The sequence below is a fragment of the Salmo salar genome, chromosome 03, assembly GCF_965601325.2.
Source record: "Salmo salar chromosome 03, fSalSal1, whole genome shotgun sequence".
Classification (NCBI taxonomy): Eukaryota; Metazoa; Chordata; class Actinopteri; order Salmoniformes; family Salmonidae; genus Salmo; species Salmo salar.
In genome coordinates, this window is record NC_138293.1 from 38,109,895 (window position 1) to 38,227,947 (window position 118,053).

The 118,053-nt window shown below is 44.4% G+C and overlaps 3 protein-coding genes and 1 pseudogene across 4 annotated transcripts; all 4 read left to right on the plus strand.

Moving 5' to 3' along the window:
• The first annotated feature begins 11,051 nt into the window (after positions 1–11,051).
• Positions 11,052–61,262, plus strand: LOC106600234 (capping protein, Arp2/3 and myosin-I linker protein 3). Of its 2 annotated transcripts, none has more exons than XM_045714798.2 (40): positions 11,052–11,237; positions 17,334–17,428; positions 30,889–30,939; positions 31,089–31,148; positions 31,392–31,513; positions 32,011–32,105; positions 32,377–32,447; positions 32,611–32,684; positions 34,407–34,482; positions 34,670–34,758; positions 35,009–35,103; positions 35,944–36,030; positions 37,274–37,383; positions 37,525–37,602; positions 43,601–43,677; positions 47,986–48,090; positions 48,551–48,620; positions 48,724–48,805; positions 48,928–49,024; positions 49,119–49,173; positions 49,607–49,779; positions 50,275–50,343; positions 50,692–50,785; positions 50,980–51,078; positions 51,279–51,398; positions 51,565–51,678; positions 53,494–53,669; positions 53,864–53,951; positions 54,198–54,320; positions 54,415–54,481; positions 55,169–55,341; positions 55,953–56,032; positions 56,143–56,262; positions 56,437–56,617; positions 57,709–58,231; positions 58,460–58,587; positions 58,690–58,927; positions 59,151–59,222; positions 59,583–59,702; positions 60,016–61,262. In XM_045714798.2, exons 1-40 carry the CDS (start codon positions 11,180–11,182, stop codon positions 60,063–60,065), a joined length of 4,455 nt encoding a protein of 1,484 aa, XP_045570754.2. In that variant the 5' UTR covers positions 11,052–11,179; the 3' UTR covers positions 60,066–61,262. The 2 variants fall into 2 exon arrangements, with proteins under 2 accessions (XP_045570754.2, XP_045570755.2); XM_045714799.2 differs by having other exon boundaries at positions 56,440–56,617.
• Positions 61,263–69,139: 7,877 nt separating this feature from the next.
• LOC106599941 (kinetochore protein NDC80 homolog) lies at positions 69,140–83,617 on the plus strand (annotated as a pseudogene).
• si:ch211-119o8.4 (somatostatin receptor type 5) lies at positions 83,608–86,276 on the plus strand. The gene is made up of 2 exons (XM_014191809.3): positions 83,608–84,073; positions 84,156–86,276. The coding sequence occupies exons 1-2, from the start codon at positions 83,667–83,669 to the stop codon at positions 84,808–84,810; spliced, it is 1,062 nt and encodes a 353-aa protein (XP_014047284.1). The 5' UTR covers positions 83,608–83,666; the 3' UTR covers positions 84,811–86,276.
• Positions 86,277–90,928: 4,652 nt separating this feature from the next.
• On the plus strand, positions 90,929–111,045 carry rem2 (RAS (RAD and GEM)-like GTP binding 2). Its single transcript, XM_014191548.3, has 5 exons — positions 90,929–91,490; positions 93,145–93,460; positions 94,166–94,239; positions 104,363–104,540; positions 107,408–111,045. The coding sequence occupies exons 1-5, from the start codon at positions 91,479–91,481 to the stop codon at positions 107,731–107,733; spliced, it is 906 nt and encodes a 301-aa protein (XP_014047023.1). The 5' UTR covers positions 90,929–91,478; the 3' UTR covers positions 107,734–111,045.
• The last annotated feature ends 7,008 nt before the right edge of the window (positions 111,046–118,053 follow it).

The following is a 118,053-nucleotide window of genomic DNA, read 5'->3' on the forward strand; positions in this document are numbered from 1 at the left end:
GCACAGACCGTCCAAGCGGTGAAAAATGCAGAGACATCAGGAACCATGGTAGGCCACCAAAAGCGTTGTCGCACAAAAGCCAGGATCCAACAGGAGCCCGGGTGGCATGTAAGCCTGGAGGTGTGGGCCAAATCCAGGACTGCGGAGCGGACCGAGTCAGGCACGAACATCCGGTTATCTGGGCACCCCCGGCGTAGTAGTCGGGGGGCTATAGTGGCGTGACGGCGCATCCGGCTTGACATTCTTGGATCCCGGCCAGTAGGAGAGGGAGAAGTTGAACCGGGTGAACAGTAGGGCCCACCTAGCCTACCTGGAATTGAAGCGCTTGGCGGTACGGAGATATTCCGGGTTCTTGTGGTCGGTCCACACAACGAATGGATGTTCCGCCCCCTCCAGGCCCTGTCTCAACTCCTCCAACTACATCTTCACCGCGAGAAGCTCATGATTCCCCACATCTTAGTTCCTCTCCGTGGCATTTAGGCGGTGGGAGAAGAAGGTGCAGGAATGCAGCTTGATGTCCAGGACAGACCACTGGGACAGGACAGCCCCCACTCTGACATCTGAAGCATCGGCCTCTTTCACGAACTGGCGGGACGGGTCAGGATGAATCAAGATGGGAGCTGTGGTGAAGCCGTGTTTGAGATCCCGAAACGCCCGGTCAGCAGCTGGGGACCACGTGAACGGAACCCTGGGAGAGGTGAGTACAGACAGGGGGGAAACCAAGGTGCTGTAGCGTCGATAAAAGTTGCCAAAACCCAGGAAACGCTGCAGCTGTGACACTATTCTATGAGTACACTATTCTTTGTTCCCTTGCATAGAGTGTTAAGGCTAGGCTACACATGCATCTAATTCTCTGTGGGCTTGTATGACTGACAGGCTGCATATTCTGCTTTACATCTGTCTGCTCAGTCACAACACAAGCTGTAAAGGTCACCCATGTAGTCCCATCAGCCAGATGAAGAGAGTTTGGACCCTAGCTGCATGCTGCCTTGGGCCAGGGGTGGAGTGCTTATAATAGTGGTATGCCCCCCCACCCCCCACTCCCCCTTAAAAAAGCAAACATAATTACCGTTATATCATTTACTATATGCAGCACTCATTTCATGCCTGCATTAGCCAATGGTCATTCATGTGAAATGGAATAGAGGAGAAATGGGAACAGGATTTTACCCTGTCTCACCAGATGAGGGCAGCACACCATAAGCACTGGTAGGCCCAAGCACTGTTAGTATATATATGAAGCGTAACTGCCTTATCCTACTTGCACACATCCTGGTGTAGACAGTCAGGAAAAGACCAAGACCTAAAATGATGAAGTGGATACAGTCCGTAAATCTTCTTTAGCAAAGCACCACTTTGTATTTGAAAATGCACAGATTCTGAGGTTCTTGTAAAAAAAATGCACAGATCAGAGGTTCTTGTATGATCTATTCCATAGGACCATGCATGATGGTCCAAAGGACAGTCAACTGTAAATGTTTTAGTGGAAATAACATGTCTGAATCATTTTACTGGGAGCGTTCATACATACATCCTTACAGACAGAGAAGTAAGTGAAAGTAGACTGAGGACATCCCTGCTCCGATCTTTGAGATGATGTATTCATTAATAAAGGATGAGATCATACTTTCAAGCATGTCTGTGTGAACAGCTGAAGTCTTTCACCCTGTGAAACCTGGACCCCATGCTGGCTTGTTTATAATCTCACCTTAGCTAACCTCTTAAGCGGAGGTTCAATCTCAATAGACTGCAATGACTGCTGCCTCTTTTCCATCTGCACTAGTGTTGAAGAACTGGACAGGGAAAGCAAATTCAAGGAGAGGAGACCCTAAACCTGCCAGTTTTCACTGTCTTCTCTCCTCCTCCACTCACCCTTCCCTCCCTCCCCTTCTCTCCCTGCTGTTATGCCCCCCACTGGGGTCTTTCACTCCAGTGACATCATTTGAGAGAGACAGACACAAAGGTCTCCTCTCACACACAAACCGACAGAAACATGTTTATGTGGCCATGGGGCCCCTTTAGGGCCAGTGTTAGGGATGACACCAGAGCCAGCTGCTCCTGTGCCTTCTATACCCCCTCACACACACATACACTCACCCCTCACAAATGCAAGCTAACCCTGAACTGTTTGTGTGTGTAGTGCATGGTGCATGCTCACACACATGGGTTCATCCTCCACTTCACTGCAGAGCGAAAGGGAAAAAGGAGGCTGTAAAACAATAGCAGATATTACATTTGTGAAATGACTTAGGGTTGGGTTCGACAAGCAATGGTTCAGATCGGTGAAATAATCACACTAGACTCTTTCTGCTTTCTGCTTGATTTTCTGCTTGATCCAATCAGGCCTCTCAAGCCCTTTGTGCTCTGTACCAATCCTTTCAAGGATACAAAGGGAAATGATTCATTTTGCTAAATCTGTCTGCCATGCCCCTCTCTCGTTTGTCTCATAACTCTACCAGTTTTGTTTCCTGTTGTTTTCGTGTGTGTGTGTGTGTGTGTGTGTGTGTGTGTGTGTGTGTGTGTGTGTGTGTGTGTGTGTGTGTGTGTGTGTGTGTGTGTGTGTGTGTGTGTGTGTGTGTGTGTGTGTGTGTGAGTGTGTGTGTGTGTGTGTGTGTGTGTGTGTGTAATGATGTGTGTAATAGAGTGTTTTTGTGAGAGGGTAATTTACTTGCAATATGAACTTTTCAACACTTGTTATCAAGAATACGAAGGAATAGTGCCTGAAAACTGTACGAATTTGTACTGAATAAAACCTCATGGCTCTCCCGTACTGTGCAGATTGATGGGTTGAAATATGTTATATTTCAACCCACATATTCAAAAATATTGATTCCTATAAAGATAACCAAATGGCAAAACCTGGCTTGCCCTTCAAACAGACTCAACATATTTCCTCCAATAACTAGGTTTACATCCAATTGGCGATACATTTTCATGTGAATACTCTAAAATCTGCATAAAGAAAATATACTCATTTTCCCATCAGTGGCGTTTCCACCAAACGGACAATATAGATAACCAAATGGCCAAACCTGGCTTGCCCTTCAAACCGACCCAACATATTTGCTTCAGTAGCTAGGTATCCATCTAATTGGCGACAGATATTCATGTGAATATTCTAAAATCTGCATCTTCCCACCCGTGGTGTGTTTCCACAAAATGGACATGTTGTGGATATAAGTCAGTCCGTGATGATTTAGTGCACACAAAATGTCCTACGTCAGTGGTCACCAACAGGTCGATCTCCAAGCCTTTCCTAATCAATCACCAAACATTTCTGTAAAAAACCCAAAGATAAAGCCTTGCGTTCCTATTTATTTATTTTTCTGCTGTTGGCGGTAGTTGCACTTGATTCAGTAGCCCTAGCGCCGGGAAGGCAAAGTGTTCCCATTTTGAACCATTTCATGTGTCTGAAGGTAGAACTCCGCCTACCAGGCAGGCTCAGAGAGCAAATCAAGTGCACCTATAGGCCTACCGCTGTCCAATCAGATAGCCCAGATCACCGTGTCTGCACAGAAGCCTTGAACGCACAGCAAAGTTGATAATGTGAGATTTCAATACTTTTAAAACCATGACCAGAGCGATAGCTGCTGTTTTTATGAGTGAGTTCTTGTTTAAGTTGTTATTCAGCACCGTCAACACTTTGTTCAACAGTTTTATAAGCCATACATGTGCGATCTCCCTACTTCCACTCACGCTACAACCAGCACTGCAGCTGCAATGAATGAATATAGCAAAGTGTTTCGATAAGCTTGCGTTGTTATTATTTGCAGCTTGTGTCTTTTTTTTATATCAAGGAATATTTCAGTTTCTCTGGTCATAAGTCACACTGCATTATTTCTGCCTTATTCACCAATTCATGTTGTTACTCCTAAGTTTCGCCATCAGCTGGAAGACTGTAACCCCTTTTCTCAGGGAAGGGAGGGAGAGAGGAGGGACGGTGAGTCAGGTGAGAGGCAGCCTCAAGGCTGCTCCCTCCCTCCCTCCCTCCCTCCCTCCCTCCCTCCCTCCCTCCCTCCCTCCCTCCCTCCCTCCCTCCCCTCAGACTGACCATCAGATGCAGGCCATCAGTCCAGTAAAAGCTATGCATCACAAGTAATACAACAATGCCCTAATCTATTATCAGTGGGATCATGCACCTAAAATGTTGAAATATAATTTCAAAAGGGTCTGAGAAGAACCTCATTGGCAGGGCAATTCAAGTGTAGCCAATATGCGGTGGTAATGTTTTGGGCCTATAGGCTACTTCATAAACCTCATTGCTACATAACTGTTTTTAATTGGTTAATGTTGCATAGGCTTACGTTTTTTAAGCCATGTTTAAAAAAAAAATCTGAGCGGTAGATCTCAGCTTGCATTTTGACTCAGAAAGTGATCTTGACTCAGAAAGTGATCTTGACTCAGAAAAGGTTGGTGACCAGTGGTCTACATGATGAGATTATGATGGATGAGAATATTTGTATTTGTCAAACAGCAGTCAAGCATTAATCATCATGTCTCCAGAATAAGACCCTTGATATTTATTGGAAAGAAGCATCAAGATCACAGTGCGCTTTCACCACCCTGTGAAGTTCATCATAACGTCTTCCATCTGTAGCCTAATAAACAACATGGTTTCCCTAGTCATAGTGGGCTATACCCACACTGTATCTGCGAGCTGTTAGTTAGAGCGCATGTGCCAATACCATAGCGGGCACACTTCCTATATAACGCAAAAAAAATTGTGAGAAAACCATCAGTTGAGTTGAAAATGCGATGGAAACCCATTTAACTTCATTCGGTACATGGCAATTAAACCACAAATGGTATATTTATGTGCCAAGGCACAGCCTTTGATCTGCAACAAGTCAATTTGATGGAAACCCATCTCTGTTGGGGAATAGTGCATATTGTTTTTATGTGGATTTTTGAATATTGTATTTGTCCTCCCTATCCTAAGGGTTAATTACTATTACATATATAATATAGAGCCAAAATATCCATAAACTGGCAGTACATGTGTCAGTGTGTCTCGCTCTCTCTCTTCATCCTACGTCCACTACACTTGACTGCTGCTGCAGCAGCTGATCCGTCTGTGCCGCTAAGCCTAGCATAACTGGGCTGGGCCCAGCAATATCCTTGCCTAGGGTAACACTTCATTATAAGGGTCCATAATAAACCATTTATAAGTAATTTACAAACCGGCTACTCACCATTTATTAATCATTACTCCCACATTTGTAAATGTTAGTAAGCTAGTTATTCACAGTTATTCATGTATATACAGTATATTTCCTGAAACATGCTGTGTTGTGTGCTTGTTCTTTTACCAGGTACTGCAGGAATTCCTACCAATGACACGCCCATCTTTATGTGAGAAATTACACTGGTCACTCAAAACATTTCTAAGGTATTCATAATGTATGAATAGCACTCAATTTAGATTAGGGACTGCAAAAATACTTTACTAATGATTAGTAAATGGTTTATTAACATGGGTTTAATTATTAATATATGGTGAACACACAATTTATAAATGCTTGCCTCCCGAGTGGCGCAGTGGTCTAAGGCTAATTTCTCACATAAAGCTGTGTCACTAGAGATTCTGGGTTCAAGTCCAGGCTCTGTCGCAGCCGGTCGCGACCGGGAGACCCATGAGGCGGCGCACAATTGTCCCAGCGTCGTCCGGGTTAGGGGAGGGTTTGGCCGGCAGGGATGTCCTTGTCCCATCGCGCACTAGCGACTCCTGTGGCGGGCCGGGTGCAGTGCACACTGACATGGTTGCCAGGTGTACAGTGTTTCCTCCAACACGTTGTTGCGGCTGGCTTCCGGATTAAGTGGGCATTGTGTCAAGAAGCAGTGCGGCTTGGTTGGGTTGTGTTTCGGAGGACGACCTTCGCCTCTCCTGAGTCCATATGGGAGTTGCAGCGGTGAGACAAGACTGTAACTACCAATTGGATACCACAAAATTGGGGAGAAAAAGGGGTAAAATGGTTTATTATGGACCCTTAAAATAAAGTGTTACCTATCCGGTAGTGAATGAATAGACACACAGTGCATTCGGAAAGTATTCAGACGCCTTGACTTATTCCACATTTTGTTACGTTACAGCCTTATTCTAAAATGGAGCAAATAAAACATTTTCCTCATCAATCTAAACACAATACCCCATAATGACAAAGCGAAAACAGGTTTTTAGACATTTCTGCAAATGTATTAAAAATAGAGAACAGAAATACCTTATTTACATACGTTTTCAGACCCTTTGCTATGAGACTCGAAATTGAGCTCAGGTTTATCCTGTTTCCATTGATCATCCTTGAGATGTTTCTACAACTTGATTGGATTCCACCTGTGGTAAATTCAATTGATTGGACATGTTTTGGAAAGGCACACACCTGTCTATATAAGGTCCCACAGTTGACAGTGCATGTCAGAGCAAAAAAGCAAGCCATGATGTCGAAGGAACAGTCCATAGAGCTTCGAGACAGAATTGTGTCGAGGCACAGATCTGGGGAGGCACAGATCTGGGAAACATTTTTGCAGCATTGAAGGTCCCCAAGAACACAGTGGCCTCCATCATTCTTAAATGGAAGTCTTGGTGGTTTGATACCACCAAGACTCTTCTTAGAGCTGGTTACCCGGCCTAACTGAGCAATCGGGTAGAAGGGCCTTGGTCAGGGAGGTGACCAAGAATCCAATGGTCACTCTGACAGAGCTCTAGTGTTCCTCTATGGAGATGGGAGAACCTTCCAGAATGACAACCATCTCTGCAGCACTCCACCAATCAGGCCTTTATGGTAGAGTAGCCAGACGGGAGCCACTCCTCAATAAAAGGCACATGACAGCCCGCATGGAGTTTTCCAAAAGGCATCTAAAGACTCTCAGACCATGAAAAACAAGATTGTCTGGTCTGATGAAACCTGAATGTCAGCTTCACGTCTGGAGGAAACCTCGCACCATCCCTAGGGTGAAGCATGGTGGAGGCGGCATCATACTGTGGGAATGTTTTTCAATGGCAGGAACTGGGAGACTAGTCAGGATCGAGGGAAAGAGTATGGAGCAAAGTATAGAGAGATCTTTGATGAAAACCTGCTCCAGAAGGTCCTCAGACTGGGATGAAGGTTCATCTTCCAACAGGATAACGACCCTAAGCACACAGCCAAGACAATGCAGGAGTGGCTTCGGGACGAGTCTCCGAGTCTCCAAGTCTCCGTGTCCTTGAGTTGCCCAGCCAGAGCCCGGACTTGAACCCCATTGAACATCTCTGGAGAGAACTGAAAATAGCTATGCAGCAACGCTCCCCATCCAACCTGACAGAGCTTGAGATTAACTGCAGAGAAGAATGGGAGAAACTCCCCAAATACAGCTGTGCCAAGCTTGTAGCGTCACACCCAAGAAGACTCGAAAGTTAATCGTACCAAGCAGTGATGCAACCAGTCAGGATGCTCTCAATGTTGCAGCTGTAGACCCTTTTCATTATCTGAGGACCCATGCCAAATCTTTTTAGTTTCCTGAGGGGGGAATAGGCTTTGTCGTACCCTCTTTTACGACTGTCTTGATGTGTTTAGACCATTCTAGTTTGTTGGTGATGTGCTCCACTACAGATGAGAATGAGGGCGTGCTGGGTCGTCCTTTTCCTCTAGTCCACAATCATCTCCTTAGTCTTAGTTACGTTGAGGGAAAGGTTATTATTCTGGCACTACCCGGTCAGGTCTCTGACCTCCTCCCTATAGGCTGTCTCGTCGTTGTCAGTGATCAGGCCTACCACTGTTGTGTCGTCGGCAAACTTAATGATGGTGTTGGAGTCATACCTGGCCACGCAGTCATGGGTGAACAGGGGGTACAGGAGGGGATTGAGCACGCACCACTGAGGGGCTCCAGTGTTGAGGATCAGCATGGCAGATGTGTTGCTACCTACCCTCACCACCTGAGAGCGGCCCGCCAGGAAGTCCAGGATCCAGTTGCAGAGGGAGGTGTTTAGTCCCAGGATCCTTAGCTTAGTGATGAGCTTTGAGGGCACTATGGTGTTGAACGCTGAGCTGTAGTTGATAAATAGCATTCTCACACAGGGGTTCCTTTTGGCCAGATGGGAAAGGGCAGTGAGGAGTGCAATAGAGATTGCATCATCTGTGAATCTGTTTGGGCGGTATGCAAATTGGAGTGAGTCTAGGGTTTCTGGGATAATGGTGTCGATGTGAGCCATTACTAGCCTTTCAAGCACTTCATGGCTACAGACGTGAGTGCTACGGGTCTGTAGTCATTTAGGCAGGTTGCCTTAGTGTCCTTGGGCACATGGACTATGGTGGTCTGCTTGAAACATGTTGGTTTTACAGACTCAATCAGGGACATGTTGAAAATGTCAGTGAAGACACATGCCAGTTGGTCAGCACATACCCGGAGCACACGTCTTGGTAATCCATTTGGCCCCGCGACCTTGTGAATGTTGACCTGTAAGGTCTTACTCACGTCGTCCGGAACAGCTCGTGCTCTCATGCATGCCTCAGTGTTGCTTGCCTCGAAGCGAGCATAGAAGTGATTTAGCTCATCTGGTAGGCTCGTGTGCTCATGTCACTGGGCAGCTTGTGGCTGTGCTTCCCTTTGTAGTCTGTAATGGTTTACAAGCCCTGCCACATAAGATGAGCATTGGAGCCGGTGTAATACGATTCGATCTTAGCCCTGTATTGGCACTTTGCCTGTTTGATAGTTCGTCAGAGGGCATTGCAGGATTTCTTATAAGCTTCCGGGTTAGAGTCCCATACCTTGAAAGCGGCAGCTCTACCCTTTAGCTCAGTGCGAATGTTGCCTGTAATCCATGGCTTCTGGTTGGGGTATGTACGTACAGTCACTGTGGGGACGATGTCCTCGATGCAGTCATTGATAAAGCCTGTGACTGATGTGGTGAACTCCTGAATGCAATCAGAAGAATCCCGGACCGTGTTCCAGTCTATGATAGCAAAACAGTCCTGTAGTTTAGCATCTGCTTCATCTGACCACTTTTTTATAGACCGAGTCATTGGTGCTTCCTGCTTTAATTTTTGCTTGTAAGCAGGAATTAGGTGGATAGAATTGTGGTCAGATTTACCAAATGGAGGGCGAGGGAGAGCTTTATACGCATCTCTGTGTGTGGAGTACAGGTGAACTAGAATTTTTTTTCCCTCTGGTTGCACATTTAACATGTTGATAGAAATTAGTTAAAACCGATTTATGTTTCCCTGCATTAAGCAACCCACCACCTGCCAACCCCTCTTTTACGCTACTGCTACTCTCTGTTCACCATATATGCATAGTCACTTTAACCATACCTACATGTACATACTACCTCAATTAGGCTGACTAACCGGTGCCTGTATTTAGCCTCGCTACTGTTATAGCCTCGCTACTGTATATAGCCTCGCTACTGTTATTATTCACTGGCTTTTTACTGTTGTTTTTTATTTTGTTACTTGTTCACCTAATACCTATTTTTTACTTAACAATTGCACTGTTGGTTAGGGCCTGTAAGTAAACATTTCACTGTAAGGTCTACACCTGTTGTATTCGGCGCGCGTGACAAATAAACTTTGATTTGATTTGACTCAAGGCTGTAATCACTGTCAAAGGTGCTTCAACAAAGTACTGAGTAAAGGGTCTGAATACTTATGTAAATGTGATATTTCTGTTTTTTTTTGCTTTGTCATTATGGGGATTGTGTGTAGATTGATCAGGGGGGAAAAAAGCAATGTAATCAATTTTAGAATAGGGCTGTAACTTAACAAAATGTGGAAAAGGTCAAGGAGGCTGAATACTTTCCGAATGCACTGTATACTTTAAAAAAAATGTAGGAATAATTTTATGAGAAAACTAGTGTGTGCAACATGACTGTTTATATAAGTAATAATGGACAGTTGAAACTAGGTTGCTAAATCATGTGGTTGAAGAGCTATTTAAATTGTACATGTTCAAATATTGATATAAAATTGTGTAAGTGCTTACTGGGGAAACCAAAGGGTGTGCTATGTGTGTCCCTACCCTATGAACATTCCAAAGTTGGTTCGAGGCACCTAGGTCACATGGTCAAGAAGCTATTGCATTTTAGTTGATTTTTGTATAAATATGTATATTTAAAAAAACATAGGAATAATTTTACGAGAAAACTAAAGCGTCTGTAACCTGCCTCTCTGTGTAAAGACTCATGTACAGTTGAAATAAGGTTGCTAAGTCACATGGTGTAAGAGCTATTCACATTTTAATATTGTAATCATGCACTTTGTTGGTAGTTCCTAACTAGCTGCATTGACTGTGGCCAGGCTGCCTACACAATTGCCGTGTGATTATGAAACTGTGCTTTGTTGAACATATTTTTTCTTCATAAAACTCAAAATCGATCGCAAGCTATTGATGTTCGAAGGTCCGAATGTTTGGCAAATATCGAATCTCAAAGGAACTTTACCACGGTACCCGAACCGTTCTCTTTCCATTCCATCACAGCTGTTGTGATTTTTTTTTAATACGGTATGACTTTAGTCGCATAATAACAGTGGATGGAAACGTGGATACTGCTTCTCCAGTTTTTACTGCAGCAGTCCATACTGTGGAATAATTGTTGGCAACCACCCAGCTCACAAAAACTGTCTCAATGGCCATATATTGACAATGGGTGGTACTCTAGGCTATTTCTTGATGTGGATGAAATGAGCCAAAAGTTATTGGTCTAATGAAGCAAAATGGAATCATTTATTAATTATGATATTAAAGATAACGATTATCATTAGAATATTTTCATCAACTTAATACGTTTATTAAATGTTCTTTTACACTTATTAGACTTTTAATAAATCGTGTTATTAGAATTAGATTATTTGAGATTCGAGATTATAGTGTTATTATTTTATTTTCCCTCAAATATTAAAAGTAATATCTGAAGCACTTGGGTCTATGCTTCGTGCGTTAACCAATGCATCTCTCTCTGTGTGTCTCTGTGTCTCTCTCTCTCTCTCTCTCTCTCTCGCTCACTTTCGCTCACTCTCTCTCTCTCTCTCTCTCTCTCTCTCTCTCTCTCTCTCCTCTCTCTCTCTCTCTCTCTCTCTGTCTCTCTCCCCGATATGATATGTTGATAGGAACTGGAGTCGCCCGCGCTACTTTCCGATTGCCAGTTGAAACGCATTAGCGGCTCTCTCCCTTGATTATAAGAAGCGCAGACGGGGAGTCAGGGCGCGCTATGGCCTCTAAAGAGAACACCGCTGAAGGTTTCTTTCACGTCAGCAAGGAAAATACAGGTAAGCGCAAAACTGCTCTTTTAAAATCACTGTCATGCTCAACACCTGCTGTAGCCGACATACTATATTTCCTGGGCAGAATGCAGAGCCTATCGCTGTTATGAATTCCAATGGTTATTTTATTGAACATGTCACTCTCTTTGACGTTCCATGTTCTCCCTGCGCAGGCTAAAGGCTGTGTAAGCCCACGTCAGGAATGATAACCTGTTATTCCTATCGATCCGAATCGAAATATTTAGGCTACGTTGAGATTGCTTTGGTTCCCGCTGCCTGCTCTGTATTTACCACAATCATACTGTAAACGGTTATTAAACCACACTTCTGTCAGTAGCGAGTTGGTTATATGTGTGTTATTGCAAATACGTGCCTGCCTGTGCGTGCCTCTGGGTGCTTTGACTTGGCTTTAATAGTTTTCATTTGAGTGTGGTTGTGTGTAGGGGTGTTATGCGCGAACAATCATTTTGTTTGAAGCTTGCAGTCATGAGTTTCTGCATTGAGAGGCCCTCTACACTGAAGAGATGGGCTATAGTGCCCTTAGGGTGTGCAGCGCTCAGCATACCACTGTTTAGTACACACACACACACACACACACACACACACACACACACACACACACACACACACACACACACACACACACACACACACACACACACACACACACACACACACACACACACACACACACACTGAGAGTTATATTTATACATGTGACAAGCACATCACACTCACGTTGGTCACACATGCCAACACAATGGTAGTGTCTGACATATACACACACACACAAACACATTACACACACACACCGACTGACACCATTGGACAGAAGGGTGTTAAAAGGGTGTCTCTCACTGTTAATTATCGTGACGGCAAATTAAACCCTTGTTTGTTTCTGGATTTGGCTGTGGTAATGACCAGTCAGAGCTAAAGGTACAGAGAGTCCAGGAAGGAAGGGATGTGTGGTGGGCACTCATGGAGAAAGAGCAGGTCCATTAGACAATCAAGGCAGGTTTTTAACTTCGCCAGCAGATCCGACCCGCGTGCTTAAAGCTACACTAGGGTCAGACAGGCTTCCTCTGTGTAGATTAAGACACGGCGGAGCCGGCACCAGAAATGTCTCAGAAGACGTCCCTCAATCCAGGGATGAGAAATGCATTGTACTCCGAATTGTCCCCTTATTACAACTGTTACCCTGAGAAGATTGAACGACTGTTACAACAAGCAGTCGTTCAATCTTGTCAGTGTAACATTTGGGAGTACAATGCATTTTTCATTCCTGGATTGAGGTAGGGTGAATTCAGAAAGAGTGGGACATCATATAAACTGGGACAGCTTAATCCTGACACATTTATTTATTGGTCTGATGAGAGAAAGTCAACACTATTGTGACTAAGCCCTTGCAGAGAAACCACATGATCAAAAGTACATAACTTCGTTGGTGTGACATCTTGGTGTGACATCGTAGAGCAAGCGTCAAGGGGGAAGCTCACCCTGCGAAGCACACAGTAAGATAAGTGACAGATTTTTTTCTGTTTTGATGTTAAGGTTATAAAACTGTCATAAATAATGCATTGTGCCAAATTGTGATGTAAATGTGCATACTATTTACATGTACTATTGCATCAATATACATTAAAAAGTTGCCAACATTTTGTTTACCTTTTGTATTTCAATCATTTTTGTTGTTGTCCCGCTTAACTAACTATAGCTAGCTAAAGTAGGACGGCTTGTAGTAATATATCCTGTAAACATGTTTTTTTGTAGTACTGTTATTGCTACTGTTATTTTAGTGAATTCAGAAAAAGTGGGTTTCTAACTGGTTCAGACATCTATCCAATATATTATCCCATCACATGTTTCCTAATCACACATAATTGAATTGAATTGTCATTGGAGTACAATTAGGATTATAATCATCGTGTCTCGGTTCATCTAACCTGCTGTCGTAGTCTACCAAATGCAAACAGAAAATATGGTTTGGATTCAGCGTACACAAATGAGTGTGTCATGCCTCTGTGAATATGATATCAACATTAGTTTTTTTTGTGTGATTAGGAACATCTTGAGGATTTTAGAAATGTGTTGGGCTAATGTGTTGGATAGATGTTGAAAGAGGTTACAGAAGACGGAAATGCAAAATGTGTCCCACTTATTCAAAATTCATGCTACGTTTTGCGAAAAATATCTTGCGCTGGCTCCACTGTGTTTTCATCTACGCAGGAAGCCTGTCCGACCCAAATGAAGCTGTAAGCAAGCGGGTCGGATTTGCTGCCAAGGTTTTAACTCATCCTCTCCTTTCCCATCTCTCTCTCTCATTCCTTACTTCTCTCTCTAATGGTAGTTCAGCATATGCTGTGGCCGGGCCTTCTGTGGGAATGCCCAGTGTTAAGGGCTTTAATTGAGTGGTTTTTAAGCATGAAACACAACGAGAATCTCACTGCCGATAGACTGCCGATAGGTACTTATCATAGTGGCAGGCCGTTCCTTTTCTTGCTAGAACAAAAGCGTTATCTGCTGCTTGCCGACCCGGTAGCGACGAACCTACCAATTCTACTTGTGGAATCGCAATGCTCGTCAGTGGCCAACAACTTGACTTTGAGCCAATCAGAGAGAACGAACCCCGACGTGGGGCTGCCAACAAAAAAAGGGAAAAAGAGGGTATTTTCATCTACAGATGAACCAGTCACACTTCATATGCAATGTAGACTTTGGGATGGTAGAAAAAATACAATACAAAATATTTGTAAAAATGTGGACAACCCTTCAAATTAGTGGATTCGGCTATTTCAGCCATAAAATCGAGCACAAAGCCATGCTATCTCCACAGAACAAATTGGCAGTAGAATGGCCTTACTGAAGAGCTCAGTGACTTTCAACGTGGCACCATCATAGGTTCCAAATTGCCTCTGGAAGCTACGCCAGAACAATAACTATTTGTTGGTAGCTTCATGAAATGGGTTTCCATGGCCGAGCAGCTGCACACAAGCCTAAGATCTCAATGCGCAATGCCAAGAGTCGGCTGGAGTGGTGTAAAGCTTGCTTGCCACTGGACTCTGGAGCAGTGGAAACGCCTTCTCTGGAGTGATGAATCCCGCTTCACCCTCTGGCAGTCCGACGGACTAATCTGGGTTTGACGGATGCTAGGAGAACGCTACCTGCCCCAATGCATAGTGCTAACTGTAAAGTTTGGGGGAGGAGGAATAATGGTCTGGGGCTGTTTTTCATGGTTCGCGCTCCTTAGTTTCAGTGAAGGGAAATCTTAACGCTACAGCATACAATAACATTCTAGACGATTCTGTGCTTCCAATTTTGTGGCAACAGTTTGGGGAAGGCCCTTTCCTGTTTCAGCATGACAATGCCCGCATGCACAAAGCGAGGTCCATACAGAAATGGTTTGTCGAGATCGGTGTGGAAGAACTTGACTGGCCTGCACAGAGCCCTGACCTCAACCCCACAAACATATTTGGGCTGAATTAGAACACCGACTGCGAGCCAGGCCTAATCGCCAAATATCAGTGGCCGACCTCACTAATGCTAAGTCCCCGCAGCAATGTTCCAACATCTAGTGGAAAGCCTTCCCAGAAGAGTGGAGTCTGTCATAGCAGCAAAGGGGGGACCAACTCCATATTAATGCCCATGATTTTGGAATGAGATGTTCAAGGAGCAGGTGTCCACATACTTTGGTCATGTAGTGTAGCTAGCCAAGTGCACAGGCACGATGCACACAACACTAAATACTTCCAACTAGCTAACCACTATAGCTAGTATTGATATTATAATACAATTGCAATGGATTAGCTAGTTTCCATGAATCAGCTGCCTGTGTTAGCTGCTGAATTAGTGCAGTGTCCATAGCAAGCTAGCTATGTTTTGCTAGTTAGCAAATGCGCTAATGTTAGCTAGCTAGCTAAACATTTGGCTATGGGCTGGCACTGGCATAATGGGAATTTTAAATGTTATTTTTTATTTTTTATTTCACCTTTATTTAACCAGGTAGGCCAGTTGAGAATAAGTTCTCATTTACAACTGAGACCTGGCCAAGATAAAGCAAAGCAATGCGACGAAAACAACATAGAGTTACACATGGGATAAAGAAATGTACAGTCAATAACACAATAGAAAAATCTGTATACAGTGTGTGCAAATGAAGTAAGGAGGTAAGGCAATGAATAGGCCAATAGTGGTGAAGTAATTACAATTTAGCAATTTACACTGGAGTGATATATGTGCAGATGAGGATGTGCAAGTAGAAATACTGGTGTGCAAAAGAGCAGAAAAACCAAAACAAATATGGGGATGAGGTAGGTAGTTGGTTGGATGGGCTATTTACAGATGGGCTGTGTACAGCTGCAGTGATTGGTAAGCTGCTCTGACATCTGATGCTTAAAGTTAGTGAGGGAGATATAAGTCTCCAACTTCAGTGATTTTTGCAATTCGTTCCAGTCATTGGCAGCAGAGAACTGGAAGGAAAGGCGTCCAGAGGAGGTGGTGGCTTTGGGGATGACCAGTAAAATATACCTGCTGGACCGTGTGCTACGGGTGGGTGTTGCTATGGTGACCAGTGAGCTTAGATAAGGCGGAGCTTTACCCAGCAAAGACTTATAGATGCCCTGGGTTGGCCAGTGGGTTTGGCGATGAATATGTAGCGAGTACCAGCCAATGAGAGCATACAGGTCGCAGTGGTGGGTAGTATATGGGGCTTGGGTGACAAAACGGATGGCACTGTGATAGACTGCATCCAATTTGCTGTGTAGAGTGTTGGAGGCTATTTTGAGTGAAGGAGGCTTTGTTGCGAAATAGGAAGCTGATTCTAGATTTAACATTGGATTGGAGATGCTTAATGTGAGTCTGGAAGGAGAGTTTACAGTCTAGCCAGACACCTAGGTATTTATAGTTGTCCACATATTCTAAGTCAGAACCGTCCAGAGTAGTGATGCTAGTCGAGCGGGCAGGTGCAGGCAGCGATCGGTTGAAGAGCATGCATTTCGTTTTACTAGAATTTAAGAGTAGTTGGAGGCCATGGAAGGAGAGTTGTATGACGTTGAAGCTTGTTTGGAGGTTTGTTAACACAGTGTCCAAAGAAGGGCCAGATATATAGGTGCCATCTGTTTAGACGTGGATCAAAGAATCACCCGCAGCAAGAGCGACATCATTGATATATACAGAGAAAAGAGTCGGCCCAAGAATTGAACCCTGTGGCAGCCCCATAGAGACTGCCAGAGGTCCGGACAACAGGCCCTCCGATTATGGAGAGTGAATTCTTGCTAGGCAGTTAATGTAGTTGTGGCCATAGTATCAACAAGGGCTTTCTACAAAATAGCAACATTAGCGCAGATAGCTTTGAATCTAGACCATAAGCAATATGCTCGGATATGCATTGCCAAATAACGCTACTGCCACCTTCTGTTTTGGAGAATTTTAACAAGACGTAGTGGCTGACGAGTTCCAAGGTCTTTGCTATTTGAACACAAAAAAGATTGACTGTTCACGGGTGCTAAATACTGTCGGCAGGCAAATGTTTGACAATCCTATCGCTGTGTCTGAGCTTTTACAGAGATTAAAGTTGATTACAGCTGCATTAACTCTCTGTCTTTCTCTGATCCTTCCCTCCTCTGTCCCCATCCCCCTCTTCCGTCTTTTGACCAATCACATCAGCTCTTTTCACATCAGATCTTTTTCAGAGATGATCAGATTAGTCAAGAGACCAATTAGTGAAAAAAAGATCAGAATTGGGCTGCCTGTGTAAACGCAGCCTTAGTATTTGAAAGCTTATGGTGTCTTTTGGATATGGAAGCTTAAGAAATAGTGTGATGTGTATCAACTATTTGGTAAAACTTTGATAAAACTTCCTTTAACATAACATTTTACTAAAGCTGTTTGCCATGCCCCTCTGTCTCTTTTGTCTCATAGTGTGACTGTACCTCCATATCAGTTCCACCTCTGGGGCTAAATATAAAAACAGTTTCATTTCCTCTTGTTTTCTCGTGTATATGTGTCTGTGCCGTGGTGTTTGTAATGTTGCATGTAAGAGAGCGTTTTTGTGAGAGAGGAATTTACTTGCAGTATTGACTTTTGTTTCATGCCTTCTTTCCACAGAGAGCATCAGGAGGCTCATTGATAAACAATCTATCAAGTTTGTGCGAGCTGTAAAGCAGGACACCAAGCACGGCAAATCAGAGGACAGGATACTGGTGAGGCCCCTTCACAATACACTCTACTGTCAGAAATCTGGATTCTATATCTCAAGTCAATGTAGTGTATTTTGAACTTTAAATTAGAGTACAATCCATTTTAATCGGGCATTCAAGCTTGGTGGTCCACACACTCCCCGAGGAGCAAACGGGATACCATGGGGCATTGAGTCCATCCTTTCAACCTTTATTAGAAGTGGCAGTGTGCCTCTAATGCCAGAGGCGTGGGGATGGTGTGTATGTGTGTGCGCGCGTGTGTGCGTGCGTGCGCGTGTGCTCATGCCAGTATGTGTGTGCCTGAGGGTGTGTAAGCGGACTGAGAGGTGTCCTAGCAGCTTGTGCCAGCCATCACACACACTTCCGGACATTGCTGCTTTTGAGACATCCTCAATTAGTCACCCGTATCAGTTACTAATGACACACACACACACACACACACACACACACACACACACACACACACACACACACACACACACACACACACACACACACACACACACACACACACACACACACACACACACACACACACACACACACACACACATGACACAAAGGTCGTAGAGGAGTAAGAGCACAAGCTCATTTCCTCTTCCTGCTGAGTGTAAACTGGTGCTGGGTAGAGAGAAGACTAGCTGTCATTACCACTCACCCCCTCTATTTTTGCCCCTGTCTAGTCTTTGTTTCCTTTTCTTCTCCTCTGTATCTGTCCATCTATATTACTCTCCCATCTCCCTTCCCCCTCCCTGCTCTCTCGCTTTTCTCCCTGCTCATCATCTCTCATCTTGCCCTTCTCTCCTCCCTTCCTCCATCTTTATCTCAACACATAGAGCTGTGTTGAACCACTCTGCTCCCTCCTTTATCCGACAGAACTCAATTAGGCCTCAGGAGAATGTTAGTCTAAATGGGTTTTGCTGATGCAACTTCTCAAAACACTTATGGCGTAACATGGCATGATGACAAGTAAAACATAGCATAGAGGCCTACATGTGTATTGTGCATATGTAAATGTTTGTAAATGGACAGAGCTTTTGGAACAAAGTGTAGGGTATCTAAAACACACACAGGCATGCATGCAGTGAGCTCGCTGTTGAATACGTAGCCTACTACACTTCATCTACTCTTTGTTTGTCCCTCTCTCCCTGTCTCTCTCTCTCTATGTCCTTTCTCCCTCTGGGGTTGTGCTGGTATTCAGCTGTCTATGTGCGTCTACTGTTCCAGCTGTCACGCTGTGCCTCACAGACACATGCACACACACATAGCCACACACATACACACAGACACAGACAGTCTCACCCTCCTAGTGCCTTTCATTCAGACAGACACATAGTATGCTCAGCAAGACATCCACCACCGTGCTGAGGGCAACGTTATGAAGAGTAACAACATACGCCCAGATACACAAACAACCACATAAACACACCCTGTCATGCACACACAAACTGGAACACACACAGAGGGCATGCATTTCGGAGCACTCATTTGAAGATTAGCGCCAACTCCAAAACAAAACATCTTCAAAGACAGCGAGGAGGGAAGGAGGGAGGGGCAGAGGAAAAGGAGGGGTGGTGCGAGTCGAGGGGGGCATCAGGGAAAGGGGTGATGGGAGCTCAGAGCAGCGGAGGAGAGGGGGAAAGGAAGTAAGAAATCTGATGTGTTTTGATGACCCAATTGCTGCCTTTTCTACCCTCGTCCATTATTTATCTCGATCCGTTTCTCGATTTGGCCCGTCATCGGTTCCCAGCTCCCTTTCTCCTCGCTAATAAAGGCCCTATTACTGGGATGGGATCGCTACAGTGTGACACTCCAAACACAGTCGGATGTCTCAAACCTTTTCTCCACTTAGATCTCCACATTCTCTGTTAGTCTCCTGTAACTACAAGGTACAAGGAGGGATCTGTCAACAGGGTAGGCTACTTGTAGAGACGTCCAACGGCAGGAGAGAAGGAGAGCTGTTTATCTTAAACGCAACAGAGTACCTCACTCGGATTTGTATTAGCGCCACATAATGAAGACTGAAAATACTTGAATTGAATCAAGATTGCTTTTTTTGTCATGTGAGTTCTGGTAGTCAACTAAAGAGGTTGACACATGCACATCATCGTTGGATACAACAGAGTACCTGTTGGGGAATGCCGTAATGGTTGGATGTCTGTAGATGGCAAGCTTCTAATGGTGGTTTGATTGATCTGTTGATCTGATGATAGATGTCTTACTACAGGGATATTGCTCTGTCTATAAACAGGGATGTGTTAGTCTCCGTACCCTCCCCCCCTCTCGCCCCACTCTCTCCCTCCCCTCTCCCAGATCCCTTTAATGTTCCACAGGGCTCGGTTGTAAGTCTCTTTGAGTTAGGGTTGTGCAGACTTTTATGTGAGCAAAATCTGCAACAAGATGTGTTTTTAAGCCAGCATTTTCTCCCTCATTTGCCTCCTCCCTCCATCTATCACTCTCTATCCATCTCTCCCTCTTTCTCTCCGTCTCTTTTTAAAGGCTGCTTATAGAGCAGGACCTGGGGCAGCTGTGCTTTCAAACGCGACCTTACTCTCTGCCAGACTGTCTGCCAGGGAAGATGGAAAGGTTGTGTCCTTTTGATGCTGGGTTCACCTGGGTGAAAGCAGACTGTCCCGAGTCTCTTGGGGATTTTGTGTGTTTGCGCACCAGTGTGTGTGCGTGTGTGTGTGTGTATGTGTGTGTGTGTGTGTGCGCATGTGTGTGTGTGTGTGTGTGTGTGTGTGTGTATGTGTGTGCACGTCTCCGTGAGTATGTGTGTGCGCACAAGTGCGTGTGTTTGGGTGGCCGGTATGCGCACACACATACTCAAGGGGACATGCACACACATGCACACACATGCGCGCGCACGCACATACACACGCACACACACTGGTGCGCATACACACAAAATTCCCAAGAGACACTGGGGATTTTGTGTGAATGCAGGCACACACACCCGTTCTTCAAAACTGTCTTAGGCAGAGCCAGAGAGACGGGATCCTAGATTAGAGCGGCCAGGGCCCGGTTTCTCAAAAGCATCTTAAGTCTAAATTGATCGTTAGGACTTCATAGGAGCATAGTTAAATCTCAGAGCTGGTTCACAAAAACCATCTTTACTAGTTCAGGTTTTATTAGTAGTATGTACGGGACACACATGGTATACACTGTCCAACAAAATACTTAATTGCAGGTTCCTGCTCGACAATGCAACAACAATAAGAAAGAATAAAAGAATAGAATATGAACATAAAGTAAATGGTTCAGTAGAATAAAATAAACATTTTTGCATAAGTATAATACAGGAAGGCACATTTTATAGTCCAATATTTACACGTGTTTTAGGAAAGGGGTGGTTTGGGGGCAAGTGTTTAAATTCTGAAGTATTTTTTTCAGTCATAATAAGCATATGGTAGCAGCAGTTGTGATGTGTGTGTAGCATGAATGTATATATGTGTGTCTGTGTCTGTGTGTGTAGATGAGTGTGTGTGTGTGTGTGTGTGTGTGTGTGTGTGTGTGTGTGTGTGTGTGTGTGTGTGTGTGTGTGTGTGTGTGTGGGATGAGTGCCAAGGTGCGGAGAGTCAGTGCAGGTGGTCAGTTTATTTCAAGTGTTCAGTAGTCTGATGGCTTGTAGATAGAAACTGTCTCTGAGTCTGACGGTAAGTAAGTGAACAGCTCGTGGCTGGGGTGTGTGGGGTCCTTGATGATGCGGAGGGCCTTCCTTCACCACCCGCTGGAGGGTCTTGTGGTTGTGTATGGAGAAATTCCTGTGTCTTGAGGGGTACTTACTTGTAATTAATGTGTACTTATATAGTACATTATCCATCCTGACAACTTGGCCCTCGTTTTAAGGCTTCTGGAAGTGACATCCAAGTGGGAGGATAAATACACTAGTACACCACAGAGTACATGTAATATCTGCGTATGTACAATGTAATTACTAGGTGTTACACAGGATTTAGCTAGTTCAAATGAAGTGTGTCTTGAGGGGTTCTTACTTGTAATTATTGTGTACCTACATAGTACGTTACCTAGATATATATAGTTACCTATGAGCAATTACCATATAATGACTTAATACTCATTAGCAAGTGAAAACAAAATATGAGCTTCTACTTTAGTCAACTTTATTGCAAAGTAAAAATACCTTACATTTCTTGCAAAATAATAAGTATTTTTATTGTTGGATTCATAATGGGATTAATTAGAATAAAGAAAGATATAGGCCAATGCAGTAACATAAAATAAATATTTGAATAGTGGTGACTCAAATCAAATCAGAAGCCTATAGTACGTTGAGTAGCCTTTTTAACATTACAAGAAACAATGGAAATCGACAATGTCTGTGTCTTCATCTGTTTTTTGTTTTTTGTAAGCATTTCCCCATCCAGGAGTCTGATACCTTGTGTGAATCTATGGTAGAGAAGAAGAATGTATGACAATTTAGCAAAGACACTCTACAATTAGCCTACTAGCGCTGGCTAGCTATCATCAGAGACAGTATAGAAACCTTCTTCCAATATCTATGCTATCATCATTATCATGATTTCTATAATTTAGGATTTAGGCTTAGCCTAGCTACCTAGCTAGATGGCTATCCAGCTAACATCATACTAATAATAGTGCTTGCTATAACTTATAAGCTAGCTAGTGTTGACATTGAAAAATAACTACGCATACTTGTGTGTTGACACAAGTAGCTAGCTAGCTAACGTTAACATGTTGGGTGTGTCTCGCGTAATACCATTGCATACCGTACAGATACCCTGAGAACAAGGTTCAGGGAAGTTAAGACCATCAAGCCCAGCTAGCTAGCTATTTGCCAGCTTTAGGTAGCTAGCTAGGTAATGTTAGCTGTCAAGGCATGGAAAGTCTATTCTGTAGATATGAACTAAGTTAACTAGCTAGCTAACACAGTTGCAGTGTTGGAGTAGTGAACTACATATAGTTCAACTTGTAATTTAACAAAATTTTGCAATAGCTTGGTTGAACTAAATTCAAATCTAGGTAGTGTTTTCAGTACTTAATTAATTGTTTTGCCATGTAGTGTTGTCAGACCTGCCTAATTCTCACTTGAAACAGTTTTTGTGTTTAAATTACACATTCTGTTAACATATGACCCCAAAGTGATCGATTCTTGCAATGTATAGGCTATGACATTTCAGATTTACATATGATAATTTTTCACAAAGTAGTTTGTTTGTAGTGAACACATTTTTTTGAAGTAACTTTATTTAAGTCAACTATGTTTTTTGAAGGGGTAGCTTTAGTGTAGCATAATCAACATTTTACTGCAGTCTCAGCACAAATTGTTGGCACATTCGAGGTCGTCGTTATTTTGAGTGCATTGCGTAGATCTTGACGTGATGCCAAAATTCCTGGGATAAATAAATAAGAGCACCAATGCATCCCATCCAAAAGTGAGAATGTTCTTCAACGGTGAAACCCTTGCAAAGTTACAAGGTGAAATAAGAAGTTATCTTATGACAATTTTAAGTTAATTTATAAACCATTATTCAACCAAGCTTAATAGGCTCACAATTTGGTAAACACTGAATTAATATCTCACAATTATGCCATAGGCTAACTATTTATGAATGTGTAAAAAATGTTGATTGATGGTTAGTAAAGTAATTCCCCCATTGTCAAGCCCTGCCCTGCTTTTATTTTTTTATGGGTTAGATCAACTTTAATATTGAAGATAGATTGTGGCTTCTGTCAATGTAATTGGCTGCATCATTTCCAATTCCCCATATCTTTTGGTAAATATACTGTACCAGTCAAAAGTTTGGACACCTACTCATTCCAGGGTTTTTCTTATTTTTACTATTTTCTACATTGTAGAATAATAGTGAAGACATCAAAACTATGAAATAACACATATTGAATCATGTAGTAACCAAAAAAGTGTTAAACAAATCAAATGATATGTTATATCTGAGATTCTTTAAAATAGCCAGCCTTTGCCTTGATGACAGCTTTGCACACTCTTTTGTTTTGCTAACAGTATTCATTATATTATTGATCAATTGACTATGACTTTTCAAATAACCCAGCAGTGCTATTTGCAGAGTTATCTCCAGGTAAATGGTGTAATTCTTCAGCCATTCTTGAACCTGAGACCAAAAACCAGCTACATACAGTGCATTTGGAAAGTATTCAGACCCCTTGACTTTTTCCAAATGTATTTTTTATTTTTTTTATAATAACAGTTTATTTTTTCATATGTATTAAAAATAAAAAAGAGAAAGACCTTATTTACATAAGTATTCAGACCCTTTGCTTTGATACTCTAAATTGAGCTCAGGTGCATCCTATTTCCATTGATCATCCTTGAGATGTTTCTACAACTTGATTGGAGTCCACCTGTGGTAAATTCAATTGATTGGAAATGGCGTAGCCAAGATTGGGTAGCAGTCGGACGTCTGTTTTGTCTTGTCCTGTCCCGTCTCGTGTATATATCGTTTTCTTCGTATATATTTCATTGATATTTTTGATATTTTTAATCTCAATTTCCATCTCCTGCAACCCGCCTCTCCCAATGTGGTAAGGATCCGCTATTTTTTATACTTTAGAACCGGAACCCCCCTCAGAAGCTAGCCAGTTAACTAGTTACTAGCTAGTCGTCAGTTAGCCACTGCTAGCAGTCATCACCGTTAACTCGGACATGAGCCAGCCTGAGCCCGGTCAATTCCTGCCAGTCTGCACAGAGCTATATCAACCCAGAGCATATCGGACTGCTTTTTCTCTACCACAACTCCGGATTCCTACCGCAAGCTCTGAACCTTTACACCGGATCATCGCAGCTTGCTAGCTGCTATCCGAGTGGCTACTGCTGGCTAACGTCTCTGTCCCGAAGCAGGCACCAGTTAGCCTGGAGCTAGCCTCGAGCTAGGCTCATCTCCCGGCTAGCTGCAGAGGTCCATCATGGATGGATCGGCGGGGCTACAATACCTCTTTTGCCAATTGGCCTGGAGCCGTTACTGCCGACATGGAGCCCTGCCGATCCATCAGACTGGTCTGCCGACGTAACCGTACGAGGTGGTTTCAACAGGCTCTGTTGGTGTACTAGTGGTGTACTAGTGGGTTTATCCTCCCACATGGATGGCAAGGAGGTAGAGCTTGTCATAATGGGCAAAAATCACTGAAGTTGGAGTCTTATATCTCCCTCTCTAACTTTAAGCATCAGATGTCAGAGCAGCTTACCGATCACTGAACCTGTACACAGTCAATCTGTAAATAGCACACCCAACTACATCATCCCCATATTGTTACTTATCTTCTTGCTATCTTCTTGCTATTTTGCACCCCAGTATCTCTACTTGCACTTCATCATCTGCACATCTATCACTCCAGTGTTAATGCTAAACTGCTAAACTATTATTTCTCCTCTATGGCCTATTTATTGCCTTACCTCCCTACTCTTCTACATTTGCACACACTGTACATAGATCTTTCTATCGTGTTATTGACTGTACGTTTGTTTTTGTTACACTGCTTTGCTTTATCTTGGCCAGGTCGCAGTTCTAAATGAGAACTTGTTCTCAACTGGCCTACCTGGTTAAATAAAGGTGAAATATATATATTTTTTTTAATTAAAAAACATTTGGAAAGGCACACACCTGTCTATATAAGGTCCCACAGTTGACAGTGCATGTCAGAGCAAAAACCAAGCCATGAGGTCGAAGGAATTATCCGTAAAGCTCCGAGACTGGATTGTATCGTGGCACAGATCTGGGGAAGGGTACCAAAAAATGTCTGCAGCATTGAAGGTCCCCAAGAACACAGTGACCATTCTTAAATGGAAGAAGTTTAGAACCACCAAGACTCTTCCTAGAGCTGGTTGCCCGGCCAAACTGAGCAATCGGGGGAGAAGGGCCTTGGTCAGGGAAGTGACCAAGAACCCGATGGTCACTCTGACAGAGCTCCAGAGTTCCCCCAGAAGGACAACCGTCTCTGCAGCACTCCACCAATCTGGCCTTTATGGTAGAGTGGCCAGATGGAAAACCCCTCCTCAGTAAAATACACATGACAGCCCACTTGGAGTTTCCTTAAGTGCACCTAAAGGACTCTCAGACCATGAGAAACAAGATTCTCAGGTCTGATGAAACCAAGATTCAGCTATTTGGCCTGAATGCCAAGCGTCACGTCTGGAGGAAATCAGTGCCATCCCTACGGTGAAGCATGGTAGTGGGAGCATCATGCTGTGGGGATGTCTTTCATCGGCAGGGACTGGGAGACAAGTTAGGATCGAGGAAAAGATTAACGGAGTAAAGTACAGAGATCCTAATTTTTTATTTATTTAACTTTTTAACACTTTTTTTCTCCCCAATTTCGTGATATCCAATTGGTAGTTACATCCTTGTTCCATCGCTGCATCTCCCGTACGGACTCGGAAGACGCAAAGGTCGGGTGCCATGCGTCCTCTGAAACGCAATCCTGCCAATCCACACAGCTTCTTGACACACTGCCCACTTAACCCGGAAGCCAGCTGCACCAATGTGTCGGAGGAAACACCGTACAGCTGGCAACCGAAGTCAGCGTGCATGCGCCCGACTTCCACAAGGAGTCGCTAGAGTGTGATGGGACAAGGACATCCCAGCCAGCCAAACCCACCCCCCTAACCCGGACGACGCTGGGCCAATTTTGCGCCGTCTCATGGGTTTCTTGGTCACGGCCGGCTTCGACACAGCCGGAATTGAAACCGGATCTGCAGTGGCGCCTGACTGCTGTGTCACTCGGGAGGCCCCACAGAGAGATCGAGATGAAAACCTGCTCCAGAGCGCTCAGGACCTCAGACTGGGGTGAAGGTTTAACCTTCCAATAGGACAATGACCCTAAGCATACAGCCATGACAACGCAGGAGTGACTTCGGGACAAGTCTCTGAATGTCCTTGAGGGGCCCAGCCAGAGCGCGGACTTGAACCCGATTAAACATCTCTGGAGAGATGGGAAAATAGCTGTGCAGCGACACTCCCCATCTAACCTGACAGAGCTTGAGAGGATCTGCAGAGAAGAATGGGAGAAACTCCCAAAATACAGGTGTGCCAAGCTTGTAGCGTCATACCCAAGACTCTAGGCTGTAATCGCTACCAAAGGTGCTTCAACAAAGTACTGAGTAAAGGGTCTGAATACTTATGTAAATGTAATATTTCCATTTGTCTATGTCTAAAAAACAGTTTTTGTTTTGTCATTATGGGGTATTGTGTGTAAATTGATGAGAAAAAAAATATTTTATCCATTTTAGAATAAGGCTGTAAGGTGACAAAATGTGAAAAATTCAAGGGGTCTGAATACTTTCTGAATGCACTGTTTGGGCAGTAGTAAAACAAGTGATCTAATTATTCTATCTCGTCTCAGCCCTGCCTTCCTGAGATACTGTTGTTTCCCAAGTCAAATGCACCATTCAATGATTTAACAATAAATAAATACAAATGATTTAAACCCTCCGTTTTTTGCCATAGCGCTCATCAGCTTTCATGCATTTTAAACGAAAGCTGTCATGGCTCCACCTGTCACCCGAGGGCGGCAAAGACCGTCCCAGAGACTGTGATGTCACTGGTGCTTTCTGTTACTAATTATGATTTCTTTATAGAGAGGTGTGTTTTCTGTCAGCCTTTGTAGAAACTCGATTTCATTGCCATGTGTGTTTGTCTCCTGAGTGAGTTATCGAATCCTAATGTTTGTTGTTTTCCCATGTTTTACTTGTATCTACTGGTTTGACTTTTTCCCAGTAAAGTGTTTACGTGTATCCTAACAACTGGTTCCTCATCTGGTTCTCTCTGCTCCTGGGTCCTACCTCACCATGTCACAAAAGCTAGACCTGGGCCTGGGCATCAGACTCCAGATCCCTTTATAGCAGAGTTCTCTCAATGAGGTGCTTGGTTTTTAATTGGCTAACACTTATAAGGTGGTTTGTGAAAGGCTGACAAATAGTTTGTTTGGAAACTTGAGCATTTGTAACAAGCATGGTAACAAGCATTCGTGGTTACACCTCTATAATTACGGACTGAAATGATCACCAGTTGCATGTTATTAGTACAGTAATTACATATGTAACTACACTGTAATGAGGACCCTTTCAAATGAATGGTTACCAAGATGTGTTTTAAAGGTGCTTGGTTAAAATCACCGGCGACAATAAAGACTGCTTCTGGGTGAGAAACTGCTGATTCGTAATAAAGTCGCACTTGAAATTGCTACGTTTTTTGCCCTTTCGCGTCTCTTTATACGCAGAAGATCCCCGCTAAACACACAATCTCTGTGGCCTCCGATAACTTCAGAATGAAGTTGACCACAAATACAAAGTTGCCAATGTCTTTGCAATTGGAGGATAAAAGATGCTTCAAATGAAAAAACGAGATGAATGCATTAAAAGATAAATACAGTATTAAAAGATAAATACTATTATATTTCAATCATATTGAAATCAATTTCATGTTCATTTAATTGAGCTCTATTTTGCTAGTTCTTTTCGTAAAAGCGCCTGTAAGCCAAAGTTCCATCGCTATCGGGAAACCGGGGCCAAGTCTGGCAAACTCTGTGGCTTCGTCTCCCAGAGGCAGCGATGTGACGCGTTGCAGGTCTCGTTTGAAGTGCTGACCCAGAGCTTGATAGCTTATGATTAATATAAGCCAAACCATCCCTCCCTCCCAGCCTGCCTACCCACACTCCCTCCACACAGACCCACTCTGACTCTGCCTGGCTCTTTGAACTGTGAGTGTTTCACTCTGTGCCATCATGGCTGGAAGGGCACCTCTGCAGCCCCCCATCACAGACACTCCCGTCTCTAAAGATTCTCTTTAAGACTCGACTCCTCTGCCTCTTTAAGATTCTCCCTGTATGTCTCAGACGGCCAGGTTAAAGTCCCCCTATCTCATCACCCAGGTATCACATTGACTGTCTGATCCGGCTCGGCCAAAGTCATCTCCCCTCAGATATTAGGATTCTGATTGGTCATCTCAGAGCAGCTTGGAGAACGGTCTACTGTATATGTAGGAGGAGTCTGATGAGATTTCACAGACGGGCAAAGTTCTATGTTTTCTCTCTTCAAGGTTGTGATTGGATAGTTCAAATCAGTCAAGTGTATTTTTACATTAGCAGATGTCACAAAGTGTTTATACAGAAACCCAGCCTAAAACCCCAAACAGCAAGCAACGCAGATGTAGAAGCACAGTGGCTAGGAAAAACTCCCAAGAAAGGAAGGAACCTAGGAAGAAACCTAGGAAAGATCCAGGCTCTAAGGGGTGGCCAGTCCTCTTCTGGCTGTGCCGGGTGGAGATTATAAGATTACATGGCCATTAAGGCCAGATTGTTCTTCAAGATGTTCAAACGTTGGTGGATGACCTGCAGGGTTAAATAATAACGACAGGGGTTATAGAGGGTGTAACAGGTCAGCACCTCAGGAGTAAAGTTGGATTGGCTTTTCAAAGTCAGTTGGCTTTTCATAGCCGAGCATTCAGAGGTCGAGACAGCAGGTGAGGTAGAGAGGGAGAGAGAGAGGGAGGGAGAAGGAGTGGGAGAGAGAGGGTCATAAACAGCAGTTTCGGGACAAGGTAGCATGTCTGGTGAACTGTTCATGGTTCCATAGCCGCAGGCTCAGACACCTGTCTCTGATTAGGTCCGCCAAACTACGTTTTCCGTTCGGCACACAGTACCTTGAATGTACCAAACAAGTGGGAGTATTACAGTACCAGCCACCAGTCAAAAATACAAAAGTGTATTTAAAAAAAAGTGTATATATAAAAATAAAAAAAATCTAGATCTATTGCTTTCTCCAGTGTTCGTATTCAATTCTAATATCCAACATGTTAACCTTAATTTTGATTGGCACTTATTTTCGAACAAACTCTTAACCAAAATAAGAAATCCATTGATTGGTATTAATAATGATATCTGAACAGATGATGAATTATATTTGAAGATGCGAAACCCATGTCAGGTTGTGTTCAACCTCTCGCTCAATCAAATCAAAGCCCACCATAAGACCTACATTATTGATGCCCGTGTTTACGCGCATATCTCTTGTGTCTGATGACAAACGCTTTGCATCTCTGTCTCCTTTCTCTCTCTCTCTCTCTCTCTCTCTCTCTCTCTCTTCTCTCTTCTCTCTTTCTCTCTCTCTCTTCTCTCTCTCTCTTCTCTCTTCTCTCTCTCTCTTCTCTCTCTCTCTTTTTCTCGCTCTCTCACTCTCTCTCTCTTTCTCGCTCCAAGCCTCTCAGCTATCATAAAAAGTGTTCTCTCCACTGCTGTTCTCTGATCAGGTTTATATAACTGAGTTTAACAACATGTCAGGGCATTCTGATGTGAATAACAATCTCTGTAATAGGGGCTCTCAAAAGGCCTTGTTTCAAAGGGGGTTTCTTGAGGCTGCCTGTCTTTCCTCTGTCATACCGCAGGGTCAACTCCCTGGCTGCCTGGCTTTCCTGGCAGTCTCATCTGATACAGCTTGATCCACCGTCGATGTGCTAACTTAGCTAAGAATAGCGTGGAGAGATGTCCAATATGAGGACTTTATTCATGGGAAATCTGTTGTCTCCATCTCTCCCTCTCTCGCTGTCTTTCTCCTTAGCCTCTCTGTTTCTTTCTCGCTGTCTCTCTCTCTCTCTCTCTCTGCCGCACGGTGGGTTGCCATTAACGATTCAGCACAGAGAGGCCTTGAGGGATTGAAAGTGACAGAGCAGAAACAGAAAAGAAACCTCCAAGCGAATAAGAAAGGCAAGAGTGACGGGGAGGAGAGAGAGAAGAGGGGGGCGGGAGCGGCGGGGGTAGGGATGGAGGGAGGGTACACAATGCACAGAGAGGTGGATGGTGAGATGGGAGGCTTAAGAAGATAGTTTGTTGGAATAAAGAACAGATTTCCATAGAGAAAGAAATGGAAGGATGGCAGGGGGTGAGAGAAGAGAGGTGTTAAAGAAAAGGAGAACCAACTGGAATTTGGTTAAGATTTGGGAAGGAGAGGGCAAATAATAGACTTAGGGATGGAGGGATGCAGGGTGTGTGTAATAAAGGCGTGGACGGAGTATGCTAATTAGGACATTTGAATTATGAATGAGATTAATTACTTCTGCAGACTCGACTTTGAATATATGCCCACTTTCCCTCCTGCCAACCACTTAATGTTAATCCCCTGGTCTGGATAAAACTGGATTTTTTTGTTGCTTTTTTCTCCTGTTTCCCCCTGTGTTTCCTCAACTCCTTACTCCTAAATCAATTCAAGCTATGACACATTGACACTAGAATCGATTGAAAATAACTACCTTAAGTAATGAAATGTCAGCATCACAATGTCTCAAAAATGCTAGGAAGTAACATCTAGGCAAGACTGAGTAATGTGATGTTTGAGTAAACAGATATGGTGGCTGGTCCCCTATATTGGTGTTTGTGCTGTGTTATTTGTTGCGATGATGATTAGCATTTTTTATTTCCTTCTGTCTGACAGCAAAATTCATCTTTTCACTTTTTAGGTTCTGGCAACATGGCGAATGTATCTATTTGCTGTCAAAGTCCCCACCAAGGTATTTCACGATCTTTTTAAAATTGAATTGACTAATAGTGTTGGTTTTGATGATGATGAGGATGATTCTGAAGATTATTATCATCATTTTTCAGTAAAGGGATAACTTGGTCATATTGATTGCAATGCACTATATCAACATCATTTCAGGTGGAGGTTACTTTCAACTTCCTGGAAATTCGAGCAATGAACACTTATCCAGATCATCAGGTGAGCAACTGTTTTATTCCCACAACCAACCATCTGCCTCATTTCACATTTTCGATAAATGTTTGTTTACCAAAACTTCTTGACGGGACTGAGTTTCATTGGCATTAAATATTCCTAAGATTGTTTATCGGGCAAAATTAGTTTTAGCTTTGCCGATTTTTGTCAACTGAGAAGCAACTCTCTGAAATTATAATTTCCATTAAGCTCTGTTTAATCTCAGTGATGTCAACTCACACCTTTCAGGTTGTCATAGACACAGACAAATCGACCCACTCCTTGAGACTGCAGTCACAAGACAACCTTGATCACATGATGAACCATATCAACTTTGCCCTCTCACGAATATTCAATAACTCCATGTATGCGTAAGTCTCGTTTGTGGAATCACCTACTGCTACGCACCGTGCTATGTAGTCTGTAAGAAGGGAGAGTTTGGCTGCAGACTGTAACATCATCAGGATTGACTGCACTGGGTATTGACCATTGAGACTCATCTACAGTATATCATATACCAAAATATCTGTTTCCCAACATATCATTTAACAGGATACAGGGAGAATGTAGTTAAAGGCGCTACAGAAGGTTGAAGTAAAGACTAGTTAGGGCTATTGAGCTAAAGTAAGGATTAGGGTCAGAGATTAAGTCAGACAGGTTCAGAGATTAAGTGGGGTAGTAGTAGGATTGGGTTTACTATACAACTTGATTAAGGATACTGTGTATTTAATGTAGTGGTAAAGTCATGTCACCAACATGTATAATATGCAGTATACTGTATTCATATTGCTTGTTCACTGACTGAGATGTTAATATCTTTCTATTTATTTCTCGTTCTTCCTTCTTTCCCTCCCTCCATCTCTCGCAGTCCGACCATCTGCCGAGCAGAGGGGGACGTCTCTGATGGAGTCCTCCAGTTTTCACCAAACTCTGAATCGTCTGTAGAGACTCAGAGAACCTGTGGTGAACCGCCTACTTACTCTCTCTCAAACTCACGCTCTTTGTCGAGTCGGTGACACATATTGAATTCACCTGGAGCATATGTTATTATGTATAGAACCGACTAATCTATGACTGTATGTGATCAGGGATCCTTTTAATATCTCTAGCTCAAGTTCTTTCATGCTCTTGTCTTCCATCTCAACTCAATATGAACTGTCCCCCCCCCTTGCTCTGTTTCTCTTTCTTCTCTTGCCCTCTCTCCTCATCCTCTCTCTCTTTCTCTTGCTCTCAGGCGGTTTCTCTGAGACCTACGCAGCTCTGTGCGACTATAACGGCATCGGCTGTAAGGAGGAAGTGCAGTGGGTAAGAAAACCACATATGCATTACGTCAACCAACTGTAGTGCTCAATCAATGGAGTTCTACTGTTAGTATCGCCGGTACCATCATATTTGTAACCTGACTCTTTCTATCGCTCTCTCTCTCTCTCCCCTCCCTCCCGCCCTCCCAACTTCCCCTCTCTCTTAGGATGTGGACACTATCTATCACTCTCAGGACAACAGGGAGTTCAACCTGCTGGACTTCAGCCACCTGGACAGCAGGTACACCACCTGTTCTGTATGCAAAAATGGTGTTGCAGAATACTGCTGTTCTACGCCCTTTCTCTTCCCCCGTCATCCTGTCCACATACATTTCAGCCCTACTCTGCTCTCGGATGGGACTATGTCAGTAAGTGAGTGTCAGGGGTACAGTGTAAAGCTTTCATGGGACTTCACCCGTGTGAGGTGCTGTAGTTTAAGCCAAGTTCCACCACCTCCTGTGGGCTGGCCCTCCCGAACTCTCCGCCTCTCCTGTCTCCCTGCCAGGAGGCAATTGTGGTGCATCCCTCTGAGCCGTGTCCTTCCCCCCCCCCCCCCCCCCCCCCCTCAAATCCTTTCTGATTTCTGCCTTCTACAGTTACAGCCTCCGACACGGCCATGCTTTTTCTGCTGACTGTCGTCCTCTTCTATTTCATTTCATTCTTTGAGCTATGAAAGTGGATACATTTCTCTCTCTCTCTGCTGCCTGTGTGGCCCTGCAGCAATAGCCCAACAGGTTCAGACATCGCTCCCACACTGGGCACGCTGCAGCAGCTAAACCTGGTGTGTGTGTGTGTGTGTGTGTGTGTGTGTGTGTGTGTGTGTGTGTGTGTGGTGTGTGTGTGTGTGTGTGTGTGTGTGTGTGTGTGTGTGTGTGTGTGTGTGTGTGTGTGTGCTTGTGTGACAGCATACATGCTTGGGTGTCTGTGTGTGTGTGTCTCTCTCTGGAGTATAGCTGGCAGACTGTCATGCTCTAGTGCCCTACAGGCCCCAAGGGGACCAATAGTGGTAGTAAACAGTTCTCTTCTACACATGGGCTGGAAGTGCAGCTCACACTTTTAATGGAATTGTTGATTCAGGGAAATCGTGCCAGTAGTTTGGTGTATGAGGGCGCTACTGTTGGCTGGTGAGGAACACTGGGAGAGGTTGTGGAGTGTACACACGCATACTGTACACACGCATGCACAAGTACGCACGCACACCATCACACACACACACACACACACACACACACACACACACACACACACACACACACACACACACACACACACACACACACACACCCTTTAGCCAGCCAGAGTGAAGTCCCTTCCACAATGGCATGAGAAATGAGAACACAGCCCTCAGCCATGCTACACTGGACTGGGTGCTAATGATTCGCTGTAATGGAGGGAGGGAGTTCCCCTTTAAGAGCGCACTCTCCCTCTCTGTTGGTCTCTCTGTCTGTTGCCTCATCTCTCTCTCTGCCTCTCTCTCTCTCTCTCTCCCTTCCTCTCTCTCTTTCGCTCTCTCTCTCTCTCTCGCTCTCTGCCTCTCTTCCTTTCTCCCTCCATCCCTCTCTCCCTCCCCTCTACTAGACAAATGGTGTGTTGGGCAGGATAAAACGGTTTTAGGCCGTTGGCCAGGATCGAAACGTAGCTCTGTTGTACCTCACACTGAGTAATCCACTGACCTGGCCTCTCTCAGTCAGCCAAATTGATCCTTCTCTCTGCCCTCTCTCCTTCCTCGGGCCCTCTCTCTCCAACAAGGAGAGTGTGCTGCAGAATCATACATCATTTCTGAAGCCATCCATATGGCTCTCTCAGATTAATTTGTTTTGCTGGAGAAAAACATATTTTTTTTTGGGGGGGGGGGGGGGGGGGGGGTTGGCTGTGGGAATGTAATGAGTTTTTGATGAGTATTTCAAGTTGATACGACTCTATTGTATAAATCTAAGCCTGAAATTGTGTGTGTCTATTTCAGGGATCTGGCGGTAATTGTGGCTTCCATGGCGTACAACACTTGGTTCACCAAACTCTACTGCACAGACATGCGCATTGTAACTATCCATTGTACATTACTGATTGCATGTGATATCTGGTTATGTTTGATAAACCTGTCTGTCTGTCAGCCTGAGAACATCCATTTGTGTTGAGACTGGACTAGCAGGGTTTATTTCTTTTTTTAGTTGGTTAGAACTGTGTTTTATCCAGTTATGTAACAATGTCTCTGTTTGATGACCTCAGGGGTCAGAGGTGGTGGAGCAGGTCCTTCACACCGTCAGTAAGTCCAGCAGTCTGGAGGAACTCACTCTGGAGAACGTTGGCCTCAAATCGTGAGTCTCCTCCCCTCCTCCCCTCCTCCCCTCCTCCCCTCCTCCCCTCCTCCCCTCCTCCTGTTCTGCCACTTCTCTCCCTTTCATCTCCTCTCTTTTTATCCGTCTAATTCTTGTCTAACCATGCCCGACTTCAGTGCTGAGTTGAGCTTTTTTATCTTCCATGACTCAGATATACACAGATGTATAATGGATCACTGGAATCATCGAAACCATCTTTAATCCTTCTCTCTACATTTTGCTATTTTAGAGATTTCCCTCAGAAAATGGCGACGGCTCTGTCAGAGAATCCTGCCTCTGCGATCCACTCTCTCAACCTGGCCCACAACAACTTGGACAACCAAGGTGCTGGACCCTCATTGGCACACTGTCTCTCACTCTTTTGCTGCATCAGTCATGTGTTTGAATACCAGTCTGGGTGCATCTTTCTCAGTGTTTGCTGTTTGCTTTTAAGGCTGATGGTGCCGGAGGGGAGGGCTGCTGTCTTATCGGCTCTTAACCAACTATGCTATTTTTGTATATTTTTTTTGGCGTTGTTCGTAACTTGTTTTGTGCATACTGTTGCTGCTACCGTCTCTTATGGCCGAAAAGAGCTTATTATTTGTTATTCCTATCTCTTACTTTTTTGGGGGGCTTTTCTTAAAACTGCATTGTTGGTTAAGGGCTTGTAAGTAAGCATTTCACTGCAAGGTCTACACCTGTTGTATTCGGGCGCATGTGACAAATAAAATTGGATTTGATTTGACCTGGCAGATGTGTGTGTTTGCGCGCGTGTCCTCTATTAATGTGTGTGTGTCAGGGTTGCATGCGTGCCAGGAACTCTCGTTAGTACATCAGAATCTGCCTCTTTCACCTGTCACTTCCACTCACGTCACTGTGTGTTTGTGCCTGTGTGCCTATAGACGCCGTGTACTAGATTCGCTGTTTTTGTCTGCGTGGATTATACCTGTGCGTATGTGTTGATTTTGCTCATCATGTGTGGGGATGTCAAGGGTGTGTGATTGTGTGTGTTTTCTCTGATCTATGCATGTTCATGTGTGTGACTGTTTGCTTGTGGACGTGTGTGAGCTGTGTGTGTGTGTGTGTGTGTGTGTGTGTGTGTGTGTGTGTGTGTGTGTGTGTGTGTGTGTGTGTGTGCGTGTGTGTTTCATTCTGACACTCTCATGTGTGTTTATTTTATTCCAGGAGTGTCCAACCTCATCCAGCTGGTGTGTCGTCTCAACAAAGGCCTTCGTCTGCTCAACCTCTCCAAGACGTCCCTCTCCTCCAAGGGTGTGTTCATCCCTCTGTCCCCTGGGCCACAGTGCCCCCCTGTGGTGGTCACCTCTCCTCCATGAACTCATATAGATTGGTCGGTTGTTTAGCAACAAAACCGACACGTGCTCAACCACAGGGCAAAACAGACGGGGTTGTCTTAGATGTAAACTATATTTCATCTCCAATGTTGATTTAAAACATAAAGTTGCACAATGAGCACTTGCGGTCTCTCAAATACATCATTACAGTTGTTGGTTAGCTAGCTAGCGGATTTTTGCCATATTAGCATAGACATGACATCAGTCAAAACACCTCAAAACAAGACATGGTAGCAAGAACAAGATAAAACTAACTGAAACGAGCCACTCATGATTCCCCACATTGAAGTTTCTTGTCATTGTTGCAAGCTATATGGCCATCCAGAATCACAACAACACACAACCTTCTGCCCCATTGAAGCGTGCGCATTGTTTTCCTGACGTTCTCAGCTAACCCGTCTATAGGGCCTGGGGTTTTCAAGAGAATTTTATTCTTGGTCATACAGGGTCCTAAGGTTTATGTTCTCTTATATTTCTCAAGAGCACATTTATGATCAAAGTCTATTTATAGATTGATAGATCTACAGATGATTCATCAAAAAGACAGTCATAATATGCGAATGTGAGGATTCACATTGATGGGCGGAGAATTGCCTACCTGCTCCCTCTCAGAGTATGTGCCACATGCCTGTCTGTTGTCTGCTCTGCTGTCTGCTGTGTGCTAATTTCCTCTTTAATCTGGGCGAATTAGGGATGAGATTAATCTACTGTAGTAGGGTAGAGCACAGGGCTAGCTATTCCACAGTCTTTGCCTCATTGCTCTAATTGTAACCTTTTGTTGCAGGCTTCAAAGTAAACATGCGAGTACAAGGTCTGGCCCTGCAAGTCTGCCGTTTGTGGGCTTTATTGAGTTCACTGCTCACTGAGCATGCTCTTGTTACTGTTTTCTCTCTCTAAATCTCTGCAGTGAAGAGATTTGAAAGAGATTTGAATGGGCTGCTCTAATGTAATGGACCAAGGGCCATATTTCTCTTTTTGGTTTCAGATGGAGCGTTTTATGTGATTAGTAGTTAGCTCTGATAGTTGGCCAGTTAATAGCGGTGCTCTGAAACTCTTTCCCTCCTCCGCTGCAGTTACTTTATTTCTCTACGTCAACAGACTATTTCTACTGATGCATATTTCTTCATTCATTCATCCCCCTCTCCCTTCCTCTATCTTAGGAGTAGTGTCTCTCTCCCAGGCCCTCTGCTCCAGTGATGACTACTCCAACTCTCTCCTTCACCTGGACCTGAGCAAAAACCCTGGGATTCTGTCTGGGGAGGACGCCACGGTGAGACCGACACACAAACGCCACATGCACACATGCACACACACACACACACACACACACACGCACGCACGCACGCACGCACGCACGCACGCGCACGCACACCTCTCTTTAAAGGCTCTCTCTCTGTCTATCTCTCTGCAGAACATGTACCTGTTCCTAGCCCAGCCAAACTGCCTGGTTCATTTGGACCTCTCTGGGACCGACTGCACTGTGGACTCGGTTAGTACTGTCTCCATTCTAGAGTGCTTCATGCTTTGACCATACAGTTAAAAGTGATACATGCTTTGTCTGGTCAAGGGTCAGCATAGTCTTAACTAACATACTTATTGAAGTGGACTTTATAATAATTAAAGTGGAAGTGTGGACGCCCTAATCGGGATATACAGTATAACAGTTCTGGGATTCTACAAACGTATAAGCATGACATTTCATCTGTATAACTTGGGAAGGAACATTCTGCCCCAATAGCAGGAATAATAAGCCTTTTATGTTGAGCATGAATTTTGTATAGAATATTAGTGTGTTCTGAGACAGGAAGTTTCTGGTCTGCCATTGCTCGTTCCCAACTCATTCCTCTGATGTGTCTTTGGGATGAAAGGAGGCCACTTTTTTTATGTATTTTTTTTCTGACGATATTGTTGTGTTCATATTGTCACGGTCGTCGTAAGGAGAAGCGGACCAAAGTGCAGCGTGATTATCGTTCCACATTTTTATTGAACTGAGAAACTATGCAATACATACACAATAAACTGAACGAACAAAAACAACAAACCGTGAAGCAGAGTTGAAACATGCACTACTCAAAAACAATCTCCCACAAACCCAGGTGGAAAAAACATCTAAGTATGATCTCCTCCAACGAGGACCAGCTGCCTCTAATTGGAGATCATCCCAAACAATACTCAACATAGAAATACAAAACTAGAACATACCAACATAGAAAAACTAAACTAGAAAACCCCCCTGTCACTCCCTGACCTACTCTTTCATAGAAAATAACAGCTTTCTATGGTCAGGACGTGACAGTACCCCCCCCCCCCCCCCCCCCCCCCAAAGGTGCGGACTCCGAACGCACCAACACAAAAACAAACAAAAAGAAAAAACATGGAGGGTGACAAATGTCTATGGCGGCTCTGGTGCAGTAAGCAGAACCTTCTCATCCTACGGATCCTCCAACAGAGGAGGCGGCTCCGGTTCAGGGCATAACCCCCGCTCCGCCCGCTGATCCCTCTGCTTTTGTGCCACCGGACTGTAGATCATCGCCGGAGGCTCTGGACTGCAGGCCGCCACTGGAGACTCTGGACTGTGGGCCGCCGCTGGAGACTCTGGACTGCGGGCCGCCGCTGAAGACTCTGGACTGCGGGCCGTCTCAGGAGGTTCCGGACTGCGGGCCGTCTCAGGAGGTTCCGGACTGCGGGCCGTCTCAGGAGGTTCCGGACTGCGGGCCGTCTCAGGAGGTTCCGGACTGCGGGCCGTCTCAGGAGGTTCCGGACTGCGGGCCGTCTCAGGAGGTTCCGGAATGCGGGCCGTCTCAGGAGGTTCCGGACTGCGGGCCGTCTCAGGAGGTTCCGGACTGCGGGCCGTCTCAGGAGGTTCCGGACTGGGGACCGTCGCTGCAGGCTCCATGCCATGGATCAACACTGCAGGCTCCACGCCATGGATCATCACTGGAGGCTTCGTGCCATTACATTTACATTTACGTCATTTAGCAGACGCTCTTATCCAGAGCGACTTACAATTGGTGCATTCACCTTAAGATATCCAGTGGAACAACCACTTTACAATAGTACATCTATATCTTTTTTTTTGGGGGGGGGGATTAGGATTACTATATCCTATCCCAGGTATTCCTTAAAGAGGTGGGGTTTCAGGTGTCTACGGAAGGTGGTGATTGACTCCGCTGTCCTGGCGTCGTGAGGGAGCTTGTTCCACCATTGGGGTGCCAGAGCAGCGAACAGTTTTGACTGGGCTGAGCGGGAACTGTGCTTCCGCAGAGGTAGGGGGGCCAGCAGGCCAGATGTGGATGAACGCAGTGCCCTTGTTTGGGTGTAGGGCCTGATCAGAGCCTGAAGGTACGGAGGTGCCGTTCCCCTCACAGCTCCGTAGGCAAGCACCATGGTCTTGTAGCAGATGCGAGCTTCAACTGGAAGCCAGTGGAGTGTGCGGAGGAGCGGGGTGACGTGAGAGAACTTGGGAAGGTTGAACACCAGACGGGCTGTGGCGTTCTGGATGAGTTGTAGGGGTTTAATGGCACAGGCAGGGAGCCCCGCCAACAGGGAGTTGCAGTAATCCAGACGGGAGATGACAAGTGCCTGGATTAGGACCTGCGCCGCTTCCTGTGTAAGGCAGGGTCGTACTCTGCGAATGTTGTATAGCATGAACCTACAGGATCGGGTCACCGCCTTGATGTTAGCGGAGAACGACAGGGTGTTGTCCAGGGTCACGCCGAGGCTCTTAGCACTCTGGGAGGAGGACACAATGGAGTTGTCCACCGTGATGGCGAGATCATGGAAAGGGCAGTCCTTCCCCGGGAGGAAGAGCAGCTCTGTCTTGCCGAGGTTCAGCTTGAGGTGGTGATCCGTCATCCACACTGATATGTCTGCCAGACATGCAGAGATGCGATTCGCCACCTGGTTATCAGAAGGGGGAAAGGAGAAGATTAATTTTGTGTCGTCTGCGTAGCAATGATAGGAGAGACCATGTGAGGATATGACAGAGCCAAGTGACTTGGTGTATAGCGAGAATAGGAGAGGGCCTAGAACTGAGCCCTGGGGGACACCAGTGGTGAGAGCACGTGGTGCGGAGACGGATTCTCGCCATGCCACCTGGTAGGAGCGACCTGTCAGGTAGGACGCAATCCAAGAGTGAGCCGCGCCGGAGATACCCAACTCGGAGAGGGTGGAGAGGAGGATCTGATGGTTCACAGTATCAAAGGCAGCAGATAGGTCTAGAAGGATGAGAGCAGAGGAGAGAGAGTTAGCTTTAGCAGTGCGGAGAGCCTCCGTGACACAGAGAAGAGCAGTCTCAGTTGAATAACCAGCCTTGAAACCTGACTGATTTGGATCGAGAAGGTCATTCTGAGAGAGATAGCAGGAGAGCTGGCCAAGGACAGCACGTTCAAGAGTTTTGGAGAGAAAAGAAAGAAGGGATACTGGTCTGTAGTTGTTGACATCGGAGGGATCGAGTGTAGGTTTTTTGAGAAGGGGTGCAACTCTCGCTCTCTTGAAGACGGAAGGGACGTAGCCAGCGGTCAAGGATGAGTTGATGAGCGAGGTGAGGTAAGGGAGAAGGTCTCCGGAAATGGTCTGGAGAAGAGAGGAGGGGATAGGCCGGCCGTCACAAGACGCAATATTTCATCTGGAGAGAGAGGGGAGAAAGAGGTCAAAGCATAGGGTAGGGCAGTGTGAGCAGGACCAGCGGTGTCGTTTGACTTAACAAACGAGGATCGGATGTCGTCGACCTTCTTTTCAAAATGGTTGACGAAGTCATCCGCAGAGAGGGAGGGGGGGAGGATTCAGGAGGGAGGAGAAGGTGGCAAAGAGCTTCCTAGGGTTAGAGGCAGATGCTTGGAAGTTAGAGTGGTAGAAAGTGGCTTTAGCAGCAGAAACAGAGGAGGAAAATGTAGAGAGGAGGGAGTGAAAAGATGCCAGGTCCGCAGGGAGGCTAGTTTTCCTCCATTTCCGCTCGGCTGCCCGGAGCCCTGTTCTGTGAGCTCGCAATGAGTCGTCAAGCCACGGAGCAGGAGGGGAGGACCGAGCCGGTCGGGAGGATAGGGGACATAGAGAGTCAAAGGATGCAGAAAGGGAGGAGAGGAGGGTTGAGGAGGCAGAATCAGGAGATTGGTTAGAGAAGGATTGAGCAGAGGGAAGAGATGATAGGATGGAAGAGGAGAGAGTAGCAGGAGAGAGAGAGCGAAGGTTGCGACGGCGCAATATCATCTGAGTAGGGGCAGAGTGAGTAGTGTTGGAGGAGAGCGAGAGGGAAAAAGATGCAAGGTAGTGATCGGAGACTTGGAGGGGAGTTGCAGTGAGATTAGTAGAAGAACAGCATCTGGTGAAGATGAGGTCAAGCGTATTGCCTGCCTTGTGAGTAGGGGGGGACGGTGAGAGGGTGAGGTCAAAAGAGGAGAGGAGTGAAAAGAAGGAGGCAGAGAGAAATGAGTCAAAGGTAGACGTAGGGAGGTTAAAGTCACCCAGAACTGTGAGGGGTTAGCCATCCTCAGGAAAGGAACTTATCAAGGCGTCAAGCTCATTGATGAACTCTCCAAGGGAACCTGGAGGGCGATAAATGGTAAGGATGTTAAGCTTGAATGGGCTACTGATTGTGACAGCATGGAATTCAAAGGAGGAGATGGACAGATGGGTCAGGGGAGAAAGAGAGAAAGTCCACTTGGGAGAGATGAGGATTCCAGTGCCACCACCCCGCTGACCAGATGCTCTCGTGGGTGTGCGAGAACACGTGGTCAGATGAGGAGAGAGCAGTAGGAGTAGCAGTGTTTTCTGTGGTAATCCATGTTTCTGTCAGCGCCAAGAAGTCGAGGGACTGGAGGGTATCATAGGCTGAGATGAACTCTGCCTTGTTGGCCGCAGACCGGCAGTTCCAGAGGCTGCCGGAGACCTGGAACTCCACGTGGGTCGTGCGCGCTGGGACCACCAGGTTAGAGTGGCAGCGGCCACGCGATGTGAAGCGTTTGTATGGCCTGTGCAGAGAGGAGAGAACAGGGATAGACCGACACATAGTTGATAGGCTACAGGAGAGGCTACGCTAATGCAAAGGAGATTGGCATGAAAAATTAACTAAACAACTGGGGAAGCGAGAGAGCAGGGCCACCCTCACTAACAATTCACTGAAACACTAAAACGCTAAAATATAACTTTTCTAGCTACCACTAGAAATTAAAATTTATGTAAATTACAGTGGTTCAATGTTTCCAGGAATAGACTCAAACTTAGTTTATTCCGCTAGATAACTTGGTACAGTATTCTTCCGTGAAAACCCACCTAGTGCACCGTGTCCTATGACGCCGTAGCTAACTAGCTAACTAGCATGCTAGCATCCTATAACACACGGTTAGCACAAATACTTGGTAACAACAAGCTACCAATGGATTATTCATGTCCGTGTCTAGTTCATAACGCAGAAGTAATTAAACATTGGCTAGCTAACACAAAGTCAGTCCTGCTAGCTACACAAGTGGACTACACATCTCGAATGTTCAGAAAGTTAAGCTTACGTTGCGAAAATCTTATTGACTAAAAATGATACAGCTAGCTGGTAGGGTTAGCTAGCTAGCAGTGGGCGCATTGTAGACTATGTTAAAAAATGTAGCTGGCTAGCTAACCTCGATAGTTACTCTGTACTACGCCTTTATCTTGATACAAAGACAACTATGTAGCTAGCTAACATTACACTAGTCAAATCGTTCCATTGTAATGTATATAGTTTCTACAGTACTGCTAATTGGTAAAGTTGGCTAGCTAGCTGTGGTGTTATGGTGTTGACGGCGTTTCGAAAACGGCGCGAACGAACGAATACAGCTGGCTAGCTAACCTTGTTAGTTCCTCAGAGCTACACCTTTATCCTTGATACAAAGACAGCAGATACAACTATGTAGCTAGCTAACAATACACTAATTAAATCGTTGTAATGTAATGTAATGTAATGTAATGAAATGAAATGTAATATTACCCGCGGAGCGAGGTGCGCACGACCACTCACTTCAGCATCCGGAAGCAAAAAAACCTCCTGGCTGTCTCCAGTGCCATGGATCATCACTGGAGGCGTCGTGCCATGGATCATCACTGGAGGCTTCTTACGTGGAGCCGGAACAGGTCTCACCGGACTAGGGAACGCCACTGGAGGCTCCGGACTGGGGGACGTCACCGGAAGCTCTGAACTGGGAACTGTCGCCGGAAGCTCTGGACTGGGAAGGCGCACTGTAGGCCTGATGCGTGGGGCTGGCACAGGTGGCGCCAGATTGGACACATATCTTGTTTTCTCCATATAATCTCCCCTGTAGAGAGTCTGGTTGACTTTGTTAGAATGTCACTTTACTGGCACATGAGCATTTTTGCAAAAGTACTTTCTGACGGTGTTAGCGAAACGATCATGAAACTGCCAAGCTTATTCACATGATTGATCTTTGTATGCATTTGTTGTTGTATTAACATAATATGTGATTTAATAATGCTAACTAACTGCTTTCTATCCATAACAGTTATTTGGGGCTCTGTTGAGGGGATGTTGTGTTGATCTCTCTTACCTGAATCTCTCCAAGAACTGCTTCTCTCACAGGTGAGGTGACTGTCTATCCCCTTGAATGGACCTTAATCCATTTCTATTTAACTTAACTTTCTTGATCCCTGACAGGCAACCAGCAGTATCCTCTCTCAGGGAAGTGTCCATGTAGAGCACAACACATTCTGTCAGAGATGGGCATTTACCCCTGTACCACGTAGACAGAATTAGATAGAAATGTGTCCAACTGTACAAGACGCCCCCTCATCCATCTATTCTGTCTCTGAGCCAGTGTTTACCTACCTTGCGGAGCAGAGCAGGCTGGAGCAGATCAGACATGATCCATCTCTCATCTGCTCTCGTCTGGCCTCCCTCAGGACTGGCAAAGCAGCAACCCCATCTCCGCTCCACAGATTAATCCATTATAGAAAAGTTTGTGAAAAATTAGACTAATTTTGGAAGGGAATTATTGTTAAAATCCCCAGGCTCTCTACGCGCCAGCACATTCTCGGTTTCCCTCACCTCCCCCGCTCCTGCTCTCTTCTCTCTACTATCTCTCTCTCTCTCTCTCTGCTATTATTATAGAGCAGGTTGGCATTTATTGTCATGAATCTTGCCCTGAAGGCACCTCTGTAGAGTGGTCAATAGCTGGCACAGCCACAAAGTCATAAAATCTGATTTTAACCCTAACCTTAACCACATCTGCTAACCCTAATGCCTAACCCGAACCTTAAATTAACCCTTTACAGGGATGGGAATTGGCCTATATGGATAGGACTAAATTGAAATGTTTCTTACAAAATAAATATGAAATGCATAATCATGGTAGTAATTGAAATGGAACAGTTTGGAGATTATGCGAAAATGATTCGACCAAAGTTGAAGAACAGTTCACCTGACACAAGACTGAATCCAAACATTACACTGTTGATTTTATGTGCCTTTTACTGTACTTTTCGCTGCATTTGTTGATAACGAAATCTGAAAATACTCTGGATACATTCAGTAACATGATAAGAATGTTCCTGGGAAACGTGGGGTAGGTGCAACATATGACGAAACAATTACAAGTGCTTGATTGAGAGGACTAACTAGTGTCTCCAAGTTCAACTATAAGGTGCTTTGAGCTCTCCTAGCTGTGCAGTGAAGGAACTAGAGCAAGCACACTTGTGGTTGTTTTGTTTGGAACACAACCCTGCAATCCTGTTAACACAATCTAAAAGGGGCCCATTTTAAATTGCAATCTGGGTCAGTTGGGCATTATTTGAACGCTTGTTCTATTGCCAACATGACTAACTAGGTTATAAAAGAGGATCTTACGGTGTTAGGCTTGCACAAAGCAATTCAGCGAAACAGACCGTCGTTCTGAAGCGCATAGAAAGGAGTCATGAGTGCATTCAGGTGCGGGTTCCGTGGCCGTTCAGAACAACCCAGGCTATGACGCCATGTCATCTTGTAACTGTACAGTGCCTTCAGGGAGTATTCACCCCCCTTTACTTTTTCCACATTTGGTTGTGTTACAGCCTGAATACAAAGTTTTTTCAATTGAGATTTTGTGTCACTGATCTGCACACAACACCCCATCATGTCAAACTGCAATTATGTTTCTAGAAATGTTTACAAATGAAACGCTTTTGTTATGGCGAGCCTAAATGAGTTCAGGAGTACAAATGTGCTAACAAGTCACATAATAAGCTGCGTGGACTCAATCTGCGTGCAATAATAGTGTTTGACATGAGTTTTAAATGACTACCCCATTGCTGTACCCCACACATACTGTACAATTACATACAAGCACAGATTCAACCACAAAGGCCAGAGACTTTTTCCAATGGCTCGCAAAGAAGGCCACCTATTGGTAGATGGGTAAAAAAAAAAGCAGACATTGAATATCCGTTTGAACATGGTGCAGTTATTAAATACACTTTGGTTGGTGTATCAATATCCCCAGTCACTACAAAGATACAGGCGCCCTTACTAACTCAGTTGCCGGAGAGGAAAGAAACTGTTCAGGGATTTCACCATGAGGCCAATGTTGATTTTAAAAACAGTGATCGGAGATAACTGAGGATGGATCAACAACATTACTCCAAAATACTAACATAAATGACAGAGTGAAAAGAAGGAAGCCTGTAAAGAAAAAAATATTCTTCAAAATGTATCCTGTTTGCAGTAAGGCACTAAAGTAATACTGCAAAAATGTGTCAAAGAATGTAAATACAAAGCGTTATGTTTGGGGCAAATCCAACACATCACTGAGTTCACTCTTCATTTCTGGTGGTGGCTGCATCATGTTATGGGTATGCTTGTCATCGGCAAGGACTAGGGAGTTTTAAGGATAAAAAAAACCGGAATAGAGCTAAGCACAAGCAAAATCCTAGTGAAAACTTGGTTAAGTCTGCTTTCCAACAGACACTGAAATTCACCTTTCAGCAGGACAATAACCTGAAACACAAGGCCAAATATACACTGGAGTTGCTTACCAAGACGACATAGAATGTTCCTGAGTGGCCTAGTTACAGTTTCTACTTAAATCATCTTAAAAATCTATGGCAAGACTTAAAAATGGCTGTCTAGCAATGATCAACAACCAACTTGACAGAGCTTGAATAATTAGGAAAAAATATTTGGCAAATATTGTACAATCCAGGTGTGCAAAGCTCTTAGAGACAAACCCAGAAAGACTCACAGCTGTAATCGCTGCCAGTGATTCTAACACTTATTGACTCAGGGGGTTGAAAACTTATCTAATCAAGATATGTTAGTGCTTTATTTTCCATACATTTCTTAAAACTTGTCATTAGTGTTTTGTGTAGATCATTGACAAAAAATGGCAATTATATCAATTTTAATCCCACTTTGTAACACATAAAGTCAAGGGGTGTGAGTAGATAGTGATTATCAACGTTGACACTGTACTGTATATGACATGAGTTTTATTATATGGAAATGTGAAGTGATTCATGACAATTAACGTCACCCTGCTACGTCACCCTGCTACGTCACCCTCTCATCCTCTTTTTCTCCATTCTTCTCATGCCTCTCTTTCTCTGTCTTTTCTCTCTTCTCTTCGACATGTCCCTCCCATCCCTCCCTCTCTGTGTGTCTGTCCTTCACTAGCAGCAGTCAGTGGAGCCTTGGTTGCTCTGCCTGAGCTCTGATCCCGCCACATGTAATAGAACATAAATCGGTTTGAACTGATAAGAATGAAAGACTATATATTAAACAGCCAGCGCTATCCTTTCTCTCTCGCTCTCTCGCTCTCTCACTCTCACTCTTTCTCCTCTCTCTTGCCTCCAAATCATTGACTGTAACAGTGTTCAATGTTTGCACGGGCCCCTCTGTGCTGTGTGTATCTGCTGCCCATCTCTGTGTGACTGAAGCCAGTCTTAAGTTCCCTGCAGCCACGCAAAGACAGGATTTATGCTGATGAGGGCATAGGTTGCCGAGCACATGTTGGGAACACGGACCTGTTATCATTATGCCATTCTCTGACATGAGCCCCCATTAACCCCTTACCCACTACTCTCTCTCTCTCTCTCTCTCTCTCTCTCTCTCTCACACACACACACACACTCTTTCTTTCTTTTTCTCTCTGTCTCTCTCCAATTCCTTTCTTCCTCTCTCTCTCTCTTTCTCCATCTTTCCCTTGTTTTCTATCTCTACCCACTACGTCTCTCTCTTTCTGTCACGATATGCTGAATTATTTGTATGGTCAGGCTAAAATGAGTGTTAGTTATGCTCTTCTACAATTTAGGAATATACTGTCCCCTGTATTCCAATGACATGCCTGGATGCTTCTGTTACCTGGTATGGCTCAGAGGGCTTTTACTGACATGCTCAGAATGAGTTTATTCTTGAGCTGGTGTACAACTGCTATGGGCTCTGAAGTGTGTGTATGTGTCCACAAGGAAAATATTTTATGCCCAGTTGTGTTAACAGATGGTTTAATAAAAAAACATTTTTGTAACTTAAACTTGTTTCGTGTTGTTCACATTGTCTGATGTTATAGTCTTGTTTTTTTGAAGGCCATTTACTGCCTATCTCTATCTCTCTCTGTCTCTCACGCTCTCGTTCTCTCTATCTTACATTCTCTCTCTCTCTCCCTCCGGTTCTCTCCCACTCTGTCTCTATCTCTGTCTGTCTCTCACGCTCTCGTTCTATCTTACATTCTCTCTCTCTCCCTCCGGTTCTCTCCCACTCTGTCTCTATCTCTGTCTCTCACGCTCTCGTTCTCTCTATCTTACATTCTCTCTATTTCTCCCTCCGGTTCTCTTCCACTCTTTCTCTCATTCTCGCTCGCTCTCGCTCTCTCCCTCTCGTGCTCTCTCTCGCTCTCTCCCTCTCGCTCTCTCTCTCTTTCAGGAAAGTGAGGGAGACTCTCCCTGTCTTCAGGCAGTTCTTCAGTTCAGCCTTCAGTCTTACGCACGTCAACCTGTCTTCTATGAAGCTCCCTCCGGACACTCTGAGGTGAGATAGGGACTCCGCTCTGGCCACTTCCCAAAATGTCGGACTCACGCTCGACTACCTCAGTTGACGTCAGTCCATCCTTTATTTACCTGCACTTAATGAATTCTTTAACATGTGTGTATTGTCAAAGGTGTTTTGTTGGTAAATCCAATCTCCCTATCAAGGTGTCTTTTTTTGTGTGTAGCACTTTACCATGCTTCCTGTGTTTCAGTTGAAGCACTTACTGGTCCTTGGCCAAGTAGTTCTAGGAATCTCTAAACTACTTTTCTCCCACATCTTTTAAGATTGCTGTAACACCCCTCAGTGTGTGTGAATAGAAATCCACATGGTTTCCTGTTAGGGAAGTTGATGGAAAAAATCCGTCACGGTAATTAAGAAAACAATTTGAAATGAGTTTGGTATGCATTGACCTTTCTTGACCTCCTCTCTCGCTCCATCTCTCCATCTCTGCCTCTCTCAGAGCTCTCTTCCTTGGCCTGTCTTCCAACCCTCACATCAGTGACCTACACCTGGACCTCAGCTGCTGTGAGGTACGGCGCCTGTCTGTCTGAATTGCCTTGCCTTCCTGTCTCTCCGTTTGACTGATTTAGTCTTCTCTCTCTCGCTCTCTCTTTCTCTCTCTCTCTCTCTCAGTTGAGGTCTGCTGGTGCTGGGGTGCTCCAGGAGCTGTTTCCCAGAGTGGCCTGTATTGGTAGTCTGGACATCTCAGACAACGGTGAGTGACCCTTGTACCTTTCGCTTCCCTACGCATGCCACAGTCTTATGAATAATTTCAGGGCTAACATAAACGCCAGTTTATATGTATTAGCTGATATACTGTGCATATGTGTCTCTCAGGGTTGGATGCTGATCTGCTAGGGGTCATCCCAGCCTTCTCCAGACACCCCTCCCTCAAACACTTGCTGCTGGGCAAGAACTTCAACATCAAGGGCCGGTAGGGACAGTAATCCGTCCTCCACAGGCACGTAAAGAAATACGCACTGGGAAGATGTGTCTTTTGTCTAACAGTGGCAATTATGTGTCTGCAGGGTGCTGGATGAAATTCTGCAGAAACTAGTGCAGTTAGTGCAGGAGGAAGAGTGTGTGAGTTTCATAATGCACGTGAACACACACTGAGACACGCGCGCACACACACACAAACTCATACACGTACGATCCAGGTATGTTTATGTACTCCCATCTCTCACCCACTCACTGCCATACTCTACGCAGTGAGTATGTTCTCTCCAGCCCTAGTGAATGATTCATTGGGACGTGCTTTATTCTCTCGGCTCTGGGCTTCTCTCTCAGCGCAGATGCACCATCACCATGACGAGCTCGCTCAATTATTTACCGCTGTTGACGCTGATCACTCACAAACATAACACAAACATACAGCACTCAAAGACACATGCACACGCATACACACGCACGCACATATACCCACACTTTACAAATTCACTTCAGTTTTGAGAGCCCTTATCCTCTCTTGCCCCTTTCTCCCTCTCACCCCCTCTCTCCGTCTCTCCATCCTCAGGCCCTGCAGTCCCTCTCTCTGGCGGACTCGCGCCTACGCTCTCGGGGCACAGTGCTGGTGAACGCTCTGGGCAGCAACACCTGCCTGCGCAAGGTGGACCTGAGTGGGAACAGCCTGGAGGATGCGGGGGCTAAGATGCTCAGCAAAGCCCTGCAGATCAACACTACACTCAGGTAAGAGAGAGGGAGCTAGGGAAAGTAGGAGCGGGGGGGGGGGGGGGAGGGAGGGAGGGGGGAGGGGGGGGGAGGGAGGGAGGGAGGGAGGGGAGGGAGGGAGGGAGGGAGGGAGGGGAGGGAGGGAGGGAGGGAGGGAGGGGGAGGGAGGGAGGGAGGGAGGGAGGGGGGAGGGAGGGAGGGGAAAAGAGAGACTGAGAGATGTGGGAAAGTTCATTATACAGTTGCTTTGCTGTAGTTAATGCAGTGATAATGTAATTATAGGGGTTGTGTTACATCTCTCAATACACTCTGTAATGAACACAGTGCAACTTGGAATGTACAAGCACTTCTTTGCTTATTCATGCTGTGCAATTCTGAATTTGCAATTTGACAGGTGTCATGAATGTGAGCTTTAGTTTTCAAGTCAATTATTATTCAAATGATCTCTCCCTTTCTCCTTTTATCTATCTCTCTCTTTCTCCTTCTTCCTTCCTCCAATTTGATCCTTCTAAGGAGTGTGACGTGGGATCGCAATAACACCACGGCTACAGGATTCCAAGATGTGGCTCGGGCCCTGGAACAGTGAGACACACACACCCCAACACACACACCCACTCACTCAAACAAACTTGAACACGAGGGACATGAATAAAAGTCAAAAGACAAGAGACGTATATCTCTGAGCTTGCCTTGCAGTCGTTGCACAGTGTTTCATCAGCACCCTGACCTGTTTGTGAGGCAGGGCTGCCTGTTTTAAGTTCTAGTGGCAAGGATTCGCATAAAGAGGAGAAGACATTAGAGTGATAGCCACTACTGCATCAAGCATTTCCATTCCTTACTAGTTAAAGGCAATTACTCATAACTATAATCGAAAAGGTATCGATTTGTAATGATTTCTTGTTTTTTCCTCTCTTCTTTTTCTCTTGACAGTAACTTCACCCTGCATTACATGTCCATCCCCCTCAATGATGTCACACAGGCTTACCGGAGTGCCCCTGAGAAGATTGACCAAGCGCTGACCAGGGTGGGTCACCTGGGGTGTGATGTCACACCATGACATCATGACTGTTGTCAGCAGCTTATCTCATATCCATCTCTCGTGTGTTCATATTTCTGCCCTGTTCACTTTGCTTCGTCAAACCCTCTCTTCTCTCTGTTGCGCGTCTTCTTTCACCTCCAACATTCCTCCTTTCCCATCCCTCTGACTTTGTTCATCAGATCCAGCGTGCTCTGTTGAGGAACAACCAGACCCAGAGGTTCTCTCAGAAACAGGCTCTTCGTCTGCACCAAGGCCTGGTCACCAGCACTGCTGAACAGGTACAAATACTGTGTGCTTATGTAAACTGTGTAATTTTGGCGAGAAAGACAGTCTTCGAGTCAAAACCCCACGGACTGACGGCGTGTGTGTGTGTGTGTGTGTGTGTGTGTGTGTGTGTGTGTGTGTGTGTGTGTGTGTGTGTGTGTGTGTGTGTGTGTGTGTGTGTGTGTGTGTGTGTGTGTGTGTGGGTGTGTGTCAGGTGATGGAGCGGCTGTGTGTGCGTGTGCAGCAGCAGGTGTGTGCTCTCCGAGGCTCAGAGGAAGGAGAGGAGCTGCAGGCTGCCAGACAGGTCCTGAAGGAGGCCAGAAACTCCCGTGCGGTAAGTTGGCGTGTGCGTAAGCATGCGTGTTTATATATTCTAAACCACTCTCTCTGTCTCTCTCAGCTATACTGTGTGCGTGTGTGTGTGTGTGTGTGCGTTGAATATGCATATGTATGTGTGTTGAAATATTCTAAGCTCCTCTCTCTCCCTCTCTCCCTCTCAGCTCTATCCATCTCTGTGTGAGCTGGCCCATGTTCTCTCAGTGGACGGGCCTGTCAGACAGAAACTGGACTCTCTAGCAGGAGAGCTGGCCAAGGCTGCTGACAAGGAGCTACAGGTAGGCCACTCAACACTCCTCTCCCCCTGCATGGTTAGAGTTAGACTATGATGGATTAATTAAAAGATAGATAGATGGATGGATATATATATATACTGCTCAAAAAAATAAAGGGAACACTTAAACAACACATCCTAGATCTGAATGAAAGAAATAATCTTATTAAATACTTTTTTCTTTACATAGTTGAATGTGCTGACAACAAAATCACACAAAAATAATCAATGGAAATCCAATTTATCAACCCATGGAGGTCTGGATTTGGAGTCACACTCAAAATTAAAGTGGAAAACCACACTACAGGCTGATCCAACTTTGATGTAATGTCCTTAAAACAAGTCAATTTGAGGCTCATTAGTGTGTGTGGCCTCCACGTGCCTGTATGACCTCCCTACAACGCCTGGGCATGCTCCTGATGAGGTGGCGGATGGTCTCCTGAGGGATCTCCTCCCAGACCTGGACTAAAGCATCTGCCAACTCCTGGACAGTCTGTGGTGCAACGTGGCGTTGGTGGATGGAACGAGACATGATGTCCCAGATGTGCTCAATTGGATTCAGGTCTGGGGAACGGGCGGGCCAGTCCATAGCATCAATGCCTTCCTCTTGCAGGAACTGCTGACACACTCCAGCCACACGAGGTCTAGCATTGTCTTGCATTAGGAGGAACCCAGGGCCAACCGCACCAGCATATGGTCTCACAAGAGGTCTGAGGATCTCATCTCGGTACCTAATGGCAGTCAGGCTACCTCTGGCGAGCACATGGAGGGCTGTGCGGCCCCCCAAAGAAATGCCACCCCACACCATGACTGACCCACCGCCAAACCGGTCATGCTGGAGGATGTTGCAGGCAGCAGAACGTTCTCCACGGCGTCTCCAGACTGTCACGTCTGTCACATGTGCTCAGTGTGAACCTGCTTTCATCTGTGAAGAGCACAGGGCGCCAGTGGCGAATTTGCCAATCTTGGTGTTCTCTGGCGAATGCCAAACGTCCTGCACGGTGTTGGGCTGTAAGCACAACCCCCACCTGTGGACGTCGGGCCCTCATACCACCCTCATGGAGTCTGTTTCTGACCGTTTGAGCAGACACATGCACATTTGTGGCCTGCTGGAGGTCATTTTGCAGGGCTCTGGCAGTGCTTCTCCTGCTCCTCCTTGCACAAAGGCGGAGGTAGCGGTCCTGCTGCTGGGTTTTTGCCCTCCTTCGGCCTCCTCCACATCTCCTGATGTACTGGCCTGTCTCCTGGTAGCGCCTCCATGCTCTGGACACTACGCTGACAGACACAGCAAACCTTCTTGCCACAGCTCGCATTGATGTGCCATCCTGGATGAGCTGCACTACCGGAGCCACTTGTGTGGGTTGTAGACTCCGTCTCATGCTACCACTAGAGTGAAAGCACCGCCAGCATTCAAAAGTGACCAAAACATCAGCCAGGAAGCATAGGAACTGAGAAGTGGTCTGTGGTCCCCACCTGTAGAACCACTCCTTTATTGGGGGTGTCTTGCTAATTGCCTATAATTTCCACCTGTTGTTTATTCCATTTGCACAACAGCATGTGAAATGTATTGTCAATCAGTGTTGCTTCCTAAGTGGACAGTTTGATTTCACAGAAGTGTGATTGACTTGGAGTTACATTGTGTTGTTTAAGTGTTCCCTTTATTTTTTTGAGCAGTGTATATATATATATACATTCTTTGGCAGGAGACCTGGCCAAGGTTGCTGATAAGGAAATATGGGTACTGTGATTCTTATTGTAGACAGGACTTATTGAATGAGGGAATAACACATTGATGGCTTTATTGACTGATCATTCCCAGGTGATAGTGGACTCCATGGTGTCTCTGTGTCGGGAGCTGTGTCCCATGTCCTCCTCCTCAGCTGAGCGACTCAACCCTCCGCTCTCCTCCATCTCAGAACGCGTCTCCATCCCTCGCTCCACCATCCGCACCGCCCTGATGGAGAGAGCGGCACAGGACATCAACAGAGCCCTGGAGTAAGAGGGGGAGGAAAAAAAGAGGGAGGGGATGAGAAGGGTCTAGACTAAAGAGAAGGTTGTGAATAGAGAATTTGAAGGAAGTATTCACTCCCCCCCTTCTCTCTCTCTCTCTCTCTCGCTCTCTCTCTCTCTCTCTCTCTCTCTCTCTCTCGTTCTCGTTCTCGTTCTCTGTTTTTATCTTTCACCCTCAGGGACGTGAAGCTGTCGGTGGTCTCCTATCTGACCAACTCCATAGTGGATCAGATCCTTCAGGAGCTCTACACCACTCACAAAACCCTAGTACTAACACACACACTACTCTCTCTGTGCTCGATGTGTCTTTACCTCTATGCACTGTGTACCTCTGTGACCTCTGTGTACCTCTGTGTACCTCTGTGATCTCTGTGTACCTCTAGAACAGAACTTGTTCAATCTCAGTTTCATCTCCCCACCATCTCACACCAGTGAGCATAGTCTCAGACCAGGCCAGTTCCCATTGTGTCAGACCAGTAATATAGTATTGTAAATGTCTCTCTGTTGTCTTAGCTGTGTCAGGTGTCCCAGGTGAAGCGTTTGGATGACGCAGGGACAGGCAGACGCACCATCAGACAATCCAGAATCACAGACTCACTGGACTTCCCCGACGAGGAAGGCCTGGGCATGAACATCGTAAGTGTGTGGGCAGGTGTATATGTGTGCGTGTACGAGTGCATTTTTCCATTGCTCTATCACGTTGCCTTTCCTCTCCCTTGTGTCTTACTAGGACACCATCGCCATCAAGAAACGTAGCTCCAGAACCAGAAGGATTCGTCCAGTGTCAACCAGATTGAGTGAGCTTACCTTAAGTTCAGACGAAAAGTCAAAAAAGTTATATTACAGTTCGTAGAAACATGTCAAACGATGTATAGAATCAATCTTTAGGATGTTTTTATCATAAATCTTCCATAATATTCCAACCGGACGATTACTTTGTCTTCAAAAAAGAAAAGGAACACAGCTAACTCTCATGTAAGCGCGCGCCACTGAGCTCATGTCATTTTCTCTGTCATCTACTTCCAGGAGCTCTTATTCCCCCCCTATTCACAGTAGAAGCATGAAACAACGTTCTAAAGACTGTTGACATCTAGTGGAAGCCTTAGGAAGTGCAAAATGAACCCTAAGTCACTGTATACTGTATAGGCAATCACTTGAAAAACTACAAACCTCAGATTTCCACACTTCCTGGTTGGATTTTTCTCAGGTTTTTGCCTGCCATATGAGTTCTGTTATACTCACAGATGTCATTCAAACAGTTTTACAAACTTCAGAGTGTTTTCTATCCAAATCTACTAATAATATGCATATCCTACCTTCTGAGCCCGAGTAGCAGGCAGTTTACTACAGGCACGCCTTTCATCCGGACGTCAAAATACTGCCCCCTACTCTAGAGAAGTTAATAATAAGGTTTTCATGCAGGGCATTTTATGTCGATTAACATGAATTTGACCCAACTTTTATCTTCTCTCCCTCCCTTTTAGGTCTTGGTGATGATCCCACCTCCTCCCCGCTTCACTCTGGCCCCCTATCCCGCTCAGCATCATGGGAGGATCTGTACACCCTGCCTACCCAGGGTGCACCACTGCGCCACGTGACACAGGTCAGGCCACGGCCCCCGCGAAGGCACTGTCGAGGTCAAGTCCCCGTGGAAACAGTGAGTCAACTCTGACCTGTAAAAGAAGAGCCAGACCCAATCCCAAATCAACCCTTAGCCCCCTAAGCACTTCATACAGATCTGAAAGCTGGTCAAGTTGAAAGTTCAAACTTACCCACTAGGCTGGGTGAAATGTGATAAATACAATACTTATCCAATCATTTTGGTTAAACTTCAGTACATAGGGGGTAGGGGTTGACCAGGCCTCTGAGCCAAACAAATCTATTCACCTCTCAGTTTTAGTCATCCTGGTTTTTCATGCCAGAGGCATTCCAAAAATAGGTTTCTTTATGACTGTGAATCTGTCGCATTATCTCATGACTCACTCGTTTATCACGTTCTCCAATCCACAATGCCCCAAGGCATCTCTCTGTTGGCAGCATATCAGATTCCTCAGCTGCGTCCCAAATGGCACACTTTTCCCTATATGGTGCGCTTCTTTTTGACCAGAGCCCTATGGGCCCTGGTCAAAAGCAGTGCACTGTATAGGGAGTAGGGTGTATGTACATGATACATGATAATTGCACATGATAGAACGGCAGTAGTTTCAGTGTGACAGCAGAATTTGTGTTGGTGGCTGTAGTGTAAACCTATTATCTCCGTCCTCTCAGCACTGTTCAGAGAACGGAGGAGTCAACATGCTGGAGGATGGACTGCCTGATTTCTTTACCAAGAGAGTCCTGCCTGACAGGTAGGCTACGCACAATTTCACACACACACACTCACCCACACACACACACTCACACACACACATGCACTCTCAGTGACCCAGCTACCCATATCTTTATCTCTCCCCACCAGTCAGCTGTCACTACTCCATCAAGCTCAGTCCCTGAGGAGGAAGAAGAGACGCAGTGTGCTGTCGATCTTCTCCGGGTTCCGCAAGAATCGCAACTCCACCATCTCCAATCAGGAAACAGAGTACGGAGGGAGTCCTGAAAAGTCATGCACACATTTAGTTGATTTATTGACGAATATATGATTACAGGTCCTTGTTATAAATTGTTAACAACAACTATTTAATAATTGTTTATTGTCAGTTTATCAGTTTATAATATGTCTCTGTCTCGTTCTCTGTCTCTCTCTGTCTCTCAGTAGTGGCTCAGAGAACGTGTACTCTATGATTCAGCACCCTAAGGATCATGGGAAGGGGGAGGCCATCATTGAGGTAGGAGCCAATGGGAGGATGATGCCGTCCCCTAGGCCCATTCAGGGCACACCACTGCATGGGATGAGGGGGGCCAGGCCCAGCCCCCACTGCCTCACACAGCGACAGGTAGGAACGTACCACTGTAGGTCTGTCCCTAGTTCATGAATAGGGCCAGGAGTTTTACCTGACTAGTCATCTCCTTGTCTATCCCACTCATTACAAAATGCATCACAGTACAGCATACATGCTTTTACATTCTATGTAATCTATTACATAGAATGTAATGCGGTTCTTCAGAGACTCCCCTACTACTCCCCTACTCAGCTCATGTATTAATTGGAGATCCAGCAATTTTCAGACCCACTCTCTGGACTGGATGGTTCTGGAGGTCCTGCGGGTCTCCACTGACCTAGGAAAAAATGCTGTGATGGAACATTTTATGTTTGTGCTTTTCTAATAACCAATTGCTGTGTTCATGTAAGAGACTGAACGAATCCTCACTGTCAGTATCTGTAATTTGGCAGTACGCCCAGAACCTTGTTTTGAGAACAAAAGGATATCTCAGTTTTAAGGTCTCAGCTTGGAGAGAAGAAGCCTCCTGAGGTATTGGTCTGTCACATGTTATGAACCAGTATTGGTCGGTCACATGAATGAAGCAAACGTTAATGATGAATTAATTATATATGATGAATAAGCTAAATCTTGTAAATATAACTTGCCAGCAGTATATAAGAGGACTAACGGGACTGCCTCGGTAGAGCTCCTGACAGATGTGTACTATGGCATCCAGTTTGTTGAAACCTCTCCTGTTAACTGTTAATGAACAATGATTCATTTAAGATTGACTTCGAGTGTCCCATGTGTAGAATTTCCATGAGAATGCTTTTAGTTTTTATACCCCCAGCTCATGGAATAGCCTTCAGGCCACCTTGACATTAGACTTGCTGGGCTCCATTGGACAGTTTAGACTGAGTTTAAGCAAGGTGATATGTGAGAGTTGTGTTTGTTTTGATTAATCTTGTATTTATATTATTATCTTACATTATTTGTATTAAATTGTGTATGTTCATGTTCGCAGGGTTCCTTTGTAAATGAGACCCTGGTGTCAATGGTGACCCACCATGTAAAATTAAAATGAAATAGTAAAAATTGCATATATGACACAATGTAAGCCTTACAATCTACTCTCTTCACTCTGTCTCTCTCCTACCTTCCAGCCTTCAGATCTGATCGGGATGGTATACAATTGTATCGGAGCAGAAGACGAGGACTCAGACAGTAGCTTTGAGATCAGACCAGTGGACAGAGACACAGACAGACAGAAGGACCCACAGATTGCATCAGACACCCAGACAGAGTCCCGTGCCAATGGACATGCAATGTCCTCCGCTTCTCTGACAGACAAACAGGCTGACATACAGACTGACATACAGACTGACAGACAGACTGACAGACAGACTGACAGACAGACTGACAGACAGACTGACAGACAGACTGACAGACAGACTGACAGACAGACTGACAGACAGACAGAGCCAGTCAGTCAGGACCTGCCGATGCCCAGCACTCAGACAGACACACAGACGGAGGTGGAGAGACGGACAAAGGAGACAGAGGGGACGGAGTCCATGGAGAACAGGAAGGAGGGTGCCCCCTGTGGACAGAAACCAGAACCCCCTTCTCAAAGCAGCAAGCCCAACCTGGCCAGCATTAAACAGAGACACCTGCAGGGAAGCTCCGGTACTGCAACATAAATAACAAGAGGTGTATTAACTAGAAGTGTATTAAGTAGCTCTGAGTCTCTACTTTTATCCAATGTAAAAAACACAATTTCAAATTTTGCTACATAAGACCAATTTGAGCCGGTCGGTCGCATTTGGCTCCGGCTACTGCATGTGCTAGAATATGGATATAGAGTTGTTACAGAATTACAATTTCACTTTTGTTTCACACTTTTTTTCTTTGTAGAGAAATCAACTGATGGCATCAGATGGATAGAGGGAGACAGGGTAGAAGAGGAGAATAATGAAAAGAGACGTGAGGGTGTGCAGAAAGACAGAGGGGCAGAGGGGCAGCGTCCCCCCATTCCTGAAAAGGTGTGTCTGTTTGTCCGTTTGTGTCTCCTCGTTTTTTGTATCGCTGTTTGTTGCTTGTATGTATTGTTAAGTCATTGAGACAGACACAATCTATCTCCACAGCCTGGTAAAGATAAGACCTCTCCAAAGACACAGCCTGCTGTCACCCCGCCTGAGGAAACCACCAATGAGAAGAAAACCACACCTCCTGTTCCACCTGCCTCTGCCAAGCCCTCTTTTGATTTGTCTAAAGCTCCTGTCAGTCAAGAAGAAGGGACTAATGAGAAGAAAAGCCTTCCTCCTGTGCCTCCTGCTTCTACCAAGCCTGTGTTTGAATCTCCTGATCATGCTGGTTGTCAAGGTACCACTATGATGGAATTTCACTGAAGGTGGTTTTAAGAAATGATTGTAGTGATAATTGATAACGCTCTGGAAAAGAACGTCTGCTAAATGACTCAAATGTAAATAAAAATGCGCATGCAGTCCCAAAAATGATCAATGGCTATGAATATTGTATTGTTATTGTTGATGATGATGATGATGATGATGATGGCGGCAGGTTGAAATTTTGACTATTTAATCAGATGAGGAGGGAGGAAGAAATGGTTATCCACTGAAGCCGCATCGCAACAGGAAGGCAGACTCATGTGACATGGGTATGTGTGAGGGTGAGCGTGAGTGGGCTCACTGCATGTGTGAATGTGTGCTGTACGTCTGTACATACATGTTTGTCTCTACAGATCCTTGCATGCATACGCTTGTTTTACACTATCGTTTGAATTCCGCTGTTTCAATTCCAATTTGTGATTTGATGCATTTATTTGCTTGCTACTTCAGTCATTGAATGCTGACTCATTGTGTCTGTTAGGTATGCTGACCATTCCTCTGTCCATCCCTCTGCCAGGGACTATCCAATAGATCTCTGCTTATCATGACTTACATTACTGCAACTACCCCCTGTCACCAGTCACCGTCTGTGTGGCCCTGTGTGTATGTCTCATATCATTTCCCTTCAGGCATGGAACGGAATAGCCCCAACGATCTGGATACGGGGTCCTCAGATCGCAAACCCCCTGTGAAAAGACCCAGACTCCCAGAGAAAAGAAACATATCTCTGGACTTCCCCAGGATTGTCTGTATGTATCTGCTTCTCTGGACCCCTCTCTGTGTCATACTGTATGAGTATGTGCAAGCATGGTAATGTTCATAAGCTACTATACTGTAAGCCTCCTTTTCATGACTCAGTGGTGAAAGAGAGAATTGACATGGTATTGACAGTCTACCCAATGTGTCACATGATCAGAGAAAACACTGGGCCATGCTGGGCCATTAAAATCCTGTTGACTGCGGCCTAGGCATTGTTTGGGGATATGAGGGAGAGTCACCTTTCTAATACTTAATGGTAGAGGCCAAACAAGGACTCTGACTTTCAAATCTCTCTCTGTCTAGGTCCTGAGAGTCCAGAGCCCGCCAACGACAATGGTAAGATGTCATCATAACAACAACAGACAGGAGGCGAAGACAACATTCTAGACAACTAGAGGGAGAGGAGGGTGAAGAGATGGAGAGAAAAGGGACATTATGAACTTGATCACCATAGACCCAACTGTGGTTTTCCTCGTATACAGTATTAATTTCCTTCATATTTACGAAACATGCATGTACTCTGCTTTTTTCCTCCCTCATACTTAGTTGCACTTGCTTTCATTCCTTTGCAGAGAACACACACACACACATTTTTACCTTTATATTTTAGTCATTTAGCCAACGCTCTTCTCCACACAGACACACACACACACACACAGAGAGGTCTCTGAGGGCCCTCTGGTATTCTCATGCCACTGTTATTTCTTGCACTTCTTGTTGTACAAAAAGCTTTTATCATACTTCTTATTCTCCCTAGTCTCTCTTTTATTGACAATCTGTGACACTGTTACTGTAAGAATGAGTTGGTATGTATTCTAAACCAGTATTATGTAATTATTGAATATAAGTGAACAAACTGCACTAACCATTGTTATTGCCAAGTCATTACATGGTAACAGGTAACATTCATGTTTTTATTTACAATAAGGATAAGATGAATGTGAGTGTGTTGCAAGGATGTTTTTCCCATTGAGAAGATGTTAATGACGTGTATTGTTTATCATTATTATTATTATTATTATTATTACAGTAATCTAGTAGTTGGTCAATAGAACAATGGCTTTTATTGGTCAATAGAACAATGGTTTTATTCATATTTTACCGGACTGAAATTAGTATATTTTCTAAAAATGCTAATATAATTCATCAATCAATAAAATTGACTTAACTAAATGAACCAAACTGATGATGCACTATCTCAGGTGAAAACAACCCTAACCTGACATCTGCATTAAGGACTCATATTTCTGTTGTGCAAGATTAGGATTTGACCCTCTGAAAATGACATTGATGGATTTTGGAGCAATACTATGGAGGGGGCAGCAGAGGGCGGTAAGTACGTAGAGCTGAGTGATGAAACAGACTTGGATGAAACACAAGTTAGAGGCACAGACTGTGCCTGAGCAATGTCTGTAAAAAATGTATTTAATAGAATTGGTAGCGTCCATTTGTTTGAAGTAGGCTTTAAAGGGATTTCAACTGACAGACGGGCCAAGAATACATTAATCAATGAATTAGGCAAATATTAAATTGGCTGTGTTAAAAGTCCACATTCATTAATCATGTCATGAATAATGTCACAAAATACACACACACACACACACACACACACACACCCACACACACACACACACACACACACACACACACACACACACACACACACACCCACACACACACACACACACACACACATACACCATTTGGATTTAAAAGACCAGAAAGCACCTCTGACGCCAAAAGCTCCTCTTTCACGCCTGAGTTTGACAGAGTGAAAGATCACACCTCTATAGCAGAGGACAGTGCACATTCAGGAGCTTTGCTAATTACATTCATTAGTCAGTATGGGGGATAAGCTAGTTTAAATCTGGAATCCTGAATGGTGAAACTGCCACGTCCGTTTGTGATCATTGCAAGCGTGTTGTTTTTTTTACCATGATGCGCGAACAAAAACCATAACAATGCCTGTGGGGTGGACAGTGTCGCTGTTTCCCCTTACTGCGGATTCCATCTTTAAATATACAAAGATCTGTACCTTTTTTGTAAGGGAAAACCAAGTCTGAGATTTCTAAGTGGAAATTACAAACTTCAGAAGGCTTTTAAAACCTCAAGTATATACGTTTTATATTTCCTGCATTGCAGGAAAGTTATGCAACAGTGTGATCAAATTAAGGTCCTACATCTGTAGATGATGATACGAGACGAACACTTAACTCTTAAAACATGTTATTTGGAGTGTCTGCTAAGTATGTTCATGGATGAATGGATATATTTATTGATCCCAAGAGGCTGACATCATCATTGTAAAAGTTAGAGACCGCTGTGTCAAATGATAGACAGCATGTTTCCCCTCATTCTTCTTTAAATATTGCAGGCTACATGTGAAAGGATGGCTGTCATCTAACTAAGTTTCAAATCGGCTGGTATTTGACCCTTGTTGCTTTGACCTTGTAGAGGATCATTCCGCACAACATGGCAACGGTTGTTAGGAGACACCCAGCCATAAACACCATGTTCATGTTGTCACTGGAAAGACAAGAAAACAAGTCAACACCCTTTTCACCAAAACTCTTTACGAAACACAAAAACACCTTTCCATTCAGACTGAAATGTAGGTTGAGATGCTAATGCCTGTTAGGACTAGACTTGCAGATAAGAACTGTTGTAACTTCAACCATTCAAAGTACAACATTTGACTTCTAGCTTGTCCTGAGCTATATTTAACCTCAGCTATAGTTACCTAAGCTTTTGGAAGTCTCAGGCACAAAGGACCCTGGGACACTGGCAGTTTGCATAAGGGCCTCTCTCTTGCGGTGGTGGTGACCAGCAGACTGGGGGAGGTTGAGATGATGCAGCCCTGGGCACACCGGGTGCTGAGGTTCCCAGCCTCACACAGGATTACTGAACAGCTAATGTACATCTACAGCCAGAGAGGTGAAAGGTCACTGAACTGAGGGGGTATCACCCAGATAGGACCCTTGAATCATCCAGCAGTCTGTCCCCATTTACGTGCATTCCAATGAATTTGAAAGCTTCCATTCCGAACCGGAAATGTCTCTTGTGAAGGGGTAAGAAGATTTGAACAGTTTCGTCCACATTGCATCTGGTAAAAAAAACTACTAATACTCTTTCATTCAGACAATCTGTTAATGGCATATCTCGTACTCATAAAAAGAGAATTTGGCGAGCTCTGCTCAAGTGTTTATACTAAAATAAATACAAACGTTGGTTTCCACAAGCCTTTCAAAATAAAAATAAACAAAGAAAAGTGCACCTGTTACTTACAGGAAGTGACCTAACAGAAGTTCTTCCTTAACCTCTAAAGGTCTAAGCCGTTGGGTGGGGGGGTGTACTAAGTTAACATAGGCACAGTTTCTCTGTCCAGTGTCTGTGTTCTTTTGCCCATCTTAATCTTTTCTTTTTATTTACCAATCTGAGTTATTTTTCTTTGCAACTCTGCCTAGAAGGCCACCCTGGAGTTGCCTCTTCACTGTTGACGTTGAGACTGGTGTTTTGCAAATACTATTTAATGAAGCTGCCTGTTGAGGACTTGTGAGGCGTTTGTTTCTCAAACTAGACACTCTAATGTACTTGTCCTCTTGCTCAGTTGTGCACCGGGGCCTCCCACTCCTCTATTCTGGTTAGAGCCAGTTTGAGCTGTTCTGTGAAGGGAGTAGTACACAGCGTTGTACAAGATCTTCATTTTCTTGCAATTTCTCACATGGAATAGCCTTAATTTCTCAAAACAAGAATAGACTGCTGAGTTTCAGAAGAAAGTTATTTGTTTCTGGCCATTTTGAGCCTGTAATCGAACCCACAAATGCTGATGCTCCAGATTCTAAAGAAGGACAGGTTTATTGATTCTTTAATCAGAGAAACAGTTTTCAGCTGTGCTAACATAATTGCAAAAGGGTTTTCTAATGATCAATTAGCCTTTTAAAATTATAAACTTGGATTAGCTAACACAATGTGCTGTTGGAACACAGGAGTGATGGTAGCTGATAATGGGCCTCTGTAGACATTCCATAAATATTCCATAGATATTCCAGCTACAATAGTCATTTACAACATTAACAATGTCTACACTGTACTTCTGATCAATTTGATGTTCTTTTAATGGACAAAACATGTGCTTTTCTTTCAAAAACAAGGACATTTCTAAGTGACCACAAACTTTTGAACGATAGTGTATATACACGCACATACATATATATTTTTTTGGACACATACTTAACCCCTTATTTTTGTTGGCACAAAACTACCTCCATACTTTCATTCCATTTGTACGTGTTACCTTACGAGTCCTGTGACACTTGAGGGTCGTAGAGAAAAAAGGAGAACACCATCGCGTTCGTGAGCGTCTCATCATTCCGTAGAGTGGTCATATAAGTTCAGACGCTACAGATGTTTTTGTGAGATGACCAATTTTTAGGATGTATCCTGGTCTGACAAACAGCTATGTAGCTCTTCCACTTTCCAGCGCGGAGGCAGAAGGGAGACATAGGCAGATGCGGTTGAATGAGACAACCCATGCAAAAACAGATTTCTCTAGTTAACCTGTTGAGGACAGACGTTCCACTAGCGGAACCCCGTACCGCCAGCGGAACCCCTAGCCAACAGCCAATGGCATCGCACGGCGCGAAATACAAAACCAACTAAAATACCACAATTCCATTTTCTCAAACAATCAACTATTTTACACCATTTTAAAGATAAGACTCTTGTTAACCTGTTATGGTATAGGGGGCAGTATTTTCACGGCCGGATAAAAAACGTACCCGATTTAACCTCTATGGGCAAGGCGGGACGAATTCGTCCCACCTGCGTAACAGCCACCTGAATTCAGTGGCGCGATTTTTGAATCGTTTGAAATACTATTACTTCAATTTCTCAAACATATGACTATTTTACAGCTATTTAAAGACAAGACTCTCCTTAATCTAACCACACTGTCCGATTTCAAAAAGGCTTTACAACGAAAGCAAAACATTAGATTATGTCAGGAGAGTGCCCAGCCAGAAATAATCAGACACCCATTTTTCAAGCTAGCATATAATGTCACAAAAACCCAAACCACAGCTAAATGCAGCACTAACCTTTTATGATCTTCATCAGATGACACACCTAGGACATTATGTTATACAATACATGCATGTCTGTTCAATCAAGTTCATATTTATATCAAAAAACAGCTTTTTACATTAGCATGTGACGTTCAGAAAAAGCAAACTTCCGGGGAATTTACTAACAGTTTGCTAAATTACTCACGATAAACGTTCACAAAAAGGATAACAATTATTTTAAGAATTATAGATACATTACTCCTCTATGCACTCGATATGTCCGATTTTAAAATAGCTTTTCGGATGAAGCACATTTTGCAATATTCTAAGTACATAGCCCAGCCATCACGGCTAGCTATTTAGACACCCGGCAAGATTAGCCTTCACCAAAATCCTATTTCCTATAAGAAAAATGTTCTTACCTTTCCTGTTCTTCGTCAGAATGCACTCCCAGGACTTCTACTTCAATAACAAATGTAGGTTTGGTCCCAAATAATCCATCGTTATATCCAAATATCCTCTGTTTTGTTCGTGCGTTCTAGACACTATACGAATGGTAAATAACGGTCGCGCGCATGGCGCATGGCGTGACAAAAAATTTCTAAATATTCCATTGCCGTACTTCGAAGCATGTCAACTGCTGTTTAAAACCAATTTTTATGCCATTTATCTCGTAGAAAAGCGATAATATTCCGACCGGGAATCTGCAATAAGCTAAACAGCCGAATGAAATTTCTCCACGGGGGCGAATCGTGCACGCGCCTCATTCAATGGTCCTCTGATCGGCCACTTGGATAAGGCGATAATCTGTTTCAGCCAGAGGCTGCCTCGTCATCGTTCAGGTTTTTCCCGGGTTCTGAGAGCCTATTGGAGCCCTGGGAATTGTCACGTTACACCTAAGATCCTTACTCTTCAATAAACAGATGCAAGACGCACGACTCCTTGTCAGACAGGCCACTTCCTGCATGAAACCTTGTCAGGTTTTTGCCTGCCATAGGAGTTCTGTTATACTCACAGACACCATTCAAACAGTTTTAGAAACTTTAGGGTGTTTTCTATCCAAACCTGAACAATAATATGCATATTCTAGCTTCTGAGTTGGTGTAGGAGGCAGTTAACAATGGGCACATATTTTTTCCAAAATTCTCAATACTGCCCTCTAGCCCAAACAGGTTAATCTGGTTACTACTCCTGCCCAGAAACTAGAATATGCATATAACATATAAATGCGCCGGCGCGTCACCCTTCAGATAGTGACTTGAACGCACGAACAAAACGGAGCTATTTGGATATAACTATGGATTATTTCGAACCAAAACAACATTTGTTGTAGAAGTCCTGGGAGTGCATTCTGACGAAGAACAGCAAAGGTTCTCTCTATCACCTCCTCTCTTAAATGGCTGTACAACTTCTAAGCCATTGAAGGTCATTTGGCACACGTCCTGTCTGACCACATTAAAATGTTTGGCTACTGGGGACTTCTCGTCACCAGTTCTGATGTCGGTTTTGTGCTCTGTAATAAAAACGTCCCAATTAAAACTTAAAGAATATTTCAGTAAATGCAGGTTTGTCTTTTCTTCCAGTACGTCACGTATTCAATCATATTCCAACGCTACTGATGAGCGACCATTATGCGGTCAGATGGATAGATGCCTTTGTGTGCTCAGTCTCACCCGTATTCTACGATGGGGTGGTAGTTGGGGTTGTCATACGGCGCCGCTCAGCGGGATTCCACAAAGAACTCAGTGCTGTTGACGGAGGATGTGGCCTCGATGTCCATGTAGATTATTTACTTCACCGCCACGTCTGGCGGGTAGTCAGGGGAAACACACTGGCTCGTCTGGTAGAACTCATACTGGTTTAGTGAACATGCCGAAGCCTGTGACGTTGTCCCTGTATGCGCTGAAGCCCAGGGTCACATTGCCATGTTTCGGCGTACTGGCTGTAGAAATGGATCTCCATGTCGTTGGGGTTATTGAAGGTGTGGATTTCGTTCTTGGAGATGAGGTTCTCGTAGTCAAATCAAACATGATTTATCACATACGCCGAGTACAACCGGTGTAGACTTTTCAGTGAAATGCTTGCTTACAAACCTTTTCCAATGATGCAGAGTTTAAAAGTAATAACAACAAATAAAATTGTAACTAACACAAAAGGAATAAAATACATACACAAGAATGGAGCTATATACAGAAAGTGACAGTACCAGAACAATGTGCAGAGGTACTAGGTACTTGAGGTAAATATGTACATGAAGGCAGGGTAAAGTGACTAGGTATTCGGAAAGATTACAATAAGAGTAAAATAAATAAGAGAGTAGCAGCAGCATATGATGAGTGTAAAAGGGGGGGGTGTGTGTGTGTGTGTGTGTGTGTGTGTGTGTGTGTGTGTGTGTGTGTGTGGTGGTGTGTGTGTGTGTGTGTGTGTGTGTGTGTGTGTGTGTGTGTGTGTGTGTGTGTGTGTGAGTGCGTGTGCATGTGTGTTTGTGTTGTGTCGGCATGCGTGTGTGTGTTTAATGCGTGTGCGTATGTAGTGTTTGTGAATGTGTGAGGGTATTGTGTCGTTGTAACACAGGGCAGCAGGAACTACTGGCCCACTCCTCACCAAAACCTTACGTATTGACCCTTTCTCTGAGGGAACAAAATCAGTCAGGCTAGTTTGTCCTTTTGGGGCTAATATTTCATTAGACCAGGTTCAATATTAATAACGCAGACAAACACCCAGGAGTGAATAAGTCTCACCCAAAGAGATATCCATATAGCTATCATCCCCATATAATATTTTACACAAGACGCTACCCACCCTACGGCCGGAAAATCAAAGGATCTAATGATTGTGATTCAATGCAATTTAATCTTGTGGACTGCAACCATAAGATAATTGTTCATTCAATAACCTTCATTCATGCTGCTAATCAGCTATTTGCTACTTCCAGTTCAGTTAAAACTCACCTCTATCTGAGTGTCACAGGCATTGGGGAGGGGGGGGGGGGGGGGGGTGACACCCATGACATGGCTGCTGTTAGAGATGCTTTGCAGGTTGCGGGCAGAGTTGCTGGGGTTGTTGAGGCGGAGATGGTCCTCATGAATTCCAGTGATAGAGAACTTCTCCACTGTGGTGGATCATTTCTGCATTACCAAATGAGGAGAGTTACAAACTTCACACACCAGTCAGAGTTATACTTAAACTACATCTTTAATAATAAGAGCTTTGCAAAATCCCTTGACTTTCAATGATGCGCTATCTCTAATGAACCATTGAAAGTGTCTACACAAAAGTACAAAGATCTTTTATAGCCAAGATACACCCCTCTCAACGTACATGACGAACCACAGATACATAGAATGGGTCACAAGGTTAAGTTTTGTATGAAAGATATCTATAAAACATAGCAGACAGCAACTGCTGTGTCAACAGTCTTCATTGTATAGACCAGTGTCTGGTCCTCCTACTCCAAACTGGAACTGTCTCTCCCTGGTACGGTATAGAACAGAACCATTAGCTCATGTTCTCTGGAATGCTCTTTAGGCTTTATTACCCAAAGACATCGTAAATCTCCTCTGTCAGTGTTATCTCATAGAGGCCCATCCTCAGTAAGACACACACACATATGTAGACAATGTTCCATTCTGTCCTCCTCCCTTCCTGATATTCTGCATAGCACCAGGGATATGTGAAAGACAAGCCTGACCTCTCCCCTCTCTGGGCCCCAAGTGACTGAGCCCCAGCTAAGGGAAAAGTGCAACTGCCAACATTCATTATCCAAATGGATACATTCTAATGACAAGTATCTCACATAAGCATATTATGCAAATAAAACATCTTAATTATCTATGTTACCCAACTAATTCTGATTCATCCGCCACACCACTTCCACTGTCATCTTCGTCTCGTGGCAAACCACTTTCGGCTGTGACTATCTAGGAAATACTGTATCTTGTTATTGTAAAATCTATCAGTCTTATTCAAAACAATGGGATTGTAAAACCATGGTTTGGGTTTGGGCCATTTCTACTTTCCTTCTTAATGATGGGCACTATGTGAAAAGTCAATCGATATCATGATAAATAGGATTTTGATAAATATTTGAATTACTAGTATTCATGTAAACAGGTTTGTCTGTTATTAAGATGCCTATTTACACTGCAACATAGATCATCCTCGATCATAAAATAATTACCCATTTCTGCGTCCACCAGGACACAGCTCATCTCTGATTGATAAATGCCAGACATGAAAGAGAAGATCAGGGTAAAAAACACAGAATAGGTCATATAGAATATAGAATATAGAATAGGTCATACTCCACATCAAATAATAACTTCTCTCAAGCTGCGTTGGGAAATTATAATTTCATAAAAGAGATGACGCTCCAGAGGAATGTAGCCTACCGGAAAGTAGCAGGAAGTGGCAGAAAGTATCGAAGTACCAGAGCAGTTCTGGTGATGCTGCAGGACCAGTTGTCGTGCCCTCCTCACAACTGTCTTGGTGCGTTTGGACCATGATAGTTTGTTGGTGATGTGGACACCAAGGAACTAGAAACTCTCGAACTGCCCACTTCAGTCCCGTCGATGTTTCCTATAGTCCACGATCAGCTCCTTTGTCTTGCTGACAGTGGTTTCCCCCTTGTTCTCCTATAGTCCCGATAGAGAAGGGGTTTCCTGGTATAGTGTCAGTAAAGTCTCTCAAGGGTCCCTCCACAAAGGCGCTCCTCAGGATCTTTGAGTTCCTCTACTGCCTCATTGAACCCACCTTCCAGATGCCAACTTCCGAAGTGGAGGTCCCCAGGATTCTCAAAGACTCTGGGTAAATCAAACATCAACTGACAATTTCTACATGTTTGCATGATAGCAGCTTCATGTCTACTGGCAACTAACTCTCTGCAGGCAAGAATCCATTTGCACTCTTTAAAAGTTCCATGTTCGATGTGGGAGCTCCACATACCTGGCCACAGGTTTTAGGGGCTCTGACCTGGCTCATTGATACTGTGAAGCTAGGTATTAGACAGCCCAGTAGGAGATTACTGACTCTTTCTACAAGTACTACATGTCACAATTCCACCTGCAATTAGTGTGAAATGTCAATCACCTACCAGTAGTAATGACTGAGTAAACAAAGTAGGTAAAAAACGTATTTACATTTGAATGCCGTGCGACTGCCCTTTATTTTTTGTGGACAGTTTAAACAACTTTCTGTATTTGACTTGAGACTGACTTGACATTATCTGGCCAGGTTTTGTAGTTTGCCACACGTGGATTACTCTACACTCATCCAGAGACAGTTGCAACAGATTAACTGTGGGGCAACAATTACCAGCATAGGAGTACTGGTCTTTTGGTGTGTAACAATTACTTGAAATGTATGATTTACTTATGAAGCTACATTTGGAATTTGTTATAATGAATTATCAGCCTATTGCGGGAAGACTCTCAACTCCTGCCAATGGAGTGCTTTCTTTTCTTGTTGAAATGTTTGCTTTCACATGTTGAAATGCACAGGCCCTACGTGTTAAATCTATATGACATTTAATACTGAAATAATTGCTAGCGTTTCATCATTCCATCCCATACATTTATTGCTTCAGGTTTGATATGTTTATGATACATTTTAATTTAGCCAACCATTACATAGCCTGCTCGGAGTGGACGCAATGTTTATAGTGCACATCAATGTTTGCAAGACTCATGAGGTAAACTTTCTGTTTATGTAATTCAATGTATGGTTCATATTTTCTGTGTTCGGACACACAGAACTCTGACATATGTTAATTGTTTTGTGGGTAATAGGAGCGCACGCCTCGGTGCGCATAGAACGCTTTGGCGTCAGAATGTTTAATGAGAGAATCATTGTCATGTATGCGTGGTGATGAAATGGCATTCAAAATAATTATGTCTGATTTAAGAGATGGAGCAATGGATGTGAAAATTGCCTTTTACATTGTAGAACCAGTTTATCGGTTGTAATTGTATGTTCCTTGGGGCCAAGTGCTTAGATTATGTAGGCCTAGTGGTTTGAGCTCATGTTAGACAGATTCAATTTTGTTTCTCACAGGGAAGCTGTAGTCCTGCCCTTTAACTTTTTCCGATCAGATAGCCTCTCATGCTTAACCTGTCCTAAACAAATAAACTGAACAAGTTCCACAGACATGTGATTAACAGAAATAGAATAATGTGTCCCTGAACAAAGGGGGGATCAAAATCAAAAGTAAGTCAGTATCTGGTGTGGCCACCAGCTGCATTAAGTACTGCAGTGCATCTTCTCCTCATGGACTGCACCAGGGATATGGAATATTTTTAGGAATTTAGTGAAGTATGTTGTCAAATATAAATCATTAAGTACAGACACCCAAAAATAACTGCTTTAGTTTTACTTTAAATTATTTGTACTTAAGTACTTTACACCCCTGTGAAATCCCCTGGTGAAATGGTGTTCCTTGTAACATGTTAAATCATGTTAAATCAGCAGTACTGATATAGGATCAGTTTTGCCTTAGATATTTTTTTTAATACGAGCCATGGTCCTGTAACTGGGTGTTGGAAGACTTTTGGCAATTGCTATTCTTTAAATGCTGAACAGTTGTCATCTGTTTCAGGAGACCCTGAAACAGGAGCAGTCGATGCTCTAACACATCCTCTCCACCCAGAAGTTCACCCCTGCAGACATTGAGTTGGTTAACTGAGACAAGGGAGCTGCATCAGACCAAGAGCCTGGAGCTGGCTCAGCAGTTCATGTGGAAAGAGATTGCTCTGACCAAGGTCAAAGAGACGATAAGTGAAGAGAAGGTTAGAGGGCTACTTAACTGGGGTGCATTCATTAGGACATGCTACTGAAAGTTTTGCAACAGGAAATTCACTACTTTTTTCTCATCCCGTTTAGTCTGTTTTTCTGCCATTTGGTGCCTAATGAAAATGACCCTGGTGTTGCCCAATGCTTATACAAAATACGTAATAAGTATGATTTAATATTCTCCCATCTCGTTTAGGCTGAAGCGATGGTAACCGCGTACAACAAGCTGGTCTAAAAACTGAAGCTCATAACTGACTTTGAGATCAGGACCACGACAGAATACAAGCCATCGACTATGGTCCAATACAGAACACAGATTCAAGTGTGATTATTTTGCTCACTTTTTTACATCCCTTTTGGGCACTGGGTAGTACCAGAAGCTGTTTTATTTATTTTACAGAATCCACTGTAGAAAACGATCACTGACCTGGAAGAAGAGTGTAGTTGGCTGACACTGACACTGTTCCGGAACAGTCTATGGAACAGGTATGAGAACAGTCTGTACATTTTTAGGTTTAAGATGGAACATGCATGTTTTGCTTCGAGGTTCTAATATGGTCTTGTTCTCTTTCAGGTTGATTCAAATATTTCCGAAAAGGCAACAGACTTGAAACAACTGAGCCCACATTCATAAGGTGGACAAGCAGCTTGAACACAACATGCAGGCATGCTGTCATCACAAATGTTTACTTTTACGCTTGGATAATGTCTTCATCCATGGGTGTGTAGAACAGGGACCTTGTGCCCGGTCCCTTTATGCTGATGATATTGCTGCCCTGCAGCCACTGGATCCCACCACTGCCACCAAATGTAGAAAACAGACTTGTGGCCTAGGGCTGTCTTTGTGTCATAATGGGAACCGACGTGCTGTCATGTTTAATGGTGTAGCAAATGTTTTGCAGAAAGGTGAGTAGGTTTTTCTCCTTCCTTTTTCCATGGTGTGTAGGAGATGGACAGTGAGGAACATAAGTGGGCTGCTGAGATGGAGAATGTGGAGAACCACAGGACGCTACTGGAGAAGGTGACCTTAGGATATGATGATGCCACGGAAGAGCTGAAAGGCGCCAAGCAACAGTGCGCACTCTCTTGACCATTATCACATGAAGTCGGCAATATATCTTTTTTTTTAATCCGTTGCGCATAGTCATTTTACAGGGAAAGCCTAACATGGAAATGCACATGTTTTTCCTGCAATTTTTACGTTTTCTTAACAGGTACCAGACTGTGCTGCAAGAAACCAGAGGCACAGCGGACTGTTGAACAACCTAGCCAGCGTGTTCACCACGGCTTTCGAACACCTGTCCATTGTAGAAGTCAGTCCTATATGGGGATCTGTCTGTAGCATGCTATATTGTCAAATATTAATTCTGTGCCACAAAATGCAAACGTTCTCATCCCTAACATTAATTCGAGGCCTCATTCCTTCATACAGTATCTTGTTTCACCACTGATCCTGAATACTACTTTTGACCTTTTTCCAGAAATGTATGGATGACCGACTGAATAGTTACAGAGGGAAGCCCTTCAGGAGGATGAGTCGGATCTCCTAAAGCTCAAGGAAATCGTGGCGAGCTTTATTGCTAAAGCCAAATGCTGTGCAGAAGACTGATTGTAACCTTACCCTGTGTTAATATTCATGCTGTGCAAAGAAAAAAATAATAAAAACCTGTAGCATTAATTTAATTTGTTACTATTTTGTTTTTGTGAACATACATTGTCTGCAACAATTTATATTGAAATGAGATTCCTATTCTGAGTCAAGGATGTAATCGCAACTGCGCAGCACCCTTTCCCATCAACGCTGTCAATCTAGACTCTGTGAGTGCCCGTATCTAATGGCTGTTGGTGACATGGCCTTGGAGTTACAGAACTGTACTTTTATTTCTCATCCCATGACAACAGTCTTTGTTAGACAGATAAGGAAATGAACTAAGGTCCTGAATAAAATTCAATTTCAGGTAGTGATTAATAGTGGTCTTGTGCAAATGTATTAAAATGAAACACTTCAGACCCTTTACTTAGTACTTTAAACCACCTTTGGTAGCGATTACAGCCTCGTGTCTTGGGTATGACGCTAAAAGCTTGGCACACCTGTATTTGGGGAGTTTCTCCCATTCTTCTCTGCAGATTCCCTCAAGCTCTGTCAGGTTGGATGGGGAGCATCACTGTACAGCTATTTTCAGGTTGCTCCAGAGATGTTAATTGGGGTTCAAGTCCAGGCTCAGAGACATGTCCCAATGCCACTCCTGCGTTGTCTTGGCTGTGTACTTAGGGTTGTTGTGCTAGGAGCTCTGGAGCAGGTTTTCATCAAGGATCTCTCTACTTTGCTCCATTCATCTTTCCCTCAATCCTGACTAGTCTCCCAGTCCCTGTCGCTGAAAAACATCCCCAGAGAATGATGCTGCCACCACCATGCTTCACCGTAGGGATGGTGCCAGGTTTTCTCCAGACGTGAGGCTAGGCATTCAGGCCAAAGAGTTCAATCATGGTTTCATCAGACCAAAGAATCTTGTTTCTCATGATCAGAGTCCTTTAGGTGCCTTTTGGCGAACTCCAAGGTCGCTGTCATGTGCCTCTGAGCTCTACGGACAATTCCTTTGACCTCATGGCTTAGTTTTTGCTCTGACATGCACTGTCAACTGCCGGACCTTATTTAAACAGGTGTGTGCCTTTCCAAATCATGTCCAATCAATTGAATTTATCACAGGTGGACTCCAAGTTGTAGAAACATCTCAAGGATGGTCAATGGGAACAAGATGCACCTGAGCTCAGTTTAGAGTCTCATAGCAAAGGGTCTGAATACTTATGCAAATAAGGTATTTCTGTTCTATTTCTTTGAAATGTGGTAAATTTTATGAACCTGTTTTTGCTTTGTCATTATGGGGTACTGTATGTAGATTGAGGAATACAATTAATGTAATCTAATTTAGAATAAGGCTGTAACGTAACAAAATGTGGAAACAGTGAAGGAGTCCGAATACTTTCCGAATGCACTGTTTTTGCATAATTTCAAGACCAAAATCAAAGGTCATTCACAACATGCATATCTGGTCAACATGACCAATTGAATGCGGCATATAGACTAGATTCTATATCTATACAAAGAACTCAAATGAACAGTATGTGTTACTTTTAATATTTGCAAATGGCAAATAAACTACTTGAACTACATTATAAAGTATAGCCAACATTCCAGCGTTCTGTCTGTAAACGGTGAGTTTTCATTCTAGTAAAGCCTGATATGATGGTACCCTCATGCAAGATGCACAGCTATGAATTCTCTCTTGTGGGCCCTTGCAATAATACCTTAGATGCTACTAAAAAATCAAAGCTCCATCTCTGTGTGACCTTGACAGACTTCATATCAAAATGTCAGTGTTCATCAGGGCAGAACATATCACATCCATAATCACTTTATCTAATCGTTATCGGTTGAAACAGTGCCTGATAGGCTTCTATTGGTCTGCTTTCAATGAATCTCTTTCTCAGTGCATCACTATCTGGTTATTGTTACTGGCACGAAGTCTCTTTGTTTTGGTTTTGTGTCTACTGATAGGTAAGGTTTTGACTGACGGATTGAAGGTGTGTGGAGATGGAATACTGTAAAAATACAACATATGAGATATACTTACATAGGTTGCTTGTCATTTATACCTCAAAATATTGCAACAATTCAGAATAAGAGATGAGCTGCTGCATACACTTCGAGCTGGTTTTCCAGACCCAGATTAAGCCTAGACTAGTACTTGACTAAAAATCCTTATTTAAAAAAAAAGGGGAATCAGTATTTATCAGTGTTTATAGACCAGGGGGAGACCAGTGAATATATGAGGTGTGTGTATGTTCAGTGTAGACTTTTGTGAAGAACAGTAGCTATAATTCTAAAGCATTAGACCCAGGCCCGGCTCCAGGATGATGTGCTTGAAGGGGCACAACCAGTATTGCTTTAGAGCCCTAATAACACAAGGTAGATTAGTCCTACTGTTCAAATGTACAAAAATGTATCTGAAATGTAGCCGTACATATCAACAACCGTCGTTTTATATAACACAAAGATTTGTGCCTGCTGGGATATACAAGTGTATCCGAAATGTATCCGAAGCTGCACATAATTTCCACGTACCAACACGCAGAGATCAGCTCGACAGTATGAGCACCACTAGGCTATTAAAGATTCTTACAGGCTTCATAACTTCAACTTCAATCATTAGAACTAGGCTACATTGCTGTCGAATTTGTGATACTATGCAATGAGCGTAACCAAGCCGCAACGTCTCCAAGTGGGAAATATTTTCTGTGTGGGAGAGTTTAACACACACGTGCACACACTTTCTATAGCAAGAGAACAGGGAGGGAGTGAAAAAGTAGGCTATGTGGAGTTTTACAGTATTCACATCACTTTTACAGTAGCCTATCACTCAACAACTGTGTAATGCAAATGAATGATTATAGAGTGAATGTTTGCCTACTTCTTTTAGTAGGCTACACACGGTATTGGTCCTACTACAGCGACATACAAAATGTATCTGAAATGCAGCCATATACACAACAGCTGTCATTTTGCACACATGATGTTGAAGAGAAGCCTCGCAAAGACTAGTAGACCAAGATGCGCTCATTAAGCACACACCTTAACCATCAATTCAGGACCATGGACAGAAGGTTACCGCCAGTCAACGAGCTGAAAGGGCTAGGCCACTTCTTAGGGATAGGCCCCTTTTTTCTCAATTTCCAATTTCCCAAAGTAAACTGCCTGTTACTCAGGCCCTGAAGCCAGGATATGCGTGTAATTGGTACCATTTGAAAGAAAACAAGTTTAAGTTTGTAGAAATGTTAAAATAATGTAGGAGAGTATAACACAATAGATATGGTAGGAGAAAATCCAAAGAAAAACCAACCAGAATTTTTTTTGGAGAGAGACCACGCTCTTCCAATGGCAAGTATAAGGGCATACTCAATTCTAGCTCCCAGGATGCAATTCCTATGGCTTCCACTGGGTGTCAGCAGTCTATGTTCAAGGTTTCAGACTTGTAACTTCCAAAACAAATAAGAAAAAAACTGTTTTAGTACAGGGACACAGTCTTGGAAATTCATGTTTCCACGCGCCATGAAGACAAGACGCACCTGCTAAAATCGGTTTCCTATTGAACATACAAATTTCCGTAAGAAATACTAGTTTGATTACATTTTAGGGTATCTGAGGAATAAATAGAAATGTATTTTGACTTGTTTTAACAAAGTTTAGGAGTAGATTTTCGGATTCCTTTCTCTGTATGTTGAACAAGTGGATTACTCAAAACTAAACAGACTTTTTGGGATATAAAGATGGATTTTATCTAACAAAATGACATTACATGTTATAGCTGGGACCCTTTGGATGACAAATCAGAGGAGCATTTTCCAAAAGTAAATTAATTTTCAATCGCTATTTATGAATTTATGAAACCTTTGCCGGTGGAAAAATATTTGATGTGGGGTGCCGTCCTCAAACAATTGCATGGCATGCTTTCGCTGTAATAGCTACTGTAAGTCGAACAGTGCAGTTAGATTAACAAGAATTTAAGCTTTCAACCGATATAAGACACTTGTATGTACCTGAATGTTTAATATCCAAAATTTCTGTTTCACCGGACGTTGTCCCGCTAGCGGGACGCCTATCCCTGAGAGGATGTATTAAGAGGCGCTTCCAATTTCAGCACCACTGGAGTGGATAGCAGGACAACAGGAGCACTGCGCCAAGGCTCACTTCAGAGCACAACCAATTAGGCTACATTGGTAATTGTCCCTATACCCATCAAATAACGCAAAGCTGTATATCTATCAATAGCAGTTAAACCTGCAAAGCAAGCAATGACATTAAGAATCACAGATAAAAAGATGCATTGAAGTAAATAGCAAAGGCCGAAACTTTACATTACATACAAATAATTGGCAAACAACCTGTAGGCTTACATGAGGGGAAACCAATGAATAAATAATTATGTCACGGTGGCCAGGCCCAAAAAGGTTGTAGCTTACTATTTAGAAGAGTTGCATCCTCCTTGATGCAGCCTCATGTGAAGTTTCTGATTCCATTCTCCTTCCTGGTGAAATGTACTTGTCAGGTCCCTCTCAAATGTCAGCTGGACAAGCTGGGCATTTCGTTGATGTAACAGAGTCTGTATTCACTGAATACGTTCTTCAGGGTGGATAAATGTTTTGCACATTGCTGTAGATTCCACAAAAATGTTAATCATGTTTCAGTGCCAACAGCACAGTCGGCATTGCTGACAAAGGCCCGTCGGCGTATCTTTTAGACCACTGAGCGGGGTCCATTTGTTGTTGCTGACTGTGGTTGTGATTTCACTTTCCAAGAATGTGCGAGCCACAATAAACTCTGCTTCCACTGGTTCAGTTTTGGTTAGATTCAACAGGTTGTCAGGTGCTAGTGGCTGGGTTAACAGAGGTTCAGGTGCTTGTTGTGATGTTACCCTCGTGCTGTTGGTGCTACTGTAGGCCCTGGCTCTTCTCGAGCTTGTTGGTCAGCAGGCGGCGTGGGGAATGGGCAGGTATTACAATCAGTGGTTGGGCCTGCATGCTGGTCGGGGAGCATGGTGGTCCTCCAGTTTTTTTGCTCTTCGCAGTGCCCAGCCATTTTTGGATATCCATGCTGGTCAATTCTTAGCCAGCTAGCATTACGTATTCAGTGTGCTGCTACCAAAACGTAATACAGCTAGTAGCTACTAGCTAGCCTATTATTATCTGTAGCTGTCTGCAACATTGTGAAAGAAAAAAAAACAGCAATCAGCTTCCTAAACAAGGTAATGAAGGTGGTACCTTATGAAATTATATGGCTAGATGACCAATCAGAAGGCATTTTATTTTAATGAGTCAATATGATATTATTACATTCCCCTTCCCCCACCCCTCCTCAGATCATGAGTTAACACCTGTAATATAGCCTCTGTCCTGGTCTGCTCTACTGGCAGGCCCGGTAGAGCTACGTTGGCAAAACCGGGCAGGGTGATTCATATACCATTGTGTTATGTTTATGGGAAACAAAACTGTGGGGACACAAACTCAATCTGGGGGGGGGGGGGGGGGGGTCCAGGCCTGGCTTTGCCACCCCGTAAAGCCAGCTCTGATTAGACCTACTTCCTTTCAACACTAGAGTGGAAGCATGTAATATACACACACACCCACACATGCCATGTTGGAAGCTTTACACATGCATGAGCCCATATAAACATGTGCGCGCATGCACACTCACAGACACACACCGCTGACATAAGGCTATTGACATAAAGTAGATACCTCGTGCGCACTACACACACACACTCTAACGCACAAGCATGCATGCATGTGCACACACACAAAGAGAGAGTGGTGGGGGGTGACAGTGGCAGATGGGTTATATTGGCGAGGCACTTGACATGGTTGTGTAAACACCAGAAGGCTCATAATGAGTTTATATGACCCTGTGTACCACAGAGTACCATAGTGCCCCCCCCCCCTCTCTCTCTCTCTCTCTCTCTCTCTCTCTCTCTCTCTCTCTCTCTCTCTCTCTCTCTCTCTCTCTCTCTCTCTCTCTCTCTCTCTCTCTCTCTCTCTCTCTCTCTCTCTCTCTCTCCTCTCTCTCTCTCCCCCTCCACATATTGTTTGTGTTCTTAAGGGTTTCCTTAACAACAGGTGAATCTCATGATCCCAGACTGCCACTGGATTAGAGGATCAAACAGAGGATAGAGAGAGGGAGTGATGGGGAGATACAGAAAGGTCAGAGGCAGGAGGGGGGGATGAAGGGTGAAAATCAAGTGAAACATAATCTGGGAAGGTGAGGGGAGATAGACAGAGAGATAGAAAGGTCAGTGTGTGGGGGGATGCAGGAGGGAATGGGGAAAAAGTAGAAGGGATGGAGAAAGAACAGAGAAAAAGAGGTTATCACAGTGGGTAAGATAGAGAGTAGAGAGAGGTGGACAACATGAAAATAGGAGATGGAGGACTATCCTCTCTCTCAGTAACTGTCAATGAAACTGTTAATATAATGTTTTTATTGAGTGGTCAGACAGTGAAATATTGTACGTCAGATTCAGACCACTGCCTTCCGAACTAGCACGTAACGTTCTGAGAGCTTGGTGAGAGCGTGGTTTTCCTATGATTATTTTGCGTACGACCTTCCCACAAATTTCTGGGAATGGTGCAGGATAGCTGCTTTGCTTTGGAACATTCTCTGCACTTTTAACGAACTTGACAAAAAAAGTTGTTAATTACTTTCACAGAATGTTTCCTAAAAGGTCAAGCATGGTTCGATTTCATTTACACTTTGGTAATGTTCTAGGCAGTGGTGTAAAGTACTTAATAAGTAAAAATACTTTCAAGTACTACTTAGCAATGTGCACATCGAGCTCACAGAACAAAACCGAACGAAATGGAATTCAAATAATTGAACCGACGTTGGTCAAATAGCTGGAAACATAACAGACATTTTGGTTAATCGCTCAGCGCTAAGAAACATATACGTTCCGTTCTCATCATCATCAAATCTCACTCTATCTTGTTCAGTGTTGTCCGGTGTGTATGACATGAGCCGTCCCCAGCTCGGATAGAAAGTTGTTGTGTGTAAAACCAGTCTATTAATGCCAAATAATACAGTCAGTCCACCCTCAAAACACTATCTTACTAGGGATTGTTTTGTTGTGCAGTGTACTATTTATAGCTATATACGGTATTTAGCTGCTATTTATACACTTTTTATAAAAATTACACATCAAATAGCCTAACAATGAGAAAAAAAAGCAGTCAGCCTGAGGATCAATTCAGCCAGTACTTATTGTTGAACTCAGCGGGTTTTGTCTGGCTAATAGCATCCACTAATGGCCTGAAATATTCAAGGTCAATTCAATTAAATCAAATTCAATACAAATTGAGAGACTCCCCTGGTCTCCCGAAGGCCTCCTTTTTTGTGTGCAAATGATTCACCCCGGACTGTTTTCTACACTGAGTATTGCCAACCCAGACAGTCTTTCCTGAGACATTGTGCATTATACTGTATGCCCATTGCTCTGCACACATTTAAACTTAGTCATGAAGGATGCATGCCAAGATATACAAGAGATAAAGGACTGTTGGAATTGCGACCGCACAACTCAAACGCCGGTTCACCGCGGACGCAAACCGCTTTTTTTTTGGGTTCAAGCCTTCAAGAACTGTTGTCCACTGAAGATGATCAACTGTTTGCATCAGTATCCAGACGACCTGTCCCCAGAGCTTCCTATACAGTTCATCTCTTTCCGTAACGTGTTGAGGCCGGCAATTAAGAAGAACGAGTGGTTTAATTAAAGATGTTACGGAACTGCTGTATTTGAAGCATCATTCCCTTCTATCCAGTTTCCCTGAAGTTGCTACAGCATCATGCTGTTTTTACCATCCCTGTAACGGTCGCTTCTGTGGAGAGTTTTCTAAACTAAAACTCATGAAGAACTACCTAAGAAGCATTAGGCTCTCGTCTGACATGCACTTTTGAACATCTGAGTGAGCTCCACTTATTGCACATGCGCCGTCGTACTTATTGCACATGCTCCATGTGTAACTCTGTGTTGTTGTCTGTGTCACACTGCTTTGCTTTATCTTGGCCAGGTCGCAGTTGTAAATGAGAACTTGTTCTCAACTAGCCTACCTGGTTAAATAAAGGTGAAATACATTTTTTTTTTAAGTACCCTTGACCGATATTTGTTCACCGATATCCCCTTATACTTTCAATCAATAAAAAAGGTCTACGGCACTTTTTCAGTCACATTCCTGACACCCAAGAAACAAACACTTAGCTTCCTAGTACATATTGACATAAAAAAGGTATATTAATTACTTTTTAGAGTGTTACTGTCAAAATGATTTATTAAATAAATAAAAAATAGACATGGATTACAGGCACATGGGCCCCCAGAGCTCGTGTGGCCCCCTCCCCCCCACCCCCTTTGGTGGGGAGTGTGTGTGTGTGTGTGTGTGTGTGTGTGTGTGTGTGTGTGTGTGTGTGTGTGTGTGTGTGTGTGTGTGTGTGTGTGTGTGAGAGAGAGATGGTGGGAAGCGAGTGAGGGAGGATGTAGGGCAGGACGCAGGTGTGTGCCCTCTTCTCTCTCTCTCTCTCTCTCTCTGTCTCTTTATGCAGCAAAGCCACTGATGGTGAAAGGATGACTTCTCCCTGGAGCAGGACCCTGGCCACAGTGAGTGTGACACACATCTTTAAAGAAAGGTTTTCTCTGCTTACCACTGCTGTCCTTCACTGACCCCTTTTCTGTTCAGCAATCTTCCTACTGTCATTTCAGTACGCAGACTCTTGTCTTTATATTCAGTTAAGTTTCCAGCTAGGGCGTTATAGTGATTGAAGACATAATTATATAATGTCATGTAATGGTTAGGGAATTTAATAAGAGCCAATTCCCCTTGGATTATTGGTGCAAAGTGTTAAAGAAACAATCCTGGATAAATGTATGACATTATGAACATGGATAGTAAGAGGATTTAATTGTAGGCCATAAATTGCTGTAATTCGGTTCAGCTGGAGGTCAATGTGTCTAAAATAATGCACAATTAGTTTATCCTTCTGTTTCCCATTAGCTACGTTTATATTGCTCGTAAATTCTCATGTGCTGCTGTCTTCGTCCCTCTTTTCACCTCATCCCATGTCTTCTCTCTCCTCTATCCTATATTTGGCCACTTCTGTCTCTCTTTCCTTCACTCTCTCTTTAATATTTGCAGTGTGTTTCACACATTGGTTGAATGGGGAAAGGTACATATTAAATATGATATAAACACATTCAGATTGAGGCGCTGTAATGATTATTTTCTCTCAGATGGTTCAGCATCATTTACTAGCATCTCTTTAATGTACATTTATTCAAGCAGAGATATAATGTATCTGTATGTATGGATCTGCCTATAGAGTATCATCATTATTGAATGTACATGGAGGTTGAATTTGGATTTCATTGTGCCAACATACGGAACAAATACATTTAGGCCTAATATTTTAACACATCATATCTACAGAAGGGTGATGATAAGGTGTATTTACAATAGATAAGAATAAAGGTGTGGGGCCACTAAAAGTACTTGTATATATGACTGGTGTGGATGGAAAGATCTGTATGAGCTATTTACTTTGGGCTAGTTTTTTTTTCATTTAGCAGACACTCGTATCTAGAGCATTTAGGGTTAAATGTCTTCCTCAATGGCACATGGATAGACCTTTTATCCAGTCGGCTTGGAGATTCGAACCAGCGACCTGTCGGTTACTGGCCCAACCGCTCTTAATCGCTAGGCTACCTGCCACCCATCAAACAACAACTTTCCAAATGTCAAGCCCTAGATAGAGTAGTTCACTTCACCCATCAAGCTGACAAGGTAGTGTACCACAGTCACAGTCTGTTCCCAGTGGTCAGCTCGTTCCTGTTCCCTTTCCTCACCTTGCATCTCATTCAGACAGACAACGCTGTGATGCTGATGAGTGGTCTGAACCCTGTGTGTCAGTGCTGTTGCTGCACTGCTGCTTCCCCTGAGAGCAGATGCGATGCCTTTTTCAGTTTGTGTGACGACGTGTGCTGGCCTGTGTTGAATCTATGCTCTTAAGGTGTGCTCTCCCTAGAGAGAAAGAGAGAGAGAGAGAGAGAGAGAGAGAGAGAGAGAGACAGAGTGCACGTCGCCACACAAAAAGACATCATGTCTGCTCTCGGGGGAAGCGGCACAGGACTGACACAGACTGTTCAGACTACCCATCAGCGTTGTGTGTCTGAATGAGAGGACTTGGCCTGCCAGGCTGGTTCTGAGTCATCCCAGCCTGGTTCTGAGTCATCACAGCTGCCAGTTTAAGGGAAGGCCCAGTGAATTCTGCAGGCAGGTGATTCACCAACTCAGCACCAGACAAACAGAAACTATGAATAGATGAATAATAAAAGGGATACAATAACATCAATTATTAAAACATCTTATTCATGCCTCAAATCAATTTGTGTGTGCCTTTCTAATTATGTGCATCCCTCTTTCCCACCTTCCTCTCTCAGTCCATCCCCAACGGGAGCAGCTAGATCATACTTTTGTTCCTTCCATCCCTCGTTCCATCCCTCTCCCACCACCATGCCGGCCATAGTGAACCTGCTCTTTAATACGGTGTCTACCAACACCACCATCTCCTTCTCCCTGGTGCTGCCTCTGGTCAGCGTCCTCTCCCTCCTGGTGGGGGTCGGAGGTCACCTACTCATGTGGCTGGTGCTGATGCGTAACCCTCGGCGACGCTCCAAACCTAGCTCCGTGCTGCTCCTCAACTTGAGCCTGGCTGACATGGGCGCCCTGCTCACCCTGCCCTGCGTCCTACTCAGCGCCAGCTCCCAGGACTGGCAGCTCGGGGGCGGTATCTGTGTGCTGCTGGGCTTCATGACCTCCCTGACGGCCGGAGTGGATATATTTAGTCTGGCCGCCTTGTCGGTGCTCAGGTACCGTATAGTGGCCCCACCTGCTAGACCGCCTGCCAGTCCCACACAAGTGTGAGTACGAAATTAAACCATTCATCTGCACACGTTTAGGTCCACCTCAGCTATGTAACCTCCTCTCTCCCCCCTCTCTCAGAGCCGGCATCGTGGCAGTGATCTGGTTAGTCTCTGTCACCATGGCCCTTCCCAAGGTCACATACATCCAGTTTGACAGTGGCTGTACATGGTCTGTGGGGCGTGGCCAGTGGCTGGGCTTCCTGGTGCCAGCCTTCCTGGTCTACTACGTGGCTCCGCTCCTCTGCATTGCCCTCAACTGTGGCCTCATCATCACCCATCTCCACCGCTGCCGGGGTACGCTGGCCGCAGACCGCCGCAACAAGAAGGCCACGGCGCTCCTGATTGGCTCCACACTGGTCTTCGCCATCAGCTGGCTGCCCTACTACGCCCTGGAGTTTGTCAATGTCATGTCCCCCTATGTCAGCTTCGTTGCCTCGCCTATCAGTCAACAACCCTCCTCCTCCCTCAACTCGTCCGCGTCCCTGTCCCCACCCACGGAGGGGGACACGGAGGTGTCTCTCCTCTGGGAGGTGGCATCCCTGTCGGCCATCTTGTTGGTGTGTTTGGCGCCCTGCTGGAACCCGCCGCTCTACTTCCTGTTATCTCGCCCGGCGGTGCGTCAGCTCCGTGCCCTCCTACTGTCGCTGAGGAAATGCTTGGGAAGCCTGCGACCACCTATCACCCCCGCGCCACCACCCCGTTTTCCTCACCTCCGCCCTCTTCCTACTTTGTAACTACACACCACGCCTTGCCACTCAGGCTGATCCAGTGAGATGAACACGCACGCACAAACGCACACACGCAATTATTCAACAGATTGTGATTACATACACTGAGAGTACAAAACATTAGGAACACCTGCTCTTTCCATGACATAGACTGACCAGGTGAATCGAGGTGAACGTTATGGTCCCTTAATGACGTCACTTGTCAAATCCACTTCAGTCAGTGTAGAAGGGGAATGGGAGGAGACAGGTTAAAGCTTCATAAATGTGAAGGTGTGTCACAAAAGTAGAGGCTTAAAATCGTACAATCTTAGGTTTCGCCTTGCAAGTGTCACTTAGCAACTCATACTCCTCACACATAGAGGAATCAAATCAAATTGTATTTGTCACATGCGCATGGTTAGCAGATGTTTAATGCGAGTGTAGAGAAATGCTGGTGCGTCTAGTTCCGACAGTGCAGTAATATCTAACAAGTAATCTAACAAGGAGAGACTAGGTGGGGGGCTGGCAGAGAGACGGAGAGGGTAAGAAAAGGAAGAGAGCATAACCAAGACACAGATTCAAGGGGTTGATCAAGCAGTGTGTGTGTGTGTGTGTGTGTGTGTGTGGGGGGGAATAAAAATTACATTAGGCAAAAGGGGGTGAAATATTGTTTGTGTTTCTCCCACAGAGAAAACAACAACATGATTGACAGGTGTGACCCATTTATGCCATCAGTAATTGAACAACATGGAAATGTAGTATTCCTTCCAAAAAAAAAGATCTAGATATATTTCAGAATGTTGTCTATCCCTGGAAGTCTATCCCTGTCAATATAACAGTTTTAAACACATAGCTTGCCCCAAAAATAGTGACAGGGTAAGCCTTGGGGTAAGTGGGTGATGTTGAGGGTGTGGTATATTGTATATCTTAAATGTACGCCTACATTCAGATATAGATACCTCTGTTCAATATCACTTACTCTTCCATATCTTTCCCAGTTGTCTGCGACAGGTATGATGTTTCGATGTGCCAATTCGTAGGCATGTTCTCTGCATTTGAGACCACTAAACCCATGAAACTGGTCTGCAAAATACTTGATACGTTTAAGCAATCTCAGACTCCATGTCATCAGATAAGACCTTGTGTGCTACTCTATTGTAGCCTCTCTTTCGGACAGGTACATGTTTGTTTTCTTTCTACGGTACCTCTTCAGTGTGTGCAATGATGTCCGAACAGTGTTTGGTTTTTTTTTTGCAGTAACTTCTTTGTGGTTGTAATGTTGCAAACGGCCGCGGCAGTTTCAGAACGAAGGACGTGGTCTTCAATTGCGTGCTGTGCATAATCTTAAGGGATAAATATTGTGTTTTAAATGTACACTATAAGAGTGAAGAGCTATGAATTCAGTGTTCATGTGACTGTTCAATATGTAAACAAAAGGGAAAATAAATGTGCCTTTGAATGTATTATTGACTAAATAAATTCTTCTAAATGTGTTTGAAATGTTACTTTCGAGAACCGGCTGCACATAACACATTTTTGTCATGCTTTATACATTGGAGTTCTCCCTAAACCAATCCAGGCCAGTAAGCTTTTGGCCATTCCATTAGAACAGTGTTCTCTCTGGGGATTTGAACTAGCAACCCACTGTAACAGCTCATTTCCCCTCTACTCCATCTCACTTCAGGGACCTACACTGCCCAATATATAGGCATGACCTAGCCAAGTACTGCATATAGAATAAACTGAAATCCCTGTGGAGCTTTCATTGAACACAGAACAAAATGGCAGTAAAGTGAGCAGTGGATAAGGAAGATATACAGCATATAGCACAGGAGGCCCCTTCATTAGGGAGGACGGGCTAGTTGTAATGGCCGGAGCGGAATCAGTGGAATGGTATCAAGTACATTAAACACACGGTTTCCATGGTTTCCAGCTGTTTGATGCCATTCCATTCACTCCATTCCATACATTATTATGAGCCATCCTCCCCTCAGCAGCCTGCTGTGGTATACAGAATGAGGTTGGTGTTCAGAATGAAATAAGAACTCCCCTCCTCTAGTAGCTAGGTTCTGTATTACATAATATCCACTGGTTTACTGCAGGAAATATAGACCCATAACCCCATTACTAAGCCCTATGACAGACAGGCAATACACAGAGGACACACACACACACACACACACACACACACACACACACACACACACACACTCACATAAGCACTTACACGCACACGAGCAAGAACGCGCATGCACACACAAACAGCATGTCATATAGGCTATTTGAGGGCTTTCAGTCGGCATAGTAACCTTGACTTATGAGTGCTGATAGAAAGTGTCTTGTTTTTATCTGGAGGTTGAACAAAATCACTTGTTAAATGTACAGGGACAGGAGGAGCAATCAGATCAACACACTTGGGTCTGGTCTAATAACACAGCGCAAAGGGCATCGCATGTATTTAAAGTGGCTTGGTTTGACAAACAGAGGTAATTGGATTTGAATGTTAGGCAATTCATATTGAGAGACAGCAAAAGTCTGTTAAAATTCATTGGGAAGTTAAAATTCATTGGGAAGATTGGAATCACTTGAACTCAAGGCTGATTAGATAGGCTAATCAGTTGTTATGCATCAGGCTGAGAGAGTGCGTGTGTGTGTGTGTGTGCATCAGTGTATGCGTGTGTGCGCTTGGCGCGCGGGTTTCAGTTGCACTGAAATTCAGTCTGAGAGAACGTTCAAATCCCAGTGTAATCTAACAGCGCAATGACATGGAAAACGTACTTACAAACAGGGCCAGCTCCAGGCATAAGTGACATAAGCTCAGTCGGAGTCTTACTGTTGCGAGTTAGAATAGTAGAATACACAAGGTGCAAGTTCAAAGTTCGGTCGTGTATTAGCAGTTTTTCAGCAGTCACTCAATTAGCCATGTCAGCTAACAATTTTTAGATTGGTAAATTAGTCTAGCCAGTTATCTAAACTTGTTGTAATCATGGACGAATACCGACCGGGCCCAGGGGCCCTGACCTCCAGGGGTCCCCTGTTGATTTTGTTAGTTACTCTCACTCAGATAACATTCAATCAATCAATCAATCAATCAAATGTATTTCTAAAGCCCTTTTTACATCAGCAGATGTCACAAAGTGCTTATACAGAAACCCAGCCTAAAACCCCAAACAGCAAGTAATGCAAATGTAGAAGCATGGTGGCTAGGAAAAACTCCCAAGAAAGGCAGGAACCTAGGTTGAAACCTAGAGAGGAACCAGGCTCTGAGGGGTGGCCAGTCCTCTTCTGGCTGTGCCGGGTGGAGATTATAAGAGTACACGGCCATTAAGACCAGATTGTTCTTCAAGATGTTCAAATGTTCATAGATGACCAGCAGGGTCAAATAATAGTCAAAGTGGTTATAGAGGGTGCAACAGGTCAGCACCTCAGGAGTAAATGTCAGTTGGCTTTTCATAGCCGAGCATTCAGAGGTCGAGACAGCAGGTGCGGTAGAGAGAGAGAGAGAGAGAGAGAGAGAGAGAGAGAGAGAGGGAGTCGAAAACAGCAGGTCAGGGACAAGGTAGCACGTCTGTTGAACAGGTCAGGTTTCCATAGCCGCAGGCAAAACAGTTGAAATTGGAGCAGCAGCACGACCAGGTGACCTGCGGACAGCCAGGAGTCATCAGGCCAGGTAGTCCTGATGCATGGTCCTAGGGCCCAGGTCCTCCAGGAGGAGAGGGAGAGAGGGAGAGAGGGAGAGATAGAGAATTAGAGGGAGGATACTTAAATTCACACAGGACACCAGATAAGACAGGAGAATTATACCAGATATAACAGACTGACCCTAGCCTCCGACACATAGACTATTACAGCATAGATACAGGAGGCTGAGGCTGAGATGGGAGGGGGGGGGGGGGGAATGTGGCCTAATCCAACGATACCCCCAGGCAGGGCAGGATATAACCCCACCCACTTTGCCAAAGCACAGCCCCCACACCACTAGAGGGTTATGAACAGACCACCAACTTATTACCCTGTGACAAGGCTGAGTATAGTCCACAAATATCTCCTCCAACACACGAGCCCGGGGGGGGGTGCAAAACCAGACAGGAAGATCACGACTGTGACTCAACCCACTCAAGTGACGCACCCCTCCTAGGGACGGCATGGAAGAGCACTAGTAAGCCAGTGACTCAGCCCCCGTAATAGGGTCAGAGGCAGAGAATCCCAGTGGAGAGAGGGAGGCCGGCCAGGCAAAGACAGCCAAGGCGGTTCGCCGCTCCAGTGCCTTGCCGTTCACCTTCCTACCCCGGGGCCAGACTACACTCAATCATAGTACATACTGAAGAGATGAGTGTTCAGTAAAGACTTAAAGGTCGAAACCGAGTCTGTGTCTCTCACATGGATAGGCAGACCATTCCCCAAAAATGGAGCTCTATAGGAGAAAGCCCTGCCTCCAGCTGTTTGCTTAGAAGTTCTAGGAACAGTAGGGAGGCCTGCGTCTTGTGACCGTAGCGTACGTGTAGGTATGTACGGCAGGACCAAATCGGAGAGATAGGAAGGAGCAAGTCCATGTAATGCTTTGTAGGTTAGCAGTAAAACCTTGAAATCAGCCGTATCCTTAACAGGAAACTGTTGCAGAGAGGCTAGCACTGGGGTAATATGATCAAATTTGTTGGTTCTTGTCAAGATTTTAGCAGCCATGTTTTGCACTAAATGAAGTTTATTTTGTGCTTTATCCGGGTAGCAGGAGAGTAGAGCATTGCAGTAGTCTAATCTAGAAGCGACAAAAGCATGGATTCACTTTTCTGCATAATTTTTGGACAAAGAGTTTCTGATTTTTGCAATGTTACGAAGATGGTAAAAAGCTGTCCTTGAAATATTCTTGATAAGTCCGTCTAAACAGAGATCAGGGTCCAGAGTAACGCCAAGGTCCTTCACAGTTTTATTTGAGACAACTGTATAACCATCAAGATGAATTGTCAGATCCAACAGCAGATCTCTTTGTTTCTTGGGACCTAGAACTAGCATCTCTGTTTTAAAAGTAAAACATTTGTATCGATCCACTTCCTTATTAATGTTCAATCACCAATCTGAATTGTGACCACCATCCAACAAACTCACCATGAGAAAAATAGATTGGCGAGCTGGGATGAACATAGAAAATTGCAGTCATTTCAGTTTAGTCACAAATCTTCCCAATTTGTCACTTGACCCCTCTAACCTATTTCAGCTGGAAACATGCTGTACGCTATTGATAATCCTAGCAGCCCATTAATATGGAGCAGGCAGAATTTTGTCAGGCTGAGCTTGCCGTTAATGAGTGCAGTTATCTCAGTGATCTGTCAGCACTGTGATTCTCTCACACACACGGCTCTCGCTCCGGTGGCTTGATGAGACTTAATTAAAGTCTGCAGATTAAAGCTCAGCTCCACAGGCCCATTGAGGAGTCCTAGCTCGTCTCCCAGTCCCCATTCAGTCCTCATTCAGTCCTCATTCAGTCCGCATCAGTCTTCCTCTAACCAGTACATGCTACTGAGCTGCCACTGAGGTTGGGGCCCAGACGGAGAGATAGACAGACACAGGAAGTTGCTTCATCAGCAACGTGAGTACGTAACAATCAACCACAAGGAGCGACTAGGGCTCTTGTTCATTATCCCCCGGGGTGTAGTGAGTGGGTTGGAGGTGGTTCAGTGAAACGTTGTTCACGTGATGAGTAACTTAACGTCACCTGAGACCTATATACAGACCTGTGTTAGCTCCCAGAGAAAATGCCTGCAGGCTTTAGCTTAGTGGGCTAATACAGTCTTAAGGTGCATAGACAACCTGGTCTAATAACCAGCCAGATACAGGATCATCACAGATACAGGGTGAGTCATTGGGAGTACAAACCACTATAAGGTTATAAGGTCATGGACAGACCATTGTAGTTAAGCCCCTGAATGACACAGTCATAAATAATATGATTGTAAACTGAAGCAGCTTCTCACATCCAACGGATGAGAACCAATAGGTTCATATGATTTCACAGTCACCATATCAGAGCAACTCACTAAATTCAGATGTTGCTTGGAGAATGAAAACACTATCCCATTTCCGTCACAAACATTCTTCATAAAAGTGTTCTTTGCTTCCCTCTAGCGGCTCGAGCAATCAACGGCGGCAGATTGTTTTGGGAGAGCGGTCAGGTTGTGCCTGCTTTTTTACGCATGAGTAATGCAGGCAGTGACAGCCAAGACTGTATTCAAGGACGCGGCCCTGATGCATATTAATTATAGTAAAATAGAGAAAGAGGAGAGAGAGAGAGAGAGAGAGAGAGCAACTCAGGTACACACTGGAGCGCATTCTTGGGCGTGGGACAAGAGGAGGGGATGAGGAGGGGGCGTTTTTTTTGGTGCACAAGAAAAGCCGCTTATTCACAACACTCCCAGAAGTAGGTGTAGGGCAGGCCACCTAGACACATGCGTTGCATTGTTCTTCAATTAAAATATACACATCGAGACTAAGGGGCTTCCGGAGGAATTCATTTGCACCGGAAAATGGTTTCGCAATGTTAATTGACATTAGATGCGCTTCTTTTGTTCACCCGCATCTATACTTCCCGTTGTGACTGTCGAGGCACACTAGTTAGGTGCGATCGCAAATGACTTGACATAGATAGTGGTGGTCGCAGTGAAACACTTTCTTTCTGAAAAATAGAGGAAGAATTGAACACGATGACTGACCAGGTAAGGTGACATACCTTTTTTTCCCCCCCAGCATCACCTCGCTGTTTGTGTGCCAAACGTTTTCTTTAAGTTCAGAAGGCTATATTGAATTATTACACACAATTGCGCAGTAGGCTGCACATCCTCTTCAGTGGAAAGACTCGCAATAAGTAGGCTAGCATTCTAGAAGCACGCTGACAACGCTGCCACTTTGTTAATGTTCACAACTCACTCTATCCCCCTTGCCCGTCGTCTTCAAAAGATGCGGACACTCAGTTGTGAAGTGTACAGTATGCAGGACCTACATCCAATTAGTATTTTTTTCTTCTCTTTTAGAATAAATTAATCTAATTAGTGTTATTATTATGTTGCAGTATAATTAGTCTAAATGTGGAATTCCAACACTGCAATTGAAATGTGAGCACCGCTGGGTGAAATAATAGTGCGCCTAATTATTGCACTAGGGGAAACGCCATAGTAGCCTAGAAGCAATAGTACGCTAATTGACGTTCTACAGTGATAATATTAATATAGAAATATAGCAACACAGCATTGCCTGTACTGTAATATTTGTTATTGCCTCGTTTTCTGTGTCTTACTGTTTACCCTAGTTATCACCAGTCAGTCAGGGTGAGATTAACTGATGACACGCTCCCCTCACCCTTGTCACAGAATCTTCTGTGTCTTTCTTTATCCCTCCCCTGCGTCTCCTTGACCATGATTAATTAATTAGACCCTTTCAATTAGTCTAATTGGTTATGTGGCTGAGTCCAGCAGTACACCCTCTCCCTGTGTGTCACTGAGAGGAGTGGCGCTTCTAGCTCAGCCACAGGCACACCTGCTCCTGGCTGGTTGCTGGCTCGCAGCGTGAGTGCTCCACCTAGACTAATTGCTGTGTTAATATTGATGGAGGTCATCTGACTGACCTGGTGCTCTATACACACACACACACACACACACAGAACGCTCCCGGCAATGCTTTTGTTTAAGGCGGACTGTTGGCAGTGTTATCCTAAGCGGCCTTTGGAGTTGTTGAAATCAGAGAGCAGTGAAGTCTCTAGTGTGTGTGTGTGTGTGTGTGTGTGTGTGTCCGCATGTTTGTATATGCACACACACAAAGGTGTACGTACATAGAGCCCACACAGGAAGCACAGTTTACTGTTTGTGTGCGTGACATGCAAGGATGGGAGGGAGGAGGGATCATGGACATTCATGTTTTGACCTATTTTCTGCTAATGCATCCGAGTCCCATCAGCCACAGTACTAAGCTGTACGGCAGGGTTTCCTAGCACTACACAGCTGACTCAGATAATTAAAGGTGGGTTATTTGAATCAGCTGTGAAGACATAGGGGATCGAGTATGGGAAGTCCTGCTGTACAGTACCACCCCTTTAACATAGTATATTAACTCTCGCTCTCTCTGATCTCTGTCTCTTGCTTCATCTCTCTCCCTGCCTCTCTCACACACACACTCACTCACTCACTCGCTCTTCCTCTCTCTTCCCATCCTTGTCTCCATAGTAGGCCTACTGTATCAACTCTTTTTGTCACATGTAACACTTCCGCTCCTGTGTTAACACGCTCTCCGCTTCATTCGCATGAGGGTCATGTCCATTGGGGTGTGCACGCACTACCTTTCCTGTCTTTTACTCACTACCATTCCTGTCTCTCTCAGTACAGTATGTTTCTCACCACCGCTCCCCCTATGAGAAGAGGAAGCACCCCTCTACCAATCAAGCACCAGCTGAAGCGGGAGGAGGCCGTATCAGAGGACCATGACTGGACACCAGGGATTGACGAACCTGCCACGCTGCCAATCAGTGACGCCCTTTGCCGGGATGAATCATTTAGTCAAGCGTCAGAGGGGTATCATGGGAGTGCTATAAGGATCGTACTACTTGGGCAGAATGGGGTTGGAAAATCAGCACTCTCTCTGGCCCTGGCCGGACTGTCAGACAGCTCACTGTCTGTGGACTCTGAAACAGCCTGTGGTAAAGTTATTCTCTCTGTGTGTGTGTGTGTGTGTGTGTGTCGTGCGTGCTTGCTTGCTTGCGCGTTGGAGTGTGTGTGCAGTGTGCACATTGTATCTACTTTATGTCAATTACCTAACGTCAGCTGCCACAAAAGAGCGACGCCAATCTGAGTCGTGATATTGAAAGTTACTTTTCCCGTTTTTATTTTCTGAGTGCACTCAAGGCTGAGGGGTAACAAGACCAACCACCATTCGTCAGCACTGTGTGTCATTACGCTGTCTTGAAGGTCAGGGTAATAATAACACCAGTCTTGGGCCAAATACTCAATCAATCAATGCACCAGAAAAGTGATGGGCACACTGCTCTGTAGGAGGTGCTGCCAGAGACATGTCATGAAGAGGCAGTCCACACAGGATGTAGATCCCAGGCTGCTTGGAGAGTCGAGTTGTTCTCTAGTATGTAGCTCTTTCTGTAACCTCAGCGTTTTTATGTAGGGCACCCTACTGTAGTCTACAATAACCTTGTTCCAGATCTGGGACAACTCCTCAGGCTGTCATTGTGTAATACCAGGTATGAGCCCAGGTTAACTGGACCAGTCCAAACGGGCTGAATGACTCCCTGTACTGTGTATTCGCGTCAAAGCATTCATGAGCTTGTGTTCCTATGCGTTTCCAGTGTCACTATGTTGACGTGTGTGTTTGTGACAAGCATGTCTGTTTCCAGGAGAAGGCTACGAGCGCACGGTGTCCGTTGACGATGAGGAGAGTTCAGTCATCATTTATGACAACTGGAAACAGGTGAGCTATTTCTGGCACACCACACGGACATTCTGTTAATGTGTATGTGTTGTACCACCTCTCCATACGGTCTCGTTCTCTCTGAATGCAATTCACTTTGCCTGTATTCCTGTTTACGCTGCTGCATTTTAAATGGGAAGTTTTTTTTTTTTTTTTTATCTTTCAAATGTCAGGAAGAGTGTGTGGGTGCGTGCGTAGGGTTGCAGAATTCCGGGAACTTTAAATAAAATGGTCTTCCAGAAATGCTGGTTGGAGGGTACCGGATTTCCAATTTATTCCCTCCTTATTCTGGAAATCATCCAGCTGGGATTTCGGGGAAACCAGGGAATTTATTGAAAATTTTCAACACTGTGTGTGTGACCACCTTGAGGCAGTGCCAGACAGGTTTTTATATTATCCCTTTTTATAAAAAAAAGGTAACTTACAACAACAAAAAATGATTTGCTGCACATATTTGTAGGGCGGTCATGCCAGTTCTTCTCTTCATTACCTATTACAAACAGCATGAATGCGTGCAATCCTCAATATAGGCACAATTTGAATGCGCTTTGAATTAGATGTTTTGTCGTATTCAGTGAATTATAATGAGGCTGGAGGAGCACAGCTGCTCTAAGGCTCATCTGTGGTGTGTGTGTGTCACTGAGGATTTCATTATGATAAAGTACACTGTAATAGTTTAATATTAACCTTGTAATGGCCTTCTGTGATGATGGTGCAGTGCTATGTATACAGCCACGTAACCTAGGGCTCAATTCAATCCGTATCGGGGAAGTTCAGCGCTATAGCACGATTGGAATTTGAAGGTAATTTCCGATTGAGTCGTCATATGTAGCGTTTACCGTGAATGCAGTCTCTGCGAACGCGGGAACATTGCCTTTAAATTTCAATTGCGCTATAACACTGAACTCCTGCGATACGGATTGAATCGAGCCCCTAGTCCAGAGTCCTTTGGTTTGAGGAGTTAGCGAAGTAACTTTCGTCACCTCGGAATAGCAGGTCTAGCTCAGGGCTGACTCTGTTTATCCTGAATGAAGTTGTCTGAGCCTGCGAGTTGAGCGCCAATAAAATCAGATTCTCTCACAAAGATTGTGCCATCTTCCCATTCATTTGAGGAAGACGAGCGATTTACATATTTTATTAATCAAACGTTGTTTTACTTTTAGATTTAAAAAAAAATATTTTGTTGTTAAAATACCTATCACATTACACATTTAGTAAAGACCGAATGCGTTTGAAACTTCCCGCACAGTGAAACTTTTGTATGACTTAATACAATTATTGTATCGATGGGAAGAAAGGGAGGAAAAGGTGCATTGATAAACACACAAGACAGCATGAACCTTTTACTGCAGTGGGCTAAATCAGGGTCACACAGAGTGATTCTTGGTAGTCTTAAACAAATCTACTTTGAAACAGAAGTATACATCTCACTCACGTGGTTATGGGCTTTAAGAAGACACCTGTACCATGTCAGATCTATATTACATTTTGAGTTTGCATCCTAATATGACACGTTATATACATCACAGAAGACTGAAATATAACAAAACTGTTTGACATAGAAACACTAGATTTTATTAACGATGCAATTAGTTGAAAAATAAATTGTGAAGCTAACTGAAGCTGGCTACCTTTACAAAAACCCTCAGTAGATCTAGCTTGCGTTGTAGGATACCCCTCAGGAGTCCTCCTTGGTTTACTGAGTCTGAATTATTTAAACATAGCTCAGGGGAACTCCATTTAAAGGCATTTTTCAATATCTTTCACTACTTTATAACTGTCTGATCTCCCTTTCTCCAGTGCCTCTCTCTCTCTTTCTCCTCACTATCTCTTCCCAAGTTGACCTCTTTCCTACAGCTGTGTCGTTATCTCAAAATACATCTCCCCCTCTCCTCTCACGCCCCCCTCTTTCGTGTTCTCCCGTGTCATACTCAGAACGGACCCCTTTTTTTGTTCAAGTTAACTCTCTCTGAAAGTCAATTACATTTGTTATTCTCTGCGTGCTAATGCAAGTGCTGGTATTAAGCCATGGCAACATAAGCAGGCCAGTGGGATTTGGAGCCTCTCCAGCCCAGCAGCAGCAAAGAGAGAAGGGGACTGACCAGCTCCTTCTCCCCCAACACACACACACACACATAGACACGCACGCGCACTGTCACTCAAACACACCCACCCACACCCTCCTTTCACTGCTTATGCTTGCGCCACGACAAGCTGCCCATCAAATCAAATGACCCTTGACACTGACTGGAGCAGCAGAGTAGAGCTGTGTGTGTGCAATGACCCCAGAGGATTTTGACTAGCTCCCGAGTCCCTAGCTAGTCCCCTATTCCATGGGTGCCCCACCCTCCCCAGGTTACCATGGTGACCAGTGGACTGAACCAGTCCCCCCTCATGGGTCAAATCATGTAGAAGTATTGGGCTACAAAGCTTCTGGCTCCCCGGGGAAAACACTGGTTTTATTCTAGCTTCATGTACAGTACCTCTTCATAACCCAGCTAATTATAGTTGGGTGTTTTATCGGATACAAAAAAGAATCAACAAATAGATAACTACTGTATATGGTTCCTTGATTCCCAGCTGATTCACACCAGCTGCTACTCAAGTTGCAGCTTCCATGTCAAAGCAACCGAGTCTCACACTAGGCAGCCCTCACAGCCATCCTGCCACATCATCACAGAAGATTTCACTGAGTACACACACACACACAGCGGCTCTCCGACTTTCTCTTCAGCTAGCCATGGGACTTGGAGTGCTCTTGACGTCAGGCAGAAGAATGGCTTAAATAAGTCATCCAGCTTCCTAAAATAGCCGGTGCATGCTTGGCTGTGACCTGACAGGCCGAGGATTTCCTCTGTACATGTTACATTTACTGTACCATTGGTCGTTCTCTGCGGACACCACAGCCAATCAGACACCATCTATCATGGTCAATGGGAGGAGCCAAGGTGTTTTGATGGCTGTGGGTTGGCTCTCTAGTACTTCCTCTCTCTCTAATAACAGGCTAGTTTCACCTGTATTCACCACCAGGCTTTCTCCATGCTGGAGGTCTGAGCCAGCTGTGTGTGAATGGATCTTAGTGTGGAGCCATTAATTACTACACCAGTCAGCCTCTCAAAATACACTGTCTGTCTGCTGGAGGTGTCCATAATTATTTAATAACTATTAAATATTTATACTAGAAAATCCTGGATGGAGTCTAAGGTCAGTTGTAGTAAGCCAGTATATACACTACATTATCCCCCCCCCTTTGTAACAGCTTCCACTCTTCTGGGAAGATTTTCCACTAGAAGTTGGAACGCTGCGTAGACTTGCTTCCATTCAGCCACGAGCATTAGTGAGGTCGGGCGCTGATGTTGGACGATTAGGCCTGGCTCGCAGTCGGCGTTCCAATTCATCCCAAAGGTGTTTGATGGGGTTGAGGTCAGAGCTCTGTGCAGGCCAGTCAAGTTCTTCCACACCGATTTCGACAAACCATTTCTGTTTGGACCTCGCTTTGTGCACGGGGGCATTGTCATGCTGAAACAGGAAAGGAAGTTGGGAGCACAGAATCGTCTACAATGTCGTTGTATGCTGTAGCGTTAAGATTTCCCTTCGCTGGAACTAAGGGGCCTAGCCCAGACCATGAAAAACATCCCCAGACCATTATTCCTCTTCCACCAAACTTTACAGTTGGCACTATGCATTGGGGCAGGTAGCATTCTACTGGCATCCTCCAAAACCAGATGGTGAAGCGTGATTCATCACTCCGGAGAACGCGTTTCCACTGCTCCAGAGTCCAATGGTGGCGAGCTTTACAACACTCCAGCCGACGCTTCGCATTGTGATCTTATGCTTGTGTGCGGCTGCTCGGCAATGGAAACCCATTTTATAAAGCTCCTGACAAACATTTATTGTGCTGACGATGCTTCCAGAGGCAGTTTGGAACTCGGTAGTGAGTGTTGCAACCGAGGCCGTAAAATGTGTTCAGCACTCGGCGGTCCCATTCTGCGAGCTTGTGTGGCCTACCTCTTCACGGCTGTGACGTTGTTGCTCCTAGACGTTTCCACTTCACAATCACAGCACTTACAGTTGACCGGGACAGCTCTAGCAGGGCAGAAATTTGACAAACTGACTTGTTGGAAAGGTGGCATCCTATGACGGCGCCACGTTGAAAGTCACTGAGCTCTTCAGTAAGGCCAATGTTTCTCTATGGAGATTGCATGGCGGTGTGCTCGATTGTATACGTCTGTCAGCAATAGGTGTGGCTGAAATGGCCAAATCCACTAATTTGAAGGGGTCTCCACATACTTTTGTGTATATATAGTGTATTAGCCATTTTGTACGGAGCCGAGGATGTGTAGTTTTTAGATGGTGTGTTTATTTGTGTAGAGTTTTTTTGGTGTGTGAGAGTATTTTCTAGTAAGACCTTTGGGATGTGTTTTGTGTCTATATAGAGAGGTCAGTATACACTGGTGTGTACAGTTATTTGTGTGGAGATATGTGTCTTTACAGTGATGTGTATATTTGTTAGACTGCACTGTCGTGTATTTATGTAGACGGGTCATTCTGTTCATTGTGTGTGTGTGTAGACTGGTTCTTGTGACCGGCTGTTGTGCGTGTCTGTAGACTGGTCATTCTGCATTTTGTTTTTGTTTGTGTAGAGAAGTCAGTCTGCATCGTTGTGTATATTTATCAGTCTCTTGTTGTGCGTATTTGTGTAGTGAAAGATCAGTCGATATCGTTGTGTATTTGTGAAGGGAGGCGGCAGTTCTGCGGTGCTGTGTACCGAGGTCAGCTTGTGGCGTTGTATGTTTGTGTATGCAGAGTAGTCTTTTTGTGTGTCTGTATAGAGCGGTCAGTATCTATTGTTGTGCGTCTATGCTACGTGTGTGTGTGTGTGTGTGTGTGTGTGTGTGTACGGCCGGAGCTGGCCTCTATAATGTCAGCCCGGAGGGGTGTGGTGCCTCTGCAGCCCCAAGAAACCACCCCAGCACTCAGCTCCACTAAAGAGTTGCATCCAATTATCAGATTTTGACTCCTCAACCAGAGGAAGGTCTCTGGGCCAATCTATCTCTGCTCCTCTCTTTCCCGCTCCATTCATCTTTCTCTTGACCTATTTTATTCTGTCACTATTCTCTTGTGGTGCTGGACGATCTGGACCCTGGACTGATTCTTTTTTTTCGTCTTCTTTAAAGAACGACGGAACTTTCTAATTTGGCCTTGTTTCCAAGCTCGGTCATTAAGAAATGCTAGCGACCATAACTGAAGCCAGAGAGGAAGAGGTGAAGAGAGAGGGTTTACTCCACCCAAAATCCTGTTGAGCAGATCATGAATTATTAAGCAAGTGAGGAGTTTTTGTATGGGCGGCAATGAGAGTCGAATTTAGCCAGGCTTATTTGATCTAATAGAATCTTCGTAGTGCTTAGGTTGTTACGAGGGTATTGACATAAGTGTGATGCACATGACATCCCGGCGACCTTGAGAAAAAAGCACTTTATCAGAGTTGTCCCTGTTGAAATTCGAGAAGGTCTATCCATATTCATGAGGCTAGCATAGCATTTCATTCTCCGTTGAATACAGGCAGTTGATGTCAACCCGCAACTCATCAAATTTTCAAATAACGAGATGTATCAACCAATCCAAAGAGAGGAATAGGCGGGAGCTTCATTATATCCTGTGTCACTGCTGAAGCCGAACGAGTTGGCTTGCAGGTGTTGTTTGATGTGGGTGTTTTTTGGATGTGTCTTTTCCATTCAATCACAACAAACAAGGACAGTAGTGGGTACAGTGAGTTAAGGTAATCCAAGATAGCTTTGTTATGGAGAGAACAAAGTTTTGAAGTTGAGGACTTTTCCCCTTCTTACTATCTCGCCATCTCAAGATGGTCAGCTACATTTTCATCATTTAGCAGACGCTCTTATCCTGAGCAATTAGGATTAAGTGCCATACTCAAGGGCACATCGACAGTATTTTGACCTAGTCGGCTCAGGGATTCAAGCCATTGGTTACTGGCCCAACGCTCTTAACCGCTCGCCTACCTGCCGCCCTAATTCAGTTCTACGTGTAGGCTAAAGCCTGCGCTGACTTGGTGTTTAGCCAAGCTGACAGCAGCTAGCTAGCATAGCTTGGTGATAGCTGCAGGGTCAAAAGCTTCAAGTTCCTCAGCGTGCACATCCCCGAGGACCTGAAATGGTCTCGCCACATCGGCATTATGGTGAAGAAGGTGCAACAGCGCCTCTACAACCTCAGGCGACTAAATAAATTAGTCATGGCCCCTAAGACCCTCACGAACTTCTACAGACGCACCATTGAGAGCATTCTGTCGGGCTACATCACCACCTAGTATGGCGACTGCTCCCACCCTCAATCTCATGGCTCTGCAGAGGGTGGTGCAGACAGCCCAACGCCTCACCGGGGCCACGCTGCCTTCCCTGCAGGACATCTACAGCACCCGGTGTCAAAAAGGCCAAGAAGATCATCAAGACTAAAAAACAGCTTCTATTACCAGACCATCAGACTGTTGAACAGCCATCACTAGCCGTCTACCAGGTGATGCACACTCACTCACACAAAACATGCGCACGAGCTATCACACACACCTCATACTCATGAACACGCAGATGCGCGCACACACACACACACACTCAGCCAATGCTGCTGTCCCATATTATAGAGACATTGAACCACTGGTCGCTTCCCGTTTCACACTGTGTATTTAAATACTGTATCCCCGACCATAGCTTATTCTAATATTTCTACCACTGTACATTGTATTTTTGTTCCACTGTTTGTACACGCCGCATATGTAAACTCAGCAACAACAAAAAACGCCCATTTTTCAGGACCCTGTCTTTCAAAGATAATTCGGAAAAATCCAAATAACTTCACAGATCTTCATTGTAAAGGGTTTAAACACTGTTTCCCATGCTTGTTCAATGAACCATAAACAATTAATGAACATGCACCTGTGGAACGGTTGTTAAGACACTAACAGCTTACAGACGGTAGGCAATTAAGGTCACAGTTATGAAAAATTAGGACACTAAAGAGGCCTTTCTACTGACTCTGAAAAACACCAAAAGAAAGATGCCCAGGGTCCCTGCTCATCTGCGTGAATGTTCCTTAGGCATGCTGCAAGGAGGCATGAGGACTGCAGATGTGTCCAGGGCAATAAATTGCAATGTCCGTACTGTGAGACACCTAAGACAGCGCTACAGGGAGACAGGACGGACAGCTGATCGTCCTCGCAGTGGCAGACCACGTGTAACAACACCTGCACAGGATCGGTACATCCGAACATCACACCTGCGGGACAGGTACAGGATGGCAACAACAACTGCCCGACTTACACCAGGAATGCACAATCCCTCCATCAGTGCTCAGACTGTCCGCAATAGGCTGAGAGAGGCTGAACTGAGGGCTTGTAGGCCTGTTGTAAGGCAGGTCCTTATCAGACATCACCGGCAACAACGTCGCCTATGGGCACAAACCCACCGTCACTGGACCACACAGGACTGGCAAAAAGTGCTCTTCACTGACGAGGGACGGTTTTGTCTCACCGGGGTTCTGGTCGGATTCGTGTTTATAGTCGAAGGAATGAGCGTTACACCGAGGCCTGTACTCTGGAGCGAGATCGAGGTGGAGGGTACATCAGGGTCTGGGGCGGTGTGTCACAGCATCATCAAACTGAGCTTGTCGTCATTACAGGCAATCTCAATGCTGTGCGTTACAGGGAAGACACCCTCCTCCCTCATGTGGTACCCTTCCTGCAGGCTCATCCTGACGTGACCATCCAGCATGACAATGCCACCAGCCATACTGCTCGCTCTGTGCGTGATTTCCTGCAAGACAGGAATGTCAGTGTTCTGCCATGGCCAGCGAAGAGCATGGATCTCAATCCCATTGAGCACGTCTGAGACCTGTTGGATCGGAGGGCGAGGGCTAGGGCCATTCCCCCCCAGAAATGTCCGGGAACTTGCAGGTGCCTTGGTGGAAGAGTGTGGTAAAATCCCATTGCAAGAACTGGCAAATCTGGTGCAGTCCATGAGGAGAAGATGCACTGCAGTACTTATTGCAGCTGGTGGCCACACCAGACTGTTACTTTTGATTTTGACCCCCCCCCCCCCCTTGTTCAGGGACACATTATTCAATTTCTGTTAGTCACATATCTGTGGAACTTTTTCATTTTGTCAGTTGTTGAATCTTATGTTCATACAAATATTTACACGTTAAATTTGCTGAAAATAAACACAGTTGACAGTGAGAGGATGTTTATTTATATACTGGATTCTTGACATAGCTCTCTCTAAAATAACTACTGCTGTACATATCATTCTTAGTTTATCTTGTGTAAATTCCCCTGGTGTACATGGGTATAGATTGCATTTTGATACTGCTGTAGTGCTATTTGGATTCGTTCCTGCCATTCTTGATTCCTTGCCTTTTTTTCTTTTTCTTTACATTTTTTATTGTTTGACATTTGACTGCATTGTTAGGAGCTAGTAACATAAGCATTTCACTGCACCACTTTAACACCTGCTAAACTGTGAACGGGACCAATACACTTTGATTTGTAAAGACGTGTTACCATGGAAACGTATCAACTGCCAGTTGAATGCCCGGTCTTGAGTCAGCGCAGCTGTCCTACAACACAATATGCTATAACTGGCTAGTTTTGTCTCGAGACTGACTTTATTACCAAAATTATACTACACTTTTACACTACAATAAATGTTTCTGACTCATCCATGCCACAGAGACCATTTTCAAATGGAAAAGTTGGTTTTTAGGGGCAGTTTCTCTTTAATCCCAGTCCCTGTTTGTGTTCCAGGAAAGGGTGGGTGTGTTTTAGATGTTATGAGGTGAGATTTCTGAACTGATTTCCAGGTTCAGGCTGTAAGCTGCTTTACTTTGAGCTCTGATAACAAGATGAGTTTTCGTAAAGAAGTGGCTTTAGGGCAAATAGATTTATAGTGCTACAGAGTTTATAGTTTGGCACAGGAGGAGAATACAGGCAATGACACTGTCTGGGAGGCATTATAAAGGGATAACATATTATACGTGTCAGGTTGCTGTTGACGGCTTTTACTCGGGAGTTGAATAATATATGGTGACATACGCTAAGTGACAAGTTAACTGACTCTCACAAGCTCGCCTAATGTTTATGGGCGTGTGCATGTGAGAGGGTAGTACACGTGTGTGTACTCGCACGCGCGTGTGTGTGAGGGGAAGGCTGTATGCCCTGACAGATGGCCTGGGCCGCAGCAGTGAAGCAGAACAGAGAGGAGCTGACTGACTAAAGGAGGACAAACGCAGTGTTGAGTTAGCAAGCATCCCTCTGACGGAAAGCCCTTTTACTTTGTCACAGTTACCCTGGAGAGCTCTCTGTCCTGACGCCGCCAATCGATCTGCGACGTGGCCGTGTTTCTCTTCGCTGCTTACAAAGATTAGTGTCTGTCTCTCCCTCCACGAAGCCGGGTAGTTCTGCTCCCCCTCCTCGTCCCCCGCGCCCAGCCCAGAAGGTGACAGGTGGCCGGACTCACTTCCCCGCCGCTAGCTCCCCTCTCCTCCAGAGAGAGATGGAGTGGGTTCCGGAGACCATGGATTTCCTGCTGTGGGGGTGCAATCCTCTTTGGCTTGTGGGAGCTGTGAATTTTTCAGGCGGAGACTCTCTCCAGAGGGCTGAAATTCATCTTCAGGGTCGTGTGGATGTAGGGCACACAGACACAGACACAGGCAGACATGGCTGGCTATGGTGGGTTAGGAGAGGGGGAAGGCAACTCTTCTCCTGTGTGCCTGAATGAATCTGAGAGGCCTGTCCTTCAGAGCCAAAGCATACTATAAAGGCCACGACTGGAGGAAGGGAGACATTTAATGGAAGCCCAGTGAAACAGTGTTTCAGTGGGAAGAGGCCACTGCTAAAAGGGTCAGAAGCCAGTTCACAAGGGCACCATGTGTTGTTTTGGATTTGGGACAAAGCCCCTGTCAGTCCACTCAGCAGAGTACGTAAATACAAAAATGCACACTGAAAAGTTTCTGTTTTGGGGATGAGGTTTTCATCCGACAGCGACGAAGTGTGTATCATTGTCATTAATGTCGTGTGTGTGTGTGTGTGTGTGTGTGTGTGTTTTGGTGTTTGTAGGACCTGTCTACATTGCAGTGTGAGGTGGTTGTCCTGGTGTTCTCTGTGACAGACAGGAGAAGTTTCCACCGCACCGCCCAGCTCCGCCTCATCCTCAGGGAGTCGCTGCCCCACACTCCCATCATCCTCGTGGGCAACAAGAGTGACCTCGTCCGCTCTCGGGAGATCAGCACAGAGGGTAGGGATGACGCCCTCGTTATACTGTAAAACGCACTCCATTATCACTTGAGCGCCCAGAGTGTTTTATAATGTTCTTCCTATCAATCTACTGGTCACTCCTTTCCACCTTGAACCACCATTCTCATGTGATCTTGTACAGTGCATAGAGATGATGCAGTATTGCATAAAAATGGATGCAGTACATACTTAGTCAATGCAATGAACACGCCCCCCCCACCCTTTCCCAACCATTTCCATTTTAAAACCGGCAGGTCCTCGTAACATTCAGCACAGCATGGCTCCCTCCGTTTCCTATGAATATTGGTCTCTGCTTTCTACCCTTTTCCTCTCTTTCGTCATGGCCCACCTAATCTGTGTGTATTATGCCATTTGTCACCTATAACTGTATTTCCATTTGAGAGCCAGAGACAGTTTATCTGTGATCACCAAAAATCTCACTGCTGTGAGGAGCAATATGGGAAGATAAATGTTTTCCATTGCAATCTCCTTGTGGGAGAAAAATGGACCCATGTAATTGTTACCGAATGAAACCATAAGCACCAGTTTGGCGCGGTGATTCGCTGCGAAATGGCTTCCAGTGGATTGAAAAGCACACATTCTCTAGGGCCAGAGAATTGGGTTGGCTACCTTTTTTTTAGTTTCTGTGGACCATTGTTTCATTCTGACATGATGCACAAAGTTGATTCTGGAACCACGTGAATCTATTCTAGTGGAAATGCCTATGTCTATCTCTGTAACCTCGTCCGTAATTACAATGCAAAACTCATAGTCACATAGCCTACAGTAAGCAACAGAAAATAGGACACCAACCCCCAGTTGTTGTTTTCCTTTTATTATTATCCCATCATACCTGTTCACAATTAAAGCAGTGACCTCTAACTACTTTTAGAAACTGGGTGGTTCAAGCCCGAATGCTGATTGGCCCACAGCCATGGTATATTGGATCGTATACCACGGGTATGACAAAACATTTTATTTTTACTGCTCTAATTACATTGGCAACCAGTTTATAATAGTAATAAGGCACCTCGGGCAACTCTGCATTGAGTTGTGCGTAAGAACAGCCCTTAGCCGTGGTATATTGGCGATATCGCACACCTCCTCGGGCCTTATTGCTTAATTAAGTATACGTGTTTATGGACACGTAGCTCTCCCTCCCATCTCATCCCCTGCAGGGTTACTTCAGCTGTTTGCCTCGCCTCCTGTTCTGTGTTGTTTTTGGAGGCTTCCCCAACTTTATTTGGATGATCTCTCTAGCGCACAGGGCTATCACTATCTTAACGTGTGTGTGCACGCTTTTCATGTGTACCTCTGCCAGCACGCACGCACGCGCACACACACAGACTCACACTTAAAAGTACCAGCCGGCAACCACATTCTCACACCTCTCCCTACTCTCTGTCTGGTGTGGGTGACACTGCCTGTGCCGTGTGGAAAGCTGTGATAAGGGGAATGAACCGAGAGGAGAAATGCCTGGGATGTCCATGCTACAAGGGCTAGTGCAGGAGTATGTGAATAAAAGTGATTGAGTGGGGATGGTTGTGTGTGTTTTGGGTGACATCTTTTTTTTTTTCAGTATAGGTTGTCTAGCCCACCATATGACATGGAAGGGCGTCTGTGTTGTGCGTGAACTCATGCTCAGTCATAGGTTCAGCATGCAGTCAGCGAGATCGACAGAGATAAATAGAGAGGGAGAGGGGAAAGGAGAGAGGAGGGTTGTCCTTAGGATACTGCTCCTTACCCGTGTACTCGGCATATTCCCCATCTGAGAGAACTGCAATAATGATGTGGTCAGGTCATCAAGATAAAAATGCTGCATCTCTCTTACCCTTGCATTCTGACAGGCCTTTTGGTATCCATCTATATTTGGTATTCTGATTCCCTGACTGATATTTAAGGAAGTGAACTTAAGGAAGTGAACTTACCTGGCTGGTGGACAACTCCTCATTCACATTGTGCTTGCGGTTGAGATTGGCGTAGGTCATAAAATGTATTGATGGAATTACGGTGACATTTCTTTCTCTCTCCTCTCACAGTACACAGTATGTTATTCATTAATTTTCCAAGTGAGGGTGAAGCCGTACCATCTTTGATTACACAATGTTGTTGATTGATATCTGATTGAGCTGCTCTTTGCATGTCGTCGTTGACTGATGACAACCTTGTCTCCAAAACAGAAAATTTTCAGGAAATGTAATTAATTCAAATAAAATTACCATATTTTTTTTCCATTAACAAACAATTATGAAACCTCAGAAGCTATTTTAAATACATGTTATTGGTCCTCAAGTCAATAAATGTCAAACAAAAAAAAGAAAATAGGCTAAAAAAAAATTGGAGTTACGAGGTTTTCTTCATACTGTGTGCTGTTTTAGCCTGTATTCTCTCCCTCCTCCTTTGAGTGCAGGGACAATTTTTTTCTCTCGCTCTCTCCTCCCCTCCTTCCTCTCTCCTCCCCTCTCTCCCGCGTTGTCCCTGCACCTCTCTCCCCCTCTCTCGCTCACCTTACCTTGTCGCATCCCTGCTCTCGGAGTCTGCTTTTGGAGTCCTGTAAGGGACACGGAAGCCCTGCTGAGTCATAGAGAACAGTGGCCAACCCTCACATCTCCACGTCAGCCAGAGCCAGCCACTGCCACCACTACACTATGTTCTCATTGTGGCTCATCCCTGCCTCAGCTCAGCTCCAATTCAATGTTATTTTCATTTCACTCTTATCAGGTTGAGACTCCATTCAATCAGTTATATGTAGTAGATATTAGGATAAGCCCAGCTGATCTGATCAGATTTGTTCCTTTCCACTAAACATGGCTTATCATGGTATCTCTATTCTCTACATCCCCACCCCTCTATCTCTCCCTGTTCCAGAGGCCCACTCCAGTGCCATGATGTATGAATGCCAGTATCTGGAGCTGTCTGCCTCCCTGGACCATGGCACCACCGAGCTGCTGGAGGGAGCGGTGAGGGCTGCCAGGGGCGACTGCGTTGGGCCGGGCTGGACGGAGGGGGACCCTGGGGCGGGGCGCAGGGAGAGCCTGACCAGCAAGGCTAAGCGCTTCCTGGCTGGCCTGGTGCCGCGGTCCTACGGCCGAGGAGACCGGGACAGGGGTCAGTACAGAGAGATGAGCAGACACCGGGGAAGCAAGATCCTCCGACAGAAATCACGCTCCTGCCATGACCTCAGTGCAATGTGACACATCGGACGGACCGAGATAGACGGGTGAGGTGTGTGAAAAGGGGAGGGAAAAAAATGGAAGAAAACAGAGGATGGGAGATGAGTTATGGAGGGAAAAACTGGGATGGGGGATGGTGAGAAGTGTAGCAATGGAGAGGGACGGGCCGTTAGAAATGAAGCTGTACCTTAGGGGGAGAGAGTGCGAGAGGTGAAGTCATTAGAATAGCAGGATGGGATGAATACTAGTCGACTCATTATGCAATGTAGAGGGGGAAAAAACTGTCACATTGGAGAAAGAATCAAGAAAAAGGAGATTGGAAAATGATTGTGCAAGATGGAAAATAATGAGTGTCAAATAAACACACACACACACACACACACGAGGCATGCACTGTCTAATTATGTAGAGACTGATAGAGATCTAACGTAGACCTAGGGCTGTATTCAATCTGGATTGCTGGAGCGTTCCAGATTGCGCGCTAGAAAATGTCTAGGTAATTTCCGATTGAGTCGACATATGCAGCGTTTACCGTGAATGCAGTCTCCGCTAACGTGATACGGATTGAATAGAGCCCCTTATATAGTCCCTGTTTTTAAAAGCATGCTGTTACACAGTGAATAGAGTTGCAGAGAGAGGACTTGCCCCTGTAGGCTCATATGACAATGTCTTGTATTCCCATATTGGCCGGTAGCTACGGTATACTGCCCCCCCCCTGTGATCTCCAATGCAAGGCCATTTATAAAAGCCTCATCCATGCACTTTTTATACTGTGGGTTCAGAACAGATTTCATGTCGCTGCATAATCCCTTTAAATCAGGTATAGATTTGGGAGAAAAAAAATTCTACAGCAACCCCACAGAGAAGAGAACTTGGTTGGAGCGGGTCATACTACAGTAGCTATTCTGAAAGTAAATGTAGGCTCAGGTCTTGCGATTATATGAAATCTGGCCACCTATCCCACTACACGGTGGTATGGTAAACGTCCCTGCACTCAGTTATGATCCTATAATAGGGACTGGAGTTTTTCCTCACCAGGAAAAACTCCAGGCCCTACCTACATATGCAGCTACTGCAGAGCCTAGCGATAAGTAAATAGCTCTAAATGAAAAGAAGCAATACTTGTAACTAGGGCCCAGAGTTTTTCCTGTTCACATGACTTGAAGACCTAACCAGGGAAAACTCTGGTCCCTATGTGTAGACACAGACTGGCAGAACCCACTCAACTAACTCCTGGCTGAGTCAGAGCATGTTGGGTTGCTACAGGAAGACCGACAAAGATGAGGGTTGAGGAGATGACGAGAGACTCAACTAATTGTGGCTGTTTCATGTTAGTTTTTTTTTTACCTGCTGAAATTGTATACACACACTACATACTTACATATAGGACATTTGCATATATGGATAACTACCAAAATAAAGGAAACACCTAGATATTAGTGTCTTAATAGGGCATTGGGCCACCACGAGCCGCCAGAACAGCGTAAATGCGCCTTGACATAGACTCTACAAGTGTCTGGAACTCTATTGGAGGGATGTGACACCATTCTTCTGAGAAATTCCATAATTTGGTGTTTTGTTGATGGTGGTGGAAAACGCTGTATCACTGATCTCTTCTAGCCATGGTAGCCATGGCTGTGCATTTTTATACTAGCCCAATGTTGTAGTCGAGTCACTAAACCTTGGAGGTCGAGTCTCGAGTCCCTATGGCTGAATTCGAGTCCGAGTCCCCAATGGTTGAGTTGCGTCCAGTTTATAATAGGTCTTATTATGCAATTGTTTCTAGTCACCACCAGATGGCAGTATATTGCCACTCATGTGGAAACCCAACTAATTTACTATTCACCACTACCTCACAAGTTCTACTCAATACCTGTGTTTCACTACTTATTTACTACATAAATTAATGGTATATCAGGCTCTCCAACTATGTTTTTGTTATCGCCCACTGACATTTGTGTCGTTTTTTTTTTTATTGCAGAGTGAAAACTAAAGGGAGACTGGCTATGGGATGCAGGGTGGAAATTGAGAGGGTAGAGCAAGATGACAAATTCAAAGACGGCCTACTTTTCTATTGTCTAGGAGAGGGAGAGAGACAAATAGCTAGACTGTTGTTTTACTATTAAACTCAATACTATTGTTTTCAATTTGGTAAAGCTAAATAGTAGGCTGGTGGTTACAGGGAAGCAAGAGAGACACTTGTGCGATGTGTAGCCTATGATTGGAGCCTGACTGCCCACAAACATCGCTTGCTCCCCGCAGCTCACAAGCTGATGTAGGCTGCGTGTGCCGGGTGTGGCACGTCCTTCCCACTGCTAGAGAGCAGAATCCTTGCTGCTCTGCACACCTAGTGCCACTTATATTCTACGTCTCATAGTAGCCTATCCAGTCCAAGTGCAAAGTTACAAGAAGGCGAGTCCAAGTCAACAGTGGCATCCTGGTCTCAGATCATTTTGTATTATTCTAGATGTAAATCCGAGACTCCCATTTAGTATGATATATTACGTTTCGTATGGTATGTATTAATTTTTGGATGCCCATGTAATTCATATGATATTTTACGAATTCCAATTTGTTGTGGCTAATATTAGCTAGGCTATGAGTTAGTTGAAAGGGTAAGGGTTCGTTTAAAGGGTTAAGGTTATGGGAAGGGTTAGTTAACATGCAAAGTAGCAAGTAGTTAAAGTTGTCCATGATGAGATTCGAACGCACAATCTTTGAATTGCCAGACTTTTTTTGCATTATGCATCCACCCCGACCAATCACCGTCCTTTCATTTTTGCCTTAAGTAACCTTCTGTCTTATGTAGCCATACCTAACATATCATACTAATTTGAGTGTCTCAAATTTACATTTACTTTGTTACGTCTAGTCTATGAGACCAGGCTGCCAATGGTCGAGAAGTTGAGTCCAAGTCCGAGTCACCAATGGTCGAGTCCAAGTTAAGTCACAAGTCATGAAAATCGGACTCGAGTACGACAACACTGACCCTAAGCATGATGGGGGATATTAATTGCATAATTAACTCAGGAACCACACCTGTGTGGAAGCACCTGATTTCAATATACTTTGTATCCTTCATTTACATAAGCGTTTCCTTTTATTTTGGCAGTTACCTGTACATGAACTACCATAGAACAGAGCATTACTGTGGGGGCTGGCCACACAGGCAAACACAACAATAAGCGTTCTGGAAACGTTGCTTGGATGTCTTGTCAGCGTGTGGCAACTACATTGACATACATTAGCTACACATGCTCACTCATTTGTCACTGTCTTATTACACACACTTGTCTTTCAAAAGATAATAAATTCATTTTGTTTGACATCCTTGATGAGTGTTATGTTCTTGTCTCATTTGTTTCACACAATAGTGTTAAACTAACGCAGGGATGGGCAACTTTGATTGGGGTGGGGGCCACAAAAAAGATACTCATCTTGCGGGGCCACAGTGGCTCTACTTAACTCTCTTACTGTAACTAAATGCATTATACCAGTAGCCAGACGTAGTCTTTTAGGGGCCCTAAGCGAGATTTGGTTGGTTCCCCCATATACCTCGCTGGCAAAACATTTTACTGACCCCTGTCTTGAAGGCGGAGAGAAAATGTCTACACATTTGCCATGGGGCTTTGAGAAAATGTTGCAGTTTTAAAGCAAGCATTTATTTTTTATTTTTTTAATTATTATTATTTATTGATTTTTTTTTTTGTGTTCTACACATTTTGCCATAGGGTGGAGATTATTTTTTTTCTCAATTTTATACAAAATTTCATGCAATTCTACTAATTTTGCCATGGGGCAGACAGAAGTATTAACATTTTACAGCAAATTTCCTGAAATTCTACACATTTTGCCATAACTTATGCAACGTTAATATGATATCTGAGTGAGGGTGAGTAACAAAATCAATGGGGTCATGAGGTCAGGGCCCTGGTCGGTATTCGGAATATGATTACTACAAGTGTAGCTAGCTGGCTATACTAACTTACCAATGTAAATCATTTTTGCTGACATGGCTAATTGAGTGACTAATTGACAATTGAAAAACCGCTGATCCACAACCAAATTTTTAAATTGCACCGTGTGTGTTCTAACTCTTAACAGTACGTTGAGACCCCGACTGAGCCGCCAGTTGCCCATCCCTGATCTTATGTTTAGTAATGGCTTTGTAAAGTCATCCTAAAAGCGTATTCTGTATATATTATAAAAAGGCTATTGCCCTAGTTACATTTTCTGCTGTGTCAGTTCTTCAAGCAAAAGTACAACCTCAACATTTTGGGAGATAACTCCAATGTCAAAATGTTGTACTCCTCCAGAACTTTATTGGCCCATTAGTCTTCATCAAGGACAATTGTCTTGGCATTTGCCACTGTCCCATGGTGTACTAACACCTACAATCTCTAAAGGAAAAGAAGTGGAGTGTCTCAGAATTGAACAGGGCTTTCTGCTTTACCCTAGTTTGTGGGCAAAAATAACATCATACATCATCATGTTCCCTTTCAGAGGGGAGTACACAGCCGAAGCCACAGACGCAGATCTATTGGTGAAAGATAGTTAGCTACTGATGTTCATGGATGCTAGCTGGAGTATTTCAGTTAGCTACTGATGTTCATGGATGCTAGCTGGAGTATTTCAGTTAGCTACTGATGTTCATGGATGCTAGCTGGAGTATTTCAGTTAGCTACTGATGTTCATGGATGCTAGCTGGAGTATTTCAGTTAGCTACTGATGTTCATGGATGCCAGCTGGAGTAGATCCAGGTGAACTCTTGAGATGGAGTGGGAAGATGGGGGTAGGGGAGATGGGGATGGAGGAGTGACAGTTGCTTGGAGACTGTTGTCAAGGAGACAAGGAGTCCCAGAGTCCTATGGCATCTGTCTTTTTATTTGTTTTAGCATCTTTTGGGGTAGGTTGTTTGTTTTATTTCTAGAAGACAGAGGGACAGAAATAGCTAGCAGTGAGGTGCAGTCTGTGGTAAAGTAAAAGTAGGTGGGAAAAGGATAAGCACATATTCAGCCTTGGGCTAATGAGAGCTTTTTAAATACACACATCTCTCTCAAACATTGACAGTGCACACACGCCTGAACACATTCAGAAATATACACTTGAGAAACACCACATATACATTAACATATCAAAATCACACCAACTTAAAAATACCTGTGGATCCACTGTCACACTGAACACACACGGCATAATGATAACCTGCAATTTTAGACTACACGGGTGAAGCTCAGAGGGGAAATAAAAAAATGAGACCTGATTCTTCACTGAAGCCTGATCAGTCTCAAATCGTGACGGATGCCAGATACCTTCTCTCCCTCCTCTGCTGACTCATTCTCCAGGCATAGACCGAAACAGACTGGGCAAATGAGCAGGAGGGATGGGTAGAGAGAGGTGTAGTACTATCTATGCCAGAGATCATTTTCATTCTGACTAATCTTAACAAGTAAACAACTTTTTTTTAGTAAATTGGAGTACTTCTAAACACGCTATGCTTATGTGTGTGTGTTGGTATGTTATGAAAGAGGTAATTTAGCCTGAGGGGAATGGAGTAAAGATGAAGGCAGCTGTACTACACAACTAACAGCTGCCATGTACTGAAGTAACTAAGACATTGAGTAGCATTGAGTGATGCAACACAGAATCCCAGGGGAATGGATGTGATTTAAATGCATGGAGCACTGCCTCATTGTACCCCAAAGGTCAGTGCTCTGCCGTCTCTCATCAGTGCATATAGAGCTGATTAGGAATACACACTAATAAACAACATAGAGCTTCTGAGGATAGAGAAACGCACCACTAAATACAGTGCACTGTGGCTGAAACGGGTTATTCTTATTCATGCAGATTTTGTTGCATAATCGTGCCCCACAGAGTAGAAACAGCTCATCAGGCTAAGTGATTGCATTGTGGGAGCAAAAGTGGCAAATCAACCTCAGTATAGTCTGAATGGCCACTAAACCCCCCCTAATGTTGATTAATAGCAGGTCAAGAGGAAAGAGTAAAGCCATGTGGTTCTTAAGCTCTTTTTGGCTAGAGAATTCAGAATGGGTTTACGACATTAGTACTGATTTGAATGGTTGGACCATGTTGGAAAAAAATTGTACGCAATATGAAGGGAATGAACTGAACTGGCCGTATTTATGTAACCAGGTCAACATTACGTTTCATAGATTGAATCTAGACCAGGACTTCCATGATAGAGAACAAAGCTTTGAGTTCAAAGTCAATAACATATCATTTATTTTACCGCCAATGCCATCAGCCTATAAGCCCAATATTAGACAGAAAATTAACTCACAATTACATGATGTACACAGTATTATCCATACAGATATGTGCTTTATGAGCTGATTAATGGTGACGTCAATGCATGATCTGATTATTTGCTATCACACTGCCATCTAGGGGAGAGTATAGAGCATTGTGTGGTCATATTGTTCTATTCTTCAAATGCTGAGCTGGAAAGAAGAGGCCCTTTTTACCAGACCTTCATAAAACAATCAGGTAAGTGCTCCCAGTTGCAATACCATTATGACAGGTGCTTCAAGTTGCAATACCATTATGACCAAGCACATAGTGGAACATCATTAGAATGACAATGGTGGAGGGAATTAAATTGATTAACCAAAACATTTATTGATTCTTAATAAATGTAAATAAGCGTGACATCCTTTTCGTGCAGATCTGTATAATGCATTCACATGAATCATGCAATATTTCTTTGTAATTAAATAGCTCCTTCAAAGCGGTGCTTCCATAGATTGTTAAATCTAATCAAATGTGCAGTAAGTCAAATCAATTGCCTATTTTAGGGAAACACTGGGTGAAACAAAAAGTTTAGTGTTCAATCAACCTCAAGTGACAGTCCTCCTTTCCTTCATGCCTTATCGTCATGAGTTTGCAGATGGCTCTTCAGCTGATCTCTCTTGACAAAACCTTTTCCACATCACACTGGTGTGGCCTCTCCCCAGACTGGGTCTTCTCATGCCTTCTGAGGTGTATCAGATGGGTGAAGGTCTTCCCACATTGGGTACAGATGTGTTCCCTCTCTCCAGTGTGGCCCAGCTGGTGGCTAGTTAGAATGACTCTCCACATTGAGCAGTGGCAGGGCTTCTCCCCACTGTGGAGCTATTGGTCCTTGTTCAGGCACGCTACTGAACTGAAACTCTTCTCACAGTCAACGCAATCGTACAGCCTTCTTTCACTTTGGTGATTCCGGACATGGAGTTCGAGGTTGTTGGTGAGCTAAGGGTTTTCCCGCAGTATGGACATTTGTACTCTTTGGAACCAAAGTGGAAGTCTTGGTGTTTCTTGGAAGTGTATTTTCTAGTGAAGGTCTTGCCACACTCACCACAGTGAAATGGTCCCTCTGTGGAGTGAACGATCTGATGTGATTTCAGAGTACTAGGAGTATTATAACCGATCCCACGATAATCACAGCTGTAAAGTCTCTGGTTGGCATGACTTTTCTCGTGTCATTTGAGGCTGTCAAGCTGTTTTTGAAGGTCTTTCCATACTGCAGACAACAGAAGGGCCTGTCCTCGGAGTGAGTTTTCCGATGGCCTTTCAGAGCGGTTGAGTATCGGAAACTCTTCTCACATATGGGGCAGCAGGGTAGCCTAGTGGTTAGAGCGTTGGACTAGTAACCGAAAGGTTGCAAGATCGAATCCCCGAGCTGACAAGGTAAAAATCTGTCGTTCTGCCCCTGAACAAGGCAGTTAACCCACTGTTCTTAACTGACTTGCCTAGTTAAATAAAGGTAAAATATGGAACACCTGTATGGTTTCTCCTTGGTGTGGCTATGGAGGTGTATCGCCAGAGCAGCTACATCTCTTCTCACACTGTGTGAACTCAGTGGTGGTTTTTCAGAGAATTGAGAGAGCTGAACATCTTCTCACATAGCTTCTCTCATGTGTGATGAGAAGGCGGGCCCCCGGCGCGAAACGCCGCTTCAAAGTGTAACATCTGATGTGTAACAAACTCTTGTGAAGTCCTTGACAAATTTTTAAGGGTCTTTGTCCAGCATGTTTGCACATATGATACTCAAGGTTGGACTTTCTGTTGAATGTTGTGTCACACAGAATGCAGGAATACAGACTTTCTCTAGTGTGAAGAAATGTGTGCTCCTTCAGATGGGTTACAATTTAGGCACTGATGAGGTTTGCATCCACTGTGGGCTAGTTCGTGGTTTTTCAAGCCACTCTCTTGGTGAAGCCCTTTCCACATAAAGTGCAGTGATACGGCTTCTCACCTGTGTGGCTTCAACCATGATACAGCAAGGCACTTTTCTTTGTGAAGCCTCACACTGTAAGCAAGGAAACAGCTTCTAACCAGTATGTCGCATATGAAGCACAAGGTCATCCTTATTAGCATAGCTCCTCACAAATGTGGTACAATGATGAGGCGTATTGTGTTCATGGGTGCGTTTGTGAGCCTTAAGCTCACTTGTGCTTCCAAAGCTTCTCCCACACTGAGCACACGTTTCTGAGTGGATGTGTCTTATCTGGTTTAGTGTCTGGATACAGCTGACCTTTGGTGACTGAGATTCTCAGTAGTCTGGACCTGTGCTTGTTGCATCTTCATAACTTGCTGTATGGGGCTGGTTGAGGTTTTGGTAATAACAGGGGAGTTGGAACATTTACGGATCTTTGTAGGCCAACTTCTGCCCCTTGTTCCATCTTAATCAGACTAGAAGAGAATAAAGAGATGTCATAGACAAGACCAGTAAAATGATGAACATAGAGAACAATGTAAGAAGAGGAGACATCTCCTACTTTGGTGGAATTAAGAGTAAATATCCACAAATAACATCTGTGATGTTTGTGAGAATAAAACCCAGAGGATATACAGTACCAGTCAAAAGTTTGGACATACCTACTCATTCAAGGATTTTTCTTTATTTTGACTATTTTCTACACTGTAGAACAATAGTGAAGACATCAAAACTATGAAAAATCATATGGAATCATTTAGTAACCAAAAAAGTGTTAAACAAATCAAAATATATTTCATATTTGAGATTCTTCAAAGTAGCCACCCTTTGCCTTGATGACAGCTTTGCACACTGTTGGCATTCACGCAACCAGCTTCATGAGCTAGTCACCTGGAACGCATTTCAATTAACAAACGACCTTGTTAATTTGTGGAATTTCTTTCCTTCTTAATGCGTTTGAGCCAATCAGTTGTGTTGTGACAAGGTAGGGGTGGTATACAGAAGATAGCCCTATTTGGTAAAAGACCAAGTCCATATTATGGCAAGAACAGGTCAAATAAGCAAAGTGAAACGACAGTCCATCACTACTTTAAGACATGAAGGTCAGTCAATCCGGAAAATGTCAAGAACTTTGAAAGTCGCAAAAACCATCAAGCGCTATGATGAAACTGGCTCTCATGAGGACCGCCAAAGGAAAGGAAGACCCAGAGTTACCTCTGCTGCAGAGGATAAGCTCATTAGAGTTAACTGCACCTCAGATTGCAGCCCAAATAAATGCTTCACAGAGTTCAAGTAACAGACACATCTCAACATCAACTGTTCAGAGGAGACTGCGTGAATCAGGCCTTCATGGTCGAATTGCTGCAAAGAAACCACTACTAAAGGACACCAATAAGCAGAAGAGACTTGCTTGGGCCTAGAAACATGAGCAATGGACATTATAACAGTGGATATCTGTCCTTTGGTCTGATGAGTAAAATGTTTTGATTTTTTGTTCCAATCGCCGTGTCTTTGTGAGACGCAGAGTAGTTGAACGGATGATGTCCACCTGTGTGGTTCCCACCATGAAGCATGGAGGAGGAGTGGGGGTTCTTTGCTGGTGACATTGTTTGTGATTTATTTAGAATTCAAGGCACACTTAACCAGCATGGCTACCACAGCATTCTTCAGCAATACGCCATCCCATCTGGTTTGCACTTAGTCCCACTATCATTTGTTTTTCAACAGAACAATGACTCAACACACCTCCAGGCTGTGTAAGGGCTATTTTACCAAGAAGGAGAGTGATGGAGTGCTGCATCAGATGACCTGGCCTCCACAGTCACCCGACCTCAACCCAATTGAGATGGTTTGGGATGAGTTGGACCTCAGAGTGAAGAAAAAGCAGCCAGCAAGTGCTCAGCATATGTGGGAACTCCTTCAAGTGTTGGAAAAGCATTCCAGGTGAAGCTGGTTGAGAGAATGCCAAGAGTGTGCAAAGCTGTCATCAAGGCAATGGGTGGCTACTTTGAAGAATATCAAATATATTTTGATTTGTTTAACCCTTTTTTGGTTACTACATGATTCTATGTGTTATTTCATAGTCATGATGTCTTCACTATTATTCTACAATGTAGAAAACA

Bases quoted from the DNA above. Each gene is read 5' to 3' on its own strand.
- rem2 (XM_014191548.3), top strand. The intron at 93,461-94,165 runs GTAAAGTTATTC...GTCTGTTTCCAG, and splicing joins GGACTCTGAAACAGCCTGTG to GAGAAGGCTACGAGCGCACG. The intron at 94,240-104,362 runs GTGAGCTATTTC...TGGTGTTTGTAG, and splicing joins TTTATGACAACTGGAAACAG to GACCTGTCTACATTGCAGTG.
- LOC106600234 (XM_045714798.2), top strand. From the start codon at position 11,180: ATGGCCTCTAAAGAGAACACCGCTGAAGGTTTCTTTCACGTCAGCAAG. The intron at 35,104-35,943 runs GTGCTGGACCCT...ATTTTATTCCAG, and splicing joins CAACAACTTGGACAACCAAG to GAGTGTCCAACCTCATCCAG. The intron at 56,618-57,708 runs GTAGGAACGTAC...CCTACCTTCCAG, and splicing joins ACTGCCTCACACAGCGACAG to CCTTCAGATCTGATCGGGAT.
- si:ch211-119o8.4 (XM_014191809.3), top strand. From the start codon at position 83,667: ATGCCGGCCATAGTGAACCTGCTCTTTAATACGGTGTCTACCAACACC. The intron at 84,074-84,155 runs GTGAGTACGAAA...CCCCTCTCTCAG, and splicing joins CCTGCCAGTCCCACACAAGT to AGCCGGCATCGTGGCAGTGA.